At 43.0% G+C, this 144,179-nt stretch overlaps 1 protein-coding gene across 10 annotated transcripts; it reads right to left on the reverse strand.

Annotated features, from left to right (window-relative positions):
* Positions 1-2,398: 2,398 nt before the first annotated feature.
* MITF (melanocyte inducing transcription factor) lies at positions 2,399-110,195 on the reverse strand. 10 transcript variants are annotated; one of them, XM_009990898.2, is made up of 11 exons: positions 57,338-57,389; positions 51,199-51,205; positions 50,579-50,825; positions 21,681-21,908; positions 20,502-20,585; positions 19,043-19,138; positions 13,222-13,339; positions 9,825-9,881; positions 8,733-8,808; positions 6,887-7,034; positions 2,399-4,121 (listed from the first exon to the last, which is right to left on the reverse strand). In XM_009990898.2, the coding sequence occupies exons 1-11, from the start codon at positions 57,387-57,389 to the stop codon at positions 3,720-3,722; spliced, it is 1,515 nt and encodes a 504-aa protein (XP_009989200.1). In that variant the 3' UTR covers positions 2,399-3,719. The 10 variants fall into 10 exon arrangements, with proteins under 10 accessions (XP_009989200.1, XP_086475433.1, XP_086475432.1 ...); XM_086619307.1 differs by lacking the exons at positions 51,199-51,205; positions 57,338-57,389 and adding an exon at positions 110,053-110,195; XM_086619306.1 differs by lacking the exons at positions 51,199-51,205; positions 57,338-57,389 and adding an exon at positions 110,053-110,195 and having other exon boundaries at positions 9,825-9,899.
* Positions 110,196-144,179: the final 33,984 nt, after the last annotated feature.

Below are 144,179 nucleotides of genomic sequence, written 5' to 3' on the forward strand. Positions count from 1 at the left end.
GGGACTTCCAACACACAGAGGAACAAGATTCACTTACATGGAAAACGAGTGGATTACACAGACGTATGTGAAAAACCAAATGCTTTAATCCATCTATCAAGAACAACAGTTCAAATTATTTCATTGGATACATTAATATTGATCCATCATTTACAGTGCTATGGACCATACACAAATTATTGCTGCAGTCAACAGCAGATGAATATCAACATTACAGTACCAAGCATCATAGCAAGAGGCAGTAATTAATGTCACTTTTTCAAGAAATATAGGTATTTATACTATTATCAACATCGGCTTCCCCCCCAGTGCATTTTATGTCAAACAACATAAATGTAAGTGCATTATTTTGTGCTTTGTGCTTTCCTTATGTACCTTCTTTTTGCTTTTACAGGTTGCTAGAGTTAAATATTGCTTTACAGGCCAAAAGCAGTAAGGAAGAACTTCACGGTACTCTGCATGTTCCTGCTTGTTGCACGGCTTTGGCAAAGTGAGAACTGGTAGGTAGCCCGTCCACCTGCTCAGGGAAGCCACTGCTGGCCCAGCGTCACACAAGACACCGTCATCAGACTGTGCAACAACTTCTGTCCATCTCACTCCACCTAGTTCATGCCAAATCCAGCCTCTAATTGCTGTCTCTGTCCTCTGCTGTTGATCCCCTGTAAAATGTCACATCCACACGTTCCATGATGCGCAAACAGACTGAGACATCTCCAGTTGGCACCTGCCTGGAGGTCGGTGTCTCCTAGAGATGTCCCCACTGCAGCGCCAACATGCTTCCACTCCAAAGGTGGGCAAACTCAGAGGGGAGCCATAGCCTAAGGAAACATGGAGTGAAGAGCGAGCAGGGCACAGCCGAGTCACATTACCCCAGAGCAACACAACGTATGGGGAATATGCAATGCAGCTGCTGGGGCCACAGTGGCTTTTATCAAGAAATCCAGCTCTTGATATAAGTTTTCCTTGAATCCTAACTCATCCCCACACAGCACATGGCCAAAAATCAGAAGCTGTGGCTGTCAGCGAGTACCAGTGGTTTCACGTAAGCTTGAAAAATACTTCTATACCACAGTCTAGACTTCAATTTCTGAATGCCCAGCATGGACATCAAACCAAAAGCCTTATTCAATATATTCAGTGGTTTTCAGTTACTACACTCAAGCGTGCACACTCAGATTTTGTACAGTGCTGCAGAGCTGTCCTATTTCAATGGGGAAGGGTAACACAACCCTGTGTTACAGCTACAAGCATTTCACAGCCCTTATTTTCTTCACCTGTCACCATCACCAAACAGCAGCACCAGAAGCCTGTACCCACATACTCAACTCGGAGCTCGCTATGGCACAGCTGCCTTGCAGGGAATTTCCCTGCCCGAGGACCACGACAGCTGCAGGGCATCCTGCAGGCTCCCGAGTCCTGCCCCGGGCCAGAGCTTCACTACCCTAGGAAAGACACATTCCCAAAAGCTGTCTAGAGTGGGGGGGGGAGAAGCATCATTATCTAACTCCAACTCCTCCTTCAAAAAACAAAAAAGGAAAAGAAAAAAAAAAGCCACAACCCAGCGGTTGCATCGATGCCGACGCATGGCTCACTGCTCAAGCAGAAACGGGGACAGCTGGACGCAGCCAGCAACAGCCACAGAAAGAGCGAGACGAACACAGAGCCCAGAGTACCATTAACACCAGCTGCGTCCCGCCGAGCCCCTCGCCATCAGCGGCGGGACGAGCGGTGCCAGGCTGCGGACGCTTCAAGAACCCTTCCGTGGGGAAACGTCTGGGTGAGAGCTCGGCGAGCCACGCCACGGGCTGCGGGAACTCCCGACGCTGTCCCACCACCACCCGATTCACATTTGATTTCCGAACACTAACTGCCGCCACCGAGGTTTCCTTACGGCGCCGGCCAAACTGGCACTCAAGTCACCAACCGTTTCGCTCACCCTACGTGATTCCCAGTGTAGCACAAAGGAGAACGGGAAGCTCTTGTTTTCTAGATGTAGGCACCATGCTGCACTTCAACGTCCTCTAAAACGTCACCCTAAAGCGCTCTCCTACGCCACACTTCAGTCAGTGCTAGTCGAGGAAGACTACAACTAGAGTTTAAGGCACTTCATTCTGAACGAGACACGCTGCCTGCCGCTCGCCAGTCAGCTGTAGGCTGCTATGGAGAAATCCATTCAATCCATCTGGCTCGTACCACCACATCACCTCTGTAAAACACCCAGGCTTGATATAATACAAGTAGAACTACCGTTATTGCATAGGACTACACTTGAGTAGATAATGCACCCGACTACTTTTACAACATTGTTGCATGTTAAAAATTAATAACGTTGTTATCAAGTAACAGTTATTTGCAGATACAGTAATTTACTCTTTTTTTTTTTTTTTTTTTTTTGTTGTTTGTTTGTTTTTTTCTTATGTCAGCCCCAGTGCTGAAATAAAACACAAATTACTATAACAGGTATATTAACTACATAGTTATGTTTCCAAGCATATTACTACTTTTTTTCTGTATCACTAAAAATAAATATGTAAGTTCAGTTTCTCTAGAGTTGTTTTGTTACCTAATCTAAATTTGTACTCTACCTTAAATGTGTTTAAAAACATTTTCAAAGTGAGACTGTAATATACAAAATATTCTCAAAATCTCTCTTAAAACACAGAACCCTGCATAAAAGCTTCCTTTCAAGTGTTTACAAAGAACGCAGAAAACTTCCGATGAGTTTTAAAAATGTCAAAAAATTGTTGCAATATTAAGAGGCAAAAATCTTACAAATGAAATACAAATATATTTAAAACAAAAAGTCAAGGATAACTAAGGAATCCATGCAAATCAAAATGAACTGTACAATGCAATTTAAAAAAAATAAAGCCAATTAGATATATACAACATAATGTGCCCAGCTGATAAAATGTATCTTTTTTTTTGTCCAAAGAGCATATACCAACTTACAGTGCTCCTGCTTGGTTTACTGTTGGCAAGCCATCAACGCGTGTTACAAAACAAAATAAAAACCTAAGAAAAACTCGAATCATGATCAAAAGGAAACCCCAAATCAGCTCAGAGTAAAATTAAACGGCACCTCTGAGAAAGAGACTTGCATCTCCCTGCAATTTTCAGCAACAGCATTTTGTACCTCGATCAACACAATCAAGATGTCTTAACACTTTTTTGTTTGTTTGTGTTCTGAGGGGAGTGGGGTGGGTATTTTTCCCTAAACACTTGTCATGTAAAGACCAACATTTGAGGGACACTGTATCTTTAAGGCAGCACTATTCAATTAATACAATTACAAATTGGACCTTTTTTTTTTTTGGTTTCTTTACATTCTTTAACTTTACATTTTGTTTCCAAGTAAATAGGTTGCATTTACAATTCTACCCTGCCCCTTCCCAGTAGAAACAGACTCTTCATTTGTAATTCTATTGCTTTGAGTAGATTTGACCAGTTCAAAGTTCTTGGCGAATCCAGTTCACAGATACTGTACATATGCTGTACAATATTTTGGAGGCATTGATAGTTTTAAAATAGAATATACAAGTTTCTTCACAAAAATTCTAAAAAAAATCCTATATATATAATATATACACACACGCGCACACACACTGAGCTACTAATGAAGCACAAGGGAAAAAAATCAAAAAATTCTACAAAAGGTAAATTATTTAATCTACTGATCAAGAAACAAAGCAGTTTATGAAAGGTGCGCCGAGTGTACGCTAACAAGCGTGATCGGTGTCCTCCATGCTCACGCTGCTCCGCCTGCTACTCGTCTTCGATGCTCCAGGAGACACAGAGGAAAGTAGTGGGTCAGTTACTCCGACTGGGGAGAGGGTATCGTCCATCAAGATATCTTCCAGTTTGGATCCCATTTTTGCAGGAACGCTGTAAGTGCCCGTCGGTTCAGTCACGTTTCCGAGGTTGTCACTGAAGGTGATGGTACCGTCAGTGAGATCGAGGGTGGTAGTGCAAGACAGGTCTGTGTGGTGCGGCATGATGTCTTGGTTGCAGTTGTCCAGCACAGGCTCTTGTTTGATGACCCTGTTGACCATATCGGGGGAGCAAAGGCCTGTAGATGGAACAAGGGACAGTCCGTGTGCCCGAGCTTGCATCTCAAGTTCCTGTAAAGGAAGATAAAGGACAAATTACAAACAATCTGAAAGCAAACTCTGTCATCTTACGCTCTTGTGTACTGTGACTTTCTATTTCCTTCTGTTGGACACAAACCATTTCCTCCCTTCCCAACAGCGACAAGTACTTGCACCTTGTACATTTCTGCCCTGCAGATTTTCACCTGAACGGTAGTTTCTCGAAGAGGTGGGTGACCACCACCACACACTGGTCCTTCACACTTCTCCTCAGAACCTACACCAGCGCCAAGACCCAGCACCCTGTAGAACAGACACATGCCCCCTCAGGCCTCTTCTCAAACCAGTGCCATGGTAGGCAAGTTTGGCATCAGGTCAGGTGAGGAAAGTATTTAATCAGTTGAGAAAAAAAATGGAAATAGCAGAAGTGTACACTTAGTACTTTTAAAAAAGTCCTATGTGAAGGCACAGCATGCCTATATGATGCTTGTCATTTCCTGCTAAGACAACTGGAAGGGACATTTCTCATTCTACAAGTCTGGTAGAGCTGGAAGTAAAGAAGTCAGTCAAAACAGGACAACACTATTCCTGCTCTGAAAAATTATAGGCAAGTCGTAGGAAGGCTTTCGACTTCCTGACAAACAGTCAGGATTCTTCAAATCTCCATGAAAAGTTTAAATTCCACCTTCATATTTAATCACATAGATGCACTTGACTGGAGACAGGTAATAAAAGAATTCACTTAAATGCCCTTTCTCAAATGCAGCAGTAAGAGAGATGTTTTGCTTCTACTTATGCATTAGATTAGGCAATCACAATCACTGTTGTGATTGTACTGTTTCTGGATATTTCTACCACTGAGGTTGATTAATAGCCTTTTTTCCATTTTCAAGCTAAGGCAACGAGTTTGTAATTGCACACTGCAGGATCAACGGAGAAGGTGGAAGAAGGAAGCACTTCTTCGATCAGTTAATGTGCCAAAATCAGGAGTTCTTTATTCTGTGCTTAATCAGAATCAAGGCAAAAGGGAAAACACAGAGTTTAAGTTATTTGTTGCCAGAGGTATTGCCTATCAAGGGTCTGGTTTTTATGTTATTTTGATTGAAGAAGGAGCCAGAGCAGATGGATAACGCAAAGGAAGATGAAAGACGCTTCAAAAGTGATCTGACTTAGCTTTGAAACACCACTTCTTGATGTTGCTCTGCAGAAGGGTCACGTCTTTATCGCTGCACTCTAGCAAACAGATTGTTCAAGAAAGTACAAAAACTGCGCTGAAGCTCATCGCAGCCTGTTCTATTTTAAAGCTGTTTACTGCCGTGCTTGACTCTCAGGTATTTGTAGTTTCATCATCTACTTTGTGGATTAGCCGTGAGGTGGTTCAGGGGTCTCCTGAGACAGCCAGCCTGGCACACTGCAGCCTGCACACAGCTGTCTGGCTGCAGATGAGTAGTGACATGAGAATATCTGGGACATCACTGTCTCTGTGTTATGTGTTCTTACACCCAGTTCTAGATATACTTCTATAATTACCCTTTTATAGAGAGGGGTGGATATCCAGCTATCTTTGCCCACCTGGAGAACAGAGTTCACAACTTAAGCTGTGTAGCTTGCAAGGCTAAGGTTTCCTATCCAGCTGGAGGTGAAGGCAAAGGAATTAATCAGAGAAAACAGAGTTCTCACCCCTAAATCTCCGTGTAATACAGGCTATCAGGAACCTGGGTGAATTTAACAGGGCAACAGCCCAGAGAGAAAACATTCATGCCACCTACTGCTTTTCAGTGTTGAAAAGGAGAACTGTTTTAAAGTCCTACAGACTTCAAGGAACAAAGACAACAACCAACCATAGCTCCTTGGCCAAAAAAAAAAAAAGAAAAGAAAAAGCAAAGCAGCTCAACATCCATAGCTCTTGGCTGTCTTGCAGCAAAAACTCTTGGAGCCCTCACATCAGGAGTGCTTCTCTGCAACTGATCTCAACAAGCCAGGGCAGCCTCAACATTACATACAGCTGCCAGTCCCCAAGATACCTACAGGGAATTCAAGATACGGTGCTGCAGTGTCTGTCACTAACACTGCCCTCCCTGCCCATTTTGTCCTGCGAGCAGTGTTCACCCTCCACCAGAAGGCAGATGGTAAATTCCTGCAAAGCATCAGGGAGAGGCGGATCGAGAGAAGAAATAAAAGATCAGACGTAGAAGACTGCAATCTGCAGAGCTTCTCTGACAGATAGGGTCTAGATTGGTCCCCAAGCAATCTAGAAAACCCACAAGCAAAACAAAAATATTTCATTTATTGCCATTCGTCTGAAACTGCTTCAGAAGAAAACAAGCACTAAAGCTACAGGTCAAAAAAACCTCCACAAACAAGACAACCACAGTAAACATGCTCCCAAACAGTTGAACTGAATGCGATTGCTATCAAAAATAAATCATATACAAAGTCCCAATTTCTTAGGTCTGGCATCTCCCCTCCCCCCCCCAAAAAAAAGAAAAATTACCATACAAATCTTTCTTATTGTATGGTTTGCAACTTACACTGGACACAGTAGAACAAAAACAGACTAGTTCAGACTAGCCCTAAATGCTTTACTAGAGTGCTGGGATTTTTTTTTTTTTTTTAAACTAATGTATCCTGTTTTTTTTTTTCCTGGAGAAATCTCTGCATACATCTCAGCATTGGTCACCATTAATTAAAATGGTGGTTCCTTCTATCCCACACTCCTACAAACGAGCTTCAGTTACCATTATTTGCAGCCACACACTGCAACATCAAGAGCATTCGCAGTTTATTTATCAGCAAACCTGTATTCTGAGCAGTAGGTGCCTGTTGGCATGTTCCAACTTCTTCTGTCTGTTCTCAAGCTCCTTCGTGCGTTGCTGTTCTCTTTGCAGCTTACGGATGTAGTCCACCGATGCTTTTAGAATAGTTCCCTTATTCCAGCGCATATCCCTTTGAAATCAACACAAAAGGAGAAGTTAAGGCTCTCAGGAAGGCTTTATTTTATAGCCAATACCTTCACATCGGCAGCTATGATTACATCTCATATACATACAACATCTGGCTAAAACTTACTCCAAGCTTATGAATACTCTAGAAGGTATCTGAGATGCACTAGAGGGGGCCCGAGCGCAGCTATTACCAAGCAGACTGCAGCCAGCCCCTGCCCAGCCGAAGGGTGCAGAGCCCAGGAGTTGTCCTATGTCCACCCATGCTTCCTGCATCCCCCTGGGGCCAACCCCCTGCCTTCTGCACGGTTTGGGACCAGCACCGTGCAGAGCCACTGAAGCCCAGGGGCTCCTTTCATTGCCTTATGGCCAGGCTGCAAGACAACAACAAAACCCCACAAGACACTTCTCAAGTGCTGCACGGCTTGTCTGGGTGACACCTGATTTCAGTTGGGGAATTAAAAGGACTGCATATGACCCCATGCTTCTGTGGGAGAAACACCTGAGGCCCTTTAGCTCCTAAGAAGCAGCAAGCCATAGTCTTCCTGGTGGCATCATATCACAGCCGTGTTACGGTAGGAAGAGAAGAGTCCAATACAGCAGCATATTCAGGTGCTTTAAATTTAAACTCTGGATAAAAGCCAAATGCCACTCTGCAGCCTAGGGGTGATGGTTCAGCAGTCAGGGGGTACGTGGCTCCCATACTGCTTCTCCCACTTTATTCCTCCCACACTTGCTTTGGAGAGCGAGGCTGCCTGCATCATCTTCTGCCCCACATCATCTTACTTTGTTTAAATAAAAAAAAAGTTTACTACAGACTATCAGACCAAAGATTCACCTGTCCCGTTGTTTGACCCAGTGCAATATTGTCTTGCTTGCCTTAGAAGAAGCTAAAGAGCCTCTCTGAAGAGTAGCTATGAATTAATCCATGAGCAACTGCCTTAAAATAATGGACACTCTCCTCAAAAGCATCACGGGGCATTGATTCAGATTTAACTGAGACCTTCAAGCTCCACAGCCAGGAGGGCTCCTTGCTACTGAATCGGCATTGGGAAAGTGTTAAGACAAGTTAGTGGCAGTAAAGTTATCTAAAAGAACTACTGGGAAATCACCACAAGCACTGGCAAATTATCAGTGAAGAGACACTCAGTTACACTCTTTACTTTTCTTCTTTTTTCTTGGAGGGAAGGGGAATATGACAGCTTCCCAGAGGAACTGCCCTCCGTTTTCACAGAAAGAGGGATTGGTTTTGTCTTGCTGAGCTATGATATCTAATAAATTAAAAGGATCATTTTGCAAGACAGGCAGCCAGCTAAGCAGCAAGACTAGACTAAGCTTTCACATCCTGACAGCTCTGCCCCTGGAAAGGCAGGCATTCCTAGCACCAACCCCAGCCCTGCCAAAGCACAGGGTCCTGCCGGCTGCTGCACAACAGGACGGTGACTGTTTTGTGATAAAAATAATCAAATTAATATAAACTTCAGCAAGTTCCAAAAGGGAAAAAACAAACCCCAAAACGATCTTCAAAAAATAAAACAGAACCTTCAAGCATTCCTACTGTCACGGAGTGCCAAGACTATACAAGAAAACTCAGGTTTGGGTTTGTTTTGGATTTTTTTGTAAATGATTTTTCTCTCCTAAGATATCTTTTTTTTCTTTTAACACTTCCCTCCCACAGTTTCCTCAGGCACATTATACTTACGGGTCATTTGACTTCGGTATCAAAGTGCCTAGTTCTTTTATACGATCATTAATATTAAATCTTCTTCTTCGTTCAACTTTAGGAGAAACAGCACAGATGTTACAAGTAATATTCACATTTAATTACAACACATAAAGTGTTCCATCAAAGATTTTAAGTGCCTTTGAAATGTTCACCTGAAACTTAAAATTCAGTGACAGAGTAATTTATTTTGCTGTCTTACACATGGACACACTAAGACAGAAGTTCTGTCTATGCTGTAAAAACGCAGGTCTGCTGAAGTGGCAGTTAAGCTGAGACTTTGAAAAACACGATGGCTGTGTTATGTTAGGGTGCAACTGAGAAGGAAATGTTTTCCTAGGGAAAAGCATCACAGCCAAATTCAGAGACAAAAATTTAGATGCTCAAGGACATCCCAAAGCAGGAAAAGGGACAAAATGTATAGTCTCTTTTTTAAAGTACTCTTCCAGATGCAATGTTGTAAGGATTCAAAAGTCAAATACCAATTTTCTTGCATTAGTTTTTCATGCTATGGAAAAGGCTTCTGAATAGCTCAAAGCATGAAAAAGTTTTTTTTCTAGTAATATAAAGGACCCTTAAGTTATCCTTTAAAGTCATAAGATGCTCATTATTTTAAAATGTTGGGTTTTTTTCCAACTTAGAAATATGCATTCCCTTCAAAAATGGAATTTATAAAACTGCCACACTGAGGATGCACATTGACGTTTAAAGTCACAAACTGACCACATAGCTAAGATTTTAGATTTAATTTTTTTTTTTAAAAAAAAGGGGGAAAATCATGCCAGGTGGATTTGTTAAAAGCCTCTGGATCAAATGTTGTTCACAATAATTCCATTGATAACAACCACCCGTTCATCGGGCTTATTAAAAAAAAGAGTTTAAAATTCAACAGTATATTTAAGCACGTTTCACAAGAATTGGAGATATTTGATCTACATGAATTAACATAACGAACTGGTACTATACACTACATGCAGTGTCTCAGTCAGATTTAAAACACCAGCATTCAAACACTTAACGCCTAAAAATCACTTCTAGAATCCGTGGAAAACGCAAAGAACCAAAACTTACTCAAGTTGTGATTGTCTTTCTTTTGCCTCTCCTTAGCCAACGCTCTCGCTTCCGACTCTGTAGGAAAAATACATGCTGTGCATGTGAATGAAGTAATTAGAATTAAAGTAATTCAAACATAACGTTCCAGTCTGTGAAACATTTGCGCAGGAAGCCTGATTGATGCTTGTCCAACTCATTATTACACCCATTCCAGCAAGTGAGAAGGGCCAAACACAACGCCGGTGTCAAACTTCACCCCCGGCAGGCGCCGAGCATCTCTTCCCACACTGACTTCCATGACGACAGTGTTTCCCACGGAGGCCCTGATTCAGCAAGGTATTTGAGGACCACAAACTGCTGAAATCCAACATACCTTCTACGTTTACACACAGCTGGCACGCTTACGTGCGACGCAGAGGCGGAACCAGAGGAGCAGCATGCCTATTGCATTGCTGCCTGCGCAGGATGTGAAGCAGTCGGGAGTCAGAGGCTCTACTCACCGGAATTAAGGCTACGTCCTTTTGTGGCACGTGCACGCACATCACAAGACTCGGGTAGAACTTAAGTGACCCATTAAAAATACTGTGTTTTCCAGCTACACTAGCTACGCTTTTCATTATATGAAAAAAATTAACACCTTTATTAGCAATATTGTTAGAAAACAATGGTCTTTGCTTCAGGAAAAGCAAAAAGAAAAATAATGACAACAATAGAATCATAGAATGAGGTCCCTTCCAGCTCTAACCAAAGATCATCCAGTTCCAACCCCCCTGCCATGGGCAGGGAAACCCTCCACTACACCAGGTTGTCCAAAGCCTCATCCAGCCTGGCCTTGAACACTTCTAGGGACGGGGCATCTACAACTTCTCTGGGCAACCTGTTCCAGTGCCTCAGCACCCTCAGAGTGAAAAATTTCTGCACATCAGTTGTCTCCTCAACTCAGGACTGTTCTTAACCCTGCTCCACACATTTATTATCGGATTTCAGCATGTAATAGTTCAGGTAAAAGCATAATTAAATTTGTTATTTTCAGTTCTCATTTGATCTTACATTTCTCAAGCAATTTTTATTATTTTTTTTGTTTGCTCTGTCCCTTTTAGTGTTTAAAAAAGATAAAGTAATTAATCCTTGCCCTGTTGCATTTAAAACTCAAAACCAACAAGCGTTATTTAGTCTTGCAATCAAGTGAGGACAAGTGAACATGTGATCTACTATCAGAAAGTCCACTATGGAAACAAACCCCCTCACTCATTCCAACACGTTTCTTTCCTGTATTTTTATTTTTATGGAATATGGATTATGTCCCACCCAATGCAAAATAACAGGTGATAAGGGTTTTCCTTGGAGTACTGGAAGTTGACTGCCTCACTGCTTAGGATACAGAGCTACTCCAATATTACATGCAGTATAACAAGACATCTTCTACACTAGGCTCCCAAAGGATCCCCAGAAAAGCTTGAAAGACTATTGCAGGTCTCAGTGAAATTTGGGCTTAATCTGACATTGCCTTATGAAATAGATATGAGGTTTGTAAAGCCAAAACCAATAGAAACTGCACTCCTGGGTGAGCAGAATTCCCATTAAATGCTTCAGTAACTAGAGCTGAGTACTCAAAACCATCATCAACATCAGATGCTGGGATAATACATTTGACTTTTCTTGGTTCTTTATCGTTTTGATATTTATACAGTAGGATGGAGAAAGGTTTCTGACAAATGCTAGATTTAAACATCGCAAGCTCTCGCTAGCCTAGTTCCAATAGCAAAATCAGGAAATGGAGAACCAAAAGACTCCTGCCTGCAACAGCATGCCAATTTTAAAATCACTGGCTGTCAGAAAGCACCATCAATAGTGCTTTCTGCACAAAGGCTTGGCCAGATCAATGTCTAAGTGGCTGTTGTTACATTTGAGTTTAATTCCTAAACCTTTCCTAATCTTAATGCAATCTGATAGCATACATTTTGAACAGAAACAGCATTCATTTAAATTGTTTCCATGTACAGGTGAACGTAGCATATAGACATTTAACTTAGTTCATGTCTATTGTGATGTACTGAGGACTTCCATAAGACCACTTCACTCACTGATTTCCCCTCTCTTTCTGCCTTCTTTGCCTGAAGTGTTATGCAACTGCCTGCAGTGAATCCACCAGCCTGGATATCTGACAAGTTGGATGTTTGGTTGCAGTCTACAGCCACCTTTCTATAACTGGGGCAATGAAATTATCTGTAATGCAGGATGTTGAGTAGTTCTCACCGTCTTCCCCCACCTTAACACAGTCCCAATGCTGTACAAGCTTTTCTTTTTCTAGGAGCCACAAGTTGTGCAGTTTCTATGTGGCTTCATTTAATGCTGAACTCAAATTTTGTGCAGTCGTGTATAAATGCAAATATCTACTAGCTCAGAGATGTGGCATTTCCTCCTGAGAAGCTGACTCTTGGGCTATTTAAAACTGCTCTACTTAAACTAATTCCTTCCCAGAACCTGCTTTGCAACTGAGTCAGCCTGTGAGTTTTCACAACAGAAACCCAGAAAGATGACGAACAAGAAAGAAATTATGCCTCTACCATACTGCATACAGTATGACTCCCTGTTGGGCTTAAGAACAGCCATTTTTGGCTATTAAGATGATTTTGTCATTGTTTCTAGAATGGATCTCCGTTTGTTGCTCCTTGCATACTGTACCCTATGTGTGGTTATATCAAGTGAAGCAGAACAGCAAAACTGGAACGTGCTTGTGAATATGAAACTTCTTATTTCTTCCTTCAAACTATTCAGCTTCTGTACACATGTGCTTAAGAGACTTTTAACGTCCCCCTTCCCCTGCCTCCCACAGCTTGTTCAGAGCACTGCTGGAAGAACAGACATGACAAGAAATTTATAGGATACTTCATTTTCATCTTAATTTGAGAGATGCGTATTCTCAATCTTGAGTGCCTAATTTTACATTTTATAGGATCTAAGTGTCCAGATTTCATATTATAGCAGGCCATTTGTTCATTACTGCTCTCCCCTACTAGAGTAAAGCCTCAATAGGTAGCATTCCTTGACATGAATCCCACAAAGACTCCAGATTCGAAGTTGTTAAAGTTTGGTGTTGATAGAGCAAACAATAAGCCCAAACTAGAAAACAGCTCAGAGAGATGCATGGAAGCTTCCTGTGACACGTTTTCAAGGTGCAGATTTCACTCTAACAACTAAGGACTTTATCTCAATTTGCCACAGTGAACGCACACATGCCCACACATGAACACAACCGCATTGCAGGCTAATACGTCTGCTAACAAATGGTCAGCAAAGCAAAAATTAACTATCCATCCATATATTCTTTCTTGTAACAGAAATTATGTCCAGTATCACCTGAATTCAAAACAATTATACTATTGCTCCAAGGTGGTATTATAGACATACTTACCTGTGAGCTCCCTTTTTATATTAGGAAGATTAGCTGGACATGAGTTGCTGATGTTTAGTCCTGGAGGAGGCATGCTTTGGTTGCCATAAAGGTCAATCAAATTGCCAGACACAGGCAACTGAAAAAGATAAACAAGGAAAAGGATTACTCATTTTGCCTTTATGGAAATCTTTGTACAGAAGAACAGTTAGGACCTGCTACGAAATCTGTGTTCTTGTCCATGTGCAAACAGAGCACGCAGTAAGGTCAGCAAAAGTCACAGATATGAGGAATAAAACACCTACAGTGGGAAAATTCTGTCTTCTCACCTCAAGAACATGCAGAAGATGTAACATGCTGACAATACTGCTGTATTGTTGCTCCTATTTTTCAGTGAAACTATTATGTCTGTACCCCTATCAGTTCTCTTACTGAAAAGATCTGAAAGAGCCTACAGAACTCTCCCAGAGGAAGCCCCCATTTTTCCAGGAATACGTGAGTGGAAGTACTTCGCAAGTTGTCACATGCTTGAGGGAGAACACTGTATTAATCAATCACATTTTTCATGTGATTTGAAATCTACCTACACAGAAAACATTTAAGTTTACTTTAACTTACATAACAAGAACACACACCAGTAAGAGGAAGATTATTTTGACACTAAGTTTCCTCAATCATTTGTTCATTTTGCTATTCTTATTTAGGTGTGTTTCAGCACAGAGATTTGTACAGAAATAGGATAGTATTGTAACAAGACTTATCAAAGCTATCCCTTTAAATCAAGGTGTATTTAAAGAAGTTTATCCTGAGTGGATTATTTTACTCATCTCTCTTTTATTGTCAAACTAGGTTTTGAAAAGACAGGTATAAAACACTTTCATATCTTATCTGAGCAGCAATACTTCTTATCATAGCTGCTGCAAAGAAAACCAATCCCTCCAAGACACTGATCTTGCAGAGATTAGAGTATTAACTTTACACCCATGTAAATAATGCTCTTTAATACAATGGAGTGAGTCACAGCCTGGACTGTTAAACTCCTACTGACGGTCCTTGCCAGACTGAGACCTAAGAAAATTTCTCTGCCATCAGGAGCTACCATAAGAAGCAAAGCTGATGCGCATCCATTAAAGTATTACCAGCTAGAAGCCATGCTGATACTTCTCTTGAACACACAGTGGCCAACAACAAAAATTAAGTCCCTTGACTCAATCTTTAAGTGACAGAAGAAAAATGTAACTGAATTCTCACCAAGATCCAGCCTTACAATTCCTCATCCTCCCCTTAGCTCTTGAATACAATAAAAATTAAAAAAAGGGGAAAAAAAAAAAGAATATCTATAATAAGTCTAAGGTCACAGCTGCCCATCACAGACTACAGTCCACGTTGGGACGTAGCCACGTTAATGTCATGGTGACCACTCACTCTCTCACTGCTCTACAAGGCTGATCCTTGTATCTTTTTGCCCTTCAAATGCATCCTTGACACAGCACAGCAATAGCGTCATACACCCTTCTGACTTGGATGCGCTTTTTCAACTGATGCTCCCAAGCATGGAGAAGAGCACAAAGAACTTGTTTGTAGCCCAGGGACTTGAAGTTCAGAACCAGACATGTGAAATCTAATCAGGAATTTCAGGGAATTAAAAAAATTATTTTTTTCTTCCAGAAATCTAGAAACTAGCATCTCAAAGACTGAGTAAACCAGCTAGGTAATAATTAAATATGGAGAATAGCCAAGGTCACCAAGTTGCTTTATTTACTGCAAGATGGACCCTACTTGTTACACCAGGTTTGTGGGTTTTTTTTGTTGTTTGTTTTTTTTTTTTTAATTCTTTTTCCCTCAAAAGGTGTCCACACTGTGCTGGATTTCCATGCAAATAAATACGACCTGCGCAAGCAATCACCACGAAAGGGGAATGTAACGCAGGCGGCAGCTGCTGAACGTGCACGCTGAAGTCCTGCAGAATTTGCAGGCAGCAGAGGAACCCAACCAAGAGCTGTGCAACCACCAAAGCACTAGCACTGCTGATGCAGCATTAGCTAAACCAAGGAAGATGAAGGGAGAAATTTGCACAGCTGATAAATGTTGCAGGTTTGTATGTCCACATGAACGCTTATCAGGGAAATTTACATTAGAGGTAGATGCCGACAATCTCCATTTAAATCAGTGATCCATAAACAAAGAGACTGATCTGCTTCTCTCTCTGACTATTTTTCTCAGCAATGTGAACCCCACGGGGCAAAGCTTCAGTTCTAACATTTTACTACGTGTGTGACTACACGTGTGGTCCACACTCAGTATAAGCATCACAGGCCTCTTCTCTGTGACGGCTGCAAGTCACATCTTTGAGACTAACTTCATGTAGCCCCTTTCACCTGAAAAATATAAAGTGCATACAACACTCCAGCTCATCTCACATGGCTAAAATACCTGCAGTTAAAGATAAGTTAAAATTGAGGCACGTCCTCTGTTCCCAATTCTATTCCAGGTCCCAGAGAAATAAAAATTAGTTGACTTGTAAGGTAAGACCAATAGTTATTAGTGCAGAGTTCAGAGAACCAGAAAAGGGAGAGGACTCCTGTGCTGAGGGCATTGGTTTGAGATGGACAAGTCGGCAGCAGTGCTGTGAGCACACAAAAGCAGTCACTAGGCTGAAATGGGAGGAAACAAACAAACAAACAGAAGAGGCTTATAATGGACACAGTGCAGCAACACCTGGCGTTTATTTCAAATGCTTCCTACTGGAAGAAACTGGAAAAAAATTAACACTGTTTGCAAACATTTCAGCTCTAACCTATTAAGACAGTCGAGCCTTTCATCGCATTGCTTCCCAAAGCCATGGGAAAATGTTCAAAACTCCCACAGCCATTTCATTGGAACAATGTGAGTCTCAAAACTGAGAAAGACATGAAATCTGATGTCCTTTTTCTGGTGCTAATGCTCCTTCCCTGCCTTCACCAAACTCTAGCATCTTTCCAATTTAAATATCCTTCCCTTAAGGCTTTTTTAGTCACTTCTGGCTAAGAAGAAATTTAAATACAGCGTCCTTCAGATCATCCACCTTTTCCTTCATTTACTTTTTGGGAGAGTAGAGCGGCTTATGCCAGGCTTAGCTTGTTATCTTCATTGAAACAGCGTGGTCTAAAAAGCCTTCGTTCAGAAGATTTCATATTTCTAGGCCTTGGTTTCACAAGGTGCACAAACAAATTACTGCTTTTATACAACAGAAATTTCAAATCTGATAATTTTACTGCAGATTCATCATAATGTACATTCAGGGGAGTCTGAGGCTTTCCTTTCTCCTCCACTACACATTCAGGTCATTCAGGCTCTATATAGATCAGCTGTGTGATCAACAGGGCTCTTTCTAAGGTACCAGTACACACTGCGAGGGATTCTGTTCCCCAGCTCGTGCAGCCTACAAGGTATTCTGTTGTTCCCTTACCTACAAGCACATGCTCAGCGATAGCCCCTGAAGTAAGACTCCTCTCCACTTCTGAAGTTTAGCTTCCACAGGAAAGTCACGTTCAGAAGCGGAACTGCATGTACTCACACGGCTTTCCATGTCAGAAAATTGATTAGCTGGACAAATTAGTTGTCATCTCAACTTGGCATACAAGAGTTCTTTACACAGGACATAGCAATTCAATTACTAGGTCACATCTATGCAGAAAACCCTCTTGGCAAGCTAGCACCATTTGGTGGTACCTTTCAGCACAGAAGCAAAGACAGCTAACTTGTGACCCAACACCAAAGTTTACAAATGCTTCCACAAGCAGTTGATTGCAATGAGCCCTTTTCAATTAACAGGTACTTGGAAACTTCCCTTAGCTTGCTCTACACAGAAATCTCTGATTTTGCTTATCAATTAAGTAAGTACTGTTACCAAATGTAACAAACTGGTCCTTTTGTTCTTTGTTGGTTATGGAACAATAGCAGCCTTTGTTGTAGTCTCAGCACAGCTATTTATAGGTTGTGTCTTTTAGAGACCATTTCCTCTCTTGATTCCTTCCACCTCTACTTAGCTCAGTCTACAGACATTAATTCCTTATTAGTAAAATGTTGAGTGTTTCAAGAGCTAGATCCTGTTCCAAAAGAAAAGCATCAGGTTCATTTTTTTCCCCAAACCAATTGTTGGGAAACATGGTTTGACTTCTATCTCTTCAGGATTGGTACTAGGTTAATTCAGAGACTGAAATATGCTTTTTGCCTCCAGCAATTTAAATTAGTATTAGTATAGAAGTCTTAATTCTACTATTTCATATCTTTATTTTACAGATTTCACCACACACAGTGGGCAATTTCTGAAATTTCACAGCAAATGTGGATCAGGCAGTCTTTACAAGGCTTGTTGTCAAGCAGCAAGCAGGAGGGATGCAGGCTACCCTATATATTGACTACATGGAGTCCTTGCACCAAAAGAACGCAGAGCACCATTATGTGCTTGTCTGGAAGCAAAGAGCCACTGTCGAGGTCCCTCTGAAATGAGATACGAAGAAAAGTACAAAGAAATCCAAGTCCCCTCTAATTTAACAGGTCCCAACCCAAGGGAACTTCAGAGAAAAGACTCCAGAACCACCCAAACTCTCAATAAAAAAAAAAAGAGTAAGTATCTTGAAAACTATCTTTTTATGAGTTTTTAAGTTTTACTCTCAAACTCCAGGACAGATGCGCTTTTCAAGTCATCTTAAATTAAAGGAAAAGTGATTCTTTCCAGTAGGACTCTGCAGTTACTTCTCTGTCTACTCAAAGGGCACTATTTAGCAAGGGATGCCGGTGGGCCGTTTCCTGCGGCACGCACCACATCTCGGAGAGGGCTGTGGGAATCTGTGGGAGCGTAGGACTAGGTTAACATGACATCAGACAACTATTGTCAGCAAATGCAAAAATATGCCATAAAATCGATGCTATGCAGTAAGCTGCAAATTTTGGCACCTGATCAAAAGGAAACAGACGCCAGCGCTGGCGGACATGTACTCGGCCAGATCTAACAGCACTTAAGCTTAAGGCAAATAATTCACTGGAGCTACCTTCCACAAAAGATCAAAATAAGATTATGCCAGAAGTACGATTACATTAATGCTCGCAGCAATGTGAACCAGGAAACAGGAACGGCAACTCAGAGGTATCCTGTGCCTTCCCTCGCTCACCAACTTTCACATCTCAGTGTTCTCATCTTTTGCCACAAGCTTCCTACGTCCCCTTCCCCCTGTTCTGTTTTTAAGCTTCTTCATTCCTTCATCTTTTGTTTCTTTCGAGGGGTGGTTTTGTTCTTTAGATTTTGCACCATGTTTTTTGTCATTTAGCTATGGGCCTCTCCCCGTTTGAAATCAGGTTAAGCTAAAGCTCTGATGTCAGAGCTGACAGTTGAACTAGAGCAACTTTGGACAGGGATGCTAATACATGCTTAAACGTGGTGTACAACTTCTTACTTGAATATGACAAGACACAGGAACCTGGGGTGCCAGGGGTTCCTTCTAGGCTTTCTGAAGCCAAGTATAATGTCCATGGCAATCTTTGATATGAGTGGGTATGAGCTCACTTCTTTTAGTTCAGTTCACTCCTCTGTTACAATCCCCTCACTAACTTGACTTTGAAATAAGAAAAGCAAAATTGTGCTTTGTATTCCCTCAACCTGACTCCAGTTTGTGGTTTTAAATTCATGTTTTTCGTTGTAATTCTATACCTTAATCTCTTCTAAGAAAACGTAATTATCCTCTATGAGACAACACAATAACCACTTAATTGCTCAGAGAAAAAGTCAGGCTACAGTTTTGCATTCTCTCAAGGAAAGACAATTAGACTTAACAGGGAAACCAAAGGGAAAGGATTGTTGTACCGTATTTGCCATTTGCAGGGCTGGGTCCATCAAGCCAAGGATTTCTTCATTGTAACTTGACTCCAGACTAATTATGTCATCAATCACATCATCCATCTGCAGCAGAAAAGGTGAGCAAAGAAAAACAAAACCGTTATCAAACCCGCTAGAATAGAGAGCCCTGACAAAGCACTGCAGCCACGCGCCGGCTCTCTGCAGCACGGGCCGTGCAGCTCTGCCACGTTCCAAATCCAATCCCTCAGCCATGACTCCGGCTATTCAGCCAGGTCAGTCAGGTCATGACAAAGCTGAGGCTTCATGGTCCAACCCACTCCTCCCACCAGTAGTTACCCTGCACTACCTGCCCACGACGTTCTTCCTCCCAGGAACAGCCGAGGAAGTAGCTCCCCATAGAACGAGCTACGCTTATGACGCGAATCCCTCTGCTCTGCCCCGTGCAGCACTGCCTGCCTACCCTCCGCTTCTTTCCTCTAATTGTGGGGTCAAAACCTGCCTACAGACAGTAACACCCAAACCCTGAGATGCAGGGGAAGGAGAGGGAACAAGGACTTGCTGCTGGGTGACAGGCTGCCCACCCTCAACAACAGAATCCGTTGGATTCACATTCCTCACACACTCTTCCCAGGAAGCACCACCCAGGAGCAGCTCGGAGATGACTTTAGGTGGTTCAAGGCATTTTCTGGGGCTGGGCTGGAAGGTGTCTCTGTAAGCTCCTGCATGGTCAGGAGAAACAGAGCCCTCGAAAGCACCTGTGCAGGTGCTCCAAAATGTCCTGCAGGATTGACTATTTCATTTTTGCTCACTATAAAAAAGGAACTTAAATGACAGCGATCTACAAAATCAATGCATAAGAAGTTAATGGTAGAAATAGTAGCATCTGGGATTTTTGTATCAGCTCAAGACAGTGTGATCAGAACGAATTACACTGACTGGAAGCGAAGGCAAGAAGGGAACAGTTACAGCCCATATCTGAAGTCTTGTTACTAAAACCAAAAAACTTTTAGTTCAAAAGAAAATTAAAAAAAAATAAAATTATAAGGATGTCTACTGAGGACGAACTACCATGGATGGATTAAAGCCTTTTTGTATTATTTTTTTTAAAAACAAGCATGATCTGCATAGAAACGTGGTCTTAGAAACTATCAGGACAAGAACATACACATGAAGTCTTGGGAAAATTGCATTAGAAAAGGTTCCCTGAAATGAGACCTTAAAGCACGGCTGCTATGGTCTCCTGCTATAGTGCTAACGTGCTAGAAAAGCACTAATCCTCTTCAGATGTCTTAATGCACTTTTGACATCGATGCTAATAAACAAGGTTATTATTATGTTCCTTAAATACATTTTATATTCAGATTCTTAAAGACACTATGAAGCAAGTTTATTCTTCAGCATAACTTCAAAGAAACATGCTCATTAGAAAGGGGACCTGTGCTCCAACTCCTGTGTCATCCAGTACCTGCATGCATGATGCTCGTGAGTGTGTATTCAGAGCCGGGCACTCACTCTCAACCCTGCTTTGCTCTTCAAATTTATAAAATCCCTGCAGAAATAAAAAGGAAAAAAAAAAAAAGAAGAAAAAAAAAAAAAGCAAAGCATGGATCTGAGTTCATGGCACAGTCTCAGTCCCAAAAAAAAGCACGATTAAAATAGTGTCATGCATACATGTGCCTGATGACACAGCAAAGTGAAGCTGTAAATATCTTAAGGAAAAAAAAAGATTTGGGTGCAACAGGGATGACAGGATGGAACTATTTGATTTTGTCTTTCGAAGCTATGGAGCACAAGTCATTTCTCTTGCAAGTGCAAAACGCATTCTGTAATAATTATTTCTCAAAATTGCATAATGTTTTCCTCACAGAGTATATCTGTACTAAAAATCTGTCACAAAGGCTTAAGGGGGAAGGATAGGGGGACACAAGGTGCTCTACAATTGTCTCCCATTTGTCATGTGACAAAATTATTGACGTAATTCCTACACTTGTTAACATCTTTCAAATCATGTCACATCCAACCAAATTTTTGCCAGCAAAGATTAAGACAAGGTTGCAAAGGACTTCTAGGCATAGGCTAGCGAAGTCATATATCTGCAGCGCCAAGCTCATCATGAAACAGCAATCAGTAACATTTTAGGATATATTAATTGGGATAATCTGGCCTTCCAGCTAAGCAAGAGACTTGCTGAAATTTTTCTGCAAAGATATCTAAAACGGTTCAAAAAGCTTTGTGTTTTTCAGTTATTTTTGCTATGCTCTTTGCTCTTTCTATACTGAATGAGCCATAAATAACATTATTCCAGAAAGCTACAGCTTACAAAACTGCTTTGTATTCTCTTTGTAAGGTCAATTATTCACCGCATGCATCAAGCAAGGAGAAAAAAAAAAAAGTAGTTTTAATAAGCATAAATTAGCTAAAATAGTTCACAAAAGAGGAAGTTAGAGGGACGCAGTTCTTTTGCCAAAATGTTCTGTGCAAACATATGTTCATCAGGCAGACACAGAGGTAGCAGTTGCATTTTCAAAGAGAACAGCTCAGAAAAGACAAACATAACAACTTAACAACAAGCAAATACGGTTTAAAACCAGAAAGCCAGCAGACTGCAATTCCATTTTACTGACAAACATGCACAGGATATTACCTCTTTTTCACAGTTGGAGTTAAGGGTAAGCATAGCCATCGGACTGTTGGGCGCGCTGCTTCCAGTTCCAGGCGGCATGACATGATCTCCAGGCTGGTTTGGACACGGCAAGCTCAGGGCTTGGTTGGCATGTTTATTTGCTAGAGTGGTAGAGAGGTACTGCTTTACCTGCTGCCGCTGGGCTTGCTGAATATGGTACTTGGTTGGATTCTCAAGGTGAGTCTGCACCTACAGGATGCAATATAAAAAGTGCTTTATTGTTTTACAGCATCATTATACGTGCTATCGATCTGAGCTATACATTTGTGACATATACACCAGCTAAGCATCTGACTTAAATACAAACCTGTGCAGCTCCGAGGGAGCCAACAGCGCTTCGCTAATGCGCGTCCAGCAGCAAGAAACCAGTTTGTGAGCTCGTGTTTCAGTCACTGACTTACTAACGGTAAACCAAGAAGTTCCACTTATTTTTCTACAACGTGAGATTTTTCACTGAAGACCAACGCTCAGGTTTTCCAGTTTATAGAGATACTCCAGAACAGATGGCTCTCCGTTCAGACCTTCAGCTACGCGACATTTAGTTTTCACTAAAATACGGAGAAACAAGTTGCACTGCAGGACTCATTTTACTTCTTAGTAACGACCAATTAAAGTCAAATAGTATGGATTGCTATTCTTAATCAGATGTCAAGTAACAGAGATCAAGAAGTTTCTTCTTGGTTTGTTTTTGGTTTTGTGGGTTTTTTTTTTTCTTTTTTTAAAGTAACACATTGGTTAAAAAAAGAAATGCACCATTTTTTTGCCTACAAATTATTTATATCTCAGATATATAGCCTAAATCATATACAAATAAGACAGTCTGTTTATAAACACATAATGCAAATAAGATACAAGAAAAGAAGTGTTTCAGCTCAGATCAATCACTGTCCTCAGCAACAACTATTTTTGTATTTTAGATAAGCTTTTCAGTACTTAGAATTTTTTTTTATATGCAAAATACAAGAAACCTCATAATAAACTATCCTCGCACACCCTAAACAAGGAAAAGAAGAAAGGCAATTTTTTTCCATGCAAAATTTTCACCATATCCTGGAAAATCTTTGCCACCTTTCTTTGATCATTAGTATTTTTTATCGGAAGGTAGAAAACAACCCAAAATATAATATTACTCTCAGAAGTTTGTTTTTTTTTTGTTGTGGTTTTTTTTTTTTAAAAAAAAAAAACAGTTCCATTAAAGTGGTTTTTGCTGTTACAAGTGACCGTGTATGTCCCCCACTTATTTTTGTGGAAGAAATTAAATAAAGCATACTAGATACCAGCGGAAAAGGATTTCCTACATACCATAAGCCTTCTTAGCAACAGGTTTTAAAACACATCTGCAATAATGACTCACCTGATAATGATTATACTCAAGCATTTCCAGCATACTACTTATAGGTTCTGAGAGAAGCGACTGCAATATCCTTTGCTCTATGCTAGTCCAGTTTGAGGGATTCGCATATGGAAGCACCATAAAAAAGCCACCCCAAAACAGCTGAAGGAACTTGAACGCCACTGCTCAGACTTATAGTGACCTACACTAATTAGCCACGGCATGTAAAGAAACAAACAGTTCACACAGGGGCTCTTCTTGGAAGCTGTGCGAGTTTAGCCTTAAGTATCGGTATTATTTTTTTCCCCTGGTTTTGACGTCATGCTTTTTCATAAACATAAAAGGGCCTTTTAAGCGATGGGCTATCAAAGTCAGATTGACAGTTCGCCCGAGGCTAATTCGCTATTCATCTTTCGTTCCAGTCATACTAATAGACAATGGTGTTTTTCTTTAGCAGTAAGGTTAAAAGTTTTTAAATACGGAGTAAGAAATAACTGAACAAACGCCCTACAAGCGTAACTCGTATCCCCCGGCAGTGGGGTGCACTGGATAAGCCCACGGGGCTACACAGTCCCATCTTCAGCTTCCAGGCGCAGCAGGCCACCATCCTGCCCCACGCAGCCGCCGATCCACCCTGGACCTGCAGCTGAACACAAAGGATTTGAAAAAGCTCTACCCACATCCTCAGCCTCCCTGGGGCTTCAGAATTCTGTCCCAGTCTACAGCTGGAAGAGGTTTTCCAGTTCAGGAGTGGTTGATAACGGACTAAAGCATGTCCCAAATACACTCATCTGCACTTGTCCACACAGTCACTGTACCATGCACAGGCCCTGCACCTTCCAGAATTTACTTTTTCTTTCTATCCAACTCCTTGACTCAAGCACAGGCATCAAAAACTGCTCAACCCGCAATATTTTCCCAAGTCTCTGCTGCACAGGGAAGCACACTCGAGACAGCGTTTCGAGAGAGTTTAATCTGATTTGTTGCACTACAACACAACGCAGAAGTCTGCTGTGATAAGTACGGCACTTGCTTAGTCAGTCCCAAACGGCGTTATCCATTTTCCTATCACCACTGGTAAGAGTTACACTACTCAGATAAGTCTGTTTTGCACTTAAATTTTCATCTCCTGAGTAGATAAAGTTAAGAGTAAACGAGTTATTTTTGTGACACTTATCTTTGACTATGTTATTTTAAAAACAAGCCCTACTTCTCTGACAGAATTTGCACATTCCTCTTCCTCCACAGGCATCAGATACCACGGCTGTTCTCCCTCCATCCAGCCAGGGTGCGGGGATGGAGCAAAGCCTCTCCTCTCCGCACCCATCTCCTACCCACCCTCCACAGTCCCTAGAGAGGGACCAGCAAAATTCCAAGATCCACATCTCAACTGTGCATCATCAAATATTATTTATAATATATACTGAAATGACTTCACTACATGTCTACTTTCAAAACACACTGCCTAATTGACATAGGATTTTTGTTGGCAAAACATGTACTTATTTCACAAGAACATACTCTCCCCAAGATTTTGTTGTATTATCCTATATTAGAATAGTTTATGTTATTTTGCTACTCCATAATTATTTTTTCTTCTTTTTTTTTTTTTCTTTTTCAAATGGGCTGTGCTGCCCTTGGTATGTCAGGGAAGGCAAAAGAAAAAAAAGTTGTGAACCTTAAACAAAGTAGTTGCATTCTTTCTCAAACTTTTAAGTTGCAGATTTCTACTTAATACAAAAGTGTAACTATTTTCTGAGAATTTGAATCTTGATGAGAAGTGTGTCCTCTTCGCTACAGGGCAATAGCTTTCAGCTGCAGTTCAGAAGCTACTGTCTGCTTTTTTCTTTTTCCCTTGTTGTTTTTTTTTTTTTGCGCAGGGGAGAGGGAATTTTTCTTCCTCTGCCCACCCTTACAGTGAATGTAACAGCTAGATAAACATTGCTGCATATTTCTGTGCAGCACAACTGCAAAGCAAATTATAATCTAGTCAATTTAATTCCTGACATGCCACACAGCCACTTTGGCTCACAGAAAAAGGTACATCCTTCTGGAAATATTCTGAACAGAGTTATCCAGTAGACCACATTTTCATGGAGAGTCAACTCTTGCTACACAAGGGCAAGAAGTGACTCTGAGGAGATTTGTTTGCTGTCAGGGGTCTGCGCTTCAAATCAACAGCAGCAGAGAAGATGCTCTACTGCTTTTACAGCAAAAACCTACCAGAACCACAGTCATTACACACTAGATATGCACAGTTCTCCAAGGATGCGTCACCTTCCCACACAAGTCCAGCAGTGAACCGAAGAACACAGAGAACTGCCTTTTCTGTCACTAACTTGCTCTGAAATGATGCAAAGGAGAGGTTTAGGGACTGAATATTTTCTTTTAATCCACAGCTGGTCAAACATACCATCACATTTGACTACAAGAACATACAATTATTTTCCAAATGGAAGAGAACGCAACATAATTATTTCCACCTGCACGTCAGTGCGACAAGGACAGGAGCTCACACACCTTCCTTCTTGGACAGACGTACCAGTTTCAATTACCCTCGCTCTGGCCAAGTGTGAGGCCCAACAGGCTACACAGAAGGCATCTGAGAAACTTCAGTTTGATTCTTTGTTGTGTCTCTTACTGCCCTCTTGAACTGCCTTATGAGCTCCATCGTGAAAATCTCTATGAACTCAGTGCTTTTTTTTGAGACTGTTTTGGTTTAGAGCATCCTTTTCTGCAGTCTCTACATCAAAGAGAGCTCAAATGTGCCTACTTGGGAAAGTGTCCCAAGATGTACTGGTCATGGTCAGGCTGCAGATAAGCCATAAAAGTTTTACTCTTGACAAAATATCTCTCAAGCAAAGAACTGCAAAACAAACCCTAAAATGAAATTCCACTACCCTGAATTTGAAACCATGAATAAAAGCTTTGACTTAATTAAGATCTAATTTTGGTCCTCAGTCCCTTCTTGCCTTTAGGGTAAAAAGTAGTTCTTGTTGTTCTTCCAAATTCATGAGACACAAAGTGCAAGATGACAATTTATTGGTTTGGATACGCTCCCCAAGAAACATGTCTGAATAGAGACATGCAAGAAAAATGGGACAATTTGAAACTGAATTCTCTGGATCTTCAACCATCTATCTCCAGGAATCTCAACCCAAACTTTGCTGTAATATTACTGAACTGAGTTGAACATTGTTTTTTGAGCATTTTGGTATTGGCAAGCAAGAAGTAACAGAATTATCATCTGCAGAACTTTGGAAATTATTTAAGACAAGATGACAAAACCAGCTAAATTTATCACACCATAGTAATAAAATAACTTGGCTATAAGGAACTACAGATCAAAGATGGTCAAGTGGCAGCCTACAGACTCGATTCAGCAAAGAAACACCTGGAAGAAGGCTGTACTTTCAATTTGTATTCAGGTGCATTTCCAATTTACATGAGTAATACAGAATAACACTGCCTCAGAAGTAGAGGCTCAGAACTGGTTTCATGCTGGAAGACAAACACCAGCTCAGCAGCATCTCTACTAATCTCCAAGGGCTGACTCCATGCACAGTTAGAATTGCCACTGCATCAGGTACTCCTGCACTACAAGTCTCACAGCAGTTCAAGCTCCATCCATTCTTGCCATGCTTACACTGAGCTAGTAAACGTCTTGTTGAGCTGAAGTACTGAGAAAAGCAGCATAAAGAAATCAGTTTGACTGGAGTCATATGTAACCCAACTTAGGCCCTGCAAAACTGAGCTGGGCTGGAAAAGTTTTGGATGGAGCCATGCTGATTACTCAGCACTCTTTATTACTTATTTATCAGCACTCTGATCACCCCCTCGCTCTTTGGAGTATCTTGGAGAACAACGCTATCTCAAGCAGGGGAAAGGCTTTCTCATACCTTCACTAATCTCAACATCTGACTGCTAATTCCAGTACATACATCCAGTTCAAGTATCTGAGGAGGGGAAAAACAGTTCCCAAGAAGTTGCCTATTTTCTTCTACATCACAGAAACAATAGTAATAACCTATATATGCAGAGCAAATTTCCCCCAGCCCTTGGCTTTAGCGTCAACCAAGCAAACATTTAATCAATGACTTTCACTACCTTTAAACACACACACCATATCAGTGGGAATTTTAAGGGCACTTCAGATTACGTTCTTCAAAATCCTTGTATTATGTTACAAATCGGCGACAGGACTCCTAAGTAGACCCACATACTTCCTTCAATTTGAAAAACTAAAAGTGTTTCCCGTTAAGGTGATCAGGGGCTCAGGAATTTAAACACAAAGCATAGCTGTGTGCTTAAGCACAAAGCAAACTGCTCCAACAGTTCCTCTGTATGAAGGCAACACAAGCAACTGAAACAATACCTCTGATACTTGCTCCTCTTGTCAAGTCTTGCTGGGAATCACTCAGACTTAATTTGCTAACAACTTGCTAACGATGACAAGAACTTGGAACAGTGTGACATGGCAAGAGAGCAATGCAGCCCCACTCCCTGTGGGTATGCACGGACCAAATCCCTGTTGGAGAGGCATACAGAAGAGTTCACTCTTGGGCTGCCACAGGGCAGGGAAGCCTTTTTGCTCAGCCAATGCTTTTGCACCATCTAATCCAGAAACTAAATCACTAATGATTAAAATAACTGGGAATTTATACCAGAATAAAAATCAGTAATTAGCTGTGGCTTTACTACCAATCATCCTCTAGGAAAACTTCAAGTTCATAGAACCATTTAGGTTGGAAAAGACCTTTACGATCATTGAGTCCAGCCATAGCTGGAAGTTGATTAATTGTTGTAGGATCAAGCTTTGACCCACCAGTACTTCTGGATGAAGGTAACTAGGCTAAGTTAGTTGGCCTGTGTGATTTATATACTTATGAATTAGTCCATGCGTGGGTTTGATTTGTTTGAAATGGGTCACTGCAGGAACTACATACAAACCCAGCATATCTTGTCTTAAGAGTATTCCTTCAAGGTGGGAATGCTGCGTCTTGGTTTCGCCATCTCAGTTACTACTTAAAATCCCAATGTGTTATTTGTCACACCTCCAAGTACCATGGCTTTCAAACTTCTCTTTCCATCCAGGGTGAAAAACGAAAACAAGTGTCTATTTCAGCGTGATCACAGAGTACTTTTCTATGAACAGCTTTAGGTGCTGAATTATTAAAACAAAAAAATTCAAACCAACAACAACCCACCACAAAATACTGAAGTTATAAAAACTCTGAAGCACTTAATAGTTGTTTTACTCACTCGTGGTCTTTCCTGTAACTATTGAACAATTAAACGCACAGCTTCGACACCAAAACTTTTGCAAATATCCCCATTACTACTGGTTTACTCATGTTCCCACAAACATTCGTTGTGAAGAAAAGGCAACCAGGCCGAGCAGAATAACCATCAGGAACAAAACAGTAAATGAATTTGAAGAGAACAAAGCCAGTTCTGGACTAGTCACACTTGAAACCCAGATGTCGGAGGAGGACTTCTCCACCCTGAGGCCAGCGATCCCATCCCATCTGTGCAGCCAAAACAGCTTCCCTTGCTTTCCTCCTCCTGTTTGAGCTTACAGGACACAACAGCCGTTTCCCAAAGAACCAGGACATGGAGTTAAGCAGCGGAGACCTCATGCCCGCGCATGCAAAGCTGAAGTTGCCCCAAATCCTCCGTTGGCACAACACGTCAGGATGCTCCGCTTCTCTGGCCTCCACAAGCTGGGAAGGAGCACATTCCCGTTCCCTAAACCACACAGAAGGAGATTTTTCTCACCAAAAACATCACTGAACCTTCCTGTGAAAGTAAAGCCAAACCACTTAATGCTTCATTTAAGCAAAGCCAGGCTCGGGCACAGGGACGTACCAGAGATTTACAGAGGACAGCGAACCAAGGGGGTGGAAGACTTTTCTCCCCAACTCCATTTTTTTTAATTAAAAAGACCATTTGTTTCAAGTAAATTGCCTTAGGACTTACAGTTTATAATTACAAATAAAATACTTTTCAGTCAGTTTTCTTGGTTCAATAGAACTTTTTGTTGCTTAAACGGCTAAATGTCATGGGATTTTTAAAAAAGGTTAAAATTCTGTGTCATTTAGCAATTAATGGTACCCAAAGAAAGAGATACAAAACTACATCCACTGAAGTGTTCTGCAAGGGCTACAGGCTTCAGTTGGGTCCACTGCAGCAAGACAACTGTTCAACATGCTAGTCCAGGGCTTCAAAGCTGCTTTTTAAAGCTGCTTTGACCCATCACTTTCAAGGATCAAAAAACCAACAGAAGAAGCAACAATTTGTTTTCTAGGATTCTGAATAAAACCCGAAAACTGTATAAATAGGTGTCTATCCTTTAAGGCTAGGGGGAGTGAAAAAAAGAAAACTGAGGAGAAAGACATGAGAAAGATAATCAATTACTGCCACTTGCATTAAGAATGACTTATTCCCCTGGAGTTTTCTAATCCAGGTTCAAGATTCTGCAAGTCATATTCACCACAGCTTGATCCACTAAGTCTGAAAATCCTAAAGACCATAAAAAACTTCAATTATTTCACTAAAATATTGATCATGGGTTTCACTGCAATGCCAGGAAGAACGCTTCTACCACCCAGCTCAGTAATCCAAATAACCAGCCAGACAATGGTTTAACTCATTCTCAAAGACATTTTCCCACATGCTGCATTCAAACAACAGCATCACATTTTCCCCCCTAAGGACGTCAGTGGCCCGAAGTAGCTTCGCATGAGAAGTTCAATCCTCTTGCTTTCAGAAGCCTTTCGAGTCCTCCAAGATGAAACAGCTACTTCATTTTAAATGTAATCAAAATTAAGTCGTTTGGGTTGTGATATATCATTCCCATAGGTCCACTGTGAATTTAGTAATAGATAAATCTATTCAGTAACATCTCCAGCTGCTGTTCTCTGCTTCCCTCCATCTTTTCTAGAGCATATTTGCTCCCCTTTCTTTTAGTCCATAACCAAGGAAGATTGGCTAGAAGAACACTGACCAGAAAGCCCAAAAGCAGGAAAAAGTTAATAGTTACTTGTATTGACTGGGGAATGACAGGCAGGATAAGTTGATTTTACCTTAGGACATAGGTAAGGTTTCCTTTCGACGCAAGGAAACAACATCAGTTAGCACAATAAAACTCCCTGGTTACTTGATTCATCTAAAAAATCCTCTGAACTTGAAAACCAAGGCAGGTACGAGAAAGTTATTTAAGATCTGGCACCACGATTACAGTCTAAGTGGATCCAACAGTCGTCTTCAAGCACAAATTGTTTTGAAAAAGAAAAGGCACATTGTACAGAACGAGCATCACTTATACAACTAGGGGTTGTTTCGCCCATCACCAAAAATTCCTCTGTATAACGTGACTTTTTATGCAAGGGAAAGACATGAAGCAGACAAAAAGAACAAAGTTTTTGTGGATTAGTATTTAAAAACTGTGCTTTAGCTATAGAAGCACATGACAACAGAATCTAAGGAAATTAAAGAGGGGTTAGCCAAATTCGCTTAAGGCGACAGGAATTGATGTAATTTGCAGGTTAATGGCATGCTAGCTGCCATTCCTCAAGTGCGGCTTTCAGACAAGATTCAGTCCTTTGAACTCCTGCATTTTTTTTTTTTTTGGTTAGGAAAACAGCATTTCAGCTGTTTACTTCTTAACACACATGCCATAAATTTTTATTTCATACAGTTATTGAGAGGATACCAAAAAGCATCACAACATGGTAGGACAGACAAGTAATTGACTCCATAAAATGTCAGCCACAAATCTTTTGCTGTGATTTCACCTACCCCAGGTGCTTCAGAGCATAAATATTTTATGACTAACAGGCAACAGTATCAGCCACACAACTGCATCTGACAGGCAAGTTTGAATTATAGTACTGCCAAAGTGAAAAACTTAATTCAAGCACCTCATATCTACATCCACTTCTGCCATCCTCCTCTCTCATAAGGAAGCTGGGCAGCACTTTCATCGGCACTGGAGGGTTTGCAATTGCTCACAGTAGGACACGAATGACTCTTTCTTACAAGAGCCAAAGACAGACATAAAGTTGCTTCCAAAATCTCTCTTGCAAGATCTGGCATAGGGATGTGAACTCAAGAGGGAGTGGAGTCATAGAACTACAGCCACTTCAGCTGCCCAGGAGACCAAAGACAGTACAGATGGTCTGAAGCCATCTCTGCTCCCAGCTTCCCCTTGCAAAGCCTTTTATAGCTCAAGCACAATCATCCTCCTTTCCTACAGCCCAAGCAACGCCAACAGAAGATTTACTGACCACTCTAACACAGTTCACTATCGACTTGAAAGAGTCACTTCAGAGAGGTAAAAGTATCTGTTCAACCTTATCTTTCTCCGAAGGTTGCCAAGCATGGCATTAGCCAGCGCCAGCTTTGACTTGCAGCCACATATTTAGAGCCTGAGCAAGACTATCAGTTACGTTTCACAGGGGTTACTAATCCAGTCACCGTTCCAGCCCTCAGTAACCCCTACTAGACCTGCTCAACAGAGTGTTTCACTTCCAGGTCTCTGGTCCACTGCAAGCCTGCTGGAAAAACTGGCGTCTTAATGACTTCACTCTACTGCATTTCCCATGGGAGGGAAGAGGTGCAGAACACTGACCCTTGTCCCCAGCAGGGCCTTGACAAGTCAGATTATTACTTAAGGCACATCAGCCTTCACACATGCAAATGATTTAGAGATATTGGATACATTTGTAGAGTCCACACCTGAGACAGTATGCACTTCCCTGTACTAGAGGAGGAACATGAGTTTCCTCAACTCCTGCAATGCCCCAAGGAGGTAGATTCCATGGGTGAGACGAAGCGTTCTTCTCTATGCCTGGTTTTCCTAAGGTTGCTCATCATTGATCATTTATCAAAGATTATTATTACCTTTATTAAAGGTAAAGAACACAAGCAGGATTGGGTAAAAATACTGGCATATTTTGTAGAAAATGAACAAAGAAGGAAACAGAAATCAGTTTTATACAAGGTGTTGAGTAAAAAAGTAACCAGAGTTAAGCGTAAAACAGAAGGAGAGACAGCACACGCTGACTTTAAAATAAAAAACTTTATTACCAACTTCCTAGAGACGTGGAGTTACCCACACACAGAATGGGACAGGTTGTTTGCTCATCCAGACTTTAATAAATAAAATTCAAGAAGCTTTCAGTCCCCATGCCGAAAGCAGATTTTAATGCATTAAATCTACTTTGCCCTTGCATAGACCCATCTTAATGTGTGACATGCAACACTGACTTTTCACAGGTGAAATTTAAGCTAAAATAGGCTACTTCGCTCAAACTGCAAATAAAAAGTACAAGAAAGGGGAAAAAAACTCAACTTGTAACTTCCACCATTTTTAAAAACCCATATCCTCAACACTGGTCTCATTTGTCACTCAGGTTTGTGCAAGGTTGCTCAATTTTACAGCATATAAGACATAGTTTTGAGCCAAGATAGCTTCAAGTGTTGAGGAATGTAATCTTCAGCACTTTGGAGCTAAGCAAGTGAGTTTGATTTAAAAGTCTTTCAAATCCACAACGCTAGCTTGTGAGAAAGAACTGGTGTTCGGAACATTGCCTGTGGGCTACTGAAGTATTTATTTACAGAATTTCAACATTCAGCACAAACACAAGATAGGGAAAGAGATGTGAAGATGGCACCGGATCAAAACATATCAAACACCCCAAACCCACAAACAGAAACAGTTGTATCCTTCTCTTTTTTAAATAAAAGCTATTTGTAAACTCAAATGCAACTCTTGAATTATCATATTCAAGGAAAATAACCTCCCCACTTCGGAGGCACGCTGCACATCAAAAGGCCATCATAGAACAGTCTGGGTTGGAAGGGACCTTTAAAGGTCATCTAGTCCAACCTCTACATCTTGTTGCATACTTGTTTGAAGACATCTACACTTGTTGCATGCTTGTCTAAAAATGATTCAGGTGAAAGACTGCTACACTCATTGTTCACACAATTACATGGGGACTGCAGGGTTGGCAGCACGTTCTCAAGGTCACTTCCAAAGCACGTATCAAGAACATGCCATTAATCACAACCCAATCATGAAAACACAAAACGAATACACCAAACCCAACCAGTGCCGTGCAGCACGTGTTGGAACAGCTTGGCCTGTGCATCTACTGAAAATCCCTCCTACCGAAACTTTTAAAGAAGCATCCAAAAATAGGACTGAAAATAATTTCGAAAGGACCATTTATTTTAACAAACCACTTGGCAACACACTGGCTACAGCACAAAGGACACTTGTTCTGGAACATGCCTGTTTTGAGGCTATCCGCTTCACAACAAATACACAGCACCACGAGAAGTTAGCAAGAGAACGAAGATTTTGTTAATATAAAATAGTTTTACGCTGTTAACATGCCCTGAGCTTCTACATGTCACAGTTAATAAAGAATCAGAAAGACTTAGCTGGGCTCTATACCACTTTGCCCACAGCCAATGATGTCTCACGTCAGCCCCAATATGGAAGGCTTGAATAAGCGAAAGAATAAAGCAGTCTGGATACATCCATTTTATTCACGCTACTAATATGATCATTAGACACAGCCTAAAATAATAATAAATCGCTGACTGCATTTAAGTGAAGGAAATGCAAGCTGGCTTACCACCGAACTCCTTGATTTTTATCCTTCCGCTCAACGAGCTGTGATGTTATTTATGGCTGTATTAAAATCTACTGAGTTATAATAAAACAGTTTCAGTACCTCAGAGTGCTTGATCATCATGTTTGCTAATGTAAGATAATCCAAGTCACCTTCATGCAAACTCAGCTGGCTACGATCTGAAGCATTCTGCTAAATACTAGAACTGGGATTTTTTTAGGGGGCTTTGACAAGCCACAAAGGTGGGAATGCTCCTTGTGCAGAGTGGCAAGCCACCGCTCCAGAGACGAATTAACCCAGGGGACCAAATCATAGAATCACAGAATGGTTTGGGTTGGAAGGGACCTCAAAGACCATCTAGTTCCAACCCCCCTGCCAAATCGATGCCCTAGAGCATCAAAACAGAAAGCCAGTGCTGCAAGTGTTACTTTTGAATGGTGGTGGCTTTTGCTAAGGAGTGAGCACTAATGTCCAACAGCTCCATTACATCTTTTATTTCCTGACATCTCACTCGAAAAGTAGGTGCTACAGCAGACATCACAGTAAGGTGAGATTAAAGGTAACAACACTAAGAAATTAAGCATGTTTATTCCACTCTAACTCTAAAACCAGAATGAAACTTAGTGTTTTAGTTATATCTCAGCTAAAGGAATGTTGCCATAATACTTACGTAACACGAAGACATATTTAAGGCAAATAGCCATTAGGTTGCATGACCTCACCTCTACACCCCATGATCTTATTCCCACAACAGTCAGACGGTAGCTATCGTACAGCACCCAGAAAAAAATGAGACTAGCATCGACTCATTTATTAAACAAGGATGCCAACATTTCAACCCTTTTAAGATCTCGGGCCGTACATACACAGAGACGTAGCATCACGATCTATTTTATACCCACAAAAACAATGTCCAGCCACTCAGCCGTTTTTGTAACCTTCCCCACACCTGCCCCTCCATGTCTTCCAGAGACGAGCTGTTGAAAACTCTTCTCCTCATGTTATTTCACATATGGTAGGCAAATAATCAGCTACACTGTGAAATGAGAAGCTCCTGTCCACACGAGTGACCCTTGATCAGGCCAGGGGATGGGGCACTTGCAGGACCATCACAATCTTTGACAAAAAGTGAGTTAGCTGTCAGCAGCTCTGTTTATGGAGAAGCTGTAACAAAAACCTGCAGTCAAGATCATTATCTCAACAGATATTGCATGAGCTTAAAGACTGTGAAAAATAGGTTACATAAAAAGATGGTCTAAACTTCTGTCATGATGCTCTTCCAGTATACGCAAACACCCTGGCACTGCGGCATTTTCAGCATGTGAGCACAAATAAGACCTCCAGGCTCCAAGAGACTATGAGCTCTTGATTCTCTACTTACTGCGTGGAGTCCTGCCAAGGTTGGGGTTAGGGCTCTTTCTACAGGACCGGAATCACATTTTATTACATGACACCAGACAAATTCCACCTCCCAAACAACTTATAGAAAACTCTTTTCAATGATTTCATCTGAACTTCAAAAAAGCACAAGCCAGCAACTCACCAGGAGAGGCACATTCACAGAACACAAAGAAGAATGTGTGTTATTCCAGTTCTCCAAAGGTTAGTTGCAAATAAGAAACGCCAAGAAATTCAGAAGTAATAGTTTTGTCAGAAGATCAAAATGTCTTTTGAGAAAGAAATTCAGGGCCTCCAGGCTTGGTCTCAGAAGAATCCTATTTTAAACCGCACTTGACCCACACTAATGTAATGCTTCAAATGCTATTACAAGAACAGAACTATGTTCACAAGGGGAAACAGGCGTAGTATCTTCCACTAAAGCCATATTTATTTATGTAAAAAAATTATGCATCTCTCTTAACACTGAAAAAATACAAACAACATGACATATATTTTGCAACATACCTCTCATCACTGATTGATAACATACACAAAGTTTTAGCTACCCAAGAAACAGTATGGGAATATAACACAATTTAAGGCAACCAGATGCCAGAGTTACATCGATGTGATTAGAGATTATATGTGGATTAACTAGATCCTAACTCAATCTTCCCTACCTTCCTTATCCTTTTTTAAACCTCAAGTATAAACCCATTTTAGTATATCACTACTTTACAGGACGGAATAAATATTTTCAGAGATCTTAACACTTCAAAAATGCAAATAAGCTCACACTGAATGGAGTTTATTTTAAATGAAATAAAACTTTGAGCAGAGGAAAAGTAGAAGTTTGGGGGTTTTCAACACCTGCTAGGAGCCAGAGAAGATGCCAGTATATCCATGATAGCAAAACCAGTAGGTTTTGACAACGGCAGATATAGTTGCAGCCAGTCCCAAGAATGCCACAGCTAGCTGTGCATCCCCAAGCACCGCGGTACAAGACGTGGGACTCCGTAGGGGCACAGTTCAGAACACCATGTGCGTTTCAAGCCGTTGATGTCAGGCTGGCTGTAGTCTGCCCTCACAGATTGAACTCCCAGTAGTGGCTGGAGACCGTGAGGTCGTCTTGCTTAATTTCCACTGACATGAGTTAATTAGTACTCATCAACAGCACTGGGAAAAAATAAGCTAACATGTAATAAGTGGGGGTAACTGGGAGTTTACTTCAAAAGTGCTTTGCTACTCCACACTAAAGGCACAGCTGGCCTGAGAAGGTGTCCGTATTGACGTCCAGATGCTTGTTCTTGCCCTACCACATCAGCTCATCACCCTTACCCCTCACTTATGTAAGTACAGCTGTTTGCAGGGCTACATGGACCCAGGCAAGCAAAACCACTAAGATGATTAAAAAGAAAAAAAACAAACCTTTCCAAAAACAAGCCTTTTTTTTATATCTCAGACTGCCTCGGTAGTCCCACATAACTTTTAGTGTGGCCCCAAAAAAGCACGTATTGATGCAACCATGGGGGCAGCAACTACCAGGGCTGCAAAGGACACCATTAGCCATCTCTGCTGCCACAGTCAAAAAATAAACAGTACCCAAAAAATAAAAACAGGCACAAATAAGGAATTGATTGAGCAACAGTCAAAGCTGCCTCTGCCTTACCCCATCTGGTGGCCTATTGCTTTTATACAGCTGGTAGCAATAGCTAGTCAGGCATGTTAGCTGGAACTGCAGCTACTAGAGGAGAAAATGGAAAGTTGGATTAACTGTGCTCCTCTAACGTTCCCTGGGTCTCATAGCAGTCAGCACATTCCTCACTCCGCATCCAAAGCGGAGTGTCTAGACACAGTGTGCTCAGATCACACAGAGCCATCAAGAACTGACTCAGTCCTCGCAGCCTATTGCCTTTAACCAAAGCAGATAAAAGGAACTAATAAATTTTATGGGGGAAGATGCAAGTTCAGAGGAAACTGTTTTCTAAGAATAAGTCCTGGGAACCAGCAGAATCCCTGGCTGGAAGCTCTTTCCTCGTTACTTACGCTAAACGCTGGAGGGAAAGGCAGGAGGCAACTCTGAACGGTGACCCACGGAGGAAGCAGCACTTGCCATACAGCAGCCGCTTATTGAAGAGGCAGCACTCCAGAACAGAAGGCACCACTCTTCCTCCCTCAAAAAGCCAGTGTACATTAGAAAAGGATAAACTCTTTTGAAAAGCCACAGTAACATGATTAAATGCTATTTTTCCTTTTACACAGCAAACCATACAGGGCTGAACCCTTAAGGAATATATGAACTTTCATGTGAATGGAGCCCATTAACCACCATGCAGTGAATGGTGCCTATGGTCCAGAATTTCCTTTTAGAAAGGAAAGAAGATAGAAAGATTATGATTGATACACACAAGTGCTTACTCATTCAAGGTCATTTCACTCCTTCCCTTAACAAATTGCTTCTTTGAGACCCAGGCTATTATGGTACTTCAGAAGAGTATAGTTTTGGTGGGAGTCAAGAAGCAGAATTGTAGTATTTACTCATTTAAATTTACTTATAGTCACATTAATACTATAGTAAAATAGTATTGGACTACTCAAAGGATGACTTTTCAATTAGTAAGTTACGATAACATAGATGACAGCTGTGTTTTTTTTAAAAAAGAAGTTTCACTTCTCAGAATTTTCTGTTTAACAAGGCAGGAACTAACTTTAAAGCAGTTTCTGAAATGCTAACATTGCTTCAACAGAACAGCCCTACTTCACATGAGGCTGTAGCAGCATTAAAAGCAGCTCTGCTCCCCCAGCAAACACAAGCTGTCTTGCCAAAAGCAGGTTTATTGCTCCAGCTGCTATGGGGACAGCGATACTGCTTAAGGGCAATGCTCTCTGGGTCACGGATATGGCTAAACTGGAATAAGTCTTTCCTGAGAATATCACACCCTCTAGACAGGACTCCCAAAACCCAGAAGAAACAAAAACTCCACCTGCCCAAAGAGAAACCACAAGCAGAGAGAAGTCACACCTTTAGGTAGCTAGTAGAAATCATCTCAAAGACAAGGTTTACTGTGCTGCCTGTAGGTTCCTGACAGGACCTTTATAAAGACCTGGGATAGGCAGACAGGCTGTTTTCTACACCTCAGTCTTGAAATGGGTTTCTTTCAACAAAGCGAGTGTTTTTTAAAAAAGAAAATTGCCACTAGTTGCTTGTTTATAATTTCCACTGAAAAGAACATAAAAGTTTTAATTCATAGCCAATCATTACGTCCATAAACAGAATTTTGATGATTTCAGCCAGGAATTTCCTGGTTAGTTTTAGGAAGGAAGCCTGAAATACAAGCTTTGATTCCTCTCCCTTGACATACAAACTTCCTCTCAAATTTGTAAGTTATTTTTGATTCTAGGTCAGAATAACTTCTGGTTCAATACCACTATCAGCCTACTTTAATGTAACAGTTTACTGGCAAGTAAACTGACTTTCATTGTCACTAGGAAAGAAAAAGAAAAGTGTTAGATAGGGAGGGAAAAATACTCTGAAACTCACTCTTAGGATATTCTGGAGCTTGCAGCAACGAACCCTTAGGCCCAGAACTTTACAGATGCTTCGGTGCCTGACTGCTGCTCAGACTCCGCTCAGTGCCAGCTCCCAGCTCCGCTCTACGTTCAGCATCCGCAGCACTCATGGCCTGGGATGCTTCTTGGCAAGCGGATTTGCTGCCCTCCGTGTTTGAAAGGAGAGGATGGATAGCTAGAGGGATACAAGGAGTAAACTGCCCCAAGACAGAAAAACTGCTTTTTGAAACGCTGGTTTCTTTAAACACACAAGACACGCTCCTGCCGATGTCCATGTGTTTGTTTGGAAATACAAGATTCCAGCCAAGTCGCTAACAAAAATGCTGTTGGCAGAGTCAGGACTTCAAGCAGGTGGGTTGCCTGAAAACAGCTAATGGCTTCTGGGTTGTGTAAGTCACATTAATTTAGAAATATAGTGATATTTGTTACTCTTTTCTGGAAAGCCATCACATGCTCCTTCAAATTATTTTTCTTCTGTCAGCTCGCATTGTCTAGAAAAGTCAAGATTTGTAGCGCAAAGCAGGAGGGGGATATAGTTTAACACAACACAGTTGTGTCTTACATAGCTTTGAGGATAGGGAATGTTCAATGGAAAACACGCTCCAGTTTTATCGCTTAAGCTTTTTTAGTGCTCTAGTCTTACTTGCTGAACAGGTTTATTAATTCTAGTGGATGCCAGTAGCAGGTCTATTTAAAAGAGGCAGCCTGCCTTTCACAGACCGTCTGGCATTAATTGGTTTTCACATGTAATCACTATTACATACAGCATTTAACTGGTTAATGGCTTAAAGCTACCTCTGGGACATTAGTTGGTGAAAATAAAATACAGTAACACAAGCAAACAACACGATTAGAAAAATGTGTCAAAACAGTTTTTAACACCTGAGCATCAGCCTTCATTTGTGAAAGGAATAGTCTAGAAAGATGACTTCCCCAGGAGCTGAGAGCTTTCCCAAGAAATACACACGCTCTTGGAAACCGTCATGCCATCTGCTGAGAGATTATGAAAGTGCAGCTCAATGAATGACATCGCTGAGTTCTCAGGGCTTCCAGCATGTTGTGTACCAGTTCAGTTACAGTAGTATTAATGGGGAGATGCATGCTGCTTGTGATCAAGTTCCAAAGCAAAAAAAAAAAAAAAATTGCTTGAATTGTATAAGTTACTCAAGAATTTTCAGAAAACTAGCTGGAACTTCCAACTTCAGCAAGCTGAGAACACTAAGCCACGGAGGTCTATAATAAAATATTGCTCCAGTATGTTAAGATAAGAATGTGATGTAAGAAACCCAAACTATCAATTTGGCGTGGACATTCTTACTTTGCAAAAACGCTGGTACTAAATAGAGTTGTGTTTGTTCGTGAGTTTTTTGTGCCTTTTTTTTTTTTTCATTGTTGTGGGTTTTTTTATTTCATTTTGTTTTGTGTTGTTTGGTTCTTTTTTTAAAGAAGATACTCACAGTTTTCTGCTCCACATCATTACAAGCTGGAAAAGATGTATCCAGTTCTAATTCAATTCAAACTATAAAAGTTTATTAACAAGTCTCAAAATAACAAACAAGTGGGTAACTGGCATCCAGTGGAAGTGCCTCTGGTGACAGCCTGTGGGGCTGAGCTGTGGCCCCAAAACCCCAGCGCTCTCTCTGTTGGAGGCAGCAAGATATTTTTGTAGTTGGTAACAAAAGAATTGCCAAGAACTAAGGATTGGCAGAGTAATATTTCCACAAAGGTCATTACATTTATTTTGATTTTTTTTTTTCTTTAAGTTTACCAACCTACCAAGTATACAAAAGCAGACTGGCAGTTTAGCTGGGTCACAGTGGCAAGTGACAAACTCAAGCTTCCCCAGAACACGCACCATCCCAGGGGATGCAAAGGGGATGTACAGGAGATGAGTGAGGAGGATGTGTTTTCTTATTTGCGCTGAAGCACTACATCCAATTCTGCCCCAGACGACACTGCTGAGTTAGAAGAGGTCCAGAAAAAAAAATAAGTCTAAGAGATTCAAGACCTGACAAACCTACCATAAGCAGAAAGCTAGCACAGCCTGCTTTTCCTCTAGCGCACAACAGTTTCCGAAGTGTTGCAATCTGAGTCTGACATTAATAATTAAAGCAAGATTTACAGTAATAGTAACTTAATTCTTTAAGTCAGACAGACCGACCTAACCAGATCCACTGGCCAGCAACTGCCAATGTAACAAATTCCACCTGGATACTGCCACGCAGATATTCTCCCTGAAAAGCGCAAAGGCAGCAGCGTATTAATCGGGTTCAAGCCTGATCCTCTCATTCAATTTCTGAGTAATGCTATTCCTATCTATAAAGACAAAGAAACAACCCTGCATGAGGATTTTCCTAAGTAAATACAAACCAGATGAGTTCTGTCCTCAATTCAGGGACAATTTCCACCACAAGCACTGAAGAGATGCGCTACTAAAATGGATCACTTCGCTCAAAGAACAAGACATGAAGCTGGCACTCGTTTCCGAGAAATAAAGGGTTAAAGCAGTTACCCATTTCCTCAACTGGACGACTACTACTACTATTGTAAAGTCTGTATTCAGCTGAATTCCATCAGGCCATGCTTTCTTAACACAATTTGACACATACCTCTTCAAGATCTTGGATTTTTTTTTTTTTTTTCACTCTTCTCTGTTTCTCAGTAGTAGACACTAGAAATAAATACACTCAAAAAGCCAAATGGTAATCCAAATGCAAAGTAATATTTAATTATCAAGTTGAGGAGACAGATGACAGACTGAATAATATTTAAAAAAAAAAAAACAAACCAAACCAAAACACTCTCACCAGGTCCCTTACAGACAATACTGGGTTTTATTTCAAGTTCATAACTTAGATCTTAAAGTAGTTGATAATGAACCAGCAGGCATTATTTTAAATCAACCAGTTTTATTAAATGAGCCAGAAAGGAAAGAGGCAGGGCTAATTACCAACATTCCTTGATGAATTACCTAGCGGTGTGTGGTAAATCTCTGGGCGTCTTTGTCTTTATCCCCAAATTTATCCCTTACTTATTTCTCAAGAGGTTAAAGGACATAGGGCTAATTAAGGAACCAATCCAATGACAGACAGAATCATTCAAGGTAAGACTGGTTTTTCACTCTTTCAAGCTTTTGCATCTCTGCCTGGTACTTCTTAATCTAATTTCAAAAAAAAAAAACCTACTGCTGGGGAGGGGGAGGAAAAGCACTAATCTTGTCACGGTCAGGCAGGTTGAAATTGCCATGCAGTGCTGGGCAAAACGCTACATATTTGTAATTTAGCCAATAAGAAATTCCTTAAGCCTCTCTTGAATGGCAGGAATGTCTCCAGCTTGTCACTTTGAATTCATTCACTACACAGGTTCAGCGTCGCGGAGAATAATGCAGCCAAACTAGCCCAAGAACTGAAATATTTGCGAGTACACATAATTCCGAAAGATTACTTTAAGCAGATCTAAATTTTCACATTTTAAATTTAACGTCTAGCAACGGTGTCAGCAGAGGCCTCCCTGGACCCCCACCCGACTCCCCGCTCTCCAGCGCCGCGGGTGGCTCCGGGCACTATTTTCTGTGGAATTAAGCAGTGGAAGCAACAAGCACAACTGCAACCATCAGCACGGACCCTCTTCATACATCCTTGGCTCAACCAGGAAAGTGGAATAAGGTGGTTTTTACATTAATGTTGACTGAAAAAGGACTTAATACGAGCTGTTAAAACCTGTTAGCTGGTGGGCTGTGGAGCCTCATCAGTGCTTTTAATACCCACGACTATGGGCATCTACAAATCTTTGGGAAGATTAACTCATCTTCTGCAGTGCCAAAACAGTCAGTGACATGTGGTGAACCACCATTTTCCCAAGGTCTGGTAACTCAGCCGTCAGATAATATGGCTAGACAAAGGGGGGGAAAAAAAACACTCAAAAAAAAAAAAGGCAAAAAAAGTGTGTTGAAGCAGTAACAGAACAAACTTAGCAAGCTCTCCTTAACTTTGTGGATGTTACTGTGCCAGCAGGAAGGCAGTAAGTCCTCAAGACCACCAACTAGGGTATAAACCATCAAAAAACTGGGTGAAAGAACCTTTTAAAAGGCAACCAGAGCTCAGACTTTCTATACCATTTTGTACGAATATATCCTTATTCCTCTTTGTCAAAAACACTATTTCAAACTACCTGGTACCTCCTGTCTAGTTGCAGGGCGAGAGCACTATGAGAAGGAGCAGTTTCTCAGCTACCTTCCCACTCTGCTCACAGCATCATTTGCCCAGCAGACACTCTGGCCCCTCAGCAGCACAATTCAGCAGCAGCAGAGTTTATCCCTCAACTTTGGGAGCTGTATTTTGTGCCACAGTGATGCAGCTGAAGGGCCAAGGTGGAAAGATCAGACATCTTCATTAGCAACAGCACTTCTCTCAAGGAGCAACGCAGGTATTCGCATCCATAGGAAAAGGACTTTTGGGATGAAGGGCAAAAGCAGTGTTTTGCAATATCAGTCAAGCAGTCAGATACTTGTATGTAGAAGCATGTTACCCCTTGGAATTCCATGCATTTTTAATGTCTAATAACCCAGGTGTTAAGCAAGAGTTTACATTTTACCTCTATTGCTAACCACAGACATCTAGCACCTGTGTTCGTTTTAGAGTAGGTTTCAACCCACTGAGCAAGCAAAATATTTAAGGTCTGAGAGATACTTTTGCTTACATGAAGGCTTAGGAGACAAGGCAGGCTTTAGCGGTTCTGTTGTTAAATGCAAGTTTTCTTTATGAAGGACTTGCTGTAGGTTTAAGTTACATATACCAGAGTCACTGAGCATATGTAGCCTTACTTTAAATGTTCTATCTGTAGTTCACTAAGACTTGGTCTGGTAAATCACTTGTCTAAGTTCTCAAGTGCAAATACATGCCACGCTTACTTAACATACCAGCACACACTAGGATCTACCATTGTCAGGTTAGATTAAATTAACTTTTAATCAGGTAAGTGCGTCCACAAACACGTTTGCTGTAGCAGATGCTACCCCACGTTTATCTTAACATCCCATTGTTCCTGTTCTTCAGAACCGTGAGATAAGCCCCCTATACAATGAAGTTTTATGGTCATTATTACACTAAGAATACTATTGCTGACTGCACAGCCTTCCCTGCTGGGCACGACTGCATTACCACTGCAGGTCACTCTCTGTAATAAGCACACTGGAAAAGGACTAGGAGGAGATTTTTTTTTTTATATATCTATGTCCCTAGTCATTAACATCACTCAGAAGGCATGCTTGGCATTTCAATAACGAAGAAACACAGGGTATCTGATGCAAAGAGCTTATCGTGGTGGCGCATTTAAAGTCTGAATGAACAATGACACGAGGGTGACGGCGAGGGGCCAGCCTGGCCGCCCGCACCGTTCCAAGCAGCACGGCCGCAGCGCCGTGCTCCTGTCGGCATGGAAAAGGCTGCTCCAAGGGCAAAAACGAGCACGAGCTGCAGCAATGGCCAGGATGGCATGAAGACAGAGACGAACAGAACCACTCTGGTCTCAGTAGCCATCAGCCCACAATACGAGATGGGCAAAAGCTCTTGCAATAATAAAGCAAGAAGAGAGGAAATCCAGTAAACAGCATCTCGTTTGAGGCTTTGAAAAGAGGCGTCAGCTGGTTTAGGACCCCAGGTGAAAGAAGAAAGGCCACAATGACAAGATGTAGCAGTAAAGAGCTGTAATTCTAGCACCAAAGGAGCAGTTAACATCTGCCATGAAGACACCAATCCAGGCTGTGCAGAAGAGGGAATCCCAAGTGGGGCCCTTAGTGGCAGATAAATTTTAAAATATCCAGCATATTATAAACATTATTGTTAATAGCTTGTTTGCATACAATCTGTTAACAGTGAATATAAGAAATGACTTTTCAGCCTATATTTCCATACGTACGTTCGCATATGCACATCTCATTTTGGGGTGAGGTGCCCTATTAGCAATAGCAGGTGCTATGCAGGAGCACAGAGTGGAGACATCTCAAGCTGCAGATCATCAAACCAGGACTCACCTTGTCCAGATCCCCTGGAGCAAGGGAACTGTCTCCTCACTCTCCAAAAACAAGGATAAAGGGGATGTTAGCACCCTGAAAGGCACCTGTTGTACCATCTGCTGGTCAGGAGACATGTTTATATCTCATGACGCCCAAAGCATTTGTGCAGCATCCAAGAGACATCAGCACCACTGCAGGAACACACCAGCCCACGCAGCAAACACCCGCTGCAGGGTCCCACCCCAGCCCTTGAGACCGTGCTTTGCAGTGGCATCTGACGTGGCTCCCCCATCTCAGTGCCTACGCCGCTCTCAAATCAGCAATGGCAGGCTAACGAGGAGGAACAGAGTCATGAGAAGCCCAGCAGATTTCTTATTGTGCTACTCATTTGGTGTGACAACGCTCAGGAGGAGGGTGAGGTAAACCAACCACATCCTCGGGAGCGTTGGCATGCAGCACCTGGGACAGACCAGGACAGGGACCACACCATCTCACCACAACACATCCAGTTTAGGCTTCCATCAACCCTCGTGCCGTGGCCTGGTACCTCATGCTAAAAACACGATGGCACAAGTGTGGCATCTACGTGCCAACTGAGGCACACCAACTAATAACGTGGAGGGGCAGAGGGAGGAAGTGTTCACCTTCAGGTTTCCACCTTCCATCTGCTTAGTGAGACATGCAGAGGGCTGCCCACTGGTAACGTTTTCAATTCTGCAAGAACTGGTCATGTTTTCAAAGGAACTGATTTGCAATTCTGTGGGCTGATGTTGGCCCTGAATCTGCTTTCCTGGCTCCTGATGATGCCCCGGTGCATCTCCTCCCATGGAGGACACAAGCCTGCTCACATCGGTCGCAGTTTCTGCAACGCCACATTGTGTTCTGGGCAGGCAGGTCCCAAGTACTTTGAAGGCTGTGTTATGCTTGTTCTAAACAGTAAACTTTATCCAGAAATCAGGCAAAACAATACAAACCACACAGCATAGCTACAATTCAATTTTTGTAAAGTCTCTCAATGAGCAAACAAGCGAGTCCCCACGCCTCCTCTGGCCCACTTCTCTGAATTTCTGCAATAAGTTTACTTTCTGGACCACTGCAAATTCTCTAAATAAGACTACTTTGAGACAAGGGGACTTCTGAGAAAATAAAAAAAAATAAAATAGAAGAGAGCAATCTTCAAAGGCAAACCTTAACCAACATCTCAAGTCAGACTACTACTATCAGCAAAACTTCTCAAAGACTAACCTAAAACAGAAGTAGAGGATCTTGCAAGCCTTGCTCGCAGGAATAATGGCTGATAATTTTGGTCTTTAGAGCCATTCCTTGTTTTTTTTCTCCTGGATCTTTTATATGTTTTAGAGGAAGGAAAACCCTTTTCCTTATATGTCTCAAAATCACACAAAGGGTGGCGAGCACCATACCCACACTGCTGCAGCACAGCTTTGGTGAAGATGTCAGAGGAACATTACGTAAAACTGTGGTCACACAAGTTAGTGCTTCTGCCTGCTGAACAAAACAAACAAACAAACAAAAAAATCCTAAAATCAGCTGTCTGGACTGATGTAGAAGACAGAAAACCATCCTATAGCCGAGGCTAAGTTATCGCTGCCTGGCACAAAGGCAAGGAGTCATCCTGCTGCTGCCAGTAACTTGGCAAGCAGGAGATCACTCACTCTATAAGAATCCTGCGAGTTGCTTGATAGGAAAGGAGGCTGAGAGCAGGCAGGGGGGGCACAAAAGACATGAAAAGCAGAACCTAGCAACTATATCACATCAACAGGAGATGCTCCCTAAGTAACTGTCAACAGACAGCTGCTAGAACTACAGCAGAAAAGCTAATTCTGTGATATCAAGCAGGAAGACAGTAACAGAAGATGAAGAAGATGAAGCCCAAGACAGCTATGCGGAAACTGATTAACAGACCAGCTTCACTGCAAACCAAGAGTGTATTCTCTCCATTTCACATAGCCAAGGACTTCACCACCTTTAACAGATTTAACTTCACAAGGTATGGGATTAATAGCAGCATTGTTTTGCAAATGGATGATTGAGGAGCAAAAGGACTAACCTATCATCAGCTCTCGGTGACTACAGGCAGAGGGATCTGATGCACCACCTCCTCAAGTCCTGGGCTAACCCTGCTTACACAAACACAGCAATCAGTTTCAAGAGATCAGCTCTGAAATACTGAAGTTGAGATCTGCAGTGATGCTTCCGCTCCAATAGATAAGGACTCCTACCAGACAAGAGGACAACTGCAATCACCAACAAGAACAGCTTCTTGATACCTATTAAGTACACAAAACTAGAATACACCTGTATCGAAGAAGCTACTCCATAAAACAACCCGCTGAAGACATCTTAAGATGGACTCTTTGGAAAGTTAACTCTTTTAAATAAAAATATGAACTTACTTTGTACCTCAGGAATGGATCTTGATCCAACATTGATAGGGCTTAGAACTACTCCAACGATCAACATTTTAAGTTACATGCTCCTATTTCCAAGGCAGAGCAAAAAAGCTGAATTGTAGCAGAAGCAAAGAAACTCGTGACATCTCTCTGTAGTGTTGGTCCTCAGCTACCAACAGGAGACAGATGAGAAGGAGCTTAGAGACAAACCAGCCTGTACATCCATGAAGCTAACATCAGCTCTGCAGAAGGGTAACTGAAATCCATAGCAAATCTTCCTTTTACTGTTAAAGAGATACTGTTTCAGATGCATTAGACCTACTCCTAGTCCATCTCTTCATTAGGCTGCACAAAGCAACACAAAATTTGAATTCCAACAGGTCATTTCCCACCTTGCCAAGCTACATTACTTGGCAGAGAAGTGATGCAATAAGAAGTCATTACTCAAGAAAATGAAATCCTATTTATTCATATGGCCTTGAGCATAGCACATTATGTAATTTGGAGATTCCTATGGAATGTGACATAGATTCACATGTATTTCTTTTTCTTTCTGTATTGTTTCTAAATGAACATCTTGAAAACAAATATAAAATTTAAGCTCATTAACACCTTCGGCTTCTTTTTAAACTAGACACGCAAGTAGTATTCTCCTTCTCACATTGTGAAATATGGGAGAAAGGGTAAATCACACCATGCGATTAAAAACCACAAAATGCTAAAATTTAACAGGATTGGAGTGGCGGTTTTTGATGCCAAGTTCCAAAACAAACAAATGAAAAACAACAACAAAAACAGCTACTACATTTGGTCTTATTTGTTTATGATTCTATAAAAGAGATCTGTTTGAATCAAAGAAAGTTGCCTTGCAGATCAACACTTCTGAAAAGTGCAAAAATCCCCTTTTTGTCTATCTCATTCTTTAAGGTCACTAAGTCTAGACCATCTGGATAATGAAGTTACCAACTCAGTTCCCCATTTATCTAATTAAAACTTCTGTACAGCTCATATGGAAAATTTGTCTACATCTAAAAAACAACTGAGGTGTAAAAAGCAGCTGCAGGGAAATGATGTCACTTGTACAGCATGACTGCAGGCAGAGCTGGCTGTCAGCGTATCGGCACCAGGAAGACCCTCATTTATTGTTAATCTCAGCTTTCAAGCCCAATAACCTTTTAAAAAAACAACCCACAAACAAACAAATCAACCCCAAATTATGTGGACCTTTCAGCCAAATCCTGCTCTCACTGAAGCATCAGTGGTAAATATTCAGCAAGATCATGACTAAAAGATTGATACTTTAAATCAAATTTTTTTTTTTTCTACAGAACTGGTCCACTTTTATGAGTAAGGATAAAAGGATGAATCTTTAGCTGCTTGCCCCCACCAAAAACACAAGCAGCAAAACTCTGCAAAGCAGTCCCTCTCCTTTCATGGGCAGAGACCAGGAGGACACGGTTTTGCCAATTCTTACCGTTACTTATGTAAATGCAGGTGATGTGAAGACAGGAATCGTTTTGTTCCAGCACGTAGCTCACATTTCCACAGCCATCACCTTCAATGCATGACTCTCTGTCGCCAAAAGGCAGCTGCTGTCAGTTATTACTCTTAATTTCCAAGCCAGTTAAGAATACATTCTCTTAATTTTTCGCTCTACAGGGTCATGCACGCTGCCATTTGGGCCACAGACGAGTGGAGGGGAGGTGTCCTCCCTCTTTCCAGGAGATCCTCCTCCATCAGGAGGAAATGGGGGACAGATACTTCTTTTGCAATCCTGAAGGATGAGGATTCAGGTTCAAGTCCTTCATGTGAAGTTCCCTAACGATGCTCTAGCAGTTACAGATTTGCATACAAATCCTATGACAAGCCAGTTCCCAGTAACCCCATGCATAATAAACCAGCATCACCTTTCGGCTGCAGCGTCTTCTGTAGTTTGCCCCTCAGAAATAAAGGGCTGTCTCCCTTCCTCTCTCAAATATGGCTTCTTTAGTTACACTCCTTCCTTAACAGTAAAACACCATCAGAAAATACTTTCCTACAAGTTTTCGAGGTTTATAAAAACCCTTCAAATTCATGTCATAACACATTAGGATGAAACAACGTAAAAATCTAACATATGTTTATTTAACTAAGCGCATTATAAACGAAAAACTATTCCAAAGCACCTACACATCTGCTGGATTTGAAGTATAACTACAGGGTCATAACCTGGAAACAAGTTTAACAAATTGTTATACACAAACACTGTGCGTAACAAACGTTATCCAAAATAGCTCTTCCCAGTCAATTTTGGACTCCTTACTATAGGTACACGCATGCACACTCAAAAATAGATCATATTTAATTTTAAATGGAAATGTATATATATATAGAGAGAGAGAATTCAAAATTCAACTGCTGCTTTTTTGCTCCTAGACTGTAGACCATACTCGAGTATGACTCTAGTGTCCCAATTAAGTATTAGTTTTGGCACTGGCAACACACCACCATAACGCAGATTCAATACATAAAAGCACCCTACGTTCCCTCCATAAACCCATCACACAGACTGCCTCGAAATCCTGAGCCTGCACATCTATTTTAAAACTAAATCTTTGAATATGTATCATTGGCACCTCACAGCGATGACCGTAACCAAGCCCAACTAACTTATCTGCTAAGACGACGCTTACCGACTGAAAGCGGTTACTAAACATCAAACTCAAAAAGATTCAGCAATAACACAGAGCAAACAGATAACTCTTCAAAACTAATGAAAATTTTATTTTCATGAAATACATCGGCATTTCTCCCAAAGGTTTTGCTTTCTTTTACTCGCACGTTTCACGTTGCTTTACTTTACTCGGGACTTACCCAGCGCCTGAAATTCTCTTTTCTTATAGCTGTTCACGTTTTCCCCCCCCGAGTAATTAGCAAGCTACATCCCCTTTGACAGAGGGATACTAACAAGCTCCTACAGTTTCCAGTAGGACAAGGAATCCAAAGCTACTAATAGCAAACAAGTCATTTAAGCAAAAAAGGATTACGAAGGCTCCTCGCAAGAGGCTGGAAACTGACCCGTATTTCAGATTAAGGCTTTCTGAGGAGCTCTTTTGTAATGAGTTTTGACTCCATTTTACAAAAAATATTTCATTGTTTCTTTTAAAAACCAAAATATTGATTTGAATATCTAGTATTAATTTCTTCTTTTAGAAAATAACTAAGCACTAGAAAGACGGAGAAGCGTTTTCCAAAGGGAAACCGACGGAAACATAAGTTTTGTAACAAAACCTACCTCCCGAGATCTCAAAGTTTAAAGAAAACAAAAGTCACACAACCTTTTTTTTAAAAAAAAGGTTTTCCATTCTTTGCTACCAGGACACCAAAACAAGCTGCAAATCAAGCCACAGCACAGCTTAGTTGCAAAATTTCATCGCTCAAAAATCCCTAGAACCACGTCCCTATTAAATAAAGTACGTTTAGATGAGCGAGAGCTCCTAAAAAGAAAGGCTTGGAGCCGGGCGTACCTTGAGGACCTCCATGGGCACCTGGGTGGCAGGGGGCAGGCTGGTGGGGACGCTGACGTTGATGGCAGGGGTCTGGCTGACGGGTACTCGCTGCTGCATGAACTGGGCTGCTTGCTGCTTCTGCTGCTGCTCCCGACGCTCCTGCTCCTGCATCTGCTCACGCATGAGCTGCTGTCGTAGCAGGATTCGTGAGGTCATGCTGGAGGAGCTTAAGGGAGGCTTGGAAGCGCCAGGATGCTCGGAATTGCTGTGGGAAGACCAAAAGAAAGACAGCTCAGCTTCCACAAGCAGGATCGCGGCTCCAGCAGTCGGAGCTTGCAGAATTCACCGGAACGCGGGGTGGGATGGGTCAGGATACACTGTCCCACGCGAGGGGGAATTTGGAGCCGACCTACTTCTTCAGGTTCTTAGCAGCCACGTTATGCTGCCTTAACTTGACTGCTGCTAACCATTTCCAAACGCCAATATCCAGCTGTAAAGAGCTATTTGCTGTTTCCATTTTTACAGCAACCATCCACGAGAAAAACAAACGCTTTTATAGATAGCGGCAGGTACTCGTAGTCTTTTTTTAAAAAGTAATAAAGTGCTGTATCAAGTCTAATGACAGTTATAGATAATACTCCAGGTCTAATGATCTAGCTCAAAAAATAAATAGATAAAATAAAGCCACCTCTCCAACATAACAAAGTTCAGTTATTTTCTGAAAAACACTACCTTGTGGTTGGATTTGCTGGTGGAGACTCTTCATAGCTAGAAACCAGACCCAAAAAAAAACCCCAGCAAAACCCAAACCCAACTCCCACTTCAGGCCTACCAGCATCTTCCGAGCGCAGTGAGATACAAGAACAGGCAGAATAAACAATAATAATAGCTTTCAGTCACACTTTATAAAGTGTATCAGGCCGGTCCAAGTGAGCACACTGCACTGCTTCACCATGTAAGAGCTATTTCTAAGCCACCAGAAAGCAGAGCTTCCACCCAGAGAGCATGAGACAAACCATGTGACTTTGCCATGGACCGCAGGGACACCTTCTGAAGCAACCCATCATTTTGTTAGCCCTCAGAACTAAAATCCATTTGTAAGACATTTCTGTAGCACAAGGTAGAACAATTATGGCATATAAATACCAAGCAGCCCATCCTTTGAGGGAAGGATGTTGGAAGTGGGTAAGAATATATGACTCCGTATAAGAAAGAGCCACAGTGTGTATAATTCAGGATATTTGGGTTCCGATTCTGACTGCTGCAGCTGACGGCCATCAGCCCATGAAAGGAAAGGGCTCATTAGTCTACAACGATGCCTGGGGAAGGCAGCAGCAACACTCCCAGTCTAGAAGACGACTGCTCTTGCAAAGCCCACCTCTGGCTCTGTTTAGGTGCTACCTGGAGGATGCTGACAAAGCTTGCAAAGGAGTCCAGGAGCCAGCATCCCTTCCAGGTCTCGCCTGGCATCTGCGGGCACCGAGGGCTACTTGTGCTTGGGCAACCGGAGCCAGCGCTGCTCAAAGTTTTGTTTAGGACTGATGTTCAGAGTAGAAACGAAAAAAGGAGATCCCACACTTACTCCCCTCAAGAGATCAAACTCTGCTTTTCCAGAGCACACGTTTTGGGGGCAGGGAGGGAGGGGACCATCTTGCTATTTAAGACCTGTCAGGTTGAAACATTCACAGAGACACTGATCCTTTTGATAAAACAAGAGAAAACCTTTGTGGTGAAACTAATGCAGCTGTGGAATAATCGCACTAATTAGCTGCCCAAGACAAGTCATTGACTGTGATACTTGTAAAAAAACGCCACCCTTTCAATTCAGGGTGAAGCATTCTCACATCTAAACCCAGCAGCGTGTTTCCTGGCTGCCCATCTGAACCACTTGCACAATTCCAAACAAAGGATGTGCTTTATTTCCACCACTACGATAGTGACAGAACAGGGAATTCTCAATTTTTTTTTGATCACGCATCACTACCAGGAAAAAAGTTTGAGCATGCACCCCCAATATAGGTATATTTATTTATTTATTAACTATATACGTATATTACTGAAGCACTAATTTTCTTCCTGCCTACCAATAGTATTGAGCATCCCAATTTGGAGACCACTGTAATAGATGAGGGAAAAAAGGCACTCGAATGCTCCTTTTAAAGAAGGATTCATTCTCCTCATGTTGAGGAAAAGGTTATTTTGTATCTTGTAAGCAGGATTCTCATTCATGTGCTATTGGCATTTTTTTTTAAATAGATACTTAATGCTGCAAAATTGGTAACCCAGCAGTTTCTCCCACCTCCTTTCATTTTGAACTGTTTCTCTGCCTACCAAAGCCAAGGATGCTGAAAACCATCTCAGAACCACCTTCCCATATACTAAAATCCTGGGGAATGTGAGAGAGAAAGAAGGAAGCAGAAATGATTCCCATGGCATTTCAAACAGCCCCTGCCAGGAACCTCATCTTGCTAACACTTTACCGCACCTACTCACGCCAACAACTCCACAACTGTCCTTACAGCTTCCTGCAGGCGATTCAGGGGTCTCCTGTTGATAGGAGATTACCAACAAAAGCTTCAAATATTGGGTCTTTAAAAGAAACAATAGTCCCAGAAAACACTGTTCTGCCAAATTCTTCCCCAAAGGGCAGAGTCGCTTCCAGATTCTGTTTCTTTTCCAAGTCTGCTCAATATTTTAATCATTCACTGCAAAAAATGGCTTAGATGTAATTAGGTAGGTAATGCCAGGTCAGCAATGTACTTTTTAAACAAGTATGAAAAAGAAGAGCACATCAGCAAGGGGTAGAAGAGTCTGATCTTATTCACATCCAGAACACCAGATTCTGGTGGCCAGACAAGGGGAGAAACCAAAAGCTTGAGAGGAGATTACGGAACGTCCTGTGCATCCTTATGTCAAAGGAGGAGCCAGAAACCAGTGTAGGTCCAACAGGGCCGTGAGCCGAGCGGCTGCAGCGTTCTCTAGTTTGTGCACGTCGTAATTTCAGGCGGTGTAGAAGAGCACAAGCCCTGAGCACAGGCAGCGGCACCTACAGCCGTCAACGCGCTTGAGTTCAAAAACCGCTTTTATCTGGGATAGAAGCTGCTGCACAACACCTGCCTGCCCGACCAGATGCTCCTGTTGTAAGCACTGCGAAGGAAACCAGACAAACACAAGACAGCTCCAGCCACGTAGATCTCCCGTTATTTACCCTCCAAGGCTGTAAAGCTCATCCCATGGGCAGGGTGGTCTCACTGCACCAGCACTTCTTCCACTTGCCATGAGTGTCACTGATCAAGTGTGGAAAACTGTTTCAAATTTTGGTATCTCATCCTCTAAGCCTGTCCCATGCACAACACGGACCGTCCTCCCGCCCACCTTCCCTTCCCCACCGTATCTACTCCTCCTCTCAACCACAGGTCACTCCATGTGAAGCTCCAAGGTGGAACGGAAGATGGTTTGGGTTTCATCACCATGTACCCTCCAGAGAGCAAAGAGGAGAAGGTTTGTCAGAAACTCAGTTTTCCAATCAAAAAAGCATTTAAAAACTTATGTCAAAGGCTTCATCAAGAGAGTTTTGAAAATTCAGATTTTTGAAGCTTCTTGACCTTTACGTGCTGCTGCCCAGGTAGATCTTTTCCCATGATCAAGCACAGTGCCACGTACCGTGGTACGACCCAGAACCTGGACACACGGCTTCAAAACTCCCATATGTGAACTGATTCACCTCGGGATTATGTAGAGGTGGTAACAGCACCCACACACCCACACACAACTGATACATGATGCGATTTAGATGCTTCCTGCAAACACGGTTTATGGATACCATTTAATTGCAATAAATGAAACCGACTCATCCTTTTAATTGACATATGATTAAACCGGTTATCCATTAGCTGTCTAATAAGCATAGTGTAATACAGACTGCGAGTTATTAGCTATGAGTGTCATGTGCCAATCCAATTAATCATGAAGCGATAACGTTTTATTAAATAGGTTTAAATTACATATCCTTTGCGCAGATGCCTGGGAAATGTTAGTTACTGCATACATAAGTTATAATGCAGATGGCTGTTGCATAATAAAAGGCAACTGATCAGATTAAAATCAAGTTTAATTGTGTTCCCATCAACTCAAGAGATTAGAGGCCATACCTTTTAGAGCCTAATCTACCTTCTCAGATGTGTACTGATAATTTTATCTCTGTCTCCTTGGGCAAAAAGACAAACTAGTCTTTTTTCAGAGTCTTATAAATTGATCAAACAAGTTCTGTGGTCCACATGCATCATTTACATGAGTTGTCTGGATTACAAACATTATTTTGCATTAGCTGTGTATGCGTTAAGTAACTTCTCTGGAGATTTTGACTTGGAAAAAATTATTGGACACAGATTTGCTTTTTAACTACTGTTTTAGAATACTTTTTTTAAGGAAAAAAAGCCTCCAATGTAAGGCTTCTTAGACAAATTACAATAATTAAAAACACAGACCAACTCCTCAAATAGAGATGAACAAGAATCAAATAAAACGCATCAAAAAAAACCCCAGCTTTCAAAACTACTTGCTCTGGCAGGATCAACTGCCCTGCTATATGCAGATAAACGGCACATGAGAGAGGCTGTTGTTCTCCTCTGTTCATGCCAACTATTTGTTAGTGGGTTAGCCCACAGAGAAATCAGCCAAAAAAAGCAGATTTAGCAAACTCAAGAAATCCACTGAGTTGCACCAGATCTCAAAGGTCAGAGGTAAGAAATAACATGGGATTTAAATGCTTGTGTTTTGTGTCTTACCCTTATCCCATTCATAATTACTTATAGAGAAAAGAAAGGCAGCCACATTTAAGTATCTGACACTAGCATAAAACTGCCTTTAAAGCAAGTAGATGAGAGGTTGCCAACGTTATGATTCAAATACTGGGCTTGACCTCCAGAAGGTGTTATCAGAAGAGACCACCGCACTGCTCCCCTTCCAACATCCCTCCTGTTCAATGACCACTACAAAACTCAAAACTAAGTTTGTTTGTCCAGATTTCAGTTTTCAGTCTCTCCACAAAGCAGTAAAACCTGAAGAAACTTTTTGTTGCCAGTACAATATACGTGGCTGAAACAACAGCACTGCTAGCAGCATCTAACCTGCTGGCTAGCATCACCGTTTGCCACACAGAGGGGTGACAGAAGAGGGAAGGATACTATAAGAAACAAGATAAATGCAAGAGGGAGCCAGATTACCCCCCAAAAAAACAAACCCCAAAGCCAAAAAAACCACAAACAACAAAAAAGCCCCCTACAAAATCTCCTCTCCCCTATCTCCAGCTGAAGCAAGAGATTCCAAATACAAGAAAACTACTAGGGCATCTTCCTTGGAGCACTTTGTACTTCATTCCTAAAATTTAATAATTGATTGTGGGTTACAGCGATGCTTCGCTCACTGTGCAAACTGGCTGGTGCTGCTCAAAGTATCAATGCCAAAAAAATCCAAACCAACAGTTGGCACCCTCCTACGTCCTTTTATCGCCAAGGACAGAGCAATTACATAAACAGTGCGGAGACCTTTATCAGCCTTTATAATAAAGCAAGGAGTATGTTTCAGTCCTCTATACGAAAGAAAGTTTCCACGTTTGAAGGCTACATGTTTAAAGTACCACATTGCCTGCTGTTGTATCTGCTCCATCATCAAAGTAAACGTTTTTCTGTCCTTCCCATGTTTTCTTATCCCAACCTGAACGAGCTCAGAGCTGCTCTCCTGCAGCAGCATCGCTTACCCTACACCACGGGCTGCACCTGTAGAACAACTCGCAGCCCAACAGGCATCCATCCATCTACTCAAATGCATTGAGTGCACCTGGTCAGCAGGAAAAAGGAAGAAAAAAAAATCCTCAAACAGGCACCATGCAGATTTGCTACCCAGGAGCTAAGGGTTGAATTACAAATCAAATTAATTCGGTGGATAAACTTGTCTCTAAAAAAAACAACAACAAACCTGAACAAAAACCAACCACACAAATGAGACACTTTATTTAATCCTTAGCTAAGATTTTTGTTTAAGTAGCTGTACACCATTTAGTAGTTTTCCATTTTTCTTCCTGTCTTTAAAACACACCTTCACAAGCTGCTGAACATAATGCTTTCTGAACTTAATGAAAACCTCTCTCATGACCCAGGAGCGCTCAGTAAATAATTATTAAGCTCTGGAGGTGGCTTTTGCATGAGTGTTGACTTAATAAAATGCCCTAAGTTGATCTGCTTGAATGCCCATTTACTTGGGGACACAGCTTGCAGTATAGCTTGGAAAGCTCGATCACCACCAGATTAACGAACAAGGAAAAACTAAAGAGGTTCAATATAGAAGCTGCAAAGGTCACATCTTACAATCCTTTACCACCGTTTCTGTTAAGATGGAGATGAAGAATTGCAAACCTAGGATAACCTCAAAGACCTCTATATAATAATCACTATAATGCATCAAGTCTTTTTATGCCTAAACTGAACCTCCATTAGCCCAACCGTGTGTTTGCCATTAAGTTTCAGAAGGAGAGAGAGATATGTATGTATACATATTTATAATTTTCTTTAAACATGGAGTATTTTATGAGTCTTCCCCTCCTGAAAGTCACCATCATTATCTCAGCTGGTCAGCCACAGCTGCTGTGGCTCTGCAGACGACAGCGGCCAGCTCCCAAGCACAGTATTTTTAAGTCCCAGAACACAACCTCCATCACAACAAATCAATCACGCAACCTGCTCACGGTGCCGCCGCTCCGGGAAAGCGTCACTTACAGACAGAAGCTGTCAAAGGAGCAGGGCATGAACATCTCAACTCTAACACCTTCCATCTTTTCCACCCCCCTCGTGTCCAAGGGCTTTTGCTGAGCACCCTCGGGTGAAAGTCAAGCGGCGTCCCGGCTGGCTGTGTCTCTAGGGGTGGCTCCAGATAAGGACCTGGCAACTCCAATCCCCACAGAGCAGCAACGTGGGCAGCGGTGCCCGGTGCCTGCCAGCACTGCAGACCTGTGCAATCCAGCACCTACCGAGGAGAAGAGAAGGAGTGTCGGAGCAGCCACGCGCAAGGTCTTCGGATATCATGAAAGGACTCCAAAACAACCCAGAAGTTCGGAGTCAGGATCTCACTACATCTTGCCTCACTGCATGGGAGTATTGCACAAACTACTGATGGAGACAGACAAATGCCCGGTGCTACCACGGGGCTGAACGTGGGCCATGCGTCCAGGTGGCTGTACCACCCTCACAGTCCCACGGACAGATGCCCTGCTGCAGGTCTGGGAGAAACAGAAAACGCTGCAGATCTGGGAGGAACAGAAAATGTGGGTTTGGCGTTGAAAGCACTTCTCCCATTCATTAAAAGGGGTGTGCTCAGGCCATTAATGCCATCAGAGGAGTGGATAAGGGCTGGCTCTAACAACACAGTTTTCTCATGATCTTTCTCGCCAAAAAGATGAAAGGGAAGGGTGGGTGCAAGACAAATTTGTTTTCTGGGACATAACTCCTCATCCAAAGTTCACCCAGGTGAACTTTGCGCATCTCAAGATCTAGATGTGCGTCTGTAATGGTACAGAGGCTCGATGTACACAGTTTCCTTAGTTCCACCTCTGCTCAAACAGGCTGAATCCCTCAAACAATCCCTCAAAGTGTCACATTTGTATGTGACACTTCCACATACAAATACCACAAGCTCCCAAAAATATTCCATGAAGGGTTAAAGGAATTTAAAGTGTAGCTGACCATCTTACTCAATATCAGTTTGGCGCTCTTCCTCAAACTTGCAAAGCCATAACAAACCTAGAGAAGATACTACAAAAAAAAAAAAAAAGGCATAAGGTGGATTTGTCTTTCACTTGAAAGCCTGACCAGTCACCTTGTCCAAGGCTTTTTGAACCATTTTTCAGACACCACATCTATGGGTACTTCCCGCTCTAAAGAACTCTACACACATTTGCAAAACAAAAAGCCAGATAGCTAAAACAACCAAGAGGTGATAAAAGAAAAAGCGAGGAGATAACACTGCACTAACACTCTTTGTAGTTCTTGATTTTGTAACACAGAATTTACCTTCTTTTATCTGCGTAAACAGAAAAGATAACACCATCAGGGAGAGGGAAGATGACGTATGATCACTGCACTTTTTGATACTTTGCAACTACACAGTGCCCAGATCCAACTCCGTATCACCTTTCCATCATATCTTGGTTTAGAAAGTACCTATCGCTTTACACAGTCGGCTCACAAGTTTATTCACAGAGGAAGTCCTGCAGAGAAGACTCAACCACGTTGTGTTCACAGCTCATACCCATCACCCACATGCTCAGAGAACCTCCCAGCCGAAAGCCACTGTGCTCCTTGAGCCTTACAGTGACCCAGCAATTCCCAGCCTAAACCATTCCACTCATCTGAGGTTTTCTGCTTATCGACTCCACTGTTACAGCACTATCCAACGCTTTCCAAAGACGACAAGGCAGCTCGAAGCCTCGTCTCGCACAGATGACATCTTCGCTCTGGTATGATGAGCAAACAGGATCTTAAGAAGAAAAAGGGAAAGTGTTTATGGAAGATTTGCTTGAAATGATTAAGAACCCCACACAGTCATAGTGCAAACCACAAAGTGAATTCAGTGCTCAGTACATGATGGTCTGTTATCAGCATGCAGGACTTGCTCCTTACAATGAATGCTACGTGCAAGGGGAAAAAAAAAAAAAAAATAATCAACCCCTAACACATTACTGCAATAACCCTAACATTAAAATAATCTTAGACAGATATTAAGCAAACTCTCACTCTCTAGCCACAGCGCTAGCTCCTCATTACAGGACCTGATCAGATCAAGGAGTGTCTTCAGCAACTTTTCTTTCTAACAAAGCAACTCTCCGGACTGCAGAAACCAATTCCACAGCATCCATACATTTTAAACAGACTTTAATTTTAGAGTCCTTAAGCATTGCTGATAGTTCTTCTACATTTTTGGCTATTTGTGGAAGAGCTACTGAGGCAAAGAGGATTGTTTTACTGTGCAGGCTGAATGACTGGGGGAGGATATAAGCCTTCATTCAGCAATGAGTTACTTTAGCAACCATTTGGATATTTACATTGCAATTGTGACTTGCAATTGCAGGACAGATGTACCAGTCTTGCTGCCTTGGGTATTCACAGCAGAGACAGGAAGGTGGGACAAGATCCAGCTGTCCATGTAAGAAAGCATTAGTGGTGTTTACAAACTTGCTAATTGAGGCGAAGAGAAAGATAGTCCTTCCCTGGAGGAATTGCTCAACTACAACCAACTAGAGAAAAGAGAGCTTTCCGTTCCCTTGCTTACGTCGTTTAACATGACCTACAACATTCCTGACATGGGGTAACCTCCAACCAAGGCTCCTGGAGTAGGCAAACCCCAGCAGTCCATCAGGCAGCAATGCTATGCGACCACGGCATCCAGCAGCATCCTCAGTACAGCCACGTCCAGCAATAAGGTCCCTCTGTCCCCAAGGACTTAACCCAAATCCCAACTGCTCCCAGTTCAGGAATTTCCCAAGATGGGCCCAGTTTCTGTGTGCTTACAGCCTTCGGGTATATGCTGAGGGTCACGTCAGAACACCTCGGGGTCTGCTCTGCAGCTGGCACAGGGTGGCTGGGGTAGGTCAGTGCAAAAGTTGACTAGAGGACTCTTTACCCACCATCCAACAGCCATAAATTCTACTTCAAATTCATGACATCTATATGAACTGCAGTCTTTCATAGAAATATTCAGTACTGATTTAAAGGTGGGAGTACTGGGGAACTGGCATCTCCAGGGCCTGTTCTGGCAATTCCCTCTCCATTCCCATTCCAAAAAAAAAAAAAAAAAAAAAAAAAAAAAAAAAATCAATCTGCACCTTGTTTCTAGCCAGAAACTGTTCATGAACATCATAGAGAGAGAAAGAGAAAAGTAATTTCTTAAACTTAGAGTCACATGTAAATAAAAGAAATATCAAATCAAAAACATGATACCGAACGAAGTCTCATTCAAAATAAGAACATGCAAGCAACATTTCTACTTTCTGATTTCAAAGTGTCAAAACATATACAAAAAGATCCTCCTTAATCTATTCAAAAGAGTTTTCTTAGCAACTCGTAAATACAGCCCTGTTTAATTTTATTTTGCCATCAGCCTTTTGTTCTGCCTCTGTCTTACGTTGCATCTAAAAACGCATAAGCTCTTCACAAGAGATGCCAGGAAAAATCTTCAGAAACAACTTTATGCAACCAACAAAATTCTGAAAAATTAATACAGCTGCTGCAGTTCTAGAAAATGCCTATTTTAAGGTAAAACTATTCAGCATGCACCATGTTTTGCACTGTTTCATAACAACCGAGACTCGCTGTCCATGTAACTTGCTGCAGGAATAACACTTCCGAATTTTGAAGACACATTACAGCTATTGGGTTTTTTTTTGAAGAGAAAAAAAAAAGCAGCAGCCAACTCAAAACTATTTACAAGCCTTTTTGTTAGACCCTCTTAATCTCTTCTGGCTGCCAGAAGCACAGCACTTGAATGGCTATTTCTGTTCAAAGCTATATTTGTTGTGGAACTACTGCAAACTCCTGAATCATGTAAACAGAGGCAAGAGCCAAAAAATATTTCACTGGGCTTGAAGTTCACATCTGCCTTAGTTACTAGGAAAAAAAAAAAAAAAAAAAAAATAAAGGCAGGCACTTAGTTTATAACCAATAAATCCTGCAAAGCCTACAGTTAATCATGAATTCTTGCAACAGGGTTTTGGTTAATCTGGTTTATTTAGCATTTGTGACCTTGGCAAAGTACCTGCGGCCCCCACCATTACTGTGGAGCAGCAATTCACACCTCCTGTTATTTTAGGCTACAGCAGAGGACTACACAGTCCTACATTAGTCAACCAGGTTTATAAACCTGCAGCAAAGTCACCTGGAAATGATGTGCAGTTCCAGACATGCTGGAGCCCAGCAGCCACTATTATTGCTGTCCCTAAAAAGTTGTATTATAATGGAGCTCAGCCTGGACTTACTAGTAGCTGCACATTTCTGCAAAACAAATGCTTGGCAAACATGCTGCTGGGGACAAAATAACCCTCCCTTTTCTTTAGCTTCTTGGTTGAGAAAGGTTAGCACTAGAAACCTTCCCCTCACCTCCACCTACCACTTTGGATACAAACTTCACTTTCTTTTCACTCACCTTCTTCTATTACTCCTGATCCTCCTCCAGCAGGAAGAATCCTCAATATTCCCAATATGTTGGAAACTATGAAAAGCCCCAAAACAACAACAAAAAAAACCACGTAGGTGCTTGTTCCCAACTTCCCACGGATTTCAAAGAGCTACTGCTACAGGCGGGGACAAATTCTGCCGAGTTGTCTTTGGCACTAAACTGTAGTAGAAGAGGTACTAGAGGTGTGTAGGCAAGCAGCATATTTTTGGATAAGAATGGGACATCATAGGTGGATTAAGGAAAACCAAAAAATGTCTCCTTCATTACCCACAGAAAAAAAACTGGATTAAATTGTAGTAGTCCATTTCTGCCACACAAGCACTTGCTGAATTCAGAAATTTAGTAGCTGCCTGATAGTGAGTTGCCAATATGTGTCTAATACACTGAAAATATTTTCCCATCCTTTTAGAGAGGCTGCTGCAGAGCCATATTCAAGAAGTGCAATTTGTTTTCCAAGTACTCAGAAAAAAAAAGTAATAGAAAAAATATCTATTTTTAGCAATCTCCAGAACAAACACAATGTTTTGTTATTGTCGTTTTGGTTTTAAAAGCAGATAATAAAATGTCTTGTCCATTTATACTTGCATTATCTATCACTTACTGTAGTTGAAGATGGCACAAATCAGTCAAAGAGTCAAAAGATATTTTACCTTAAAAGCATTAACCTTATATATCTTTATACTTCTGTGTCCCTTCTCTTCAGAGAGCTATAATCTGGGCTATACAATCCTTAATCTTAATAGCAGGACTTGAGTTTGCCTAGAATTGACATTATAGACTACTTCAAATTGTATTAAAGCCAGTATTAACCTCTACACACACCAGGGTACAGAAAACAAGCATCAGCTGTCAGGATGCCAAAGTTATTCAATTACACTTGCACAGTCAAAGCGTTTGCAATCCTATTCACAAGTTAACAAAAAAAAAAAAAAAGAACAAAACTCAAACACCAGAGAAAAACAAAAAAAACACACCACCAAAAACCCCACAAACCCCCTGCTTGGACTAGGGAAAGCCATCTTCTGCAGGATTTCTTCTTCCTTTGTTAGCTCCCAGAGACCTCCCTTCCCACACTAGATGGAGCTTGGTCCCCTGCCTCAGGGATAAAAGGAGCAAAGAGGCGAAGGGTGAAACGCTGAGCTCACCCTGGCAACAGCTCCAGGAACGGAAGGGCACGATACCAAGCGAGTATCCGGGCTCTCTCCGTGCCCTCCCTGGTCCTGCTCCCCTCCTGTTCCCATTAACCTCTCGCTAGAGCGCCTGTTTGTCATTTTCAAAGAATCAAAGACTTCAGCAACTCCAACTCCCAAACCATGCTGCAACTTCTCCCAGCCTTTACTATGGCCATGAGGCACCACCTTGAGCTTCCACCACATTAAAGTGACATTGCTTTTTCTCCCCTTACAAAAGGACAGCATTGAAGTTTATTACCAGATCACGCACCTGAGTGGCTCACTGCCTTTCCTGGATCTCTCTTTATATTCCCACTTATTTTCAATCTTCAATCTCCTCTCTAGCAACCTGAAACATCTGTACCTCTGCTAAAGCTTGGGACTTGGATCCATTGACACTTCTGGGAAGCAACTCATAGATCAGAGCAAAATTCCCCCTGGATTTTGGTCTGTATTGTTTCAGAACATCGTTCAGGAGAAACAGCTCATCCTTCTGGTAAGCTGCCACAACTCCATTAGGATCTTTCAAAGCACAACAGGATATGTTCCATCATCAGTATTTCTATGACGAATTTAAACTCATTGGGGCCCAGGGGAACAAGTCACTCCTAATGTGACAAGTGGCCAACGTTGCAACACAAGCCTACAGAGTAGCAGCCTCGGGTTGTACCAGACAAGGTAACACCAGAGAGGATGGAGAACTACTGTCCATAGTACAAGATGTCCATGTAAGACCTTGTGGGTAAGGGCTCCTGTCTGGACACCTCTACTCAAGAACAAGAAGCTGAAATTGAAGCAACGAGAGAAACAAGAGCCCACTTTATAGTGAGAAGCTAAAGAGAAGTTTGGCATTTCACTCTCTGAAAATGGAGGTTGATGGGGATGAGTGTTGCTGTCTATAAATACAGCACAGAAACAAACACCCAGGGCAGAACAACCCTGGCATTGCACCAAGCGATACCAGCCAGCTATGAACAAGATTATAACTGGTACCAACAGTCTTATTCTGAGAAGTCCAGTCCCAAAACCGTTTCCAATTGGAGGAGCAGCAAAGGAACAACTCACTTCTGTTCAGATAAAGACTCGTTGCCTAATCAAAGTAGGTCACCATGGAACAAAGCAGCCACTAACAAGTTACAGGCCACAAAAGATGCCCTCCAGCCAAAGGCTCCAACGGGACAGATGCAGGACAAAGCCAACTCTTCGGCAGAGCATACAGATCTGAAGTAGCGCTGGAATATAGTATTGCACAGAACAGGAGCTGTTGTCTTCACATACATCAGCATGGCCAAATGCAATCCTTCCGGAAGATGACCATGCTAGCTTGAATGGGCTTCTCAGCGGGTCCCACCAAAACAAAGATGCTCTTCTAGAGCTACCAGCTCATCCAGACCTTAATGAAACACTCCTCATACCATCTGGCACGCTGGGTCAGCTGGAAAGTGAGCGTCAGCAGTCACTGTGCTGCAATTTCTTGGAAGTCCTCTCTTCCCCCTCGCCCCCACCTTCGAGGATGCCATCGCCCGTATCTTCTCCTACGTTAACCCAGCTGAGTGAGCCAAAGTTCAGAAGGGTTGAACTGAAGCAGTAAATAATACCTCAAAAATGCAATCCCTCCTTTCCAACTAATTTAGAAATAACTCGAGTGCCTACATCACCACTTTGCAAGTAAGTGACTATTGTTTAGCTGACTCCACCTTTTCTGTCTGGCTGCTACACTATTCCCCAGATTTCTGCACTGAACCATGCAGAGACCAGAGAGGTCCAGTGTTTCCTTAATTTGGGGCAGCCACACATTGAAATGGAGTAAGTCAATGGGTAAGACTATGTTGAAGTACCAACATTAGGAAAAGGTCTGAAAATAAGCACCAAAAAAATATCCTTTTTGTCATGCAAAAGTTCCTCCAAGTCAGTATTTCTTAAATAGGCAAAAAATCCCATCAAGCGATACAAATAACTGACATAATAGAGCAAAAAGAAAGCTAGAGTTAGAAAACTGTGGGAGCAGGTGATGGAAACGAGAAGTTGTTATTCATCCACATCAGAACGATCAGCCTCGGTCCCTATTTTCTTTCTGTTGACCACACCATGTTATTCAGTTTAACTAGCCCACAGAGTCAGTGTCAAGAATTTTTGTCTAAATCAAATGTTCAAGGAGGTCACTAGTTTTGAGAAAAAAAAATATTTACTTCTTTATTCAGCCAAGGAACAAAATAAAATAAGGAAAACAAATACAAGGCACACCTACCATACTTTTTTCTCCTAGAAGGCCTCCCCTAGTTTCTAGGCAATGGACTCCTGCCCAGCCAAAGGGTACCTCTAACAGTCCAGACTGGACAGCCAAAACTGGTCAGTCAATTTAAGTATTTTTTTCAGGTCAGGATGTTTATCACATGCATATAATTTACAGCAGACTTTGATAGAGGAAGAAAACTCACACTCTCTCCCAGGGAATTTGCTTTGCAAGGAGAAATAAGCCAACTTACCTCTAAGAGTCTTTAACACCACATTTTCATTTGCCCACCGTTTTTGGGCATCCTAGAAAGCCAGAGCTCTCACGCTCTAAACTACCAGGCCATATGCGCTAATCTATAGAAGCTCACTTGTCTTTCCTCTCCCAATCAAAAACGGATAACCCAAAGATTAGGGGTTCTCCCCAACACAAACATAAAACCAAAAAACACCTAATACAAAAAGAGACAAAGCAGACAGAAGGTATGCAGAGAAAGAGATTTAATGCAGGGCAGATTTAAGAGGGACACCTTTCAAAGACAAGACAGCAACTCCAACAGCCACACACCATCTGACAAAGATGCCATCACCCGTAATGGCTTTCAACACAAGGATTGCGAGCAGAGCCTCTTGCTTAGGGACTTACTTGGGGACACGCAGTCTGAGCAGTAAAGACAAGAGTTGAAACCACATCTCTAAATCCCAATATCATCCATCCAATGCAGCCAACAGTCACATGTCTTTCATTATCCTACCCGGCGTTGACAAGCAGCAAAAGACATAACTGAAGGTGAACCTGCTAGGCTCTTGCAACACCTATTCACAAGTTTAGCAGAGAAGAACCTTTTCAGTCCATTACACCAGCATAAAAAACCCAAACCCTTGGCATCCCGTTACTGTTCAATGTCCTGGACTTCCCATCTAAAATTTCCACTGAAGTTCAAAAGCAGAGTAGAATGGAAACACCTTCACTGGCCATGTTATTTCCAGCCTGGGAACAAAGAGCTCCAGCCTGCAGTGCTCTCTGCATACAGTCTAATTTATTCTGAAAAAAAAGTAATAATTAAGAAGTACACAAAACCAAAGTATGCGACTTGAAAAACACCCTCCTGTCTGGCAGAGTAAACACTTCCTAAAGACACTTACATTAGCTCATGCTGCTAAAATTGTTTTTTAAAAATAATTGGGGGAAAGCAGAGACGAGCTACAAAATACACGATGTTAAGCTGAAAATGTTCCTTTGGGAAAAAAAAAAAAAGGCAGATCAAATACATTAAGTAATATGTTCTAATGATTAAGTCCATGTACACGTTGCTTGAAACTGAAGTCTTTCATATTTCAACACTTACGTATGAGTTTTTAAAAATCAAACAAGTGTCTAACACTACTAAAAAGCCAGCACATTACAACTCTCCAGACCTTGGTACTTAGTGACCTGGAACAAATTGCAGATGAAGCATCAGCAAGCACCAGCAAGGGAGGCCCCCAAGACTCCAATACCAATGGTCTTACAAAGCAATAAAACAGCCTCACAGTTATTACTTCAGGTACGTTGTATCCTTCCTTAAGGAAAACCTCAATCTACTGCCATAAAAAAAGGGCAATAAAAGGCTACTGAGATTCCAGCAAACGCAGAAGATCATAGGTCGAGCAGGTGAAAAGCCCTCTCCATACCCACATGCAAATAGCAGATTGAAGTTGGTAGGAATGGTCTGATTCACCTCTAGGAGAAGACCATGGCACTTCCAACACAGCCTAACAAGAAGAAGCTGAGAGCAGCATCCTCAAAACGAAACCAAGCCACAAAAATCCCCAAACCACTCACTGAACCATGGCAACTCCTAACATGTTACTGTAAGGACATATTACTACAGGGATAACTCATGGATAAGACCCACTTTCCAACATCACTCTCCAGTCCTGATAGTCTCCCCCTGAACAGAAATGTACACCCCCCCCAGTCTCGCTTCCCAGGGGTAACAGGTACACAGAGACCATGCTCCAGAAAACCTAAAAAAGTCCATTTTGTTAGAAATTGGCCTGCATGTTCTAGATTTATCTGCAGCAGCTTAAAAACACAGTTTCTAACTAATTTATTGTTTTGTCACTATATTATTCAACCTCAGCATCATTTTATCAACTGTCCATGTACTACCCTCCAAGAAGCAATATCCAAGAGCTTTTCTATAACAATGTTTTCTATCGTAACTAGAACAGCAAAACTAAAATTGATATTGGCAAAAAACTGCTGAAATTTTCTATAGCAAAGTCCATCTTTGTAATTTTTCATTTGATATTAAATGCAATAAAACTCTTTGGAACTAATAAATCAAATATGGAAATGCAAGATGAGACCCACCCTGCATGCATTTCTGTATTGGTTAACATTTCACAGGCATAAAAATTTAAACAGTAAACTTCAAGCCAGAATGGTCAAATCATATACTTTCCTCATTTCAATGAAAAAGGTGAATATAACTATTTCCAAAGGGTTTGGGAATCTATAGATGCACAGGAAGACAATAAGAAAATTAAAAAAAAAAAAGCCCAAACACCAAAGAACCTACAGAAAAACACATTTAAGACTGCATTTCCACATAGCAATAAAACAACATGCTGCTTGAAAACATCCTTCCACTCCTATTTAACATCATGGTGGGATGAATTACTGCCAAAGTAAACGTCAAAAATTTGTTTGCCATGGAGGAAAACCAAGCAAACTGAAGTTCTACACGTAGAATTCTGTTTGAAAAGTGTGAAGGTTTCTTTGTTCCCTTTACAACCAGGTCATTTCAAACTTTTATGTTTACATATTTTATCGTGCTTGCAAAACCTTTATCGGAAAAAAAAAAAATGAAGATTACAAATAAAAAAAATAATCCTAAAAATCAAGAGAGCCCTGCTAAATGTCCTTTGTAAACATATCACCAGGAACAACATTCTTCCTCTTCTATCTGTCTACTCCCAAAAGCTTGGCATCTGAAAGCAAAATATTATTTCATGTAGCAAAGAGAGAAGATTTGTTTTTTGAAAAAATGTTTGTGTAAAATCCAGGAAAAAGATATACTTACAATTTTAATAAAACACAAATTACTTAATCTATACTCTTAACTGGCAGTTTCTGGCCATTAACAACTGTAAATACAGATAAGACCTTTTATTCAACTATCATGCTAAATTTCAAGTTTCTGTAAGCAGCCTGATAAAGCAGCCCAATTATTCCTCCCTTGCTTATCTGTTATCTAAAAACCACAGACAATATCATTTCAGACACCAGAAAAATACTTGGAACTTTCTACGCTGTGGCTCAGCCGTCCCAAGAGATCTCTATGCACAAACAAGAGTTTTCCTTCTCCATCTCTGCTTTCCATTTAGACATTCTGCATTTCCATGGTTTTAAGTCCATATTTCCAGCACACAGACATCCAAGCAAAGGGCAATTTCTGAAAGTTACTTCAGAAAGTTTATGGTATTTATTCAAGGTCTTTCTGGTGGTATTTGTCCTAGCAACCTTAGGCTTTAAACTCAAAATTGCAAGGTCAGACTCTTAACTGCTGCAGGATTGGGGTGAAAAAGAGGCTGGTTTTAATGAGATTATTAGACAGCGAACTTGCACTGAGCGTTTAATGACAACATTAAATTCAAGCATACATTCAGCGCATTGCACCCAAATTTAGCTGGGATGTGGTCCCCAACCCAATGAAAACAATAGGACTATTTCATTCTTACTTCCCAAGGACTAAAGCTCTTTTGGCACGGACGGTGTTTGACTACAGCATTCTCAGCTGAGAACTCGCCTGCCCTTATGGCATCCGAGGAAACGGGACGGGAACGGCAGCGTCGGCCCCACCGCGTCATGAACCACCTGCCTGAACATTAAAGCACACACGAAGCTCTTGTGCGTGCTTGTTAGGCTGTTTTGTAGAAGAAAAAGAAACGAGCAAGGAAATACTTCCCACCTCATGTGGGTTTGGCTTTTTTTTGTTGTTGTAAATCAGCCAATTTCTTCATTTTATTCCTACCTGGGCTGGCAGGTAAAACAGAAATAAAAATCCTACAACACTGCTTGTTCTTCAAAGTCCTGCCAGCCAGCTGCAGGAGCTGACGTGCAAACGCAACCCTGTGCTGGCACCAGAAAGGACGATTGCTCTGTACAACTGCTGCAGCTCAGAGAAGAAAAAGGACCGAGAACTCACCCAGGGAATCCATCCTTTCAGGTTTCGATCCAGCAAGGCAAGAGCTCGCCGGGAACCGCGCTCCTGATGGCCACAAAACCAAGACTAGACAGAAAGGTCTTAGTAAGCACCGGCTTCCAGAAACTGCACTTCCACTCCTACCATCCACCTCCCAACCCCGCCGCTGCATTTGTGGCTGCCTTTGTTAGAACACTTCTGCAAATGAAAACAGATGAGTAACTATTGCTGCTTTAGCAAACTCCCAAGCCCATGGTCGCTAATAATAGCTTTGTTCCTTTTATTACTAAACAAAACCAAAAAAAAAAGTTTAAATGCTTGTATAAAATGCACATTGCTGAATGTTTTCTTTCATTGATCCAGTGCCGTTTCCCATAGGGGCTTAGGCCCAGGTCTCTCGAACAATTTATGTGGATAAACACGATGCGGAGCAATCTCAGGCTTGTTGAAGGGGGTGTCTCTCACAAAAAAAAAACCAAAATAATCAAGTTTTGTGCTCCTTCACTTTAGATATTAAGAGTTGAATTAAAAAAAAAAAAAAAAAAAATCAGAGATTTTCCCACTTTCTGCACAAACTTAAACCAAAATGCGTATCTGAGCTCTCTGGTACGTGACATCCCAGAGGTTGTGGATTCGGAAAGGCAGAGGTGCTTTGGCAGGCTGAGCTCCTGGCTCCCCGCCGGCACCCCGGCACGCTGCTGCCAGCTCCGACTCCGCTCCAGGAGCAAACAGGCGGGACGGGAGGGAAAGGGCAGCGTGCAGGGAAAAGAAAGTGGAGAAGGGCCACGTGAGAGGAAGAAAATGGAGAGAGTACGAAGCCATCACTGGAAAATGGCTTTTTACAGGGTGTGTAGTGGTAGGACAAGGGGCAACGGCTTTGAACTGAAAGAGGGAAATTAAGATTAGATCTAAGGAAGAAATTCTTCCCTCAGAGGGTGGTGAGGCACTGGAACAGGTTGCCCAGAGAAGCTGTGGCTGCCCCATCCCTGGAAGTGTTCAAGGCCAGGTTGGATGAGGCTTTGGGCAACCTGGTGTAGTGGAGGGTGTCCCTGCCCATGGCAGGGGGGTTGGAACTAGACAATCTTTGAGGTCCCTTCCAACCCAAACCATTCTATGATTCTATGAAATGACAGCAGGAGAATGATAACAAGAAATCCTTTCCTTGCACAAACCCCAAACTGGTTCATCACTGGTAAGAAAACAAAACAAAAAAAAACAAACAAAAAACTTTTGTTAAAAAATTCTGATTTTTCTCCCTAGAATCAAATCAATCACAAGAACTCCTAAAAGCAACAAAAATAACTGGCGTGCAGATCACCTGCCATGCTTCCACCTGACAGAGCCTTACACCACACACCTTGTTTGGCCCAGGATAGCTATAGCCCCCCTCCTCCTCCCAGCAGCCACACTCGCACCGGTGGCTGAGCAGAGGCCGTGCCTCTCAGCTTCCCTGGTCTGGCATGCGGGTTTTCATGCCGACCTTGGATTTAACCTTAGCACCACCAAGCCCAGGGCCACCGCTAGCCTGCACGATTCTCCTGGGAAAGGACTCGGAGCCACTGAGCTTTGGCCACCTGCGCTGGAAGGCAAGTAGACATCCAGGGAAAAAAAAAAAAAGATACTGAATGTTTAAAAGTTATGTCACAGAATTTTATTATTGTTCACATCCTGAAGCTTCCAGCACTTTTTAACTTTTCAGTTTATATTACTGGGTTGACTGTTGCTGAATAATCCCCAGCACCGCATGGCAAGTGTTTTTTTGACAGGAAGTAACCAAGCCAGAAGCAGCGAAAGCATCCTCTTGTTCTTGTGCGAGCCCTGGTTCTCGGGGTTTTTTTTTAGTTTATTTGAACAATGGCACCATGAAGCAGCTTACAATAATGACTGTTACAAAATAGGAAGCTGAATTATTAGGCAAGCTTCGTCTGCGTAACTCAATCAGCCTAGGGAGGATATGACAGGCACGATGAAGACAAAGGACTGGACTCGGTGACCCCGGGCATCTCTTTCAGGACTCGGTTTCTGCAACTGAGTTACTTCAGAGTTGAAGTTTGCTTTTGCTCATTTATGAGACGCACCATTCCTGTAACCTGGGTGCAAAAGCACACGTACTTTGCAAGCAGATCACCAAGCGTGCATGCAGAAAGGAAACACTTTGGAGAGGCTGTGATGAGAACTTTACCTGAAAATAAGTTACTAAATGGAAAAGCAAAGTTTAGTATTTAATCTTTTTAACGTACAAGAGGTACACACAGCGCGATAGGTAACTCGTGAGTTAGTCTCTAAGCAAACAGCCAGACATAGCTCTTGCAAACCAACAAAAAAATAACTGTTAAAAGTGATCTTTAAGTAGCACCAACATTATTTTCGTCGCACCAACGTTATTTTAGTCACAAGGTTCAAAGGCCCAGAATTTCTACAAGCCTGCTGAGAGCATCAGTGGGACAAGTTCTGGGGTGATACACCTTGGACCAGATGATCAGTACCAAAGGCAGACACTCACCATCCTATCACTACAATAACTCTGCTGAAACTATGAAAATCAGGTCTAAGTGCTCGTCTGAGTAGCAACGCTTCTGTAGATAACTGCAACACAAGTGCCTGAGCAACAGCAATACAGGAACCTGTAAGTGAATCATTAACGAGCAATGATTTCTCCATTACTCACCATGGATATAGAGTTACCGCGGGTAACATTTGCTTCTCAAAAAAAAAAAGGGAACAGCCAACAACATGAGTACTAACACATTCATCAAAGTGCAACACAACGCAGAAAGGAAAGAGGAAGGCACGGCTGTCGGTCAGGCTTTGTCCAAAAGAGCCGTTCATTGAGGAAAGCTCCACGGAGCAGAACAGCAGTGCTGGGCACAGCATCTCCTTCCACGGGGGTCATGTTCAGGGGCTCAGGCCAAGTGGTTGTTGATTTTGCATTACACCAGGAAATTATTAACTTATTCTACAAAAGCTATACATCTGCCAGGCTGGCGATACAGATCAATAGCCAGCAACCGAAAATGCTGACGGTTTGACCTCGAGGCAAGGGTTTCCATATCCCTGTACTCGCATTCTACAGTAAATACTCCTAGTACATTTTTCTCCAAACATTTGCGGTCTGTGCTACTGAAAATAAGCAACAGGAGAACCGAGCTGGCATTCTCAGCCAATCTTTAGGCAAGATTAGCAAGCAATTAAAGCTGTTGTATGAGGAATTTTAAGTGCTCTGTGACTTCATGCCAAACAAGAGCTAGTCAAGCACTGGAATTTATTTTTCACAATTCTGTTCTATACAGAAACAGAAGACAAGTTTAAAGAAAAGATTTTTGAAGCAGGGATTCAATCAATTACCAAAACATTTATTATAGCTTAAATACTAATGTATGCTGAAAGAAATTCTGCATCCAAAAAGGACATGCAAAGCATTGTGATTGCTTCTTACCAAAATGTCAAAGTTGATGCATTCCTACAAAACATGTCAATTTCACCCAAACTGGGAGGTTTTAATAATTCTTTTATTGTTTTGTTGGCAAAAGATAATTAACAGTTATGTTAATTGCATCCCAGCTGGTTCACATGCAGCGCAGCCAGGGAACACTTTAAAAGCCTAGAACCAAATCTCAGCCTCAAAAGCAAACGAGTGCTTTGCCACCGATTGCCTACAACCAGATCCACCAATACAGGTAGCAGAGAACACGGCTTTTGTCCAAAAAGTTGATTGTTTAGTCCCAGCTACATCTGGAACACCATGCATTTCATGGTTACAACAAGAGGACAAGCTCGGTTTTGAGTACAACAGCATATAAAGTAGATTTTGCAAAGTGCCAGCCACAGCAACAATTGCACAGCTTGCATGGGTTTGATAACATGGGTTGAAATGAATTATTTTCATAAACACACCACGTGGAGCAGAAAAAAACGTCACAATGAACAAAGCCACTAAAAAGTTAAATAAGGCAACTGAAGCCTGAGCTGCAGTTCCAGACTGATCTGTTCATATAAAGAACGCTCTAGTTGGAGATTAGGAGTGAGAAATAAGAACTCATTAGCTCTTCTTCAGGGTTCATGATTCAAATCTGACAAAACACACACTTCAGTGTTTCCAAGCTTAAAGAAAATTCCAGCAGGGTCATGGAAGATGCTATTTATAGCTGGCTTAATCTCTGTGCACTCAAACACAGCTTTTGTACATACACATATTTTGTTAGCACTTACAGGGGGAAAAATAAAATAAATCTGTGTTACTGAAAACTTAATCAGCCACAAGTTCTGAAAATGCAAATGAGTTTTTCCTCTTAATATTAGCTGCTCCTGGCTGAACTGCACCAAGAACCAGCCTATAGATTTTTTTCAGCCAAAACCGTTACTGGAAAAAATGGGTCCTGGAAAACACTCAGTGATAAAACTGAGAAAAAAGAAGGTGGAAAGTTACCAGCAATTAATTTCTTCTATGGGAAACAAACTCTTCCTACCCTCAATGTACCTATCAGTACAGCTGAGGCTGTTCTGAAACCTGGAACATCCAGGCAGGGAAAGGCTTTGGGAAGTGCCTGGCACTGGTAGCTGGGAGGAAAGCCCCACAGTCCTGGTCTTTAAGGTCATTCTGCAAACGTAAGCATTGCTAAGCCCTCTGACAAAAAGAAAAATACATTAGAAATCAATGGTCCTCCGCTCTGCCTTGATTCTTGACTGGCTGCTCACTGCAAAGATCATTTAGGTCTGGGGCTGTTAATAAGAAGGCAAAGCAAATGGATCAGACACCTGTGTAACCTGCACTGGGACTGGGGAGAGGCAACGGGACGGCTCCCGTGCCAGGCAAACGGTGCCTCACCACACTGACTGCCCTCTACGGTGAGACGGTCGGCTCAGCGCACAGAACCAGAGAGCAGATATTGCTGTTCGCACGACTACAAGATGCGAGGACATCTGGACAGACTGCCCGGCTCTACAGGCAGCAGTCAACAGGTCAACCCACACCAGATGAGTTGGTTAATAGTAGCTGTCTTTGGTGGGGGTCAACACTGGGATCAACGCTGTTTGATGTTTTCTTCAGTGACCCTTGGGAGATAAGCAAAGCTTGACTAGGCAGGGCTGCTTAGAGCCTTGCCCAACTTCGAACCTGCACACTGAGCCAAAGAGTTGAACTAGGTGACCTTTGGGGGTCCCTTCCAGCCCTAATTATTTTTGGTCCAGAAACACTGAAGTTTAGTCGTTGTCTCTTACATTACTTATCTTATACTTAAAAGTATTTAATTCACCCAAATTAGAAAGGTTTCAGCCATGACAGATGGGATCGAGAATGATGTGGCCCAGACACTGAATCACCCCTTGGAAAGATATACGAGAACATTTATAATAGCAACAAGACTCTTGCTACTCTTCAATAACTGCTCTGTGCATTTATTGCTGCATAGGCTCCACACAAGACATTTACTCACAGGGCCCTTGTTGTTATATTCCTTATTAATCCTTATAAGTAAGTTTGTCTGTTGACATACTGTATTTTTAAGAGATTCAGAGGTTAAACGTTCCTATCAGCCAAACTCTTTTAATGGAATTAAATAGAGATATCCTGCAAGCTTTTAATAATGTTGACAACTACTAAAATTCAGTTAGCTGAGCCAACAAGAAACCACTGAACCCTTACATATGTTCTCTTCTGCCCGTCAAGCATGCCCAGTGCAGAACACCATGTGGAGATGGCAAATTTCCCTAACTGCCTTCTTAAAATACTAACGGATCAAATCTGTCTGCAAGGGAACGGTGAGCAGCTGAACCTCCCTCTGTCCCCCAAAACAACATTCCGGTGAGTCGGCCCTCAGCATTTTTCCTGCTCAAATCCAACACATGCAGGTTGTTCAGCATACTGCTATTCTGCAACAGTGACAGTGCCCGAGATCACTTTTTATTACCTTTAAGCAAGTTTAGGAAAAGATTATAGGTTGGAGGAGCATGGCAGAGCATCTTCTTTACCAAATACTATTGTCAGTGACAACTCCTCATTACTTACACGCTGCATTTATGGCTTTGAGTTAATGGCTATTCAGTATCGAAAACAGAAGTACTTTACCAATGTACATGTACTGGAAAAAATTATGCAGAACCAGTCAGAATCTCTCCTCGTTAGTTTTCTGCAAGTGACAGAAATCTCCTAGCAGTCATAATTCAGAACCAGCCGTCATTTCTCTTAAGGTACACCTCAAGGAAACTTGATGTACATCCAAACTTCTGCAAGCTTGCTGCTTTCTGTTGGATGCATCTTTCATTTTCCCTAAGAGTGCAAATCATGTTCTGGAAAGGCTACAGCATGCCAGGGATACTTAAAATAGAAAGGTCTGTAGCTGGTGATACTGCAGATATAAATACAGCTATTGGTAGAGCAGTGGGAGTTAATAGCAGTGACATGGACCCAGAGCAGCCCCGCGGCCACACTCCGCTGGCGAGCTGCCGACGGCTCCCTAAACACAAGCAGAAGAAAGGGAACAGCCGTTTAACAGTCTGCATGAGCATAATGCAAATAAAATGAGCTGTGGCAAATTCACAGCACAATTCAAACCGTTGGACTTCAATGTTACTAAATTTAGGAGTTTCAGTGCAGGAAGGGAGCTTAAGAGAGCTACAAAAGTGCTTTAGTAAGGTGACGGTTAGAGTGCGAGCTGATTGCAAACCTGCATAATTCCGACCTTGCTACACAAAAAAGAAAGCATTTGCAGTGGGCAGCTGGGACATTGTGTCTAACTGCCACTTTTGTATGGCCAGGGAAAAGCACAACCACGGCTTTCTGTAAGAGCAGACTTTAGAGAAGGATACAAACACCAAACCAAGAGCCTCAGAGGAAAAAGCTGGACTGAGAAAGGCTTAGCCGCCAAACCAGCAAACCTTAAACTCTGCTTAAAAATATTAGATGTCAAAGTTATCAAAGCATACCACCAGTCAGAACTGTGTCCAAGGCTAACATAATAATGTCATGTTTATTTTTGTCCCCGACTCCAGACTAGGTGCTCCAGCTATATTTGTGCTTCTTGTAGCATTTTAAAGGAAACACACACACTGACCGAGCAGAGAAGCAGAGGGGGTATTGGGGTATCTATTTCAGAGCAGCCTTAGTGCACCTCTAAGTTAATAAGCACTTTCACGTCAACAGAAAGACCAAAGCACATACTGAGAAATACTTTTCCAAACATTTTTAAATAACTGCTTCTATTGGACTAAGAATAAACAATATTTGATAGATTTTTAGAATAATTCAGTGAGCCTTGTTTGGTGAACTAAAGGAAGAAATTATTTCAAAAACTTCATCTAAAAGGTGACTAAGCCTTTAGACATGCAATGACCCAGCCAGTGGTCAAAGCCACTTGAGCATACAGCCCATCTGGCAGTGTCATTCAAGCTATCAGGCGTTGCAAACACATACATCTCGACAGCAAGTCTTCCACAACTTCTGAAGAAAAGCAATCATGGTCTCTCTGGTTATTGCTGAGCACAGAACGACAGTGGGGAAAGGGGAGAAGCCAGTGTCCCAGCACTTGCCTCTGATTTCAGTTGCATTGCTGCTGACTAGAATGCAAGTACTAATTACTACGTAAAAAAAAAAGACAAGACAGAAAGGCTTAGGACAGAGATAATAAATAGTGCCTAAATGTTGGAAAATAAAGAATGGATGACTTCAGTTTAGCAGCTTCATCTCTACTTAGGGTGCACTGTCACACGTAGTACTTAACTTCCAGCATCCTCCTTGCAACCAACACACTTCAAAACCAAAGGACGTTCACCATGTCATTACACAGGGTTCAAATTTCAGGTAGAAACAGAAGTTGAACTTCTTGCTGAAGGCAGAAAAGACTGCTCCCAAAGGATGGCTACTCCTGTCACAAACAGCACCTTCCAGTAGCAGAAATCTAGCTTTAGGGACAATTAAAATATGGTTCTTGCACTCAGAATGATGCTTATCCATTTTAGGGTAACATCACCTCAGGCAAAGTCAGACCTGGAGCAAATCTGCTGGTTACTTTATAACAAACAAAAGCACCATGTTACTGAAGCTCGTTTAAAGTCAGTTCAAACAGACCAAAAACTGGTAAATAAATAAAACCTGTGCATATAATTTGTTTTATTTCTTAGTCTTGCCAGACAAAAAACAAGCCCCAAATCAAAGTATTCTGAAAAGAAGCCTAGGTAACAGGCTCAAAAAAAACCCAGCTTCACATTTGGTGCAATAACATTATATCTGGGAGATCTGAGAGAAGAGGTCTATGCCTGGCAGAAGCCACCAGAAATTGCTGCAGGAAACGTCCCACTGCACTTATTTTCAAAGATGCCAAAAACACAGAAACAAACCATCCCTTTCTGGTTTCCGTGTCAACCCTGTCCTCAGCCTTATGTTTGAGCATTTGGTCTGCTGGAGATAGTTTCTTTCAGCTTCTCATGAGACATTCCATGCAGGAGGTGGGGCCACAATTCAGCCCTTTCAGACCCAGTACTCCCTCCCGCACTCAACCTAGATGCCATGAACACTTTGTGCTTCTTGGGGCCTTCAGGCATCCACACAGAAAAGTCATTGCTTAAAAGGTCTTGGGCCAGAACAGAGAGACTCAAAGCAGATGTCCTGGACCACCCTTGATCAATTCAGGACAGCTCCTTCACCTTCTCTAAATATAAAAGAAACCAGGACAGATGACAGTGGGATGCATCCACAAAGCACTTGCTAAAAGCAGCCGATGAACAAATCCATTCGCCTGAAACATCAAAAGTTACATTCTTATAATAACAAAAAGTGATGTTCTTGCAGCCACCATGATCACAGCATATGAGCAATTCAAGAGTTTATAAGGAGACTACTCCATTAGATCAACAGAAACACCTGGCAGGTGGAAACATAAGCTTTTAATGGACAACTTCTCCATCAGGCTTCCAGGTGCTCACATCTAGCACCGCTCAGACCACCACCAAGCTCCAAAATACACCTTTTTTCTTTTGCTATTTCTCACACAAGACAGATGCGGAACAAGAAGAGAGAAAGGACTGTCCACTGGACAAAGCCATTTGTCTGCTGTGAGTTCAGCGCAGCTATATTCCAGGTCTACCAATTCTGGCATCACATGATTAAAGAAAACTACCAAACCATAAGAAAATGCTCGCTATATGGTTGACCCAATCTAAAAAACCATTAAGTGCACTGCTGTTCCAATAGCATGTCAACAGATGGATCAGCATTAACAACGCAGAGATTTTTCACATGCCATTGGTTGCATAAACCAAAAAAAACACTGCTGTTATGGAACAACTGAGATTTCTTACAAACTAAGAATTTAACCATAAAAATATTAATCGATTCTTTTTCACTACGTTTTGCAGAAGCCCAGTTCTTCAATGCAAAGCCAACTCCGCTTAGATTTCATTGGTTTTGAGGAAGAGCAAGGTGGGGAGACAGGAAATAATTAATCACTTGTGAACAGAAAATAAAAAACCTAATACAATCAAGTTATCACTTCCAACTCAGTTGGCAAGTTTTCTTTTACTGTATGAGGGGAACATGCTAAATCAAGTCACCATATCTGAATTCCTCCCCTTCCATGACAGGGGCATAGCGAGGCTTTAACATCACCAACGTCATGCAGCACAGCCTTCATGCTAAATGGTAGTCATCCCACTACCAGCCAGAGAAGCAAACAATTCTGAGTGAATAGGCAGAAGTAAATCACAGTGAGATGTAAGCTACAAAGCGCACATTACGACTGGTTTGGGCTGTGGACATAAGGATTAACGGATAATCAGAGGGCAAAAAGCAGAAAAGAGGCAGAGAGGTTAGAACCACTCCTTGCCGTCTCCTGAATCCAAAGCAAACTCATGTCCTGCCACAAGTACATGCTCTCCCATCCCAGGCTGGTCTCAAAAACGGCCAGTTTGCAAAGTCCTTACAGGAAAAAAGTCTTCAATATAGAAGGTGGGCTATCCTTTTCCCGCAACCTGTACCTAGATCTGTAACTAATACTGCCATTCCTTGTTTCTGTATTACTTGCTTTCTTACCCTTCCCTATCCCACCCAAGTTCAGTAAGTTCACAAAACTGGTGTTCTGGGGATCATGCTTGGATTTGTGCTGTACAAAACACTATGAAGTACAGCAAGAGGTACAGATGGGATTCCTCTATACTATGTAAATATAAAGAATCAAGATCTCGTTATTAGGTATGGAGCTACAAAAATTTCCTTGAGTCTTCAATGGTAGGGGGAGACGACCAAGGGTGGAATAAAGTGGAAGACTTCACAACAAAAGAATGAATCTGCAAGAGGCCTTCTCCTTCAGGAGAAAGTGGCACAGGAAAACGCAAGAAAAAAGAGAGAAAGAGAAGAAGCTGCCAGGACAAAAGTTGATGTGCAAGGAACAGCCTTGAAGGATACAGCACAGGTGGAGACCGCAGCATGAAGGTAGGAGCCAGATATTCAGACCAGTGAAGGAAGCAACAAGGAAAGACAGGGCCAGACAACAGTGTGGAGGATAAGACAGTGTCATTTATCTGGGTGTATGCAGAGAAAGACAGGTGAAGCAAGAAGTGCATATTTATGGGTCCAAGAAGAACAGCACCAGCTATTAAAAAAGAGCAGAATTCAAATTAAAAATAAAGACTACCGAAGAATTGAGAAAATAAGAACAAGAAACCCCAAAGGCTTAAGGCTTTCTGTTTAAGGAAAGGTCAAAGCTGCAAGTGTTGTGTAACAAAAACTAAATGACAGCTTCAAGAAATGAACTGGTCAGAGTTCACTTCTCAGTGCATGGGACCATGCAGGAGAACACTTCCCGGACTTGGCCAAGAGCAGACAGTACAGGAACTGTGGAGAAACCTTTTGGCCGCTGCAGCATCCTGTGAAAGTTCTTTCCCTATGCAGGCTAACTAAGAAACACCTGTAGCTCGTTACACTGGGAAAGAACGTTGAAACAGGTGCTGTAGCATTCAGCCAAAAGGTTTCTCCACAAGGAACCTCCTTTTCCAGTAACCTGAAGGATGAGAAGTCGCCTGTTGTACGTGTTGTTATTGTCTGCTACGTCTCTCCAACCCTACAGCTCCAGCACTGACTATTGAGCTATTCCTACCTGTCAAAGAATACCATTGCCAGTAGCTTAAGGCCATGATTATTGGTAATTGCAATCAAGGTAGCTCTGTCTGCTCAGAGGGAAGGGTTGTTTACGTTCCATAATATTTTGTAATAAACTCTTATTTTCAGAAGCTCACAGGAGAGCTCTGCTTGGTGACACTAACATGAGATGAAATAACTATAGGACTTGGCAAGGACAAGGGCCCCGGTTCCTGACTGCTGCTCATCTACATCACCTGAGGGGAAGTTGCTCCCTTTTCTGTTTTTATTTCCACATTTGCAAGGCAGGAATGATGATAAAGGCCTCTCTCTAAGGCACTTTTTGAATTGGAAAACACAGCCACTGTTGTTCAGGCACAAACAATGGTCCCTGTTCTAAAGAAAATGGAGAGAGGCCAAATACTTGGATGTATAACCCAAGCAGAGCTGCACTGAGAGTGTGAAGTCTGGTAGAAGGTCCATGGCAGGCTTAGAGATCTCCAGCAGCAACAGCTTTAAGGTGACGGGGGGAAGCACACACCCACACCCCTGATATCTCCCTCCCTCTCAGCACCACCCAGAACAAGACTCCATATAATTAACGTTTCACTGCACAAGCAGCTAAGCACTGGCTGTGCTTAAGTTGCAGACAACAAGGAAAAATCATTACGAAAAGTATCTGGGATGCTGGAAGATCTGCTTTATTTACAGCGTGTTGTATTGGCCTCTGCAGTTTTTCCTTACATCTCTGCCCAGATGAGAATCGAAACTAGTTAAGTAACAGTACAGTTCACCCTTGATGATGCAGAGTTTCTAATGAGGGACTTCCCAAGAAAATAATACTCAGACTTTGAGTAATAATTACTCATCCGTGTTATAAATAAACACAGCTCCTAATACTTCTAATTAGACAGTTTCCACCAAGACTTAAATATTTACATCCTAAAAAGAAACTATACATTTCTCCCTGTGATGGATGTTACTGGAGACCTCTCTTATTACAACTTTCTTCTTTCAGACTAGCTAAAAAATTGATGAAGATCAAAAGCATTCATTTACTCTACTCCATCCATTTGAATGAAATTGTTTAAGTGGGTAAAGGTTTTGCCCATCTGCATCAAAAGTCACAATTACATTTGAAAGTATTAAACAAACCAGTTGCTGAATGACTTGTTTCTGCAATTCCAACAGACAGTAACCCACACCCAGAGGCTTCTATTTTGCTACATTCCCTTGAGATATTTTACCCACTGCGGGTGGGATTGCTCTATCCCCCTACCTGAAAACAGCTTATTTATCAAAGTCACAAAACATCAGCTTTTTGGACATCTCCCCCCCATATATTAGCATATCATGGGGTTTGTGCACATTTACTCATAAACACACCAGTCTCTACCTGCCACATATAAGCTACTTAATTATTTGTTTGCACTGCCAGAGCACAGGAGCAGTCAACATCAATCAGCATCTGTACAAACAGCACTACACAAAGGGCAAACATGACCGCTCGTGTCCCAAAGAACTCATTATAGAAGATGGACAACGTAAGTACCATGGGGGGAGACAAAAGTGGGCCAGGTGACAGCAGCAGTCCTCATAATAGATGCCAGCCAAAGGGGTTTGTTTGTCTTTTTTTTTAATAATGATAAAAAACCCAACTAATTCCTATCATGGATCTTTTCTTCCCTTTGAAGGAAGGAGAAATACTCAAAGAAGAGGAATACTTTTTCCATCCTAAAGTTAATGGTAAACTCATTCTGATGTGACAAGGCCAACAGGACTTATTTGAAACAGCATTGTAGCTGGTGGCCTTCCCTCTCCACCCTCCCCAGGCACTGCTCTGCTGAACCTTCCCCTTAATTTTCCATGAGCGAAGTTAATTTTATGTACTGCTGCCACAGGAATTGTTGCGGCAGAAAGTATCTCAAGATTATCTTCACCTGCCAATTTACCCCCTGTGCTGTCCAAGCTGAAGATCTCAAAGGAAAGAATGGAAGACAAAGACATGGAAAAAAACGAGCTAACAAGACTGTTGCTATTAAGAGCATCTTGTCAAAGAACAAATCAGAGAAACTCAAGAGATGGGGCAGAAAGACCCACAAGAGAAAAGAAAGCAAGGTAAGCAGATTCAGGGAGACACGTGCTGTAAAAGCTTTGTGAGATGACTCACCCAGTTCTCTGCTCCTCTCTCCAGCTTAGCTCCACACTGGATCAGAGGGAAGTGCTACACATGAGGAAAAAAGGGTGGAGTTGACAAAACGTTTCCTGGGCCATCACAGAAGCAATAAGCAGCCTGTTTGTCCACCCCGTGCAAATTACAGGAACATCAACACTGCTCAAACACACACAGCACGCAAGAGCACCCTGAAAACTGCTCAATCAGCCCTACGCTGCCGGGATGGAAGAGGCTGGTTATAATCTGTCCCTGTGATAGCAAGCACTGGCGTCGGTGTCATCCACTGGCAACACTGCAGAGGTTCCTGTGTGTCACCAAGACAGTCCTAAAAACATGAACACTAACTCAATGCCAGTCTCTCAACTTACAGTTCATTAGTAAGACCACTTTAAAAGGTTCACGAGGATGATGGTCACAAAGCAGTGCTCTGTTGGACAAGGTGGATGAGCACATAGCCAAAGCTTCAGGAAGGAGAAGCAGATATGCTGTAACACAAGACAAGTCTACAATAGTGACTTCCAAGGTGGGAAGGGGAGAAGGTGAAGGACATGAATGATAGTATGGCAGCCAGTTAACTTTATCAACAGACAGAAACCCCTCCAGGGTGGAAGAGCAAGTATGGAAAGCAAGGGATGGGGAGCCTGGTGGAACTGCTGGGTTCTGGGGGACGGAAGACAGATGTGAAAGGATAAGGCAAGTTCTCACAGCTAAGGATATATTTGACCTATTTCAAACAAGAAAGAATGGACAAGAGATGGAGCCTGAAAGCTCCAAGTTCCCCTTAACAGATCACAGGGTCTTCTAGAGATGTAGTCCCACTTACTCTATAAGAAGGGCCAAAGGCACACATACAAACAGAGGGTCTGTAGACAGAGCAAGAACATTAAGCAGAGACTCACCTTGATATCAGCTCCCAGTCAGTTCCCGATGCCTGCCCTAGAAGCTTTCTGAACAAAGCTCCTGCCAGGCCAAACTGTCTTACGTGTCCCTGCTGCCTCATTACCCTTGGAACAAGACTCCCAATACCCCATCGTCTTCCCTCACATATCCAGCCGATACCTTCATATCCTCTGCTATTCATCTTTCTCATCTTCTTTTCATCCTCATAGCAGAGCTATTACCTACAACACTCCTAATCACGTCTAATTGGTGTACGCTATATGGAAGAGATCCATAATCTTCAAAGCATCTTCCAGACAAACTACAGCAGAGGAGATTTCCCCCTCTGCTCAAGGCAGTTGGCAAGAGCAGAGCAGCAGACACTACACCAAGTGGTCTTTTTGTTTCCAGTCCTTGAGTCACAACCCTGTGCCTCAAAGATTGATCCCACGCCTACCTGGGATGAATGAGCTTTCCTACATGTTTATGACATTCAAAGGAGGAAAAAAAAAAAAAGGCAGCAAGGGGAAGGTATGACTCACTAAGTATTTGCTAATCTATAGCTGATCTTCAGAAGTTATTACATTTGTATCATGTTTCAGAAATAACATTCAGATTTCCAACACTTATCTCAGACCTACAGCACACAGCACTATCATTACAGGCTACAAAACCACGCAAAATAGCCCTCTCCAAGAGACAAAAAAAATATTAAGTTACCCAGACCAGTCAGAAATAAAATAAAAGGAGTCCTTAAACAGTAATATACTTATTGATTAAAGTTGAACTCTTTATTGAACTCTTATTATCCTCTCTACTATCTCTTCTACTAGGTGTAAATGGCACCACAGGCTCAGCAGGCTCTAAATCTGCAAGGAGTTTATTTCTTTTTAACTACCAAAATTCTTCCCAGGTTTCGAGAAGGTCGGTGTTGTCTCTTCCCAACCTCAAAGGTAATTGGCACAAGAAGAGGCAACACCTATACCGTAACTGAAGAGATAAACTGTCTGCCTTGGCTGTCTGAATCACTGTTTTAAATTAAGCAGAAGAACATGGAAAATCCCAAGCTTTCCTTTGCCTCCCAATATTCCTACTCCCTGTTTCAAGAAGAAAGTCCTACAGAACTTCAGGGACCAGTTTTGCTCCCAGTGGGCTCCAGGCTCCTTGGCCCAGCTACGTTTTCTTCTCCCAACACCACTTTTTAAAACTACTTAGGACATGAACCTGTGCTAGAGAAGTGGATTTCCACATTGGCAGTCATTAGGTGAGGAAAGGGGCTGTGATGCTTAGAGCTGGACTTGAAGTGGTAGCTCCAAGTTTAGGGAATCTTGTAAGGACTCCAGCACAGATTTTTTTCATCTCTTGTTTAAGAAATGTTTGCACCACAAATGTTGTTGCAGCCTTTAAAAGTTGCATAAGAGAAACAACACTTTCGGAAAAAGTTTTAAACTGCTGAAAAATCCAGATGTTAGTGAAAGCACCAGAGTGGGGAGAGGACAACAGGTTGGACCTACCAGAGCTGGTGATCCCAACAAACCGAACCCTGGATTAGGAAGATGACAACTGCCACTACAGACCACGCCATCAATGCCACCATCCTTCACAACAACTGTTATCAAATCCATTAAAAGAAATTACAAGAGCCGGCTGGGAAGCTTATTCCCTGTGATTCCCAAAGCATGGAGAGCTGCATTCACTCTGGCAGATGCTCTCTTGCCTCAGTTATCCAAAAACATCCAGCTGTGCCAACCCCATAGCATCAATGCAACAGCAGTGATGTTTACAGAGAATTACACCCCATAAAGGGTTTCTTCTATGGAGCAAAGCAATACACATTATTCCATACACTTTTACAGAATTTTTTTTTTAAAACCATCCAAAGACTTAGGACTATGCTGTCCCATGCACAACAAACAACACAATCTAACAGTGTATCCTAAAACATGCACAAAAATTCCAAGACAAAAAACCACACCACCAACATTTATTCCAAATTATATCCATGGATTAGTTACCGGACATCAAAGCAGACAGAAGACAAGTAATTCTGCAGTGTTCACACCTGACCTCCATGTTCTGTTGCCACCTGCCAGATGTGATAGGACCCAGAAATGGGGACAGAATTACCTCCCCTAAACTCCACTGAAATCAAGGGGGGTTATTTTTTGTTCTTCCTCCCATTTCTCCCTCTTTCTGGCTTTACTTTAGCAGACCCAAAGTCATTTAGCTAGTTCTCACTCTTTCTTTTCTCCAGGCCATATTTTTCTTGTATGTGGGCACTTAACTTCTGTTTAATAACAAAAGGAATTAAGCACTCCACTACCTTAAAAACTGTGTTTCTTTTCAGTAGGTTGTTCACCTTCAACAGCTACTATGTGCCAAGCCCAGGTCTTTTTTTTTTTTTGAATGAAGCAAGTCTCCTGACATCATTGGCAACAGAAGCACTGTCTGAACAGAGAGTAACCACCAGTTACTCTAAATAGTGTAGGGTAAGGAATGAGACAATCCCCATTAACTATGGTTAATAACCACAGTTTCACACCCTATAGAAGTTCTGCCTCTTAGCAAAAGAGGGACAGGCAACTTTCAAATACCTTTTTCTTGTTTAAATACAATATTTTGTGCTAACTGGGGGCCAAATTCTGTTTGCCTAACTCATGAAAGCACTTTGTTTCTTTTAGTGGTAAAACTCTGATAATTGAGCTTTCAGTCAAACAACTAAACTCTTGATTTGACTTCAGGAGCTCTTATGGCCTTAATGGCATTAGGAAGGAGCCTGCTCTTGTCTTGCTAAGACATTTTATCTTCCTCCCCACCAGGTAAATTCTGCACTGGGTAACAGATGCAAAAGAGCTGGACGACAACAAACATGAATCCAACAACTGAAAATAAGTAGTTTGATCTGTTATTCCCATTCTTACCAGCAAGTGTTGCTGTTTACTAAGGGAACGTAAGAATAAAAAATGAATATAAAAATAAAAAAGATACTGCTAAATTTCCTTATTCTGTTTTGTATCCAAATCCTTCCATGCAGAATTCTGATTCACCAGTTGAAACTCAGTGTGGCTTCAGAAGAGCATGTTTCAGATAGCTTCTGAAGGCAGAAAGCTTGCAGACTATTTTCTGAAAAAAAAAAAACCCTGAACATGCATATGATCTTCTGCAATGTTGATAAGCACATCACAAATGCCTAAGGAGAAAATTTGTGTGGGGAGATAACTGCAGAAACTATTCTTAGTAACGGAGTTCTGCATCTGTTAAACTAACTCTGCTGGCACTGTGCTGAAAATTTATATTCATGAACACGTGTTCCAAATGTTGTGAAAAAGATACTATTTAAAATTCTGGTTTATGTAACCTGAAACATCTCTGAGGGCTCACGGAGATATTTTCATTGTGTATTAAGAAGCAGCAGAGCCCGGAGCAGTGGTTCCCTGCGCAGGACTCTCAAACAACACCAGTGGTGTGTGGGCATCAGGAGCCTGCAAGTTAAAAATTACAGCAAAAGGTAGAGCAAAGCCCGATCTTCCACAGAAAGAGGTAACACAGAGTCACAGGCCTGAGCGGGGCTGAAACCCACAGCTTTAGAACTGGGTTTTTGCTGGCTAACTGCCGCTCAGCGTGGGGAACTCATCTTAAGCGAAACATTAAGCAAGCCCTTAATGTTCAGTGTACCATGGAGTTCCATTTCCCATCCCCTCATGCAGGCAACGTAAGACTCTGAGACAAGCAGTAAAACCCCTAAGAGACCTGCAGATGAAAATAATGTGGTGCAAGGCTCACATGTGTGGCAGCGAATGAGATGGGAAACTTGGGCTGAAGACAGAATGAAGCACCAGAGCCTCAGTTTCCCATTTTCATAGAGAATTTTACTGATCAAACTTCGATACTTCTTTTAACTGTCTTATTTTAATCTGAAAACTAACTTTTAGTAGGGGGGAAAGTTCATTACAGACTTTTTTTCCACCCCTCCTTGCATCAGCCTTTTTTTTAAGTCTCTCCATAGCATTTTATTTTTGGACACTATGAGAAGCTGGGCAGAAGCTCTCTCTCTCTCTCATACACCTTCAGTGCCTTGTTAGTTAGACCAAGCAGAACATATGTTCTTTCTAATGTAACTTCTTTATGGTTATGCCTCTATGTACCAAACCGAACTGAACCTGTGGATGCATCTATAAATAATCGCTATAAATAAAGCACTGTTAATGGAACAAGGCCATTCACATCTAAATCTGTATCTGAGATCTCATCAGATGGCTGAGAGCAGTCTTTGCGTTGGACATTACCTGAGGACTACTACCACACCTTCCTGCAACACTTCAGTTTATAAGTGACCACAAGAAAAAAAAAAAAGGTCATTACCACCCCTGGGAATAACTGGAACCTATACTTGGTAGAGCAGCTGTAGAGAGGTCAAAGGCTGAAAGGATTCTGAAGAAAGAAGGAAGGAAAAGAAAAAAAAAAGCCTGCAAGTTGCAGGGACTTCAGCAAAAGAGTTTTCTAGTCGGTTAAACAGCCAAAAGCAGTGCTGGTCTCTACTACTCACACCAGACTTACTCATAACCCCTTCCTCCTGGCTCCCAGGGGCCATATTCTGGGGCTCATTTTGGAAGACAGCCCCCCTTCTTTAATCACCTTTTATTAAAAAGCTCTTTTTAAAAGCTGATGGAACAGACGGGGCCCTACAGCAGTCGCAAAGAAAGTATTTTTTTCCTGCTAACCCATTCTCATGGCAACAGCCAGAAATACCCTTCAGTAACCCGTACGTGTCAACAAGCTCCATTACAGCCCAGGATGTTTGGTATAGCAGTTATTTCACAAGCCTCTGGTGGGACTGTAAATGCTGGCAGTGTCAAATACATTTCCTTTTATTACAAAACCCATTTTGAAGCCATCAGAAAGATTTCTCATTTGTAAACTAGCACTTCTATATTTAGAATATTACTTGGATTACAGATTTATTTCTTCTTCCTGACGCTGCAGAAATGAAGAAAAAAAGAAAAGGCAGGAGCGCTAGCACAGGCAAGCAGGCAACTTTTCAAATACTGGAAAAGGTTTTGAGTTCTTGGAGAAGGGGATTGTTCCTCTGGCTTTGAAGGAAAGGCCTGATTCACAACTTCCAGCTAAAACAGTGTCCCAGACTTCACCCCGCCGTAAAATGGAAACTCTCCCTCTGGCCAGGCTCACCCGCGGTGTGACTGTGGTCTGCTTCAGAAAGCAAAGGGTCGAGGTGCTGCAGGGATGTGGGGTGAAAAACCGAAGGTCCATCGAGTACCCAGTCAGGAGAGGACCACTCACTTTCCTAACTCCTCATCTCTTCTCTGCTGGAAGCACAAATACAGCCTACGGACCCCAGGGCCAGACCAAGGGGAGACCACCACCCTCCCAAGGCATCTGCTCCCCCAGAGCCAGGCAGCCTTTTGGAAGTATTGGACTGAGCTGTTTTAACCTGTAGACTGAAGTACATCACGACATGGACTTTGTGAGTCAAACGAAATATGACAAATAGTTGATGGAAGAACAGATTTCAGTTAATCTAACTGAACTAACACATCAGGAGAATAAACAAGTCTCCTGTACATGCAGAGATGAACACAGCTTGGCATGAGGCGCCTCTAAATCAACACTAAGTCAAACTAATAAACATGACTGACAGGGTAACGACTACACTCCAAGGCACCATACAGCTCTTCCTTACGGATCCAGAGATTTTTCTTTCTTTGACTGAGTTCTCCCAACTTACATGAGCTTTTTTAATCAATTCTGGATTAACTGCCTCATTTATCTACTCAGAATAAATTATAGCCAAGCTTTTGGTTTCTCAACTAAAACCTGCTCTGCAGCTAGAACTAATACCAGGCTTACCCAAACAGCTTGGTACAAATAAACTGGGGGAGGGTTGCATATATTAGTTCCCAGATCTTTGGATATACTTTTTTTTTGGGGGGAAGGCACTGTTCCAATAGTTACTTAAAATTATGGCAGCAGAACAGAGTGTGAAGCTGGGTGGCATGTAGCTGCCAACACATCAAGCATTTGCAATGATTCATTAGCCCAGGCTTTGATGAGTTGTTCCTGGGTTTGAAATAACTAGAGAAAGAAGGAACTAGACGTCCAACCTGCCAGAGCTCAGCTGATGGGTACCCAAATTCCAAGTGCAAACCTACAGCATCACATTGCGTGTATCGACTTTTATTTTAACACAGGTAGCTATCTTGTCAAATGATGGAAAGGTTGGTCTGCATATTGAAGTTATATACATCACCTGGGAAGGGGACAGAGTAAACCAAGAGAACAGCCGTTGGCTAAGTACCACTTTAATGTTTCAGCACTTGCATTCAATAATAATCAAAATCCTCTGCGTGTTTTTCCTGAATGAAAGCATTACCATAATTTTGTAATTTTTGAACCCTGTTAAACCTTTTTTCCAGGCCTCCATCCTCCTTTTCTCCAGAGAAAGGGTCTTTGAAAAGTTTTTATCAGACATAATGTATAATTTAGCCGGCTATAGCTATTTCCAGATGGCCTCCAACCAGGCAAATCTATTCGCTCGCCATGAATTTTCCAATAGGGAAGAAACAAATGGAAGCAAGATGGGACTCTTAAAGCGAGAACCTCGCTAGTACCTCAGGAATTATAATACTTCATGTCTTGTAATAAAATCACACAGAATTGGATCCAATTCACAGAGACACCAAACGCTCCCCATGACTTCATCCTTGTCTCTAACTCAAACAGCTTTTTCATGGAAAGAGGGTCACATCATAAGCAGGTATTGAGATTGTTGGCACACCTTACTGGAATCTCTGGCCTGAAAATCCAGCCATTAACATATGGAGGAGTTAGAGCAAGCGCTTCTATTTTTATTATACACCATCTTTTCTGAGTTATCGTTTTCCCTGCATTACAAGGTATTTGGCAAAACAGACAGAAAACTATGGATTAGGATCAAGAATTACAGAAGAGACCTTAGCCTTCCCATTCGTGCGATGGTACTTTTTTCTCTACGGAATCCTCGTTCGATTTGTGTTTTGCACAGTACAAATAATACATGCAATTACACTTGAACCTTTTCTCTTCTTTGGAAGAAGGAGCTCCTCTATAGCACCATCGGGCAGCTCTTATAGAACAATGGTCTGGAATGCCAAGAGACAGACCTCCAGGTTCCCGTCTAAGGCCAGAAGCATCATTAAAGTCAGTATTTTTCTGTTTTGGTTACAACAGGTTTTGTCACTTCTCCATAGATGCTACTTCCTTGGCTTGTCAGGTCTTAACTGAGATCTGCTGCCACAAATCCCTGGGCCATAGTGAACCGCCACCGACTACCCAAGGAGACAGGGCTGGGGTCCAGAACCACCAGCTCCCGAAGCTTGGTTAGAAAAGCTGCAAGATGGTCACCAACAAACAACATCTACTCAGTGCTTTCTCCCATTTACAAAGGAACAGTCCTTAGAGGTAACTCCAAGCGTACCTACTCTCCCATCTTCCATCAAGTCTAGCTCAAGAGCCCTTTCCCGAGCAGGATGCCGACCAGGGTTTCGACAGCAGCGAGGCAGTGGGTGCGCTAGGACTCCTTCCCATCACGCTGACAGCTCTGCCTCATTGTTTCCCCCTGTAGCCATCTGCTTCTCGTGTCTTATTCTCAGATTGCAGATCTGCTGTGAAGCATCCCACCACCTTCCTTCATGCTCACATAGCACCTACCAGCAGCACGGGATGCTGGGTCCCAAGCAGGGATCCTAAGTATTACAGCAGAATAAGTCACAACACGCAGAACAAAAGCTGTTTACAGAGGACTTTGTTGTTGGACCTCCCCAGATATACTGCTGGAAAAATAGCAGGTCGTTTCATAATAATTTCCCTGACGTGTGCCAACTACGGAGGAGGCCTCTCAAACCAGTACAGCTCCAAAGTACCTCGTATCAAAGTCCTAGGTCTCTATACAATCCTGCTGAGGAGAAGCAAGGTTTATATTCTGATTAATTGTTCAGGATGAAAATATGGGCTCTGACATAATGTAACAGCTATTTTGGCACAACTTTTGAGAAGCATGAGTAAGCAGCCTCTCCTAATTGATGTGCAGATCCTGGAGTGGGTAGTAACTGCATAATAGCTTCATGGTGTCTTCTGAAAGTTAACACAGATGTGAACCCCATCAAACTAGTCCACAGCCACCAGCAGTGCCTACACACTGGAAGAATTTAATCCTGTTTCATCCATTATCCAAGTTTTCTGCCTCCCATGAAAGATGGATTAACACAGGACGACTTGGACATTACAGCTGCAGTCGAGGCAAGTGATTCCAGGTCTCAATGATGGCAGGAGGACTCAAGCAGCCGATCAAAATACCTTGGCTTAACAAGTCACCATTCAGCAGCCGAGCAGCGAGAGCAGCCACGTGTGCTGTTAGATCATAGCCAGTGTGTACCAAGACAACTTAGCTTAGTCTATGGTCAAAGAGGTTAGCGTTAACTTGCATTACATCATATTTGCTCGGAACCAGGACTTTGCACGCAGATAACTACTGCAGTATAGCTGACATCAGTAAATTATTACACAGAATTAACTAAACTAAGCTTGAGCAGTAAGATGATTAGGCTCAGTAAGCCAGTGTATTTGGGAAATGGTTCCTATGGAGTAAGCATTAAGCTTGACAAGAGAGTCCTGGCAGGTTACCAAACTGCTGGCACTACTGCTTATTCATTTAAGAGGCTCAGTATGTTAAGAATCAGTCACATGAAGTCATCAAACTGGACTCATTGGTAAAGACGTCGCTGAACGTAAGCATGGTACTTGTCACGCTTTCTACTGGAATGCTGTTATTAGGACAGCAAAATTCAGCCGCACACAGAAAGCCAACGACACGTCAGCCGCAGCACAACTCACACATCACTTTTACCACGTTTTTCTAAGGTCAGCAATAAGATTTTGTGTTCCATCTAACCCGACATAACTGCAAGCTGCTATGGAAGGAGGAGTCCTGCCTTCCCACAGTCCCGGTTCCCAACCCTCCCCTGGGCTGGGTCTCGTAACTGTGTGGCCGCAAGTCAGTAAGTCAGTTCTGTAAACAGATGGGAAACTTTTTTTTTTTTTTTAACTTGTGTGGTCCTTTCCCATTGAATCAGCGAGATAAACCAACAATCCCTGCAGCCATTTAGCAGCCAGCTCCTTCACAGGGTGCAGGACCACCGCTCAAGGCGCGGATGGGCATGGCCGTACCTTCCAACAGCCAGAGGAGACCCGACGTAGCACAAAACCACACCCCACGCGGTGCATAGTCCTTCTGTCGGCGTTCATAAGGTGAACTTTTACCCCATGTTACTGCTTTGGAAATAAAGTAGTTCAGTAACTGATAAGAGGCTATTTTTTCCCTTAAATCACTCAAATGATAGAAAGGACAAAGCCTCTGATTCCACATCTCTAAGCTACAGAGGAGACGGCTGAGCGAACACCGAGCCTCCTGCACCCCCGCCTCCGAGATCTACTGGAGTAGATAATACCCAAGAACTGGCAGAAGTGCACTTTACCATGAGAATGCACATCACGGGGCGAAAGCAGAATAGACAGCATTGCTCTGCAAACACCTTTGTGTTCATGTTCCAAACTGGTGCTCTTAAGTAGTCCCCCACACCCGGACCAAAAAAAGACACATAAACAACGTTTTGTGCATGCGATGTTCAGCAGAAACGGGAAAAACTGCCCCTTATCCCTGCAGTCACCCAAAACCTCTGGGCAGCAGAAACTAGTGCAGTTTTCCAGGCTGTTTGAAGGCCCATACCTTATATCCAAAGACAAATCAGCCCATATGAATCGATACACTGCCAGCAGGCCAGTCCTGAAAAGCATGGGATTTTTCTGGGGAAAATTAAACCCGTTTCCCCGTGCACAGCAGCTCTGCTCTCGCGGAGGCGAGCGGCAGTACGCAGCTATACTCCAACGCTGGGAGTAGTCAAACAGTTCTCTTGCCAGAAAAGCTGGGGACCACTTTTCTTTGTGACTGTAATGACTGTGGTAGGATGTAAAATACGGGCACAGCAGTATGAAGAACACTACCACATAAATCACAAAGGCCAGGCCAATTTTTGTGAAGCAGCTCTGCTGCCTGCAGGTGTAATTCTCCTTCCATGTACCATCCTTCTGTGCCTCTCTCCAACAATTAAATCAGCAGAATATGCTGGAGTGCGGGTTCAGTCTTCAGTTACAACAGAGAAGGGGATCTCAACTATTAGGCCATATTACCCAGTTGAACCAGGGGTAATATACATCTTTATACACTTTTCTCCCAGCCTCTGTGAATGCCTCACACCTTCTGGTAGTTGTACTGTTGCAGCCATCCAACATCCAGATTTTGGAAAAAAGCTGTACAATAATCCTAAATGCAATAAAAAGTCAGTGTGCCATAACAGAAATCCCAACTCTATTACCAATTCCCAACTTAATTCAGAACACTCCTTACCCATGCAAAAGCACAGGTAAGGCAGCACCTTCAAAATGCTTCTCATTAAGAACTCGGCATCTAGCACAGCTCCCTGTAAACTGCATCTAATCTAATTTTTGCACTACCCTGTTTCAGTTTCCCATTACTGAGTATCTTTCATGTTTTAATTCACATGACATTAGATTTGCTGCACTAAATGAACATCTTCTGAACTCCAGAATAAAATGGAGGTTAATTACTAAACCAGATTTTTAAGTGAGAGTAAAACTCTATTAATGCCTAAAGCAATGCTAAACTTGACAACTTAATTGAAGTTAAGCATTGCAGAGTTAAACTGCCCCAACAGCTTTATTCAAGGAGCAGCTCACACAGTGAGACCTCCCAGGATCCCACGTTTTACCCAGATGACTGAGGACAGGACTCTTCCTGCTCCCAAAATCTTGCATTTGCAGGGAGACACTTAAGCAGCACTTCGAGATGACCTTGTAAGCAAGGTCCAGACCTCTTCCCCCACCTGCCTCTCCTCATTCCCCTTGTACACACCACTGAGCCTTAGAATAAATATAGGCAGACAAACAGAAGTGATGGGGTAAAAAAAGCTCTCAATGCAGGTAGAGGTAGAGGCAAAAACTACTGTCAAGATTTGCCATCGTCCAGCATTCACATGGGATGAATTTTGTCACTAAGGCACCTAACAGGTTACTAAGCCTTACAGCATCCCGGGAGTGCACATCATCCAAAGTCACTCATTTGCATCAAAGAGCCCAAAAGGACTGCACAAATGCAGACATCACACTCATCTATAAACTTAAAGTAAGAAGGACCATTGACACTGCTAGTTCTCAGGTTTGCTGCGGCAATAAGTAATCAAGTCCCTTCCCCAAAAGCACTAGTCTGGGAAAGCACTCTTAACCTTTTGCTTATTTCTCAGTGGTTATTGGAAACGCAAAAGGAACAAAGCCTGGAGCAGCAAACATGGTTTATTTTCTGTACTCGATATTTCACTATTGCCAGTCAACTCCAGTTACACAAACATGTCAGAGCTTGACAGTACAGAGAAACGCATGCGGCCTCAGAAAATGCAAACCCGAGACCGTACAGTGAGCACACATCCATTCCTACATCTGATACCCAGTGAATCAAGAAAGACCGACACAGCATGGCACAGCACTGGACTCTTGCTATTGACCATGTCGTTAAAGACTTGCCTTTAACTGCTACGTTTTATTTTACCCTGGGAGGCACCTCTGAAGTAAACTTTTCCAGTAATTCCAGTACATCTTTTTGATGCTAAAAAACACATTCTGCAAGATCTCCAATTTGTTGGTCCTTGAAACTGCCAAAAGCAATCTGCAGAGAAGTGTAGCCCTAGATAACTGTATGACGCAGGACAGCCAAGGCAAGACTGGTCCTGACTGAAGCTTAGATACTCAATTCCATGTGATATTTATTTAATAAAGCTTGGCAGAAGTGTATTGACGAACACAGATGCAGCTGCAGGTTACAAAAAGGCACTTTGCACTTTGTGGGCAGCACACTGAGGAACCGATTCTAGAATCATCCCAGAGCATGAAATGGCCAAAGTTCATGTTTACTATTTTAGAAGTAATTTCAACTTTAGTGTATGAATTCATAGCAGACAAGTTAGTACTGGTGCATCAAAGAACTGGAATATTTTAGTCAACAGCCTTGTGGAATTATTATACATGTTAAACAGTTCAGATAACATCGCAAGCAATGAGCATCCATCAAGCACTCTACACAAACACCACCGAAGTGCAGTTTTGCAGCACTGGACACAACCTCTGCGCTGAAGCTGAAGCACTTATTAAATGTAACTTTGTGTTGTAGGGTGCTTTGCATCCATCCGCAAAGGGAAATGACTGAGCAAAAAATTAGTTTGCGTCAAACGAGATGGAATCAAGATGATGAAGAAAACCTGGCAGCCTGTGGAGTCTCTGCCTTTGGAGATACTCAAAACCCAACAAGACACAGCTCCGAGCAACCTACGCAGCATGAGGAGCAACGGAGCTGGATGAGATGATCTGCAGAGGCGCCACCTCAATGACTGTGATTCCACACAGCCACTGGGAAAAATGTAAAACTATTGAAAAGAACCCTTTTCCAAGTTTTCAGAACCTGTCCACGTGACACCCGACATTAGACTAACAAGGCTGTGGTTGGATTTCAGAATCACCTAGACAGGATTCAAAAAGCTGCAGTCAAATACAGCTCCTTTTTCAGAAGGCACACACACACACACACGCTCCAGGAACCGTTCTTCATGATTTAAGCATATGCAAATCTAAATACTCATCTCAAACACCTAAAACTTTCCAATGATGATAACTTTATCGCTTTCCTCCACCTCACTTGAAAAAAAAAAAAACACAACAAAAACCAAAAACAACCAACAAAACAACACACACCATCCAAAAAAACAAACCCATAAGCCAACACTATCATCAGGACATCAGAAACTAAAGGGGCAGTTAAGTCTCTGGAGGGGACAGAGAGGAGAAGAAAAATCTGACTGATAGTGCCTTCCTCTGCTAAACAGACTACACTGAAATTCAGTTAATTCTGCACCCCATGTTGAGAAGATTATGCATTTATCTTTTTCTATTGGGATTTTTTACTTTTCTAAGTAGTATTTCTGCAAAAGTAGAATATCTGAAAATCAGTGTCAGGCTCAAAAGTGCATCAGATTTAACAGCCTGCCATATGCTGAACACACTTCTCCCAACCCAGCAACATACTGAAACCACAAGCTGAAACTTAAGCACAAATAGTCTTGAACAGCAACAGTTCACGTGCTCAAGGTTTGCTGAATCGGGGTAGAGCGCTCCCACGTTTGTTACAGCCCTGGGGCTGCAACAAGTTTAGACCTACGAGTACAAAACCAATTGAATTATTTGGGATTCTGAAATAAAGAATACATGGAAGCATTTTGCTGGATGGAGGTTTGATCAAGGGAAGTCTTGAAACTTATGCTTAACTTTATCCGGTGTTTAAGTCCGATCTCTTTCAAAGAAGCCTCGGCATGAACGCTGGATGCTTTCTTCAGCTTGCAGCTCCCACTACGCCAAGGATTCAAAGTACATTGAGAGGGAGGGGAAAAAAAAAAGCCTATGGCGGGCATTTGCTCAGGGAGAATGATTTTGGGGGAGAGACAATATATCATTTTAGTATTTCAATTACTTTCACAACTTCAAACAAACCCAAGTTGTTTCTAAAATTCCACATCATAAACCAGCATATTGTTACCTCCCTGGATTTTAACTTGAATCCCCATCTTCATCTAATAAGATGCCAGGAAACAGAAAAGAGCTTGTTAACAAAAACTTTGGTAAAATTCAGTTAAATTATCCAGATGGTTTTCATTCCACAGAAAATACTAAACCAGCAGTTTGCCGAGCGTAGCATTTTCTAAATACACAAAATAACGAGAAAACAATACACAAGTGGAAAGTGCAAATGCTGAGCCCATTATGTTTTTGTTCCAGCAGAAACGCAACACGATCAATACAATCTTGCAGTTCCAGAGCACCCGTCTTTCTGCTGCCAAGGGTGCTCCGCAACTCAAAGTGCCACCAAGCAAAGTGCACACAGGTCCTAGTTTGACCACGTATTTCTTCCCATGCTACATGCAGAAAGGAGGAATCGCATTTCCATCACGTAGCTCCCAAAGCCCAGCATCCCCTATAGCACCACAAGAAACCAGACAGCACCTACTGAACAACCTCTGTAGTTTGGAAGACTCTGCCAGCAGCCAAATATAGCATTCCTCCAAAGCCTAGCCTGATTCTGCAGCTCTTAAATACAGGGAAGACTGTCTTAGATTAAATAGTGATTACAGAATTGGAATTCCAAGAACTGTGAAAGTCCCTGCCACAAAAAATAAACCCACTGAAGAGGCAAAAAGAACAGGTATTTTTCTGCACTGTGTTATTTGATAAACCTCAATGCAAAGGTATTAAATTACACATAAGAAACATGCATCAGGTAGTTGTCAGACAACACCAGAAATCGTTCAAATCCACCAACAGCAGAATCAGAAAACTGATGAGAAAGATCAGCAAGAGATGAGCCATGGAAAAATATGTCTGCAGTTACAGATGGATATTCATCCCTTTTACACAGCATCTCACTAAAACGTTTCATAGCAACGGGGCAGGAGTTATCAGATAGCAGGGGATGAGACTGGTAACCACACAAACCAGTACCATCCTCCAGCTCATAGGACACCTCAAATACGAGATGAGAAAACAGGCTAGCAAGCAAATCCAACACTTAAACAAGGAGGAGCTGTAAGAAATCACTGAAGCGTTTCTTCTCTAGATCATTAACATGTTTTTTCCTGCAGTACCACCGGTTTTCCACATCAGCCAGCCAGGGTGGCACAGACAAGAGCATCACCACGATCTGCTCAACATTGCACCACGACGATAGCATATTGATGCTCCCGCAATTCTTTGGGAGAGCAGGACCTGTCATCTTCCATGTGCCTACCTAAAATAGCTGCAATGCCCCAGCTGCCCAGGAAAAACTCTGGGTATGAAAACAGTGGGATTAGCAGCTTAGAGAGCAATCACCACCTGAGGTGCTCCAGGTTGCAGCTCACTGCAAGAGCCACCTTTTCTCACCAGCCTCCTTTGACAGAGCTGGCACGCTGGGCAACACTCGGCACAGCAGAATGGCATTCAGGAACACGAGATCATTGGACCTGTTCCTCCACAGGTCTATTTATAGTCTCAAGTGGTGCTGCAAGGCAAAAGGCCAAACAGTCAACAGTTTCAAAGAGCAAGTCCCTACAGACCCCACCTGAGACCCAAGAACGCGCAGACCCCCCCAGCTCAGTGCAGGAGATCACTGCGCACACTGCGGACCCAGAGTGGGGAAATTCTGTGCTATGGCGATTGTGGTACCCCAGCACAACTCTAACGAGCACCTTCATTTGAAAGGCTAAGTGAGGGATAATTAACAGTCTCCTCCACAAACCAGGACTCCTTTGGAAATACAGTAATTACCACCTACTCAGAGGGATCTCTCCCAGAATACAGGAGGCTGCTGCTGTAAAGGCAGGGTGGTCGATTCCTTTGGGAAATACCAAAAAAGACTGTAAGAAAGACCCTCCCCAGCTCTGCAAACGTGCAGCAGCTGCAGGTCTCTTCCAGCCAGCCTCGTTTTCTTTGCAGAGGCAGCTCCAGCTTCTCAAAAATCCCTGGAAGAGGCAGATCCATTTCATGCTTTGCTACATCACTCGACACACTTGAAAAACAGAAAGTCCTTGCCGGCCCACAGCATCTTCAGGGCCAGCAGCTTCTAGAGCACAGCTTTGTACGGTAAATATCAAAAGCTGTATTAGCTGGAAACCAAATTATCACTTGCAGAATAGTTTTGCAATTAGATTGAAACTGTAAATTGTGCAACAACCTAAATCAAAAAAACAAGTTTGTGATAGAGACACAGACATATACTCCTATTTCATCTCCTGTCTTACTCACTCTACTCCTTTGAAATAACTCACTTCTACACAGATTTGAGCTTCTGCTGCTGCACCACAAGCAATTTCGCATTCCTAAAAAATTAAGCGCACTCAAGAATTGATATATACTTGTCTTCACTGTTAACATCCACGTTTGCCTGACAGCTTCCTCACCTACCACTCGGAGCGGCCCTTTGGCCATCAGTACCATCAGAGAGTTTCTACCACCCTTTATCTTCCTTGTCCTCCTGCAGCAATTCAGGAACCTCTGGTTCCCATAACCCTAAAGACATTTTCCCTTCATCCAACTACCTGTGCCCCAAATCTCATCACTCGTATTGCAAGCAGGTCCCCACATTTCATGCTGCCTTTTAGAAACAGATGGAGCTGAAAATGATCTAATTTCTGAGCACATCTTCCTTGCTTTCTGGTAGAGCTGTTCCACTTTGTACAAATAACTATTTTCTGGAGCGGTGTCAGAACCATCCCAGGCGAACACTCACTCCCTCACGTTACACCAAGCCACTCCCGCTCCTACCACTTCAATAAATACTATACAAGGCAAAGTGGACTAGCTTCTGCAAAAGAGACACCTCAAAAAGCCCATGGTTTACTGGTTTGGGCACTCCAAAGGATGGTGAACATGTTCAATCCCATGTTTTGAGTCACAGACAGGACTGGAATTCAAAACTTCTGTATCCCAGTGGATAAAGCTGGGGTAGGGGGATGTTGTACTACCTGCTCTTCCTCCTCTCTGTAAAAGCCAACCTGTCTTTGGCACGTCACTCCGAGAAAGGTTTAACAACAGCTCACCTAAACCAGACAACCAAATCTTCAAGAGACACCGTTCAACACCAACACCAGCTTCTTACACCAGTGGCAATTCCCCACTCCACATCCTGGTTTTCACAAGCCTTCTTTGAAGCCACCTTTCCCCCATGCTTTCTGTAAGGAACCCAGACACCTCCCTCATAAGTTGGTTGTTTTTTTTTTTTAATTCCACTAGGCAGCAGAACACATAAAAATGAGATGATGCAATGCTAAACCAAAGTTCCCCTTATGAATATAGCCCTAGGTGCCCAACAGGATGTGACAGGTGGACAGGCAGGTGAGCTAAGGAGGAGGATGAGGTCACAAAATGAGCAGTTGCATAGCATACTACCAATCTTAAATTCCAAACGCATTATGCACAAGCCTAACAAACAAAGGAGCAGCTTAACAGATTTACAATGTGCCTTCTCCAAGGGTGGAATAATTATTTATCAGATAGCAACCTTCGTGTTACAACAGCAATAAATAAATAAACGATCCCAGCAACTCTTCTGAACTATGCCACTAGACAGACTGACATCTGGGATGTGCCTTTAGCATGGCTGAGCTTGAGAAGAATTGTAAATATTTAGTACAAATAAAATAGAACTTGCTAGACTGAGCAGAAACCCAAACATAGTCGTTAAGAGCATTGCAGGGGACCCACTGCAAGAGCCCCACACCCCCCCGAACTCCTTCCAGCTTCCAATCGACAGCCCAAAAGAGGTTTTTCTCTTTGCTTTTCTGCAAGATCATCTCCTCCTGCAAGTGTACACATCTCGGTATTATTCTGATTTCACTCTCTCAGGTTGCAACTGTTATTTATTCAGGCTGAAGTCCACAAACATTATAAGAAGGGTTTGGTTCGTTCCCTTTACCTCTGTATTCCTAGTTTGGCTTTACAGCCACATATTACCACGGAGGGATACATCCAGAAAAAGCATTTCCAAAGCCAGTCATATTTTATACAAGCTCTCTCCTCCTTTATTTAGATAAAACCCAAAGAATCCTGAAAGGAGATAGTAAACGTGCACAAAACATGCTCAGCCAGACTCTCCCACTCGGTTATCTCAACCACCCTTTTCCGTCTCTATGGTACTATTCCGATTTCCCAGTTTGACACTGCAGGACGACAACCCCACCTTGCCCATACTCCCCATCTCTAGACATCCGACAGCTTCCAAAGTCCACTCCCGTTTTCTCACCCTGAAACAGTTCCCAGCTGATTTAGCTCCATCCCAAGTTTTCTAGCCAGCTAGCTGCTTCTCCTCCAGAAAGGATCACAGTAATTCCCATTTTCTGTACATGTTCACATGTTACGACAGGACAGCTGGCAGTAAGAGTAGTAACACTCATTCGTCGTTCCTGTCTCCATTCTCTGAAGCATCCTTCACTCCAGACATTCCAGCTGTTCCCACTTCTCATTACTCTTCTCCACTCTCCAGATCCCAACACCCCTGTCCTACCAGGTTTCTACTGTCCATACAGCAGTTTGTGTTGTCACATACCATGAAGGCAAGAAACAATGTCTGGGCACCCTGGGGTTACAGGCAAGCTTTGATAACACCGTATCTGTTACTGGCATGACGCTTTAAACACATCCAAACTGGCAAGCTTCCAGCACCTAAGTATCTCAAAGCTGATCAACATCTTTCCAGATACCTCAAACATTAATTTTTACCATGTAAAGTCCCTTTCTCACAGAATTCATCATAAATAAATTATTTAACATAACCGTAGGCTAAACCAGGCACATAATCCTTGCGCACAGACAAATGAAGCTTGCCTTTGTAGGTCTGAACGGATACAAACCTCCTTCCTACTCCCTGCAACTTCAGTGGTCTCTTCACAAACAGTCTCAGGAGATGGCCTCAGAAGACCAGACCCCCCAGTACCATCCACCCAGCCCCTCCAGCCTAAGCAGCCAGTTCAGGTGGGTTTATGCCCATTTTGTGTCAAAAGAACAGCACAAATGGAGGCACAACGTACCTGTGAAACTAGGTCACCGTTTTTTGGGGAGCATTTAAGAAGGATGAATCCAGTTCTTCCAAGAGATGGGAACTGCTGCATCGTCCCAAATGCGACTGTTTCCCTTAGCCGAAATGTCCCTACGAAATAACAACTGCAGCATTGATCTCCAGCTGCCTGACACCGTACCTGTGATACTCTAGAGTAAGAGAAACAAGGTCTGAAGAAGAGATATTTGTTTGTTCTTGACATTCATTTCTCCAAGAAAGACAGAATTCAGAAACTCCACATCTGCAACTGTATGTCTGCCTACACCGTAAAGGAATAAACTTCATGGGAATGGATTTAAAAAAAAAAAAAAAAAAGACTTGTTTACTGTTAGAGCCTGTTAATTACAACATTAAAATACTAGCCCGAACCCTACATTAAACTTGCATTCTGTTTTACATAGCAGCATACGTAACAATCATCACAGCAAGCAGCCCTGTTGGCTCATGCTGGAAGAAGTAATTATATATCACAGCAACACATTTTTGCCCTTCAACCTGCCAGTCCAGTCCACGTAGCAGCTGTGAGCAGCAGGTCAGGGCGGGGGGAGCCTACAGAGGGTTTCTACATAATCACTTACCACTGAAGGGAAAAAAAAAAAAAAAGCTATAAACCACCAGACCCTGGCTTGCATGCTTGGCAGAAAGCTGCTAACACAAACACTACAGCAGAGATGTTACCGGAAAAAATGAGCTCGATCCAAAGGCACTATTAGTGGTTGAAGTATTAGCTAGCAGTTGCATTGCAAGCCTTCCTTAACAATTTTCACCATTTCTGTACTTGTACCAGTGATACCCACACCGCCCTCTTTTGCTTGGATGCTCCTTCGTCCTCTTTGAAACACTTATCCTCAGGTGAAGCCCACAGACATCAGTGAGCGCAGTTTATGCAAGCTGCAAGCTGAAATTCTGGTCAAAGATACCGGGACAGAGCCCTCCTAAAAGGCACCCAAAATTGCTAGTGCCCATCCATAGCAAGCAGACCCTTGGCATATCTAACATAAGAAACCACACGTCTTCTGCCTTGGAGATGGGCTGGAAGACAGGCTGATCTGTTTACAACAGTCTTTGGTTCCAGTGAACCTAAATATTTCAATCTTGACACTTAAAGCAGCATTAGCTTTTTTACAGCTGTTGCAGATAAAGCAGTAGCATTGTTATATTATGAATATGCAACAACATTCCTTTTCCTGTGCTGTTTTTCCCCAGTATGAAATGAAGCGTAAAACTACATGCAAGCCAGTAATTGTCCTGTTATTGTTTAGCTGCTGGGATCACTAAAAAAAAAAAACCAAAATAATCACAGTTCTAGTATAATATGATAGTGATACAATAGTTAACTGTCCAGAAAAATCTGCCATGCCATACTGCTTAATCATGTTGTCTTTGTTCCAGCAAAAATGACATTAAAAGACAGTGAGTTTTACCAAATAAAAATGTGACAACCAAGTATTTCAAAAACTTTTTGAATCCAAAATAGAATGAGACAGACAATAATGGCCAAGAGCCTGACCAGCTTAATCGAAGTTGGACTCTCATTTTGTTCTCAACACTGAAACAGCAGATCGTTCTCGGAAGACAATTAACAGCCAAAACACAATTTCAGTTTCTAGCAGAAAAGTAAACAGAAAATTAGTCCTTCTGTTTCGTTTTCCAAGTCTTAAAGTGTGTTGCTTTGGAAGCAAACCTAGAAATAGAAGGACAGCATAGTAAGTGTCAGAACAGGTTTCTCCTGTACCCTCATTTTCAAGCAGCTGTACAGTTTTCTTCCCATTAAACCTTTAATCATAGAATGTGGTGAGAGGCCAAATTTGTTTATAAAATAACACATCTGCAAGTCTCTTCTGCTCTTGTTTCCCAATCTTCTTTTAGATCCTGACCAAACCATACAGCAGGAATTAGTCACGCTGCCTATCACCGTGCTGGAACAGACCCCCGATACACCGCCCTAAGTGCCAAATGAAAACATAGACAGCCCAGAATAAGCTCTGCAATGCCTTGTTAATGACAACTGGTAGGTTCAGAGCAGCCTCGAGAATTCTGGTCCAGAGGCTTGTGAAATTACCTTCGCTACACAGAGGGAAATGGGCAGTACCAGGGACACCCCAGCCATCCATCAGCAGAACTGTACCGGTTTATTTTCAGTCACTTAAAAGGCAGAAGAGTACACTGATTCCAATTACCCCCTAGATTTTGCAAATCATTCACAGCCAGCTAGGGAAGCTTCGGGTCAACAGAAAAGCATGGATTTATTCCATGCAGAGTGTATATGTACTTACACACAACCAATACAGCCAGCAGTCTGATAAATAAAAAGAAAATACACACGCATGCTAAAAGGTGCAAAGTCAGTGCAGTCAGCTCAGCCTCAAAACATCCGTGCACCCTCCTATCAAGCTTGGCAGCTAAACAAAATCCTCCCGAGGAAAGCAAGACTAGGGAAAAAGCAAAAAGGTGACGTTCAATAGTTCATATCAAAGCAAATGCTGAACTGAATTTCACGGGCTATTTCTGTTTCCTTGCTAAATAGAACAGGCCTACTGCAAATAACAGAGCAGAACAGAAAAGGTCAACCAGGATCTCTAACCATGGAAAACGCTCCGCCACAGACAGGGAGCAGCACCAGCTCCCAGTATAAAGAAATATAAAGAAATACCACTTATTGTCTCCACGTGTTTATACAATAGATGCTCCAACTGCAGCCTTTCCTTTTAAGACTATTTTCAAAAATAAGAGAGTAGGAAAAGATGTGGCGAGGGTTTCCTCCCCAGTGAAGCGAATTTGAGGTGCAGAATAAACATGGGATTATTGACTCACTCACAAAAATGTTACCAGAGAGATTTCAAAGAGACATACTTCTGGCTTAGCTCTACTCCCACTGACGTTGGTTAAGACTTTTACCAATCACTTCAGTCAGTGCTAGCCTACGTATCACTTTAAACTCAGCTATTATTACTTTTTAGTTTAAAATATGTAATGTTCCTCTGTAACAGACGGAAAAATATTTCAGGAACTTTTTAAATCTGTTCCTCCAAGATCCTTTTTTTTTTTTTTTTAAAAACACACTGAGACGCAGTTCCTGGATGCAAGCACATGTGACCTGTTCTAAATAAAGGATATTTTCCACTTCTTGCACAACTGGAACAGATATAAGCAGTAGCTTGAACAAACTGCATTGCAGAACCCAACTAGAATATAAAACACTCGAATAAGATCCATAAATAGCAGTAATATGAAAAGACTACCTCCAATAAGGCACAAACTCAATGTTGAGAAGCCTAATGTAATCAAGTTCAAATTTAATCACGCTGCAAAGTTCATTTACAAAATTAAATTTGATCATTTGCAGACTAAGGCACTTCAGAAAAGTCCTCTTTGGCTCCAGAGTACGTACACAGTTCAAAAACGTGTCTCTCTTTGGTGAAATCAACATTTCCTCAACAAACACTGCGTATTGAAAGGGAAGTTTTCACTAAATCGAGACTTCGATGTTTAGCGCAGCACTAGAAGAGAAAAAAAAGGGAGTGCTTTACAGAGGATCCTAATTGGATAGAGATGACTACTAGCTGATATAAGTAAAATATTGAAGATTTACATTTAAAAAAGCATTTGCACACCAGGAACTATGAGAATTTTAGAAAAACATCACTGCTTTAGCAATGACAAACTCTACATCTCAATGTTATTGCTCATAAAGTAAGAATAAGCTTCCTAAAAAAACATCATGCAACTTAAAAGCATTTCCTAATAATTTTTTTCCACTAAAAATACTCCAGTAACTGGATCATTCAGGTGCTTTTTGACCAGTCTGAAAATAAGTAAGCTGGAAAAGGGCAACAGAAAATAGCATAAATAGCAGTAATTTACCTGTAAGTACCTGGTTTTATTAAAAGCAAGGCAGTAAATTAACAACAATTTACAATAATTTGCTGCTGCTTGCTAGGTCGCGCATGCCACCCAAATGGACACACATTACAGAGAATCTAAAAAAAAAAAAAAACAGAGAAAAGCAATCAAATATAGAATTTTTTTGCTACATTTGGCACACCTGGGTTAGTTCAGCTTGCCCTGCGCAAAGGCAGACTGTAAAGTCTTTACTTCCAGATACCAGTCTGACATTCAAAACATCACTTTAGTAAGTCAAATGATTTAAGAATCCACATTAGTAGTACGATAGATGTAACTTGAGCCTACAGTGCCTCGATAACTGTGCGCAGACACGTCAGGATCTGTGTTTACTTTTGGTAATAACTGATTATTTTCCTCAACTGATTGCCTGAAAATAAAACTCCGTCGATTTCATTGTGCACTGCTTGTACTGGAAAAGAACTCTTATTTACTTGTTCATTACACAGACACATACATATTTAAGTGTATGTATTTATGAATTAAAATTATTATCCTTCAGGAGTATGGCAGGAGAGGAATAAAGTATGAATGTCAGGGGAAAAAAGAAAATAAATCTCCTTGCCTTACCAGCCAGTCATACAGCCTGGTTTCCTCCCGCAGTGAAAAGTGACTCTGGAGAAACCAAAGCGACTGAAACATCTTCTCAGTTTTCAAAGACATTCAACCACAGCAAATTCCAGAGAACCTTTAAATGCATCTAGCACTTAGCACAAGCAGCTAACTTCTCATGAGTCTGAGGGGTTTAGGAAATACGGTTGAAACTGATGCATCTCAGCCCCATGTATTCTCTCCATCCCTTGTGATTAAAGTTTTTTGCTGGGCTGACATTTTTCCTTGGCCTCTAGCATTCAGTTGTGGCTTGGCCTAAGTTAGTACAGTATTTACTGCAAAAAGCCTTTATTATGGGACCCCTTGCAGCTTTGGATTGCAGACTTGAGTTATGAAATATGGATGGAGTAACCACGAGCACACACTGAAGAGGAGAAATCTTTAGCTAGATGTCAGAAAACAAGCAACCTGGGAGGAAGCAAATAGGAGAGTTTTACTGAGTGAAGCACAGCAATATCGGCAGGGCTGAGTTAAACTGGGCAACAAAAAAAGCTTCTTCTTGGTTCAGAGTTCTTACATATTTCTGAGCTGGATGGCTTGTTCTAAGTACTCACGATTTCAGCTGCTTTTGCTACAAGTAAGCCAAGGATGCTTCTCACTTCTTATAGTTAAAAAGATCAGAGAAAGCCCTGAATGTTGCTAGGAAATTGGCAGTTCTCACCAGGGAAAAAGAGCAGATCACTGTTTAGACTCATCTCCTAACATCAACTACTGCCTCTGGTTTGCCTGCACCCCAGGCACCTTTCCAGAGCAGGGCTGTGGAGAAGATGGTAAGAAAGCAATTCCCATGGCCACATTCCCATCGCTACACCACACTGACCTGGTGCTACTCCGCTGACAGCTGTGTAATTACTCCGGATTTACATCCACAAGAGAAAGCAGCAGGGTGATGTCGGACACCCTTGATAATCATCAGTCAGACTGGTTTCAGGCCTGAGCAAAGCTGACGGACTACAGAAGCCCTCTTAGATTACAATCTGCACGTCACGAAGCAAACAGGTTTGTGAGCAACTTTTGCCTCCTCTTATCATCAAATTTTATCAGCCTGGCTCCAGGGACAGGTTTATACGGACCTGGCAGAGGCCCCTGGCTCCTTCACTTCTTCGTCTCCCACAAGGCCAGGAAGACAACTGAGACTCTACCTCGAGGTAAGAGCTGTACGTGAGCTGGGCAGGCTCCACGCTGAGGTTAGCATGGCAGTTCACTATCTGCCAGAAAAACCATGGGTTGTTATTCCACCCTCGGGGCTACCTCTTGTACGCATGGCTACATGTGGAGGGACAGGGAAGCAGACTGGAGCAAGCTGGTCACCTCTCCTGCCCAACAAGCTCTCCTGGAAACATCAGAGATGCATGCCTGAGGCACACTCAGGATGTCTGGATGACACAGGAGGGTCCCTTCAGACCCCAAGGGTGAGCAGTGGTGGCTCTGCAGGAGTATCGGGTGAGAACATGCTGGGGCCATTCAGTCGAGGGGAGTTTGAAGTGACATTTAAAAGATGGCCAAATACTCGAGTGCTTCATTACAGACTATCTTTATTCACTTCCCCCTGATATTAGTGAACCACACAGGGATGCATTCGAGTCCCCAAGCATCAAGTCAGAGGAATTAACAGTGGTTGGAACACCTATGCAAGGTCAAATGCAGACCTGGTATCTAAGCTCCATGCCCACATCATCTGAAGGCACAGATAAACTGCTGACTACAAAGGGGACAACCGTAAAGGGACAACTCCTGCACACCAGTTAGAACCCTCAGCTGGTGCAAACAAGGCTATGACATCAGTGCTCCATGATCTACCCCACAACTGCTGCACTCCACTGGGGATGTGGGCACTGAAGCCAAAGCCCTGTGAGTCTCCCAGCTGCCTCCATGACAGGTGAAACCCGCCACTGCTGGTGAACCCATTTCTGCTCACTGTCCTCTCTCTGCACATTAGCCCGGCTCCCAGCTAATTTCCCAGATAATAGCAACTTCCCTGCACAACCTTGGAGGGCAGAGGGGTTCCAGCAACTTTGGCTAGGTTGGCTGTGAAAGGCTGCACATCACCACCACTACCTGCACCATTTCTCAGCAATACCAAAGGTTCAGCATGAGGTAGGGTTGCCAAGATTTGCCAGCCCTTAAGAAAATGACAGCATTTTAACATCTTTTACTACAAGACCTTCAACATTTCTGAAACATTCCGAGTATGATCAAAAATTCATTTAGTTATTCTGAAGTGTGTCTGACAGGCAGTACAATCTAAGCTCATTCTAGCATATTTTTTTTTTTAAATATTTACCTTCCCATTCATTTTTCAGCTGCACGCACAGACATATGAAGAATATTGTTCAAAACTAAAATCCACGACTATAAAGACAGGCCAACACCACACTTGATTACAAACACGATACTCTGGAAGCAATGACCTTATATTCAGTGGAGCCGTGCTTCGGAGAGCATTGTGATGAAACGGAGGGTTTGCTACCGCCTGAGTACTTTGAATGAAAAACCAGAGGGAGAAACATGCCATTGCTGACGAGGTAGATGCCGAAGGCATGGGAGAGCATTTGCATTCTTTTTGCAGCACTAGGACAGAAAGCCGGTACCTAACACCCCGCAAAGGAGAGAAATGCACACTACCTTACTTCCCTTTGCAGACCATATCTATGCAACACAGCTGCTCCAGATAAGAATAAAGTGTCTATCTCGGGGAAAAAAAAAAATACTTTCGGAAGAAAGTGACGTCCCTAGGCGAAAGTTTCCAGTCTCCAAGCAATTACCAGTAACAAACCTGCTCTCAAAGTCAAACAAAAAAAACAAACCCCAAAACAGCCTCGCATGCTGCAAGACCTTGCAATAACTTCGCAGCTTCGCGCTGACCCCACCCGAGCGCCGCCGCACCTGCCGGGGGGGGACGGGCGTGAGCGGCGGCGGCGCTCACCGGGGGGGCAGGTGCCGCCGATGCCTTTCGCTCCCCCGGAGGAGCCCGCGGGCGGCGGGGCTCCCCCGGCGTGACAGCGAGGCCCCGCACGGCCAACAATGCCCTTTACATAACGCCGGCCCGGCCCGCCCTCCCGCCCAACAACGCCGCTATTATGGCAGGAAGCACTAAATGGCCGCCCCGCTGCGCAGGATGCCTCCTCTCAGCGCGGGGGGTGTTTGCGGGGGGGTTCTTTTAGCCTTTACGAGCCGCCCGCCGAGGCGCGGGGACCCGCCGCGCCGCCCCGGCCCCGCAGCGCGGGGGCACCGCGTCCTCCGCCCGGCTGCGCGGGGCGCCGGCGGCCGCCGCCTGTCCCACCTGCTCTTGAGCGGCTGGCTCTTCAGCTCGTAGTAGGTCTTGGGCTCCTCGTGGAACTCCTCGCCCACCTCGAAGTCCGGCACGATCCCCGACTCCGCCTGCATCGTCGCCGCTGCTGCGAGAGGGAGAGACGGGAGGTTACCGCCGCGCCGAGCCCCGCCGCGCCGCCCGCTCCCGCACACACACAGCGCCGCCGCCCGCCCCGCCTGGGACTTGTAGTCCGCCCCGGGGCCGGCCCGGCCGCCTCCGCCCGCTGCGCACTACAACTCCCGCCGGGCCGCGCCGCGCCGGGAAGGGCCGGGCCGGGCCGGGGCCGCGGCTGTCAGCCGGGAGCGCGGGGGGCGGGGGCAGCGAACGCAGCTGAACCGTGCCCGCCACCTGCCGCCCCCTCCCTTCCCTCGACCCCTGCCCCGCCCCCGAGGGCTGACGTCACGCGGCTCTGACGACAGGGCGTCGTCAGCGGTGCCGCGCGTGACGTCACGCCTTGTAGCAGCTGCACGGGAGGGGAGGCCGGGATTGCGGCCGGCGCTTGGCAAAGAGCCGAGGGTTCCCCCGGTTTTGCCAGCCCCTGCCCGCCGCCGGCCCCGCCGCGAGAGGGGAGATCCAAACGCAAAGGGGGTTTCGTCGCAGCCTTGGAAATGTCTGGCAAAGCGTCTCGTCAAACGTAGTGGCACGGCAGCACGTTGTCCAGCAGCACGGCAACATTCCTGTGCAGCTCCGGAAGCGGGCATTGGCCTTGCTGGGAGTTCGGGTGGAGGTGGGGGTGGCATGAAGCAGAGGAGGGGGTGATGGGTTCGAATGCAAACAACAGAGAAGATCTACCGGCGATAGAGGGTGCGACATTTATGAGAATTTATTTTTCCGGGTACAAAAGTGTTGGGCATTCACATCCCAGGACTGTTGGCGTTTTTCAGAGTAAGTCCTCAGCACGAGAATTTATAGCTGCGAGAGGCTTCCTTCGAACTTTACGTGCCTTTATAAACAGGCAAAAGCTCATAAACCTCATGAAGAAAGGTGCAATAAAATTAAACATTTGAGAGCCAGCTGGGTTTCAATTACTTGCAGCAGAAATTTTTTGATACTGCCTCCTCTTCCAGAGTGGCTCCTGCAGGATTCGGAAACTAAGAGCAGATATCTCTTAAGGCAGAGTGAAGTCTCTGCCACACTACCTTGTACCCACAACAGGTGCCAGGTCCCAGAGACAGCAGGAGCAGGAGGGCTGGATGGGAGCGTGGGCCAAGAGGTCTCGGCTCCGGGGGGATGCGGGTGGTGTCGGGGATCAGAGACGTCCCGTGCTTACTCAGCCCCTGTGAGTGGTGGGGTTGGTCTGTCCTCGGGTTCAAAGACCCTGGGGGTGGACGGCCCTATTCTGGACTTGTTAAATGATCCTGTTTGGGCTTTCTTGGTTTCTTCAGTTTGGGGTTTTGGTGCTGCAGGGAGTGGAGCTCTGTTCCCACGCTCATGAGGGGCTGTGTGTCAGCACTGACCGTCAGGATGTTCAGCTTTACAATCCAGAGGGTGAGAAAACTTCCTCGGCTCTGTCCTGTCTCCTTACCCGCTATGACATGAGGGTGCCAGGGACCTTCCAGTTCAGAAGTGCCATAGGAAGCTTCATTCATGGCATTTCCCGAGAGCTTTGACCTCACTAAATGAAGTCACAGCACAACTCAAAGGCCCAGGACATTTGAGGATGCTGTTGATAACTGGTGCCTAATAATTCTGGTGCCATTGTGTCACTCACAGCTAAAATCACGCCGTCCTGTTGTATCAGTGCAGCACCACTAACTCCAGCAGACTGGGTAAGCCAGAGAAGAGGCTTTTCCACCTGTCCTTTTCCTTGGTCACAGCTGCAGAAGCTGCCTGGTGCAGCACCAGGGACTGCCCACACCTGGACAGCCAGGACCCCCGCCCATTTCAGGTGATGCGAGATCTGATGAAATAAAACCAAGCAAAAATTTTAGCTTGGTTTAGAAATAGAGATCCCAGATTTTTATGCAGCTGCCAAACTCAGGCAATGACTTAATAGCAAGAGTAATTACATTAATGAATCAGATAGAACAAATTGGATAAGGCCCTGAAGAATGTTCTTTTGAGCCCACAGTGGCAGATGGCTGGGGTAGCTCAGCAGAGCAGTAGGCTTGCTAACAGTGCAAAAAAAAGCAACCAACAAACAAACAATTAAAAACAACTTAGAAAAAAAACCCACTGCTGAGATAAATTTACAGCCTGAGCTGCCACCATGGCTCCTTGGGCTGGGGGGTGTTGCTGATTAACTGTGTTTTCATGAGTGAAGAAACGCTCCGTGCTTTCATGCAAGGGAGTGAGAAGCAGGACTCATCTGTTTGTAATGAGTTTGCTTCTATTTTTCCAGGTGTAAAAATGAGATATTCTCTTCCTCTGTTCGAAATGTACGGCTTACGAGCTTTCAGCTCAGTTTTAATTATAGCACTAGTTCTAAGGAGCTGGTATGCAAATATATGTCCTAGGCAATGCTGCTTCACTTGAGATAGCGCAGGTTCAGCAAGGCTGGCCTGTACAGCTCACAGAGAGAGAGGAACCTGGTTTTCTTTTCATCAGACCATGAAGCTTTTATTTCTTTCACCCTTCCTCTGTGCAATGCAAAGTTTCTATTTGGTGTTCGGATGGGGAAATTTCTCATTGCACCTGGGCTAATTGAGACCTTCACACTGTTTTGCTGAGTCATACAAAGCTTTCTTCTGTTTGTAATAGATGTCATTGGTGTTTATAGTACTTTTTTAAAGTTTGTCTTTCAGGGTGAAGGAACAATGCTTCCACTGTGCCTAAGCAGGATACTAACATGTAAGCTTGCCCCAAAACAAACACGATGCTTAAAGGTGAATCCTATTATGGCAATGTTCCAGTTTGATTGCCATAAAGAAAACTAAATTAAATGCAAAATACATACTAGGTGAAATTAGAGATGAAGTGACTACCGTGTTGCCACAAGGTTTTGATTTCTGTATAGCTATTCTATGTAGCTAGATTTCTGTATAGCTCTGTTGAGTGTTTTCCATTCATGGATGTCAAACTGCGTTAGGGAGGGGGGCAAGAACGATCATCCCATTTAGCAAAGTGAAAAACAAGACACAGAAAGGTCATTTGTCAAACATCAAATCAGTAGCAGAACGTGAAATTCAATCTAGTGTTTGAAATATGGGCATAACCCTACTGAGACTCTTACCAGGCAGCACTTCTGTAGCGTTGTCACTGCACTAAGGCTGATGACCTATGAGCAAACCTCAAACACTCTCTAGGAGATAAAGTCGGGTTCCACTGGGGGTACAGCCACATAATCAGATTTAGGGATCACTGGGAATGCACAGCTTGATTTTCCATTGCCTGAAACTGGCCTTGCTCTCAAGAACGATTTAATACGATTCATAGCCAGAATAAAACAAACTGCATCTATATTGACAACTACAGGTTTGTTTGTTCTCTTAAAGATAATATTCCATTTGCCCACCTTTTTTTTTTTTTATTGTTCTCCCTTTTTTTCAAGTGGAATGAAATTTTCATGCCTTGTTAACTCCTTCCTAGAGTCACGGATTAACATCTAGCAATTTAGGCAATGCCTGTATGAGACTTCTGTCTTGTTCTTCACCCAACCTAACATAACCCCCAGCCTAAAGCCATGAGCTACTGTGTCTGGGCTCCCTAGCTCTGCTTAGTTCCCCAGTGCCATGCAGACATCCTCTCTCTGGTCAGCATTGTTCAACTGATGGGTCTGGTATTGCTACAGCTGTTAAAATACACGTTCAGCTTATTAGCTGAATTCTCCTTTTCAGACTGGATTCTCATCAAGTCTGAGAAAGAAACACAGAGGTTCTGGAGACTGAAGGACTTTGGCCATGCAGCTCCTGAGGAGAAGGGTTTATCAGGAGACACAGCTCTTCCTCATTCTGAACCAACATTTCCTGTGATTTCAGCAATGATTTTCAAGATATTGTGGGGTGCACAACTGAACGTGCAGGAAGCACGTTGGGCAGAGCTAGTATTTTTTTTTCCTGCATAATTACTCTTTGTAATTCCCTCATTTGTGGTATCTTCACTTACAGTTCTCATAATATGTATTTTTCTTCTTCTGGCCTGCAAGTACCATTTAAAATGATTCTCCCACCAGTAATGTTGCTCAAATCACAGTCTGGGGATCTCTAGCTGACAGCAGGGAGCAGCGACATAGATTATCTCTATAAGCAGGCAAAAAATTGATACCCGACTCAGCAGAGTTGACAGTTTGAAAGAATTCCCCCACACCATTTGTGCATTCATTTGAAGGGGAAAGGAAGCAGTCAGTACTGCTATTCAAAAAAAAAAAAAAAACCCAAACAGACATGTAATTTAATTTTGAAGAAAGTTCCCAGACCTTTGCATTCATACTCTCTATCGTACATTGTGAAATTCAGGAGGAGAACGCAATTTGCCCCTGCGGACTAAAAGACAAGAAGTCATTATTGCTCTTTATCTCCCTACAAGGCAGAAGATTTGTTTAAAACCTTTCAGCATTGAATATGGAAAGAAAGGTGGCATTTAAGTGAGAGCTTCCAGTGCCCATGGTGAGATTATGCAGTTTCATAGGAACTGTTCTGTTTCTTTGCTCCACCAGCTGCGTATAGTGCCAGTTAAAATCTCCCACCCCCAATATCTCATCAAAATTGTTTCACTCTCCCTGGTCAAATGCAGGAGAGCCCTTCTCTGCCCATGCTCTTTGTCAATCTGCCTCGTTCCTTGTCACAGTTTCTTTTTATCCAGCCACATTGTTTCTTTGCAGACCCCAATCTCTCACCCACTCTCCTTCCCTCTCTAGCCACCATCCCATCTCTTTGCCCACCCAAGATGCATTCCCCTATTTTGGACTTCAGCTCCCTTCACTTCCCAGTGATACCCTCACACATTTATTCAGCATCTAACCACATTTTCTGCCCACCTTGAGTTTTGTTGGAGCTTTGTCTCCCATAAAGTGAAGGTTTGATCCTTTCTGCTACCAAACTGAGGGATTTCCTTCTCACTCTCTGAGCTCAGGAAAATAAACCAAACAAGCGTGTCTCAGCATAAGCTCCCTACACACAGCAGCTCAGAAGTGTAACAGCGGGGAAATTCTGCTCCCGTTTAGGATGGAAAATGTCCAAGAGGGATGAAACCAGTGGAAATTTAACTGCTGCTCTCCTATGCATATACCAGTTACAGTTTTTCAAAGAATCTCCATTTAACCTGATTATCACAAGAAGAGCACATGGCCTATCTCTGGCACACATGAAGACCAGCAGCCACATACAGCGAGATAATTCCTCCAAGCTTGGTCAGCTCACATGCAGGGCTTTGCTAGACAGCCAGCGGCAAACAGATGTTTTGAGAGGGAATCCAAAAATAATTTATTGAGGGAGAACAATGGGCCAGTCGCTCCATGTCTCGGCAGGACGGCCTTGCTCTGCACAGCCCGCCCCACACAAGATGCTGTTGCCAATCATAGTAATTTCACTGCAAGGTTTGCATCTGCTTCTCTTAGAAAAAAAGTTTCAACCTCCCTCGTTACATGAACACCCCAGGAGAAATAAGCAGAATTTATATTTTAAAATATAGTTTCTAAGACTGTGTCATCAGTTTGGAACAAAGTCTGAAACCCTGTCAGTCCCAGGGTGGTTTTATCAGCAGAATTGAAGGTGATTAATTCTGCAGCTGGGGCTCCTGAATGAATTGTGTTACTCCAGTGAATCATCCACTAATTCCTAGTCCTCCCTTTCTTCATCTCTGCCATATTTGGATAGGTAACAGAAGGATTCAAAGGGGAGCTGGACAATCTCTGTTGTTCAATGCCCTTGTTTCGATTTTCCCATGTTCCTCTTTCCAGATGCTAACTCATGACACTGGTTAGCAACAGCAGCAGTGGCGCAAACAGAAGCTACGAGAGCAATGTCATTCTGACTTGGCTTTAGGGAAAAAAAAAGAGCCTAGTCTGGGGATTAAGTCATTCCCTCCGGTTCTTCCTCAAAAGAAGAGCTTTCATGATTTCTGCGTTAGAGACTGAGCTTGGTGCTGAGGGCAGATGTTCTTTGATCCAAACGGAGGGTGTTGAGGGGTCAGCTGCCTCTGTAGGGACAAATGGTTAATCTTCCCTGGTCTGGGGAGGTATTCAGTGAAGGAACTTGTAGGATGGACAAGGGACACCTGAGGACTCTCACCTTTGGTCCATGGCCTGGAGAGGAGGATCTGACCGGTTCTAAACCAGGCTCCCAGCCGGAACACCGGTCACCTGTGGATACAGCGATGCGTTTGCAAGCTGAGCAGTACGAAGTTGGTCTTTTCGTTAAGTGAAGGCTGAGGTTCTCCTGAGCTAATACGACCCTAAGAACTGCCACCTTGAGAAAAACAAATCCAAGGCCAAGAACAAGGTCAGAAGAGCTGGCAGCAGGGTATGTGTGATCGGCTGCTCCTGAGGACCGGAGGGTTATTCTCCCAGTGGGAAATAATTTGGGTCTGGCTTCTCAAAGACCACTGCAGGAAGCTCATCCTGCTGAGCTCCACTGGGCTTTTGCAGGCTTTTTGGGAGAGGGAAAGGCAGTGGCAGAAGCAGCCAGAGCTGGACCCTAGCAGCTATCACCGACTGGCACTCAGACACAGCCCTAGACAGGCTGGGAACAGCTGCTTAAAACTCAGTAATAAGTCTGTGGAATAAAGTTTGTGAGGGCAACCTCCTCTGGCTAGCACAGCATTGCAAGTCCAGTTAATTAAATTAGTGCAAAGGCCAAAGCAGACATAGATAAACCAGGTTAAACTCTCACTTATGCTGATTTAATGTAATTCGGCACAGTATCAGTGCTAGTTAAACTGATTATAGAGTTAACTGGTTTAAATACATTTGCCCTAAGCACTGCCTCTGGTTTAACTAGACTGCCTTAAAATCCACTTCTGCCAATGTTTCCCTGTTGTATTTAAACCAGTACAACCTGTAGAGACATGTAAGAAACTGCTTTCAACAAGGAGCAAAGTGCATTGAGAAGAGGACTTGGCCCAGCAGTGCTGGTCTCTGGCACCTTATTCTCAGCTTTCCTGAGAAACTGTGTCAGCTTCACATCAACAACACTTAGGTCTAAATTTGTTTCCTGAAAATCCTATTATAAAAGGTGAGACCAAAAGCACAGCCCATTTTTCAAGATCTGCATAATCTCATCGATTTAGGGGGAAGGTGTTTGTGTTCTTTTCCACTGTCCAATAATAGTTCTGAATGGAAAAAGCACAGACTTTTTTCGGTGAAAACTTTCTCTAGCTTTCTATTTTGATACAGTCCTGTGAATACTTCCTGTGCTTCATCTGTCTTTTAAGAGAGATTTCATCACAAGTCCTATTTGAAGAGAACAAGGCTTTTTTTTTTTTACATTAGAAATCTGAACATTTGTAGTTAATAGTCACAGCGAGCTCAAATACCACGACCCTCATATTTATGATTTGCACCGGCCTTTACACACACATCACGAAGCAGAAAGCCTCCCCAAATGTCTTAAAATACTCACCCATTGAAATCAGAATAAAATATTAAATATTATTATATTAAATGTTAAAATATTCCCCACCTGAAGTCAGAATCTCTCTGATTTTTCTCATCTGCAGTATTTCTACTGTGATTCATTTCTATGTCACCACCTAAAGAGTTTGCCTCCAAACAAAAACTAAGCACTGAGAGAATCAGAAATCCAAAGGAAAAAAAAGTCTTTAATATAAAAAGCCTGCTGAGACTTGTGGGGGTTTCAAAGCAGAGGAATTAAAGGATAAGGGCCAATTTGCTGAATTTTTGTGTTACCTTTCACACTTTTGGATGTGCAAAAAGGATGCCCTCAGCTAACAAAACAGTGTGGCAAGTATTTTAAATCTGTATTATACAGAGATAATTGGTAGCATCAAGGGCCAAAACTATGTATAGTTGAGATCAAAACTGCCCATACAAAAAAAAAAAAGGATTCACAAAACTCTTCCTGAGGGATCATTAAATGCTTTACTCATAACGTGTCCCTACTTCAGAAACCCCACAGGGATTGAATACTTTATTTTTTCCTTCTTTTCTCTCAGCAGGCTGCTATTTGATCAGAACAGGCAATGTAAGAGTGTGTCATTGTCTCCATCTACCTCGAAAGGATAATTTGCCAGAGGATTTTTTTTCTTTAAAGGCAAGAGGCTTTGTTAAAAAAAGGGGAGTTAAAGGCCTGATAACTCAGCCCCACATGCTAAACGTGGATCTGTTGGACCCATTGCCTACTTTGGAAGGAAGGCACCTGATTCATCAGCCTTGAAGAAAGGGTCCTCCTTCCCTCAGCGTAAATCCAGGGATGAATTTGAATGTTTACTTCAAACATGTGCGTACAAGAAGCAGAAAATGAGGCCATTTGCCCAGTAACATGCCTTTATTTTTACCCCTCTCTCTGCATCCCCCCATCAGCTCTCACTCCACATTTCTTTTTGTTCTGTGTTCAACCAGCACTCGTTCCTATCAGTTTTGGCCCGTGAAGAGGCACGGCACAATGCTCACTTCCGCTCTCACTTGGATCTTCTCTGGTCACACAACTAACACCAGGGAACCCAAACGTGGGAGCAGTGTTTCACAGCTCAGTTGCCCCTGGTGCTCTTTGGCAAGGGTCCCTTCGACTGCCGGACCGCCAAGGTAATGACTGGCACTAGCTTGGGAACCTTGGCAAACATCAGTGTGCACAAAACACACAGGCATGGCCCATGGGCTAGCTGTGCACATTGCAACTCCAACAGCATAGCTTGAACCACTGCTGCTCGTTTTGGAGCGTTCCTTTTGGCAGTCCTTTGGGAAACACCCATCCCAACACTGTTTTCTCTGTTAGAAGACTTGACAAAGAATAGCACGGCCTGGACCAAATTGCACACAGCTAAGTGACTCTAATATGAGAGCAGACACATGGCTTCACCTTCCACACCCTGCTGGATGATGTAGTGCATGAGAACAGGGTATTCAAACTGCTTCAGATGGCCTCAATTATTTGGCGCAGCAGCTTTCATGGATCTGGCGAAAGTGAGCTGACTTCTCTCCAAGGAGCTAGTCAGTAAGAAAGCCAGACCTGGAGCTCGTGTTGTCTGCTTTCCCAGAAGTTAATGCCATTACTGTGGCAAAATGGGGAAAAAAAAAAGTGCACTCTGTAGTGTTGTGGGAGAATGGAGAAAATACCCTCTAGTGATTTTCATGAAAAGTCATTGCACAGCAGGCCTTAACCCAAAGTTAGTTGCAACACAAGGGCCTTGCTCAGCCACAAGCTAAGTCTACTTGGTAAGAGCAGCCAAAGTTACCTGGTTGCGTTACCTGCCCCTGCTCACCTGAGTTGTCCTTGACAGAATTGGAGACATTTCTGTCAAGCTACGGACCTCTGTTTGCCTCTGGACGCCCTAGCAGTGAAAAGTAGCCACCACTTCTTTGGTCCAAAACTATAAATGAGTAGCCTCACACCCCTGACTGCGTCTAGCTAATTAGCCCTGATCATTGCCAGTACCTCTGTGAGTCATTTAAATTTCAATAAAGGCAAAGAGGAGGCTACTTTCTGTAGCTCAGACACATACCTGCAGGAGTTCCTGCATCAGTTACACCTGATCCTTATCAGGTAAGAGCTATTTCTGAAGTAGGTTGATCTGTTGGGAGCTGATAAAGCCTATCTCAATTTTCCCTGGCAGTGGCTGGATTTACTGGAACCAGGGATGTATTGAGGGCTACAAGTACTGTAGGATCAGAGTTCAAGATGTGTGGAAAGCCTGAAGAAGGTGCTATCCAAGCCAAGGAACCCAAGTCTCTCTTCTTATAAAGAGTTTGATCCGCCTTCATTCATGTCTGGTGATCACAAGACATCTTAATACCTTTCTACCCATTCATGGAAAATCATCTTCCCCACCATGAAGCAGGGTTATTAACCAGGTGCCACGTTTCTCACCCACTGCAACTGCAAAAGGGGCTACCTCGAGCTGCTGTGATGTCCTGTGTCTTGCTGAGATGTAATCAAATATGTGGTTGAGGCTGACTCTCACAACTCCCTGCGGAGCAATGCACACGAGGTCAGTTAGCACCTCTGCGACAAGGGCAGTTTTTTCCACTCAAGGCATGAAAGCCCCTCAGGTCTCTGCCACCAGGACTGTTGTGGTGCACACCTGCAGCTTTCACTGTTGCCTGCAAACCAGCCAAAGGCCGTGCACCCCTTTTCCACCCCCTGCTCCTGCAAGGCACTGGGTTTGACTCCTGCCCAACTGCTAAGCAAGAAGCACACAGTCACTGTCCCTGCTCTGCATGCATCAGAGGTGTCAGGACTGCTGGGTGCTGCTTTGAAAGGCCAAGGAAGGGCCACTGATAGTTCTCAGAAAATAGAAATACATTATTTATAATTTCTACATATTATTAGCAGAAGCAGCACAAGGTGCAGTCACTGGCACTTCCCTGTATCCTAAGTGTTCACAAAGCTTCCCTTGAAGTTAGCAAGTCTATTAATAAAGCATTGCAAGCAATCAGAACTGCTCCACCAGCCTGGGAGGGGGAGTGTTGGTGACATCGTGTTCCAGCTGAAAGTCATGTACAATCCTCCATACCTTCTTCTGAAAGACACTGGCATCATCAGCAAATGTAAATATGCAATCACAGCACCTTGCAATTACTGGGAAGTTGCCGGCCCAGTTAGCACTGCGGATCCTCTTCCACTGGTGGTGGAAGACGAGATTCTTGTCCAGCTTGAGCATTATCAGTGAGATTCAGCAGCGCATCCAAACGCAAAATAAAACTTAACCATATGCTGACCTTCAGAGGTTTGCTGTATCCTCCTGGTTTCAGTTGCATGGCTGAGCATGGACTGAAGCTGCCATGGCCAACAGCTCCCTTTGCAAGCGGAGAGGGCTTTGCCATGGGTTTCAGCAGTAGGGTTACGCCTTTGCTGACTGCAGACACACTTGAAACCCCACATCAGCACCCTGGGGAGATGCTGTCTGAGCTCATTGCGGAGTGCTAATACTGGAAAGATCATGTAGGCTTTGTTAAGAAATAGTTCTGTTCTTGAGTCTGTCTTATTTTTTAAAGCACTCAGGAGACAGCAGAACCACCACATTTCCTCTTTACGGTCAATTTTCTGATCAGGGGCCTGAAGTGCTCACTGCCAGATGTTGCCCTGTTTTCATACAACCCATGTGACACAGGCATCAGTGCCAGCAGCTACGATTGCCTATGATGTCAATGCACACAGCAGCCAGGAAAAAGTTCCATGAGTAGCAAACCAGGGCATACATGCAAGATCATATATTTTAGATAGTGTTTTGGTGGGACTTCTAAACATCTCAAGCCGCATGTCTTGCTTAAACCACCAAACATCAAGCTGCTCCTGCTCAGCATCACACCACCCCCATGCTTATTCTTTGTCATCGTTCTTGCACGGCCATCACGCTATTGATGATATTTACATATACTATTTTAAATTAAGAAATAAGTGTGGGAAAAACAAACAGCTATTTCTTTTATCCAAATTCTGGCCTGGATTTCTGTAACATTTTCTAGAAGAATGCATTATTATGGAAAAGAGAAAAGCATGTTAAAACTGTGCCAGTGCATATATTTACAGTCTCTCCTACACTCGACATTAAGAAATAATTCACCGCAAATAATGACATTCTGTTCCCATTCCAGCGTTGCCCACTTCGCCAGATCTCTGTGCAGCTGCAGCGCAAGAAGTGAGAAACAAGAGACATCCAGAGCAGAGGAGGGCAAGGAGTGCTTGCCACAAGGTATGGGAGGGCACATATGGAGACCTTGCCATGCAGGAGGTCCTACATCTGTTGGGGTGGCCGTGCTCTCTGCCCACCCACAGGCTGCAGCCCAGCCTGTCCGCTAACAGTGCTCCTCACCTACTTGATTTTCCTTCCCTTTGCTATTTAAGTAAAACCAAAGGAAAAACCCACCTGAAAAACCTTCACTCCAGCAGCACTACTGGCTGCTGTCAGGTTTCAGACCCATCAAAGGCTTGAGGAGAGCCCTCCAGTACCAACCCAGCATAGAACAGTTGAAGAAATGTGAAGAGTCTTCCAAGACTCTCATCTGGAAGACAAAAAGGATCTCTTGGTGTGCTGAAAATGGATCAAAGATGCTGAGCAAGGAGCTGGTCCTAGGACCTCACTGTTTCCTTGATCAGAAAAAAAACTCTGGACCTGTTCTCCTCCGCTGGAAAAAGAATATTAAAAATGAGAAAGCAACAGAGGGAAATTCCAGAGAGCTGAGCCAGGAAGCAGAGAAAAAAAACTGTATTTGTTGCATGGCTGGCATGCACCTGACTGACATTTCACTCTTAAAAATGCTCCCAGTAGATAAATTCAGATAAAGGGGTAGAAGTCTTATGACTCAAGCACGTGTTGAATGAGAAACCACATAAATGAAAATATCAAGGATACACTGACTGATGAGGCAATGAGCTCTATTCTGTAAACATTCTTTCAAAGGAAAATCATGTGCCTTGTAGAAAAAAGTTGCTTTCATTTGGCAAAACTCTATTCAAATCCAGTAACCCACATCCACTTACTCACAGTGGGATGTGAAGTTTGTGTTAGGCTGCTTTATATCCTAAGGACTTATTTCTTTTAGCAACATCGTTGTGTTCTCTCCATGAAGTGTCACCTTGTCTGTGCACACCAGCAGCAGCAGGGCTGCCAGGTGGGAGCCGTGGGGCTGCAGAACCACACACCCCAGCAGCCAGGGAAGCTCTGAACCTGGGCTCCTGTTCCTGCTGGCTCCCAGCTCCAGTCAGAAAGTCAGGCAGGCAAGTCCTTCCAAATGGTTGCTCACTCACCAAAATCAGGTCACTAAGGGGGAAGAAATGTCCCTGCAGACTGTAACGGTGAGAAACTTCCTACACGAATTACGTGGGACTGGCAGTGTCTATGAATGCCACTCAAAGCACCCTCCCACTTCCAGGCTTCTTTGGAGAAGGCATGGGCAATGGGATTTTTCCATTCTCTTAGCAAGGTTTTTCCTTTTACCTGTTCCCAGCTTCTCTGGAACACCTCAGAGTGGGATTTACGGAAATACCTGTGAACTGGGTGCCGGAGAAATCCATAATCTGTGGTGTGGGGGTGTGCCTGCAGTTGAAAGTCGCCATACTTGGCTGCCCAACATCTCTGCCCTGGACCCTCCTGGGGTAGGTGGACCTTTCTGCTGAATGGGCCCAGGCTGTCAAGCAGCCATTTGTGATGGCTTTGACTACACAGTCAACCCATGAAGCCACAAATACACTTGCTAGAATCATCCCCAAAGTGGCAAAACTAATTATACCAATATACTACTTAATTTTTCCAGTCTTCATGCACTGCAGGTAAATCTCTTTTGCTCAGTACTACTTTGGCTTTCATTTCTCCTATATAATGTACATTCTCTTTTTAGATTATTTAAACAGTCTTGCTCTAATTGACCTCTGCATTTCATTTTCCCTGCTACTTTTAAGGTACCTGTGCAACTGTCACTATCAACAGGCCCTTCTCTTTGGTCATCTCAAAGTTAGCTGCCCTGTGCTGTCATGGAGTTTTCCACCAGTGGTGCCACCATTTTCTCTCAACAACTCTACAAGAAACCTTCAGGACCCATTTTAACTCAACACCTAACTTGCAGAGCAGCTAAGACTGGGATGATCTTTACCCTATGTCTTCAAAGCATCATTGTGAAATCTACATCAGATGTGTGACATCAAGCCACCATAAAGCTAACTCTGTGTTACTGCTTGCCATGCTCGGAGATGCACATCTGGGTACTTCCTAGCATGAATTTGAATACCATGAGATCTATCATAACTATTTTTTGTATGTGTAGTTACTTTCTAAGCTCAGCCAACACAACTCGGACAACAATGGGAAGGAAATTAGTTTAGAACAGAAGAAAAGAAATCTTTCCAAATAGAATTACTGGAATGTCTTCATGTTTAGCTCTGCAGAAATGTCAACACAAACTTGAGGACATTTATCTGGAATTTCACATGAGTATGCATGTATCCCTAGCATTGCCCATGCACTTGCAAACCACAGGACTCTGAACAACCTCGTACACCCCATCACACACGTACAGCTATTTCTCACATTGAATATTAGTCTGCCGTGAGTAGTCCCACTGTAACCAGTAAGACTATTTCCTCAGAGAGGTGCTGCTCAACATGAGTAAGAATGTTACAGCTTGAGAGAGGGTGAAGATGTGCAATGGGACCAAACACCAGCATCTCTCCAAAATGCCTTTCCAATGCTTTTGAAATCTGGTTGACATCACTGTGTCAGCAGCTCTCTCTCTGGGTGTGGGGCCAGATAGGATGCCTCAGTCATTCTCAGGACACAATTTTATTGTTTTTCAAGTCGTCCCTTGAATGACTATTGCTAGACACCTCCCTTCCACCTCCCTCCTTGAAGGCCCTTGAACTGGAAGCTGCCTCTTACCAAAACAGCAGCTCATTAAAGCCAGTGGAAGGCTTCCTGCAGCACAGTACCATTACTCCCCAGTTTGCATCCACAGCCATTTTAAGCCTCCCTTCCCTACAGGTGTACCCCCAGGCACTGAGTCCAAAACACAGAGGCACCATAGCGCAGCAGCTGACTGTCAAAAGCAATATCTCAACCATCTGTTTAAAAATGTGTGGCCATTGACTCATTAGTTTCATCTAACTCTACCAGCACAATAAAAAAAAAACACCACACACGCCTTCTGGGGAACAATATCAACACACGTGGGAGGATAATATCTCTGCAAGATGGGGTGGGATGTTGCAGTTAAGAGCAACTTTCTGGGATTTGCACCAAGCTCTGTCAGGTCAGAGCTTCTGCAGCCTGGCACTGCCATGGGTGTGTTGGGGTCTGGGCCGTCCCCTTCCCTGGCAACAGGCGGTTTGGTTTGGGTCCTCTCCTTTGACCTGGGTTTTTGGTGATGGAAAGCTGGGTGGGAGTTTGTCAGCTTTTACCACTCTGTTTCAGAGCCCTTTTAAAGCAATTAATTTTTGAGCTGAAATTGCACAAAAATGATCGAAAAGACAATGTAAGCAGCAACCTCTCCCACCCTCCCTTTCAACTGTCCCAGTCTCGATTGTCTGGGACTGTAGTGATTCTGAGAGATTACTCACGGGCCGACCAGAGCCGGTCACAGCAACCTTTCCAGACAAGGAGGAGTGAAAGTTGATGAAGATTAGTTTGCCAGAGTGTGCCTCAGTCCGTGGAAGCTGCTGAAGAAAATAGAAAGAGGGAAATCAGAGCTCAGTCAAGTTCAACATTTGAAAGTTGAAGCTCATGAGCTCACCATGTTCTGCGGAGCAAGTGGAAGGAAAACATTTGCTCTCCACAGCGTGACTTCAAGAAAGGAAGTTGTGTGGGCAGGAGCACCAGGGTGACTCTAACTACAATGATGTCTCCTTCCCCAGCACACAGGCTTGGGAGCACTTCCTTTCTTCCAGTTGGGGAAATTTCAATGGCAAGATGTAGGGAGGAAAAGATTCAATGTCCCCTGCTTTAGAGACGTGTGTTTCTACAGCCAATTATGACTCCAGCCATCAACTTTTTATTGCCACCTCTCATGCAGTTTATTTATTGTAACTTCCTTTTTTGAGTGGGCTGTTTATTTTTAAGCAAGTGTTGTTACATTTTTCACTAGATTACTAATAGCCACGTGCTCTGGCTGCTGAAGCTGAATAAGCTGATGTAACTGTAGGTCAGGATCTTAGCTCCTTCCTTAGCCTGTCCCCAAAGTAAACATACAGAGGATGAACTTGGGCTTTCTCTAAGAGTCCTACCTACTTTTCACTTGGAGGATACGGCAGAGTCCTACTCCCAGCCTGGCCATCAGGCCTCTGGAATGCAACAAGTGGGACTGAGACTTACATTGAAATCTCTACCTACTGTCAAAAGGGCTTTGCAAAGTGCAGGATTCAGGCAGAATTTTGCATTTAAAATTGCTTTTGCAACAGCCCCTAGTTTATGATGCAACTCTTTCAGCTAAGAATAATTTAGGGATTTATCTCAACAGCTTTGGAGATTGTTTTCCAAGGCCTCAGCAGAAGGTTTACTATTCTCTCTGGCTCAGCCAGTGGCATGATATTGCAGCATACACCCCAACACCCTCCTGGCATTGGCGTTTGGGGTGCTTTGGTGCTTTCTTGGTTCAGCAAACCCTTGCCTGCATGACATGGGTAATCTCAAAGCCTCTTCTCCTAAATATCCTCCACCCACTAGGTATTTAATCCTGCTGAGTTTCTGACAAAATTTTTTGGAGTTATTTTGGCATATGAAAATGAGAAAATAAAATTACTCTGGGTTTTCTAAACATGCCTTCCTCTCATGAGAGGAGCTTACTGGAAGCACACATTCCTGGATAGGCCAAACAGCCCTGGGCTGTCCTTGCTGGATGCAGGGTAAGCCTTGTTGAAAAACAGTTTTGACAAGCAGGCTGCTTTGGGTGTCTCCTTACACTCGTCTGCGCTTTGCTCTCGGGGATTGTGCAAGATGGAGCGAGGCCAAGGCCCTCCGAGCATCACCAGCTTCAGAGACAGACCATCCCTCTGTGCCCAGGGGAGCTCACCAAAAATACTTTGTGCATCAGGCTGCTGAGGGACTCAGATGTTTAACACCTCCACTCTTCCCAGAGAAAAGATTTTAAGGAGACAATACACACCTACTAGCAATTTTTAGGTTATTCATGTTACAGGTCCCACTGAGGTAAAATGCCCCTGTCCTACCAAGAACACCATTTCCACGGTATTTTGAGTCACTGACATTAGTCCAAGATGCAGTACCTAAATTTTCAGGTGATGGGTGTATCTGTCTGGCACCTCCTGTATGTTTACTGAAAAACAAATTTGTTTTCTGTTGTTCAAAGTGAAGATTATTTGGATGAGTATACTCCAAATTCCTCTGAAGCTGAAGTTTTGGGATGGGCTTTGAAGCCAATATGCTTTGGATCAAGCCTTCAGCACATTGCTCAATTTTCCATTCTTTTGCAGGAAAACAGCTTACCAGCTACAGAGTGGAAAAGGGCAGCAGAGAGGTTTCCTAACAGCTCTCAGCTCAGCAGCATCAGTCCTCTCATTTAATGACCTCACTAAGTGCCATGACAGCTACCATCCAAAAACTGCTCTGTCTTACAGCTTTCACATACAGAGGTCACATCTGAACTTCCTCCTTTTATAAGCTCAAAATCAGAGGTTTTGACCAACTTCTATAATTAGGGCAGATGTATTTCCCTTTACCACTTTCCACTTGAAATGCCACAGGCTCTGTGGAAACTTGACATTTCCTATTTTAGTGAGACGGACGAATATAGAATCACAGAATGGTTTGGGTTGGAAGGGACCTCAAAGATCATCTAGTTCTAACCCCCCTGCCATGGGCAGGGAAACCCTCCCCTACACCAGGTTGCCCAAAGCCTCATCCAACCTGGCCTTGAACACTTCCAGGGATGAGGCATCTACAGCTTCTCTGGGCAACCTGTTCCAGTGCCTCACCACCCTCTGAGGGAAAAATTTCTTCCTTAGATCTAATCTAAATCTGCCCTCTTTCAGTTTAAATCCATTGCCCCTTGTCCTATCACTACATGCCCTTGTAAAAAGTCCCTCTCCAGCTTTCCTGTAGGCCTCCTTTAAGTACTGGAAGGCTGCAATAAGATCACCCTGGAGCCTTCTCTTCTCCAGGCTGAAGAGCCCCAACTCTCTCAGCCTGTCTTCATATTAAAGTTTGTATCTCACTTGGAGCACCAGCTCAGTCCACTGCCGTTCACTAAGGAGCACACAAGCTGTTCTATCAAAAAACTTGTCTCAATATTTATGTGATTTATAGCTCGGTCTGTAGTCGGTGTCTAAGCCCTGATCACAGAATGTTAGGGGTTGGAAGGGACCTTGAAGGATCATCTAGTCCAATCCCCCTGCCTGATGTCCATATTTAACTCCAAATCCCAGCAGGGACTGAGATGGAGCCTTTAAATTCAATTTTTTTTTTGCTGCATTCAGTTGAAAATAACTCACATCCAAGTATTAACAAGACTTCCTTTCCAAATGAGGGGTCAGAACCATTTCCCAGCTGCCCCGTCCTTACCGGTGGACACACGTCCGCGTCCGTAACGACCCGGGGACCGCGGGAGCGCGGCGCTGCCGCTCCCCGGCCGGGATGGCACCGTGGCGGCCGCCGCTGCCGTTCGGTGCCGCCCGCAGCAGGTGGTGCTGCCGCCCCGCCGGGAGCCCGCCGCGCCGCCGGCACCCGCTGAAACGGAGCCACGGGGAGGAAAAGGCCCCGAGCACGACGCCTCCCACCCGTTTTTGTTACCTGTCAAAGGGCCCTCCGGCAAGAACTGGGTCCCTGCGAGAGTCTCTGGCTGGAAAGCGGGCTGGGCACGGGAAGACTTTAGGATGAGTCAAAAAAAAAAAGATACATGCAGGGCGTTTATTTGCTAATATGTGTGAGATCACTTCTGGGAGTGAAAAAGTGGGGTTTCTTATATAGGTGTCAAAACACTTAAGATCCTATCCTAAAAAAAAAAGAAATACTGCTTTTGTCCTGACATTTTCCAATTTCCAATCACAGATGCTGCCATGTGCTCGTTTCTAATTTAAATAGGGCACCACCTTTTTCCCCAGTGAAAGCAGAGATTCAGGTCTTTCAGAAATGCTAGAAGAAAAGCTCATTTTCTATACAACACCACCTGGGCTGACTCCCTGCCCCTAGACTGCTCCACCACCCTCAGGTCAGACTGTCCTGGGACAGATGCCACCTCCATACAGCTGCCAAGGGTTTATTTTTCCAAGCTTGAGTGGAATAGTCAAAATGACCCTATGATTTTTCACCAAGTCAATATCTGAGAGCATAAATTCCTCACCACATAAAGCAACACATCAGTTCTAAATAATAAATGAGGTAAAAATGTACAGCTGGTTTAGAAAGACCCAAGACAAAGCATTACAACATCTACCTCAAATGACTGACTGTCACTGAATTCATAAAAAGCCTTATCTCACAATCAATCAGCAAATCCCACTTTTCTGTGTCATAACTCCAAATCCATGACGGCCATCTCATGTCCTCAGAGGGCCCTGCAGTAACAATTTGATATATGCTCCTTTTTATTAGTCAGCTTCTGTACTACAGCAACTGAGTCCCACCCTAGGCTGGTCCTCTCCACCAAAACTATCTGGCCCAAAGTTAATTTGGGCAAGTCTCTGTCACTGACCACAATTATATATGTATTATATATATACATAAATGACATCAGCTGGTGATGTAACAAAGTCTAGCAGAGGTACTATTGCCACCCCACTGCATCTTCTAGTCCCAGGAAGAAAGGGCTGGATTAAGGTGGCTTTATGCAAAGGCGAAGTCCCCCACTGCCAGGGCAGCAGCTTCAGTTCTCCGAGTTATTTCGCCCTCAACTTTTTCTAGCAGGCTGCCAGGAAGCCCTGCAGATCCGGCCAAACCTGCATCAGCTGGACAAGGCACAGGGTTCCTGCCATTACTGTCCATCCTGTCCTGCTTGTTCAGGGTAGTACAGCCCAAGCAAAGAGGCAGGACTTAAGAACCTTATTCTTAAAGTCATCCAGATTTCTAAGGAGCAGACAAGACATGTAAGACACAGTTTGAAGCTCCCAGGGAGCTAATGCACACTACAGAGCAGTGATTGAATATGCCAGTTGCAGGTTACTGTTTACCAAGCAGATGATTTCCACATCACTTTCTGGAGGGCTTTAAAGCTGTCAGGTGCTGTGTCAATGGTATTTGGTCTTCCCATAAGCCTCTTTCCCTCGCATGGACTGTAAAATAGACCAGTCTACATTTGCAGAACAATGACAGAAATCCCCAGAGCGTGAAAATTCTCATTTGGGGTGAAGATTTGCTGAATTCCCTTCCAACCCAGCAAACCCATCTATGATCTGATCTGTGCACCCAAGCAGGGCCTCCCTGAAGTGCAGTGAGCGTTTTTGCCTGTACAAAGCACCTTTCAGCATAGGGGCTTCAGTCAGCATTGATTGATGAACAGGTAGTTGCTGGCCCATAACCAGATTTAGAAGGAATATTTTCCATGCCCAGTATTATTTTGATCTATGTTACTAAGTCAGATTCACCTCTCACCCTCTCCAATCAGTTTACAAACCCCAGCACAATACCAGGGTGCACGAAGAAGACAACATAGCACTTTTGCTCATGCTTGTGACATTTCTTTTGCAGAAAAGTGACTTCTCTAGATTTACAGCCATGCCCTCTCCTTCCTTAAGCAAGCAAAGGGGATTTGCTAGTTCATCAAAACATGCCCACGGCTTCCTGCATAATTCCCTATGGCTTAGCAGGTTAAGGGTAAACAATCAGCCAAATCTTTCACTGATACATGCCATTGCTCAGTCCATATTAGCACAATCCTTATTCTGGGAGCAGGCAGGTGATGGCAGAGTCAGGGAAGTACAGCTGCAGGGACAGAGCTCCAGTCTTTAACCAAGTTGCTGGAGTTGAGGTCTGGGGAGACAAAACCAGCTCCAGTGATGGGTGCACCAGCTCTGCCAGGACAGCCAAGCACAGCAGGGAAGGTCTTTGGCACCTCAGCAGGTGCTGGCTGGGTGTGTTTAGACATACCCATTCTGAAAGAGAGGAGCCACACACAGAGAAAACAAACGTGATCTCTGTGCAAGTGTTATTTGAGAGTGGAGACTTTAATATTTCAAGTGTCCCCGGCTGCAGGTGCTGCACACTTAAGTTATCAACATTTGATATGACACACAGCAAGCTGATATTGACCCTAAGGCTTAATTTAGTAACAAGATTACTCAGAGAAAAATAATGTACCAAAAACCTTTATGGGACAAGAAAATATGCCAAAAGTAAACTTGGCTAGTGCACTTAATAGATAGAAAACCATTTGTTTCTTTTTGAGACTTTAATTAAATTTCCCATGAATTCATTTGTAATAACAGTAATAAGCACCATATATGGAAATCTTCAATGAGCTGTTAGCAAGGTAATTTCCTGAATTTGGCTTATATCTTAATAATGTCTAAAGCCAGCTAGATTTTAAAATACAGCTGGTATGTGTTATTCCGTTCAGAGTATGAGGGTGTGTATGGACTTACTTGCGAGCCTGGGTGTGTAAAATAAATTACTTTGGTGCTGCTTAACACAGAGTTTTATTGCCTGTAGAACGAGGCTCGATCATATTCTGAGAAGCAGTAAGGAGAGAGTTAAGATAATATCTTCTGTTTAAGAAAGAAGCCTTCAGGAGGGCAGTGCACGTACCTTACACATTCTGACACGCTCCTTGGATCGCTGTCAGTAAGCAGGAAGAGGAGGCTTTGAACCAAGCCACCTGGAATCCAACAAGGCAAGCTGTAAGCTCTGGAGCCTTCATGGTGAAATGCAAAAGAGAAGAACGTTCAAAGGGGAGCAGCCACCTCTTCTCATCACTAGAGAAGCACACACCCAACTCACAACCCTACCTGCTTCTCTGGCATTCTTCTGTGCAAAAACATGGTAAAAAGTCAGTAGCTAAATGGCAATGAAGAAAACAGTAGTTGCTGACTGTATGGAGGAAGGAGCCTTGCTCTCAGAGAAGGTGAGCTCCATCAGTGGGTGGAAGGAGCTTTCCCCAGCAGCTGCCCATTGTGTGCACACAGAGCCCAAATGCTGAAATAGGAGCTGCAATTAAAACATGGCCAAGGCTTCTATAACCTTAACCTCCTTGCCATTAATTTTGGATGGATTAAATAAGTGTTCCAGTCTTGACAGGGGTAAGGTAAGTCACAGTACAGTCAGACATGAACAATTATCTTGGGGCATGAAGCTGAGATGAAGTGGGTGACAACAATTGTGGCATACGAAGTATGTGGTAGCTCTTTGGAGGTGCCACAGGAATGCTGAGAAAGAGCTAGAGGAGAGGCCAGTGAAGAAAAATGCAGAACAGACATCTGCTGCAGAGGGGGCTGATGTTTCCCCTCGCACACCAGGCAGGGGAGCATTACCTAAATAACACAGAAGCAGAGCTCCTGCTCAGAGAGTGCAGCAGCCCAAGGGATAAGTTAAAGCCTATTTAAGTCACTGGGCTCATCCTCAGATTTCAGTGAGATCCAGACCCAAGTGGGAAGGGTGTCAAGAAAACCCCCAGGGAATTAACCCTGTGCTCAACAATGCCAGCTGCCGAAGTGCTCACATACCTCAAAAGGAAGCAGTATTATATTTTTCCATCATCAATATATGAGAACAAACCTTCTGCTCACTGGGAAGCTTCCTAAGCTCACATAGCAACTCAGTTCAAAAGCTGAAGACATGGCAGCATAGCCACTTCATCTATAGTCTCTTTTTTATAGGTAAGCCAACAACTCTTCATGTGGTAACACAGCTGCCTCAGGGGTTGGTTTGCAGGTCGGTACCTCCTTAGAAGCAAAGGTGGAGATCGCAGCTGGATCCTCTCTCTTCTCCCTGACTTGTCTGCTCCTCCTGAGACAACACAGGATGCTGAGATGTCCAATGGTGTCTGTGCCACAGGAAACTGCTGCTGTGCAGAGCACCTCTCCTTGGCACTTCCAGTGCCCCACTTTGGCAGGCAGACCCCTCAGGGGTCTGCCTTGCTCCTGCCTGCTAAAATACCCTGCCCTCAGCACTAGCCAACGAGAAGGCACAGCTTGTTCTCATTATCTATATAATCACTCTATTAGATTTGATGTATCTCCAGCTTTCCAGGGATGCTGTGGCCTTGATTGCCCTACCTGCCCAAGCAGTATTATTCTGCTATGACAAGCCCAGGGAGAACCATGGGCCACGATGATGGACATGGATCTGCTACACCCCGACATCCTTCTCACACCACTGGGGGTTTTCCTCTCAGTAGGAGATTTGTTATCGTTTTAGAACGATATTGCTGCCCCACTGTTTTGTGGGCATTTACTCAAGAGCTTCCTTTATCTGAAGGCAACACGCCCACAGTGATAACCTCTGATTTTGCCATGACGTCTGTGCTGAGGTCAGAGCAATCAGCAGCCTCACCAGTGATAGCTCCAAAGCAGACTGTGAGAACTGGGATGCGGCGAGGATTTCTACTGCATGTTGATGGCTTGCAAAATTAGTATAAAGAGTTCCCTAATGAAACGAGAAGCTTGAGCCTGCACTTGTGCTCAGGGAAATGCCCCATCTGTACTTGCTCCATCCTCCTCTGCAGCTCCCCACTGCCCTGCCTGTCCCTGCCTCGCTGCCCTGCAAAGGTGTGCTGAGACTGCGTAGCTCAGGGGTCCAATGTCTCGTCTGGGCGATCTCCTGACTCTCAGCAGTCAGGGGGAGCTGAGCTGGTGGTGCAGGGCCACTGCCAGTCCTCAAATTTCTGTCATTCAGCCCAGCTCCCCATCCATCAGATCCTCCAAACCACTTTGGCAAGCCCTTCTTGTAGCAGAAACTTCATCTCAAGGCCTCCTTGCTGAAGCATTACACGATATTTCTTGTTTCTTAGATCATCTAGGTGAAACTGGGAGAGACTTTCCACCCTGGGAAGCTCTGCTCTGGACCAGTTTCCTTCCTCCAGGTTGTCCTCCCTGCCCATTTCCAAGGAGTGGCAGCTGCAAAGGAGTCTTGGCCTTGGGAGAGCTGCCTTTGCTCCAAGGGCAATAGTCTGTTACACTGAGTGCATCCAGGCTCAGAAGAGAAATAATTCATTGACTATCGCTTCGCTTGTATGACCAAGAGGCAACCAATAAACCTATGATATTTAATGGTCAAGAAAATTATCTAAACAAACTTGCCATCGGATATCACAAAACCTGCTCCTGTTAATTTGTTCTTAGAAAGCAGCACACGTAACTGATACAACCACAAAATGAACAGGAGCTTAGCAAAGATTTTGTGCAAAAGGGACCCTTTGCATTTGACACGCTCTGTCACATCGAATTTTAATTACTGCTCCCCTCTGGTGCTGGCGCGGGAGGGGAATGCTAATGACGTGCAGGAGGGGCAGCACCGGGAAAGGAGCAGCGATGGTGATCTCCAGCCCAGTACTCCCACGAAAGGGAAGGTCCCCAACCTGGTGGCAAGAAGCAGCTAACATAGGTGCAGTCAAAATACAAATCTTGCTGGTTTAGTTCCACCTTTAGCTCCTGCTATTTCACCCCGAGCAGTGGGCTACTGGTTGGATTAAAACACATTTAAGTGAATTTAATGTATTAAACCATTGCAAGGTACAGCCTGTTTGTGACAAGAAACCCACTGCAGGAAATCAGGGTTTAGTTGAACAAATATGACCGCAGATCACTTCTCCAACAATTAGTAAGCCCTGGCTTTGAATTATTACAATGCAGTGATGCTACTTGCTCAGTGTTATGTCCATCAGGATCTTGTTTGTCAAGTTTTGGAAAAATGCCTTTGGGAAGCATCACTCGAAAAATGTTGTGTCACCGTCACTTAGCTCTGTGTAGGCTCTGTGCATGGAATAAGTGTTATACACACACTTCACGCTCTAAAACAATTACAGACAGCATCAGTAACATCCCTGCTGTTCTCTGCCTAGAAAGAGAGAAAATGTCTTAATCAGACAGTGATCGTTAAATATCTGCCAAGTATTAGCACAGTAAAAGCTTCCAAATATATGGGAAGCAGATATATAACTCAACAAAAGGTAATCAGGACATCAGGGGTCTATGCAAAGATTCAAGAAAGGACAAAGTGAATTTGGAGTACAAAACCCACTTTCGAAACCTGTATAGATATTTAGAGGCTACTCAGGCTATTACATCTCTTTGAGGTCTAACTGAAGTCAACCAGAGACATTCCCAGTATTCAGCTGGGCACCCTGTGCATTTTGAAGATATTTTAGGTTTTTCTTGCTCGTCCTCCTAAAAAAAAAAAAAAAAAAAAGAAATGCGTATTTCTCAAAATGATCAAAAGCACCCCATTTATTATTTTTTTTTATTACACTATTCATCAGCCAGCTTTCGCAGAAATGCAAAGTCTGCTTATCAGGACAATCAGCTGATCTACATGGATTGTGTGACAATTCATAAATCCTTGGGGATTAGAACAAAGACTTGCACAACGCTTTTGTTGTGAGAGTGCGATCTATTCCCGAGGGGAAGTTCTGTGTTCCATTACTGTCTGCTTGCACAACAGAATGATGTTTTGCCTGCATTTTGGAGGTTAGTAATGCAATGTTTGCTATTTCATCACTGTATACTCCTGCCAAAAGAATTTGTGTTACCTCATGCACTATTGATAAAATGGAGTTGCTTGGGAAAAAAATGTTTGACCCAGTGAAGTAAATCAGACAGGAGTTTTATAAAATGAAAATACCATTTAAAGCTATAAATTACCTATAAACAGCAACACATGTTGCCCTTTGTTCTTGGTTTCTGTAGTTTCTATAGCTTATTTTCTGTATTTTTTTTAGATTCTATAGTTTATTCTCACTTCCTTTTTCTGTTTTTCCATTCTCCTATTCTGTAAGTAATACTTAGCTCGTTTAAAATTTCCCAGTGGATAAATGTGACTGGTTTATGCCACTCCACAGTAGCATAAGATAAGGTACAATCTGTATCTTCTATATCGCAGCAACACTTCTTTAACCACAGTAAGAGCTTCCTTCACTTTAGCATCAAAGGTGCATACTTGTTTTCTTTAGCAACATTTCCTTCTGCCTTTTCCCAGAACAAGATACTACCAATAGAGCAGCAACACAAGAGAGAATGATCAGTCTTATTCATGAAGGATCTAGAAATTTGGAGTGGACAACTGAAATATTTACACATTCTAAAATGTTATAATATTTACATTACTTTTATAGGGTATAAAACATGCCCAGTCATTTTACATATTGCAAGATTTGGGGGGTTATATTTTGCATGAAAAAGTCAAAAGGAATCTGGAGGATTAAGAAAGTCCTTAAAAAAGGCTGACAGATTTCACAGAGCAAGAAGAAGCTAAACTTTCAGCAAAGTCGTGAATAATTTATTCCCCCCTCGTGTAAATTTTTGAAGGTGGTTTTCAATGCTCCAATATGGAAGTAGAAGAGCTCCTGGCGTAGTTCAGAGCATGACTGCATTGATGTAAGAGCATAAAGGCCAGCTGGGAATGTCTCTTGATTACAGAAGGATTTTTCAAAGAGATTTAAAGTAAAAAAATACTCATCCTTCTACATATTTATATATATTCATATATATATGCACTATGTTAAAGTATATTTGCTTTCCCCAGGCTGTGTGCTCAGCAGCACAGCCAGCCCCAGGCCAGCCCATATGGCTCCAGGCAGGCTGAGATGCTCTGGCTCACAGGTATGGCTTTCACATGAACCCTGCTACTCCCAGGTTACACGAGGAGTGAGAAAATTGAGCCCTAATGAATGGACCCGCATCCTCTCAATGCAGCAAAATAAGAAACATCTAATTCTACAGCTGTGTTTGATGCGATTCTCTCCTCCAGTGTTTCATGTTTTTCATGTTTATAGCCTATCCGACCAGGACGGGCGCTGAGCATCCACCAGCCATCAGCACAAGAGGGAAACTAAACCTTTAAGTAAGCACAAATTCCCATCAGGCAAACCTCTAATTCTTCCCTAATTAAGCTTGGCAGATGAAGCTGAATGAAAACCATGTTGTGTTCCATCCAGCATTTCAAGGGGTCTTTGCTAAATCAGAAATAAGTACTTTAATCTGTGTAAGGGGATATTTCAAGCACAAAACTGCATCTGGAAAGTAAAATCCTTTATGCATCCCTCAGGCACATGAAAAGATTCCCCCTGGCAGAGCAAGAGAGTGCTGAAATCTCCTATAGCAACTGGCTGCTAGCAACCATTAACAAACAGTCTGTTGCCCAATTAATTCAACTTTCTCAATTATTCTGTGAGAGACAGAGAGAGCGGGAGGCTGACTGTGCACGGGGCTCAAATTTTACACCCTCAAGGACTCAAGCCTTAGCTTGGCCAGAGACAGAGAAGATCATGGACTTGATACCTTTGTGCCTCAGTTTCTATTCCTCAAAAGAGGAAGAGCTTTTCATTTCCTTTCTCACTCCCACATGGGATCCAGAAATACAGGGAAGTGGATAAACCAGAGGCCCCACATGAGTCAAAATTGTTGCTTATACATATTTGTTTTGCATTTGCAAGGAATCCTGTTGGCTTAAGTAGGAATAAAAAGTTGGACAGATATTTCCTGGCATCCTGAGAGAATGGACTTAATATTTCAGTTGGTTTCATGTTTTGAAATAAAAAAGGGAGATTTTTTTTCCACTAAAAGGGGCTCACAAAGCTAGGCAGTTTCATGAGAGGAGGTTTCTGGACCTCTACATTAGAGATAACAGAGCTTACACCTATGCTTCTGCTATGCCTGTGCTGGAGACCCATGTGAAAATGAGACAGACCCCAGCGTTTCTGCAGATTGCAATGGCCAGTTCTCATCAGTTCGTGCCTTTCTGATGATTATTGGTTTGGGGAATTATCAATCAAAGTTCATCTTTTGAAGGAGAAACCTCCTACCACCCTCCAACTATATCCATGGTTGGATTCTCTGCTTGGGTTTCCCCCTGGTGCTGCCTAGAGCAGAGAGGAGCTGCCTCCCCGTGCTCCTCAGGGTGCTCCCTCCCTCCCTGCGGCCAAGAGGAAGGCTTGAAAATCCCCACAAAGTGCTCAAGGATCTGCTTTTGTGCAATAAAAAGATTACAGTCAAAGCAGATAACCTTTTTACTCGGTACCTGTGAAGCACATTACATACCGCCTCCGGCAACATCATGAGCTGCTGCTTGTAATGGAGGCTCACTTGACAAAAAAGAAATAATGGATTTCATCCACTCTGATGCCCGGCGGGGAACGGACGGTCTGCCTTAATAGAAATTAGATCTATACGGCCCTTGAAACACCTGGCTTGGTTTACCCTCAAATGTCACCAAAATATTCACATTTAATCGGGAAAATGTCAGAATGCCTTACCGTGAGAAACAAGGGCAATTTACTTTAAAATTAACTACTCAATTGGTTTTTGTATAAAAAGCAACGCACTGACTCCATCATGACAAGCTTGCTCATTTTTCATCTGCGTTGTCTTATTATGCAACAAATGATACCATTTTCCCTCCCCTCAGCAAAGCCCAGGAAAAAAAAATACTCTCCTATGCTAGCATTTTACATGTAGGATTTGCCCAAAAGCCAGAAAGCCAGAATAATATAGTAGTGATGAATAATACATAGCCAAAATGGATTGGTCATACATAATCTGTTGGGTTATGAATCTCAGCTTTACAGCTCTTCTTCATAATCCTTTCTATTTTGTTGGTTTCATCTGACAAAATTAAAAATAATCTTGTGACCCAAAATGGCATTTTCTTCCCATCAGTTACTCCTTCGCTCTCAGCGAGTGCTGAGTGGTGTCACTGCCGAGGTGTGCTGCATGCGTGGATGAATTCCACCTGCTTCTCAAAAAAAATGCAAAACGTGGACAACTCTGGTCCCACTGAGAGCCACGAGATGCACAGTCAAGTCATTCGTGTTTGCTGCGACCAGTTTCTTTCTCATGCCCATATGATGGGTTTGATCTTACATCCAACACACTCTGCCACGTGTAGGCAGCTCAAGATTGGACCCCAGGATGGACTATGCAAACCAGAGAATAAAATATCCTCCTAAAAGCATCCCTTTGAGGCTGAAGGATGAGTGATGTAAAGTTTGGATATCTGGATTAGTGGTATTCCACTGTCAAGAAAGAGCAAGCACAGGGAAGGGGTCCACAGGCTTTCCTTGGAGAAAGTGGAGGTCAGTGAGAAATGGTATTTTGAAACAAAAAGTGAAAATAGTTTTAACTAGAACAAGATGGGGCTGATGTGAAAATCCAGCTGCAAGAAGCCTGGTGAGCAAACCTGGTTCACAGGAGAGTGAAGCCATGAGGTCCTCCAGCTACATCAGGCGTATTGCTGTGTTTTGGAATCAAGCACTTTGACTTTCAGCATAAATACTGGGGAGGGGGGTCTGGTATTTATTTTAACAGCCTTTAACTTTCTGCCAAAGGAAAAGGTTCTTTTGTTTTTCGTCAAACAACCAGTTTTGACAGAACTCTTTTGCCAACGTAGCTCTGGCTTCTGCACCAGAGAGCTGCCACGGGTTCCCGTCACCACCACTGCCACATCTACACTGTCTGATGCTGCTGAGACAGGGTCGTTTGCAGTGAAGGAACCCAAAGCAATAGGCTAACACATGCCTTTTTTCCTACTGTGCTGTCAAAAGCAGAGCAGCAGCTATACCAACAGCAACGCCCTCTGCTCCAGGAGCCTCGTTGTTCTCGTAAATCAATTTAAGCACATTATAGCAATGTCAGTGCCTTCTGAGATGGGCGACATGCTGTATGTAACCTGTCAAAGCAGAAAACAATTATTATATAACACATGCCATCACAGCTGGAGGTCAACACGTGTATCACATGCTAGGGTTAATGCTAAGCTTTCCTATGATGCATAACCTGATATGGAAAAGAATGTAACATCATGCAAAAAAAAAAGGAAAAAAAAAAAAAGAAAAGCCAGTGTTCTCTGTTGGCTTCTTGCTAGAGAATGAAAAGAAAGATACACAAAGTGCAGAAGAAAATTACTTTCAGTGAGTGACCTGATCTCAGAAGAATTCAGGTGCTTGTGTTCTCCATCACCTTTAAAAACACAAGAGGAAATCTGATAAAAAGAAGAATGGGATTATTGTAATTTGATGGTAACTTGACGGCTGGCCCCAGCCCATCTCTCTTTGAAGTCAATGGAGAGATGGCAATTTCATTAAGTCAGTGACAGTTTCATGAAGTCCTAGTGAAAGACTAATGTACGTTGCTCGTTCGTCCCTGGTTTGAAGCGTAGGGCGGATCACAGTTCTGTAAGTGAATCGCAGCGTGTCGAAGGATGTGCTCCTGAGACAGGTACGGAGGTACCGCGTAACTCATGGTGACATATCGCTTCCTTGATGAGCTGCTACTTTGCCTTTTTTGCCACTATTAAATCACTCCATCAGAACATGGCTCTTAGGGCATATATAATCTAAATGAGGCATTATCACAGCAAGGGTTGCTCTGGGAAGTGAAGGGACCTTTCTGCTGGCTGCCTGACAGAGTGCTCGGTCCATCCAGCACTAGGCAATGCTTTTAAACTCACCAGGAAGATTGGACCAGGCTTCTTTTACCACACAACCAATTCATACAAGGTTAAATGCTCCTGATGACTGTAATTGAATGTGTATCTTATCATATTTTTATCTGGAAGGAAGATGTGGGATAAGAGGCTCTGGGTGATACTGCTCAGAGGCACTTGCCATCTGAAAACCCTTCAGTGCAGCCTGGAACCGGGTCTTCTTCATTACTTTGTGAAGTCTGCTCTTGACAATTTCTCGAAACAGCTACAAGGAGATTGTATCAGGACAATACACTATTATATTTGAAGGGAGAAAAAATGAAAGAAAAAGCTCTTCATCGCACATGACTATTCCCATGATGGATTACATTCGTTTTTGACCCTGATAGAATAGGGCTCCTAATCTTTACTGTGATTAAAATAAGCAGGAGATCAAAATTAAGAGATAGGCAAGAAAAAAGGTGAAGAAGACAGAGAAACTAATTTTTGGAGTTTTATGTCTGGTGTGAAGAAATTAGGATTTGAGAAAACATTACTGAATAGTGCTGGGAGAAAAGTCAGCGTTATATTGCTTTGATACAAAAGGAAAAACGCTTCTGGAGTCCAGGGCCAGTTGCACCTTAGAGTTGGGACTTAGACATGCTTTCAAGGCCAACTTTTTCAAAGTAGCCTGTTGATTTAAGATTTTGTACAAGCCAAGAGCTAAGACCCGAATTTCAGGTAGGATTCTAGTCTCAAAACAGTGAAACCAAAAACCAGTGACCAAGCTGGACAATGCTAACTTCTGTCTCTGTCTGATCACCTGTTCCGAGAAATAGCTGTAACGCTCGCCTGGACCTCAGTAGTACTCTCAGAATGAGTGCCTGGAAAGGATTTGAAAGATTATTTGAAGTTCAGTGTCATGTACAAACTGAGGCCAGGAAATGTAGATAAATCATAAGGAAAATAAGGAGGCTCTTTCAGAAGTATTTTTATAACTAGGTCTTTGATTTAATTATTTGCCTGGCTCCAGAATACAACCCAGAAACCACTTCTGATGCAAGCTATTCAGTAAGCAGAAGGAATTGTGCACGATTTTGATGTATTGATTAAACTGCCACTGAATGATTTGAGATGAAGATCGAATACTCTGAAAGTAATAAGATATGATTGAAGCCGAGACCTTCTATGAATTAGAATAGGCAGCTTTTTCTGCTACGCTGTTGTCATTTATCAGAACACTAATAATGTTTATTACTTTAAGACTTACAGCTGGCTGGTTAGATTTAGACAAAACTAAAGCTGCATTGGCCAAGCAAACCAATTTACTCTTAGGCATTTAAAGCTGGACAAGGCAAAGTGTATGGAAAAATGCAGTAGGAAAAATAAGTGCGACTGATACAGCTCTGAATAATAGCTTCTGCCAGTGCAGAAGAATCAGGTCCTTTCTGGACCAGCTAATCCCAAGCTGGGACACGTGTCCTTCAGCCCCACTTGCTAGTCCGTCTGCCATACACCAACCTTTGCACCCATGGACTTGGAGCATCTTCATAGCACCCTGCTGAGAGCCAAGAGGCCACGACTCTTCCTCCAGACATCGCTAGAAAACCACGAACAAATTAGTCAGAATGGAGGACTATGGTAACCTTTACAATTTAAAATAAAGGTCCACTCTGCCTTTTGCTGGCCACACTCCCAGCTGCACCTCAGTGGCTGGGGAAGACCTGGTTCCCTCTCAAATCTTGTATTTCCCACATAAGACCCGACAGAGATGGAGGTTTGTGTCCTTAAAGCATCTGACAGCTAAAATCTGCAGAAAGAGTTATGAACTGCAACCATTCAAGACTCATTTTTTATCTGAAAATATGCTGGGTTTAAATTTTCTGTGCTCTTTCCCTTCCTGCCACGGAGGTTTCCTGACAACTTTCCCTGTCCAATTTCAGGAGATCTCAAGGACCCCAATTCTGAACACTCTTTCAACTAATTACACAGCTCCTCTCTCAATAATGTAATCTCCGTTAATAATTCATTAGATACGTTTGAGTCATCAGACCAAAAAGGTCGTAGAAAGATAGTGACTATGAAATGGAAAATGTGTTGGTCGAGTTGCTTAATGAATTGCAGATGCATGTTCATAACTTGGAAAAACTGAAGCACATCACATTTTGGGGAACAATAAAGCCTTGAAGTGCGTTATGGATTCATGACCACAAGCAAAGCTACAGCATGAAAAAAATATTGTCATTACCTAAATATGCAAATATTCCGAGCATTCAGTATGCGAGAGAAAAGCATATGTATTTGTCTAGTCTTATAAGCTGTTTGCGAACTAATGAAAATGAACTTTTCTGCATTATGTGATCGTGGAGCATGCAAAGAGCAATTTGTACTTCAATAATGTTCCTGTGGAGTTATGATTTAGGGGTCTTATTTGTCAGCCCCGCTGGCTCTGACGGGACTCAGCAGCCCAGGTCGTGTGTTCTGCAGTTTGTATGTCTAGTCACATCCCGAGCTGTGCCTGCCCCCAGCTATCAGATCAATGAATGTTTGAAGGTAAAACGCTTCTGGAGGAAGATTGTGCATTTTCAGTTGAACTTGAGGGAATTTTAAAGGTAACATTCCCTTCCATAGCTGAAATGTCTACATTGAGAAGCCATCTCTGCTTCTTAGCAAGTGCAAGTTTGCAAGGCAGTGGATTTGCTGTGGATTCGAAGATGTTGGGCTGTCCAGAGGCACTGAACGCACGCCTCGTGCCTCCCTTAACTTTCCAGCCGCCGCTCTGCCCGCCAAGGACACGTACTTGCCATGAGAAGGGTCTTGGCTTGTTCAGCTCTGAGAAAATTGCTCCAGCGATAGGTCCCTGTTAGTTGTGCCAGGGGTGATCGGGCAGCAAATTCAACTTCTGAACTGAAGCATTCAGTCCTGTCCTGCTTACTGGAGAGCGAGGGGAAAAACACAGCCCTCACGCTGGGATTTGAGCTTGGACGGTTTAATGGAGTGCTGAATCCACATCTCTGACCTTTCGTGTCTGCTGGGTGCCCTCCCAGTGACAAAGTGCATATCCATTTGATGAATAAAGCTTTAAGGACATAACTTCATGTTATCTAACATCAAAACTAAACATTCTCTGTGTTACAGGGCCGTAATTTGTTTAAATTTCTCACTGAAGCATTACGCCATAAAAGTCATAAATGCTGAAGGCCCCATCTGCTGAGGCAGTCAGGTGTGCAGAAGGGAGAGGTCACCAACATGCTGAGGTGGCCACTGATAAGCCATGCCTGCCTTTTGGGCAGCAATCACAGGTTTGCCCCTGGTTACTCTTTGCCATGAGCAAAACCCACTCGCTGTTTGCAGCTAGGAGGGAATTTCCGCCACCTAAACCCATAATGTGACCTTATGTAAAGAAATGAAGAGGGTAGCACTGGTTTGTGCCATCTGCAACAGCTCTGGTGTCTACAAACCCATGGTAAATAAATCATGCCAGTGTTTGCTGGCGATGCCCATCACGAGTGCGCTGGTAGGAACCGCTCTGCCCTCCAAGACCGTTCCATCATTAGCAATGAGCATTTGTCGTGCACCCATGGTCCAGGCCATGCTGCTCAGCCGAGGGTTTCCTTCTTAGAGGTCCCCAGGCAAAGCTGTCTGGCTTCACAGATGTTAATTATTTGCGTCTACTGTTAATTAGCTGTCTGCAATCGGTCATGCCGGAGCAGTGACAGCCTGGGAGCCTCTCCCCGCGGGCTTTGTTCCCCATCCCTCCCGTCTCCCCCTCCTCAGCTCCCAGCCAGAACATTTCATTTTAGTCACGGTGCCAGAGGCCAGACCCCGGAGGACCTTTGAAATTAAACACGTATGAAGTACAGTGGAGAGGGAGGGTGGGGAGAGGAGGAGGGAGAAAGGGGTGATTTCAGCTCCTCAAGCACGCAAGTTGAGAGCTTTTGTGATGCCTCTCAATGTATTTTTTTTCAGCTGGCCACAAATCATGTCCTCTGCCATCCAGGGGAATCTGTCTCTATGATGGAAATTGCCACACTCGCCTCGGTTGGTGTCCTGCTCTT

Source organism: Tauraco erythrolophus, chromosome 12 (genome assembly GCF_009769465.1).
Source record: "Tauraco erythrolophus isolate bTauEry1 chromosome 12, bTauEry1.pri, whole genome shotgun sequence".
Lineage (NCBI taxonomy): Eukaryota > Metazoa > Chordata > Aves > Musophagiformes > Musophagidae > Tauraco > Tauraco erythrolophus.

What these genes read in the sequence shown, in the direction of transcription:
- MITF (XM_086619306.1), bottom strand. Translation starts at nt 110,156, where the DNA reads ATGCAGGCGGAGTCGGGGATCGTGCCGGACTTCGAGGTGGGCGAGGAG. An exon ending in AGCCAGCCGCTCAAGAGCAG is followed by an intron (nt 50,826 to 110,052) that starts GTGGGACAGGCG and finishes GTCTTCCCACAG; the next exon opens with CAATTCCGAGCATCCTGGCG. An exon ending in CCCTGCAAATGGCAAATACG is followed by an intron (nt 13,340 to 19,042) that starts GTACAACAATCC and finishes TATCTTTTTCAG; the next exon opens with TTGCCTGTGTCTGGCAATTT.